Source organism: Pseudopodoces humilis, chromosome 3 (genome assembly GCF_049639895.1).
Source record: "Pseudopodoces humilis isolate 2021_Gansu_Grassland_sample_001 chromosome 3, ASM4963989v1, whole genome shotgun sequence".
Taxonomy (NCBI): domain Eukaryota; kingdom Metazoa; phylum Chordata; class Aves; order Passeriformes; family Paridae; genus Pseudopodoces; species Pseudopodoces humilis.
The window spans coordinates 42,161,251-42,296,882 of NC_142202.1; the positions used below are offsets into that span (position 1 = coordinate 42,161,251).

Here is a 135,632-nt window from a genome sequence, read left to right on the forward strand (position 1 = left end):
CAGCAGCGGGAGTGGATGTACTCTAAAGATTTCCTGCAGACCTATAGGGGAATCCAAGTCACAATTTTCAAGTCTATGTTGGAAGCCATTATCCTAAAGGTAATTATGAAAGCATGGTAGCTTTTTCATGGACCCTTGAATTCTTTCTTTGCCTGTCCTGTGTGGAAGGTGACAGTGAAAATGATGTGCCTAATAGTATCATCAGGTCTGAGACATCAGAGAAAAAATGGACAAACAGGTAAATGGTGGAAATGTAAAGGTATGAACACCAAACCTGACCAGCTACCTTCTACAGCTGCTTTTGAGCTGGGGCTTGCAACTTCCAGAATTCTAATACACTGAATTTACATATTCATTCTCAATCCTACTCTACGGTTTATGTAAAATCCTAGAGTCATTGGCACTTGACAAAGGAAATGGCAAGAAAGAAACCATCTCAGAAGCACATTCTCTTTCAAACACAACTTTTCTTCTCTCCACAAACCTGACTTGACCTGAGAGCATATCACTATAGTAGGTGACATTTGAAAAAGAGATTAAAAAGGTGATTTGCTCTTCTCTATTCTGTGGTGTGACTTACATCATTCAGGGTCCTTTTTAACCTACTGAGTGAGTCTGAAATGTTAATGCCCAAGAGAGCTATGGCTTTGAGAGCAGTTGTTTACCTGTCCTACTGGTCCCAGAACAGCCCTTGTTGCCTAGGAATTGTAGAGTTTCAGTGCAGAAACCATCATCCCCATGGCACCAGAGACTGCTGCTGGAAGTAGCACCTACTTTAACAACATCCAATGCTCTGATGAGTTTAGGTTGCAGAGCACAGATTCTTCTCCTTATGAAAAGTATTTCTCCATACAACTTCGCTGCTGCTGATGGAAGTGAATAGTCAAAACATCACTGTAACCCTTACTACTCCAAGGGTCAGAATGGAAACTGGTCTAAGAGTTGAAAAATGTCACTGAGCTTGAGCAGACTGACCTTGGAAGGCCTTACTCTTGATGAGGGACAAATCCCACCAAGATGATTTCACTAATTTTAATAGAAATATTAATAAAGAACTATTTGGTCTGAGCTTGAAAGAACTGGGCCTTTACTATGTTTTGTAATCAAGGCATTATTATAACGGCTATGATCCCTAAGATTTATCATCCTTTTATGTTCAAACAAGTCTTTAATCTGTTAGAGCTGTAGCAATGTATGGATAACCTAGAGACCCTAAACTGGCAGTCCTAGCTTTGATCTTCATTTTAATACTTCAGTATCACTGGTATCCCCTTAAACTATTTACCCTTTGTAAGAACTTATTAGCATCATTTATATTCCCCCAGTGGGAAAAAAAGCCAATGAAGTTTATTTATAGTTTTGCATTAAAAAAAACAACATAAGGAATGTTGTGGTACAACCCTGCAGTAAGAAGAGATTTGGTTAATTTTTTGCCTCTTTTGCTTTCCTATGCTTTCTCATTCTGCTTGTTGTTACATTTTTGTTGACTTCCCATTCCTTTTCTTGTACTTTTTAATATTTTATATTGCCCTCACACATTAACCCATTTCCAGATAGTTTTCCTTCTTTCTTTTCTCATTTTTTTTTCCTCAATAGCTGTCCACCAAGGTCACTTCACTTTATTCAGTTTTCTTCTTTTACCACTGCTGTTTCTCCATGGGAAATTTTTTGATTCCAGTATTTCAACATTGCTTCTGCTAATGGGCATCACTCCAAGTGCACATCCTCTCATCTGAAGGGCAACAGGGAAGATAAAGGATCTTATCTCCACAGGTTCTTATTCCATTGCAGAAGGAGAACAGAGAAATAGTTCACAAGAGCAGAGAAGATAAAATACGCTTGGGCTAAAGCCAGCAGCTCGTGTAGTAGTGTGAGCTGAAGAGTTTCACTGCCTCATTAAAAATGCAGGGTGCTCAATTATCAGCACAGGATGCCCTCACCAACCACAGTGGAGAGCACAGCTGCACCTGCTGGTCATTTCTGAATTTGAGGCTGGATTCTAACCTGTGGCTGTACACCCCACACGCCTCAGCATTCCTCCTATGCATAACAAAAGCCACAACACAATGTAATCTCTCCTGTCCACTTATTCTTCATCATGTTCTTTACCCAGACTCACCTTCCCAACATTACCAGCCCCGGTCGAAGCTGGCACTGCATGTTCTGTTTGAGAGGTGATGTGATAAAGAGGCATAGGAAGGTAGGCTTCCACTGTGGCTTAGATGAGAAGCTGATCTATATGGTCCATGGGTCAGGGAGCTTTGGAAATGGCAGATGTGCTCCTTGGTTTTGTAGATGTGCATTAAATACATTATGTAGGTGTAAGAGTTTTCAAATTGATTTTGTTCTGTGTTGTTTTGGTTAGGGTTTTTTGGTTTGTTTTTTTTTTTTCAAGCATGCATTTAAGTAGCTATTATATTATTTAGGGTTTTCAAATATTTGCACATTGATCTACTCATGAAAGGAAGGATGGCAAAGCTTGGCAGCAGCCCAGAAGAGTGCCACAGAAGCATGGCTGCTGATAAAAAGCTTATCTGTTGGCTAGCAGAAGACTGTCTCTGTAATATAAATGCAACTACATATTGAATTTTCTGTTAGAGGAGTAAATCTGCCATGAAAAATATAATTCACAGCTGAGGATAATTCCATACAATGGAATTTTATTCAGAATGTCTGCTGAGTATATGCTTGTTATGATGGTTAAACGGCACAAAATGGTGCTTGATCCTAAACATTGCTCAACAAATACTCACACTTATAAATCTATTTCAGCCATCTAAAAATTAAATTCAATACAGAGAAAAATAGTGCTTTGAACATATATGTCAACAAAAAGTGGTAGGTTAGCACAGACAAATTTCAGTAAGAGGTCAGTTTCAATACTTCTTAACAAACTTGTATCTAAAGGAAAGCACAAATAAAGCACAAAAAGCACTAACCCATAATCAGGACTCTTGAAAAATAAGATCTCATGTTTCTGTGATGCTGTAAAAATACATCGGCCTGCAAGACTTTGGAATTACTCCAGGGACATCTTGGCTTTCCTGCTGTGCCAGGAATCCTCTCTTTCTTGCTGTTTTTGTGCAGTGGAGTGAGATACTTTTCCTTCGATGCTACAGTTCAACTTGCAGGCAGCATCCTCAGGGGTGCTTGCTCTTATGAGAGATGAGAGGACGAGAGCGCTGGACCCTGAGCAGCTGCATGTGAGGGACAGCAGGGAATGGGGCCCTGCTTTGGACACATTTCAGAGCACCAAAGGGTTAACACCCTCACAGTATGATTGTTATAGAGCACTGGTGTCATGTTTGCTGCCTTCTTAAAAAGGAACTGTGTAAACTTCTCTTGGAGATGATTTTGTTTCAATGATATTACAGCAGAGACTGGGTTAGGGCTCCTCATTTGTTCCCTGGGCCAGCTTGAGGAGAGAGTGTCACAGGAAGCTGTTCTGAACACGGGCTTGCAGTCTACCTCAACCCTCTGCACCTGCTCTGACATGGTTCCCTGCTCCCTCAGCTGTCCATTGGTCCATTGGAATAGTCATTCCATTCATGCCTGTAAAGAAAAGTTATATGGCTTTTAAGAAAGTAGTCGAAGATGACATAAAATCCAAACCTGTCCTCTTTTGGTAGAAAGGCTGGAAGGAGGAAGGAAAAATAATGGCATCCTAAGCATCGTGGAGTGGGACAGAACAGACAAGAGGGACAAACACCCCCACAAAACCAACCAAGGAGGAAGTAATCTCAACACTGAAGCACCAGAGTCCCCTAAGAGCAAAGGAAGGGCTGAAGGAAAACATATTTGGAAAAGAATCCAGACTGGCATACTAGGCACTTGTATATACAACTGTAAAGTGGAGGTAAATTGCCACCATGTGGCAATCTCTTCCCATGTAAAGAAAATACTTACTTAAAGTGGGTACTGAAGTTTTGTCCCTGAAAGGGTGGGCAGTGTTCTGTGAACCAGGCTAGGGAACTGATCCAAGCATGACTCGCTGAGAAGGCCTCTTATCAAGAAGGGAGGCCCAAGTAGCTTTTCTACTTTACTTTATGTAAGAGAAGACAAAAAGTGCAGTCCTTGTTTAGCAAAGAGACAACTAGCAAGGAAATGTCCCTGAGCAATGAAGGATCCATAAATACCCTGAGAGAGGGGCATTGCTCTTCTGTTCTGCAAATAGCTCAAGTGAGCCCTGAATGTGTATTTGAAAGACCAAGAGACTTGTCAAACCTGCCTTTGCTGTAGGTATTTGGACAAAATTTACATGGAGTTCTAGTGGGTTTGACCAAAGCCTCCTCTCCTCTACTGCAATGCCATGCAGGAGCATCGAAAATGAGGGGCTTTGGAAGCTGCATAGAGAAGTGAGTGGTAGGAGCCAAGAAAAATGTAGGCGATTATAACTGTGAGTGGGGCCAGATTGACAGGTTGCAGAAAGAGAGGCTGCCTCGAGCTTCCTCTTCTCTTTTCAGCTTTGTTTCTGATAAGTAAACAAGAACTCCCACATTGCTATGCACCAGAGAATCAAGACAGGAGAGGCCTCTTATGTGTGTGGAGACTCAAGTCCTGCCAATTGGTGATGAGATGAGCAGTGTAATCCGGCATAAATCTGTGTCACTGCTGTACAGGAAGGTTCTTTCTGACACCACCCCGAGCTGCTCATTCTCATCACCTCTCCTGCACTTACAGCAGCTTTCAGACAGCCACAAGCATTAATCCAGACCAGGACAATGAGCTTTCAGCATCAGCATCTTAATTCAGAGGTGCCCATGCCTACACAAGGACAGGAGTGGGGAAGAATGGCCCCTTGCGGCACCACTGAGAATTTGTACAAGATCCAAAAAGCAATGTCTGTGGTCTGAGACATCAGCATCAGTCAAGTGGGGAGGCAAGTCCACAAGATGCCAAGCTTTTTTCATCAACACATCTCACCTACAGGAGATTTATTTGTGCTTCTCTTCAGCAGTCCATTGAGCTCCCTGTAGGAGCGAGGAAACAGACGTCAGCCAAATCAATCGCACTCACACCAGCAATGTATTCTTTTGCTTCATTTAGTATTACATTTTCTTGAAAAACACCTTCATTCTACTTTTGTCCTCCCTTTCCCTTTGCTACATTTTCCTTTCATCTATGACAGCATCTTTTAACATTCTTATGTAAGTACAGAGATTCTGCTTCCCTCTTCCCTATGTTGCTTTCCCTTTCTACTCTTCACTCCTCCTTGATGCAGAGAAACTCCCTTGACCCTTTACCTTCCCCTCCTGACTGCTTTGCAGCCTTTCTGCCTTTCTCCCACTACTCATCTCACAAACAGAAGCCTCCTCTTTCCAAAGCTCTGCTCACCAAATCCAGCCCTAGGTGTACCTTTGTCAGCTCCATGGACAAGAGGGAGGTGATCTGAAGAACACAAATCCTACAAAGAAGTGTGGTTTATCCCATCACTCCTCTGTACTGGCTATGGCAAGAAGCCCTAATTCAAGAGAAGGAAGATGTGCCTTTCTGTCCCTTGGGCACAAAAGGTCGTCCTTTTCCTGCCTTACTGCAGAAGGGCCTGCCTGCTGATGGAGTGTGATGCTGACCATGAGGTTTTTTTGTCATGTCACTGTGATACAAGAGGCAGAGGATCCTCCCTGGGGAGAACCTCTTACATAAGAGATTTTATTTGTCAGTGTGCATTGCCAAATGCTAGCCCAAAACAGAAGCACAGCAGAGAGGTTTGCATAAAGATAAAAAGAAAAAAAGCAGCATCATTCAACTCCTGTGCAGTTCCAGCAATTTGGGTCATGGGAGGATATAGGAAGCTGTCACCATTTAGCCGGCTGAGAAACACTAATGTAGAAGAAATGCAAGGCCCTCTCTGGTCCAGAATCAAAATGCGTAAAGACAGCTATGAATCTCACAGACACACCAGGCAGTCTGATCCATCATATTCTAATTCTTATTTACATCAAACTTTGCACCACTGCAAGAACTGATTTCAAGTGCTTGAGCTTCTTTTTCATCGTAGCTGTACATAACATGAAGCAGGCACAGAATCAAGTATAACACTAGCTAGTTCCTCTATATGCTTCTGCTATCATCCTGTAGAAATGGCTAGTCCACTTTCAGGCCTCCTGTTCATTCCTCAAGCTTCATAATTTCCCAGTACACATCACATGGAAAACCAGAATTCCATAAATCACACTCCTTCAAAAAAACCCCAAACCATTACCAATCTGATTTCAATTTTCTTCTTATACTTGCTTTGATACCCACTAAGATAAATGAAATGGCAATATTTGTGAAATATCCAATCTACTGCATGTGTATTTAAAATCAAATCTGACAGCACATTACCCCAGCTGTAGAGAGATTAGTCAGAATCTCCCTCCTCAACTTTCCCCTCCTAAATCTCTTGCTGGGCTCTTGCTTCCCATGAGTTGATTCCACTTTTAATTTTATGTTTCCATCAATAGCAGAGGAGTAAAACAGCTGAAGGGAACAGATAAGGGACTTAGTCCACTACCGCTACCATCCAACTCCAAATTGGATTGACTGGCTGAGTGCCCCCAAATCCTCCATGGATATGCAATTTAATAGAAAGAAAAAGACTCCACACACAAAGAAAAATATGCAGAAAATAATAAGACCACTTTATGAAACATAATAGTTTCAGCAATGTGCATATGATTATGCCCTTAATTCAAATGAAATGCAACAGACATCCTTTTATGTTACCTGTGGAAAAAAAAACCCCAGCTGATGATTTAATTTGTCCTTTTACTAAATGATTTAATTTTAGCAAGCTGTTATCCAAGGAAGAACATTAAAAAGGGCCATATCACATCAGCCTAACAATGAACCTGCACCAACTTATCTTTGACAGCAGCCAATAAAGAGAACAGGGGGAAGTGCAAAATAGAAGTGCAAAAAAACAGATGGGGAAAATATGCTAAGGAGAATTTGAGGAAGATGAAAAATAGGTTAAAGCAGGTGGAGAAACTAATATAATTCCCTTAGTTAGAGCCAGGCTTTACTCCCATGGATAAGCACACATGGTTTTCTAGAGAGGCAGCTCCAAGCAGGATCAGTGCTCACAGGGAGCAGTGCTTTGGGCTGTGCATAAGTGCTCCCTTACCTGATGGCAGCAGTGGAGATCAGCTGTCCTGCCTGCACAGGCAGAGCCGCAGGGATTTGGCCAAACATTCATTTTTAATTTGTTTTTCCTTTTAACTTGAGATAGTGCCCCTAAGATTCAACCAATATTAACTTCAAACTGAAATTATGTATCTTCAAAATATCTGTTGGTGTCTTCTGTAATTGCTCACTTAATGGGAAAATTAGGATTATAATAGTCCTACCAAACTCCTTTGTCCCAAGCCAGGCAGATCTCTGCCCTAGTGGTATATTGTGCTATCCCCATCTCTCCCTCTCACAAGCTTTCTTTAAATTATTCCATTCGGCTTCATGACTTGTCTTCCCTTGACCTCCTAATAGGATGGTGAACCCTTGACCTCTTTCCAGGAGCTCTGCTTGAACCTAACCTTTCCAGACTGCCAAATTTCCATTTGATCCTCATTTCCCTCCTGCTGTGCCACCAGTCTCATCAGTCTCTTTCTAAAACTTGAGATTTCAATTTTCTTTCATTATTTTCCTGCCAGGAAAACTCAGCTTAGCCTATTCAATGCTCAACCACCACAGTAGTTGCTGAGTAACAAAGAATCAGTGAAACATTACAGCGTTTGCAGTGGCTCATTTAGCAGCACCACAAATGTTTTGTACAAGGGAGAGTGCCATGATTTCTATTTGTTCCTGATATTTGGAATATCTCCAGCTTAAACGCTGCTGTGTTGGGTTTTGGTTTTTTTTCTGATTTGATAAAACGGAGCCTCCATTCATGATCTGTGCACAGCACAGGTCCACAAGCAAGAAATGGAGGGTGGGATTCATTCCACCTGAAGAACGTGGCTCATCCCTCCACGGGACAGGTGCCTTCGATGGCAGAGACCTGCTGCCCGCTGCCCTGCCATGCCTGAGCCGCTCCAGGCGGCTGGCAAGGTTACAGCTGACACCCACCCTTCAGTGAGCCTAGCTGGCTTCAGGTGGGAAATGCAGCCTCCAGGGACTTTGCCTCCTGAAGTGACAGCAGCACCCACAGTGAGGGGCTGAAGAGGTACTGCAGACATCAGCAGTGGAGGATATGGGGTGGGGGGGGCATCACTCTTTTGGCAAAAGGCCAGGTTGCACAACAGGTCCCCAAGCCCACTCACTGCCCTACCTGCTTCTGGGCATCAGGTTACTTCTGACCTTGCTGGGAGCCCTGTCTGTCCATACAATGGCTGTGGGTAGCGATGTTAGCTCTGACATTCAGCTGTAATTGACCCTCATCCCTCAAGGACACAGAGCAGAACAAAGGACAGCTACACTATAAATACACTGAAATAGGCCACACACCCTTGTCTGGAGAGCCCTGCATCTCCCCTGCCACTGTCTTGCCCAGGGGTTCAGTGAAACTGCAGATTCCCCATGGTGTCTGTCCCAAGCACATGGCCAGGAGCAGCCTTCCCCCTGCACATGGAGATGGTCCAGCACCGACCCTGCTGTGGGCACTGCTCCTCTCTATTGCCTCTTGCATGCTGAAGAACATTCCCTTGGTCTTCCTCATCTTCTCAGTAACTCACTAATACCAGAGGGATCACTCTGTGGATTGTTGTGCAGGGCAGTGTGTTTGACCATTTCTTCAGTGGAAGCCATAATTACCAATATTCTAACCTGAGGTGCAAGTGCCTGTGACAAACATCCCCTGCTCAGGCAAAAGTACTGACATTCTAAGACTGGACCTTCTAAGCTTAAAACTGGGTGATACACAGGTTACCCTGTATTACTACCTGTGGGTAGTGACATCATCAGGGAAATCATTATTTGAGACAACAGAGGTCTCAAACTAGGAGTAGAATCTTTTTTTATACATGTAAATTTATTGTGTGCGTGTATATACATAAGACATACCCGTTGATCAGCTCTGAGTAATTACACCCTGCTTTTCTATTTCCATCACAACCCAGAGAGTGTGTATGGGAATTAGGGCTGAATGAGGTCTGCAGGAATTCTGAAAGAGGCTTCTGAGGTGACTCCAGTGAGCTGAGAAAGGCACTCACCTTCTGCCTGCCTCTTCCTCCTTAATATTTAAAATTTCAAATATTTTTATTAAGCCATTTGTCAATCCACTAATAATAATTACAAGGACAATCACAAGATCACTGTAAGCCTTAAACTGTGGGCTGGTGATTTTCTAAGACACTCTGTTAGTTCAAAGGTATTATAAAATAAGAAATTCTAACTTTTTTTCTGCATTATTTTTTTTAATTTTACATCTCTGTGTAAAAAGCAAAGACAGTATGCCTTGAATATGCAATATAAAAAAAGCAGCTGCCTTCACCTTCCAGCCATACAAATACAGCACAACAAACTATATACATATATACCCCACCCACAGTCTGCACAGCTGTTAACAAATGTGTATTTTACATTTAGCCAGTAACTGCTGTTCAAGGTTTCTCTCCAGATGCTCAGGGATGAGCTAAACATCACTATGATTACAGAGTGGTGCATTCCCCATATCAAAAGCTAGCAAAACTAGTTCCTTTGATAGCAAAAGAAACAGCCAGTGGTGATTAAAACAAGCAAATGTCCTGGGGAAGTGTTTGAAGTGAACTGCAGGCTCTGATCAAAGCACAGGTAATGTAAGCACACAAGGCTAGCAGGAATAAATCCTGTCTTTTATTAGACCAGCACACACTACTGGAGAAAATGGACAACTTTTCATACAAAAGCCTTTCTTCAGCTCTGTCATTTGGGATAATGAAAGCTGTTGTGTCTCCCTACCTATGTCACCTCTCTTCTGTTCACAGACCACTGCTGAGCCAGTACTCCTGCTGCTACAGCAGAGGAAAGTCTTGCTGGCAGACATGATTGATGCTACACGGTCCCACACTTTAGGGGAATCATCTCGGAGTTTAATTATTCCAGTACAGAAATGCAAAGAAAATTTATCTGAATTATTGAAAAAGAGCTCTGTCAGAGGAAGAAGAAAGAAGCAATTGAAAGACATATTTGTCAAAACCCAACAATTCCATTGCAACAATAGCAAAAAACTGTTTTTCAAGATGATTCAGGTTACCACAGAGCAAAGCTGTCTAAAGTCTCTTTTACAATCGCTATGTGGCTTTGTTCAACTTCATTCCAGTGTCTTCAGACTCTTGTTTCTTAATCCATAGCTATGCAACCCTCTGCCCAACCTGACTGTCTGTTTGCCAAACTGAGACAAAAAGAGCTCTTCTGCCACTTTCTCTCAAGAGCTGTGAGATTGACAAGCACGTCTGAGAGCAAGTAGAAAGCTGAGAAGAGCCCTCTCCAGTTCACATTTGCAAGGGTTTCACTGCTTCTCAGCTCTTCCTCATCTCTCAGCAGCAGCTTTCTCCATGCTGAGGCCTTGCAATCTCTGCAGGGAAGGAGGCTGAACTGCTGATAAGAGCCTGAGCCACATGTGGCATGGGAAAGAGACATCAGCGAGACAAGAAGGAAGAAGGGAAAGATTAACTGGAGTGAGAATTTCTGCAAAGGCAGTGTTTCACATCGAGGTAGGCAACAACTTGAGAAAGGGCAAGGCTCAAGTTCATATTTTTGCTACAGAAGGACATGAACCAGATTTTGGGATTGAAACTAATTTATCTTAAACACATAGTTGGTTGCCCTGGAGAACTGTGGGATGTGACTGAACGGGGAGGCAGGTACTAGTCCTGGGAGGGGTGTGGCTCTTTAGTAAGTAGCTTGTTGAAAGTACCTTCCCTTCAGTGGTGTGTGAGGTTCATCCAGGTGAAAAAGCAAGACGAGGCCAAGAAGGACAAAATGTTAACCCAAGCCTCTATTTTTTGTGCCACTAAGCTGAATTCTTCAGTGAAAAATTTTGATCGAAGGTAATGCTGATACATGCTCCAGTTGTAGCTCTGCCAGATTGCTTCCAAGCCGTCTGTGATCAGAGAAACATTTTCCCCAGCCAGCTCTGCTGCCAAACAGGCAGGCAAAGCAGGAGGGAGACAGGGTGGCTGACTAATTTCCAAATGTCAAAGTTTGCCTTTAACTATCTGCCTCCCCCCCCGCCACCAATTTTAGAGCGGTAGAACTACCTGTTTGTGATGGCTGTGCCTTGGGCAAAAGAAGTGTTATTGCTCTTGGGACACTGGCTACCAGTGCTGATCACTGCTCCTGAAGTCTCATCACACAGGAATCCCTGAGGAATGCATCTTCATCTGTTTCTTCAGGGGATGTTTTTTCTCACTCTGTGTAATATTTTGTGAGTAGCTACTGTGAAGTCCTGAGTAAATGTCACTCGCACTTTCCTTGTCAATGAAGAGTGGAGTTCTTGCTACATATCCTGGTTTTGTAGCATTTATTCCTGCTTATTCCTCTTACAGACAGACACAGTAGCCTGTGTACAAGACTCTCTCCAGAGAGCATGTAAATAGTTTGACAATAACACATCGCCAAATGTATTTCCTCTCAGCCCAGAGGCAGAAGAGACAGTATTTTCCCCAAATAAACACAGTACCCATCTATCCAATCCTTCCATATTCCTGCAGACAAACACCTGGGGAAAGAGATGAAATTGTAACCTTTCCCTGAAAGCCACTGAAAGTCCTTGTCTGTCTAGGACATGGCACAGTGGAGGTCATCACTGGAAATGTTGCACAGCTGTGGCACATTAGACCTAGGCCATGGTCTGTAAATCCCCAAAAGGTCTTAATGAAAGATTTGACTCTGCAGCAGTCAAAAAATCAAATGCTGAGGTATATGCTGAAGAAAACAAGAAACCTCTCTAACAACTGAGAATCAGAATGATGGCAATGTCCATCAGCTACTGCCCATCATCAACTCACACTGCAAACCGTGAGAGGCATGAGATGCAGCTGTGCTCTGCAGAGGCTGTAACTTCTCTGGAAACTCTCAGAGTGATGTGAAATGGGATAACCCCATCTGTAAGCCACACCACAATATAAGAAAAATATCTAGCTATTAGAGAGCATCCAGAGGAGGACAACGAAGATGGTGAAGGGCCTTGAGGGGAAGCCATATGACATATAGACATAGAAAAGTTATATGCAAAGGTGCAAAGAAACATGTGTATGGAAAAATAAGAGCTCTTCACTACATATATTAATAGAAGCTTGAGAAAAAACAGAGGAAGCAAAGCCCCCTTTCCTTCACATGCATTTCAGCATAGACGTTCTTGTTTTTGTCTTTTCCCACTTTGTTTGTCTTCTCCTTTGCCCTGTGTTGACAATTTTACTAACTATTTTAAGGGTGTTATTTATCTCAGCACTGTTTCCAGGAAACATTTATTTCCTTTTGCCACATTTTTCTTTTATTTATTTCTTTATTGTCTCACTGGTTACACACCTCACCATACCACTGGGGCAGTGTCCCCCAAATACACACTTCAAATTTGCCTATTCCCCCTCATTATTTTTGCTCCAGCAAAAGCCCCAATGACTTTGAAACTGAGCTCCTCCTTCCCTGCTGAGAACCTAACCTCAAAAGAGGCTTTTATTCTCTCTTTACTTTTTTCTTATTCCACTGCTTCTTTTTCAATGTCATTATCTCTCTTTTCCACAACAAAAACAACCCCCTCAAAGCTGCCCCTATGTTTATTGTCTTCCAACATCTCCCATGACTCTCCTAATTGAATTTCCCATAAGGAACCCCGCAATAATCACAAGACCCATAGAAACCCCTGCCAAAGTGATGAAAAATGCATTGGCTCTACCTGTTCTGAGAGTGGGAGCACAACTGAACCTCTCGCGTCAATTGTGAACTCTGCTGCTCACGTGGTCTCCTGCAAAGACAGTAAACTAAGCACAGACTCCTGTAGAGAAAATAAAAGCTGGAAGGGCTCCCCTGGTGCTTCACATTACACTGAAGCTTCAAAACGGTAGGAAAAAATACATTCAACCTTTGCAAGACAAGGAAGCACAGCAAAATGTTGCAGAATGACTCATTTAAAAGAGTTTGAGAAATGTGAAGGAAATAGACAATGCTGGGTTAAGATTCAAGTGTGATACAGAGCAGAGTGGTATAAAACTTAAGAAACTTCAAGGAAAAAGGAGACTATGAGGAATTGGAGCTGGTGAATTCAAAGTTAACCCAGCTGTTGCATATGTGGAAAATCAGGTCCAAGTTTGCTTAGAAAGGCTTAAATCTGCCAGCACCTTGTTGCTCCAGGTTCTCTAACAGTGTTTGTCCCTGGACTATAAGGAATTTGACAACCTAAACTCTCTGTAGCTTTAGCAGTTCTTTGGCCCATTTTTCTGTCTTCCTAAACTAGGTCTAGCACAATTTAAGTTCCAGAGGACATACATAAGGGAATAATCTTGCACACAGGACTGTAGTCTTTCTGAAAATTGTAGAAGCTTAAAGTAGTTAGCAATTTCCCAACCACTGACATCAATAAATTATATGAGGAAAGAAGGTTGGAAGTGAACTGAATCCTTGGATGAAGCACAAGAAGAAAGAGGACAGGCACTTCTGTTGGCTTATCAGAGCAAGGGCAGGAGAAAAGAATCATTTTCTCATGGCTCTTTGGGCATGTTCTGAGGTACAACCATGGTTTGCTCTGGGGCAAGAGTACTAAACTAAAGATTTGAGCTCTTCTTGCTGCTTGTTCATGAGGCACCATGAATAAACAGCATCTGGTCAGATCACGGATGTGTCCCTCCTTCACTGAATAGCTGACCTGGTACTTAAAAACCTGTGACACCACCACTGACATTTACGTATGTAATTAATTTCACACTAACAAATTTTGCAGGTGAAGCTTTTGCTCAAAACCAGTGGATTCTGTTACAACTGTCTTAACATGGAGCCTGTTTTCTCTAATGGTTCATCAAAACAGTTCTAAATTGATTTTTGCATTGTTTTCATATAATCATTTGCTTCTACACCAGAGAACATATGATGCCAGCTAAACACAAATTCACGACTTCAGAGACTACAGTGAGGTTGAACTAAGTGATGCATTTAGCATTGCTAGGTAGTGTTCCATTCCTACTGTTTTTGATAAATTAACCAGTGATGATCATGGAGTTTTAATAAACTGACAAGGTTTAATTTCTTCATACAGCTGTGAGCTTCATACCTGAAAAGCATAAAAAAAGACTTATTAATGCCACTATTTTTAATCACCTTTTATCTTGCTCTTGTTTATATCTCACTTATTTAATTTTTTATTTATCTTCTCTCTTTTTTGCCTAAATATCAGTAGAAATGAAGCAATGTGTGATGGCTGAAAAAAATTACCGTACAAGGAATATTTAAAAGAGTGTAGTTGTACAATGCTCCCAGTGCAAACTGGGAGGAGAGGAAAAGCTGGGGGAAATAATTCTTGTTCAGGCTAGACTGTCTCTATCATTCAAGAGGACAAAATAAAGACAGTAGGGCATTGCCAGGCGGCACTTTCACCACCATCTGAAAAGTGCACAAGGGGAGTTGTGATGGGCTAGCTCAAGCTATTTTCCTTCCCATCTGCTCAAGTTGATTTAGAGAAGTGCATTATGCAACCTAACTGCTATGTCCAGGTTTGAATGGGTGTGGCAGTGCACTTAACACTTCCAGGAGATGTTTGAGGAAAATGAGTGATTACATAAAACCAGGCCTTTCAGTCTGTGATGGTAAAGGTATTGTTATATGGCTACTTGAAGAAACAAACAAAAACCTAGCAGGAATCCCCCACAAAACAAACCAGAAAGACAAAACCAACTCAAAACAAACTCCTGAGAAGATGAAGATTAAAACTGAGAAAGGCTGAACCACACTCAAACGTATCAGCAAAATGGAGCAATATTTGAAAACCAGTGAGGACAAGACTAAAAACACCTTACCTGCACAACTTGGCAGTGAAACACTGGTGTTATTGTACATCAGTAATCCAGGACATGGTCACCTGCAGCTCTTCAGATCATCTCATATCACTGCCAGTATCAAAAGTAGCATTTGTAAACCATACATTAAGTTCTTGCCCTCAGCTGATAAAAAAACCCCACATTTAGTGTCTGTTTGTGAAATATGATGTAACTTCACTGTTAATACTGCTTAATGAAAGCCTTCTTCAAGTTCCCTGCATTTTCTCTTTTAAAACTGACTGTGTCCTTTACACATGCTAGTATTACAAATTAAACCATCTTCCTTCATCCTTGTTTATGTGACTATTATGCACCTCCCAGGTCTATTTGGTAAATCAGTGTTGCTCTGAAGACAGAGGTCCCCTAAGGAAAAGCTTGACAGCAAGGTTGTTTGTCAGTTCTTCTCTGAAACATCCAACATTCAAACACCACAGGCCTCCAGTTGTTTCAGACACAGGCTCTAGCCCAATTCTCTCTACAGCTGAAGCCAGTGGACAGATTGACACTGAATTCCATGACATTTGGATCAAGCCTCGTGGGGCTTTTTCTAGGGATGCCAGAGGTCTCCAGAACATATTAGGAAGCATCTTCCTATGAAAATTTTGGAAAATATCTTAAATTGCACACTTCTTGCAGCTTTAGCTAGCTATGGCTTTGTTGATATTTCATAAAATTAATAAGAATTAAAAGCAATTAATTTTCAGAATCAAGTCTGGAGAAGAGACAGAAAGATATTTCAGTTCTGAAATTATTAAAAAGTCATGGTATTTATGAGTTATTGTTTATCTTCTGATCTATGATAGTTCACCAAAGTGATATCAAATCATCATTTTACTTCTTTCTCTCTCTACCTCAAAGCAATATCAGAGAAAAGCATGACTTGACAAGAATAAATTTGGTAAATATGTCTTCATCAAAAGAGTGAGTGTCACAGGATGCAAGTAACCTATTTTCAAATCACTGACAAAATTATGTTCATTCTATTCTAAAAGTTTTTATAATAATTGAAAAATAAAAGAGATGGTTTTTGATATATTTTTCTTCCAGTTGAAAATTGACAATAATTGCGAGATATCTAAAAGTTATTCCAGGTCACTGGTGTTCCAAAAAGTTCTGAAAACTCATAATTAATTAAAGAACAATTGCACTCTAGAAGTGATATAAAAACAGTAAGTTGAACTCAAAGCACGCATACCTTGCACTCCAAATCTTATTTCTTATAGTATAGGGGTTTCTGGCCTTGTATAAATTACATTTTTTTTATCCTGTCACAATTTTTAAAAGAAGCTAAGAGGAATAAGGAAACTAAGAAGGAAGAAGTCACTTCTGCTTGTCCAACCTGTAAACTCAAGATCTTCAAAAGATCTCCACTTCTATCTCCTTAGCATTCTTTAGAGATGCAAGTGGAAATAAAATTATTGATGTGCCTTAAAACTGACTTTTATTTTCACGGCAAGTGTTGGACTTGATAGCAATTCTATTTTTGATGGTCCCTATTCAGGCAGTCTCTGTAGCCTTCCATCTTCCCTGGACAACTCAACAGAGAAAAGCGAAGAAATCTTTAGATTACATTTGCCAAATGGAATGACTCTTATTTTCTCAGACTTGCCAAAAATACTTCATAAATCCTTGTTTTTCCCTTCAACTCATTTGTATACCTGTTTGTTCCTCTCAGTGACTGATTAGGGATCAGCTTGATCTGATCTCATTTCCAGCACTGATGTTTGGACTTAGCAGCTTCCCCTCTTTGCGGATATTTGCTGTCTCATTTCCCCCAGTAGGAGCTTTAGTCTTTTGTTTTACTTTAAGTTTTCATTTCCTTTTGCAACCTCAACATTTACTGTAGATTTCTTTTTGGGTTAGGCTCTCTTGATTCCATGCTCCAGATGGCACCAAGTTGTAAAATGACAAAGAATTGACTGGATTATTATATGGTTTGATCCTGTCACATGTGAGTTGTTTCCAGTGTTGCAGTAGGTGCCTAAGGTGTGTGCTGGAATTGCTGCACTCCAGCACAATTCCCATCTGGCAATGACAGCTGTTGGCATTACAGTTATTCCTCAATATCTCTGCCAATGAAGAATAACTCTGAAAAGCTAGAGGGACTTCAAGGAAGGAAGATGAACTGAACCTTTGGTTCCCCTGGTGAGCTGGATGTATTTCCCACAGTGCACACGTCAGCCTGGGACAATCATGTCTGTCTGCAATAAATTGAAAAGTGTGATTGTGTTGAGAGGCATATGAGCTCAGCACATGTTGATAAGGATCACCCTCCCTCCTGGCAGGCACACACAGTTCTTGGGCAGGAGACAGAGAAACAAACACACAGTTTGTGCTGCCTGAGAGGGGCTTTTCTAATAGCGAAGAAGGGGCGAAAAGAGGGGTGGATTGTTTTCACACTATTTGAAATGTAAACTTCTTTGACACAATTTCTTTGCCAGGTTCACTCTGGTGTCATGTCCTTACACCAAGAAGTTATTTTCAAGCATTATGTTTGCTGCATAGAATATATTTAATTTTTAAATATTGTCAGTATTTCAAAGATATTCCTTTGTCTGTACCGTTACAAAAGTAGGTTGCCCACATGAAATAAGTAACAACTTGTTGCTGTTTGGGTGCTACATACTGAAATGCTGCAAGAAGCAATGATCATAGTTCAGCTAGTAGAACATCTGCCCAAGTCAGTAATTGCTGAGTGTCCCTGCACTGAATTTAGGGGTCACTGGGGCTGCTGAATGTGCTCTTCTTGTATGAAATATGAAACAAAAATTCTAGTCACTTGTTGGCCATGAAACAACTGATGACAGCTTTCATCAGAGATTCATAATAGCTTTGCTCCTCTAACTGTGCCGGGTAATTACATTCTCTCTACCTAAATGAACTTTCAATTGCATAGAGTACCTGTCTCCTCTAAACTTAGAAATAATGTTACGCACTGTTAAATTATTTCCCCTGTCCCACCTCAGAGGTGGCTCAATTTCAGCACAAGACAAGGAGATCCAGGTCCACACGAGGATGCTCCCCTCAGGCACTGGCCCGGCCTCAATTCAGCTGGCTGCCATAGCCTCATCCATTCTGTGCAACCCCAGCTGCTGCAAGGAGGAGGCCCTGCTGGAATTTGCTCATCACTCTCCCTTCTGAGAGCCTGCAGAAGAGGGCAGCCTTTTTGCACCAGCAGGCAGAGCTCCAGGCAGGTGGAGGGCAATATGGGACAATCACATATGGGAACTGAAGGGTGTGAACTGGGTTTTTTTATGGACTCTGTTTTGAACTTAATTATTCAGCAACTCAGTTCAGGCACAAATCTGTCAACTTGCATTGCAGGAGAGGAAAGGCCATTTTACAAGAACACAGGTACATCTGAATATAAAATTATGCCCCGCCCCCCCAGCCAGCATTATAGCCATTTACAGCTGAAGAGGAATGTTTATCTCCTGAGCAGTGTAACCTACATCTATCTAGTGAAAACATGTTATCTAACAGATTTCCATATTCACCCTGAAAAAAAAATCATATATACATTTGCTAAGAGAGCACATAGAAGAAAGAAGAGAGAAATATGATCTCTTTTCTAACATCAGCTGACATAATTGTACATAGAAACTTCCATGTTTCTTCCAAATGACTATTTCGCAGAGAGATAATTTTTTTTTTTTAATTACCAAAGACCATTCCTCACTCAAAAAGGCTTTGAGGCAGATACAAATTGCTAGAGAATCTGCAATATACTGCATGCTGCAAGCACAAGTCCTTCCCACTTTCATGCACCCGCAGCCATTCCTGCTCAGCAGCTTGCTTCCCGCTGTGCCGTTTCGCCTGAAGATTTAGAATTCCCATCATTTTTACCTCAGATGACCTCAGCCCAGCTTAGACAGCATCCTCCAGATCTGACCCCAATGCAGATCTCACTAAAGGAAAGGGTCTGCTCAGTGTCACTGGGATAATAAGACAAATACCCTTAAAGCCTGTAGCTCTGATCCCCTGGCAATCTGCTTTCAGTAATCAGATTCTGGAAAGCTGTTACTGTAAGGTTGGACTGCTGAGAGTAAGAACCGAGTTGTTGTGAGGCTAACAAACTGAACTAACCACAGAGACTGGTAATATATGTCCCCTCAAACCATTTTTTGGGAGAGGCAAATACTTATCAGAACTATACTGAACTCATGGGAAAGAGAAGAAAAATATCCCAAAGCACTTTGAAGTCCTTCTTTGCTTTTTTTTTTTTTGACACAGCAAAAGGAGATGTAGGGAAGATGTTCAGAGCCACTGAGAGCTTTGGGCATGAGGCTAGTTTATTACACAGTTACCTCACAAACTCTGCTGGATTCTTTCATGGCTATGAATTTTCATATAATACTATAATTATAAATTCCAACAGCCTACCATTGTTTCTCATTTCATGTTGGAGAATTTACTTTTACCAGCTGATAAGAAATACTAAAATGGCTTGCTTTCTTAATTATAACAGAAGCCTTGAAAACAAGGATATATTATAAGATTATCAGTTTGGTGTGGTCTAAATTACAATTCTTCTAGAGTTCACATAATGGGGAAGAATCTATGAGGCTGGAGAGGTAGGGGGAAAAAAACCCTGATACCACTACATCTAATTTAATATATTTAATTTAATAACTACATCTAATTTAATATAGTGAGAGGACAGAATAAGGAGATTTTAAAACCAGTGTTGCAGTGCACCGCGTGATGTACTGTATAGATTTATAGTTTGATTTAAGGCTAAACAGAGATATGAACAAACCATATTTTGGCATCACCAGGAAAACAAAGAGTTGGATACCTCAGCTGGAGGTCCCATCAATTTGATTTTCAGATCCAGTCCTTATTTCTCCTTAGCATGATCCTTCCTATAATCGTGAACCAGAATTTTTGATATGAAAGTACAGACTTTGAGTCTTTTTTTCCCCTTCACAACAAAAGCAGCAGCACTTGGAACTGACTGCAGTGTTAAAAAATACAATGAGAGAGAGGAATTAGACCACTCATCATTGCAGAAATGTAATTTGCCAAAAGCACATGTTCTTCAGATTTCCATACTACTTCTCACTGCTTTAACTGGTGCGCATAAATTAGCTCAAAAATCCATACCATCCTCATTGTGAGAAGGAGAGAGGAAAGAGAGCTCTGCTTTGAGTTGCTGCCACTTAAAAAATCAAACCAAACCAAACCAAACCAACAACCCAACAACTAGAAACCAAACTTCACAAGAAAAACAAAACCCTATATGTGCATTATTGCTGGCTGGGAGTTGCCATTGGTGATGGAACAGTTACTAACACAGACTATGAGATCTCTACAGATCATTCCCTGTAACTTCAGATTCCTGCTGAATCTATTGCCCTTGCTTTACCCAGTCCTAACTACCTTTCTGTCACACCTACCCCCCATGCCCTAGACACATTCTATCTCCTGTTGTCAAAATTGTATTTTTTTTTTTGTTTCTCCATGAAAAAGGAAGAATTAGCAGTCTGACTTCACTGCAGGAGGCTAAAGGGTAGCATCAGATAAGGCAGAGAAGCTGAGGAAGGCAGCAGCAAGAGTGCTGAAGAATAAAATAAGTTTTCTTATAGAATATTAGAAATTAATTGTGTAGGCATAAGTTTAACTGTAACTTGCTTACAGCTTAGCGTGAGTGGGTCCTGCTCAAAAATTACCATAGGTGAACTCTAAATTAATTCTGTTCATGAATGGCTAGGCAGGGGATAAGCAAAGACTGGTTATCTTCAAATAAGGACTGAGACCCTGGAGGGACCCAAGGCTGGCCCAAACTGTGTGATAAGAGCTGCCCAGGTGGGCATGGAGAAAGACTTCAACGAGGTGTTGGTGGACCCCACCAATTGCCAATGGATCCAGAGAAGCAGGGCAGATGAAGATCTGGTGCACAGACTGTGAAGTTATAAAGGGCCAGGGATTTCTTGGTCTGGGATCCCTCTCCAGAGACACAGAGATCAAGCATCCATGTGTGGCAGCTGAAGCAAGGAAAGGCAAGGATAGCTAGGGGACATTGCTTTGGAGCAGGGTCTGTGCTAGGACAAGGATCTGGTGAAAAGCCAACAAGAAGGGCAAGAGCAGCAGGCTGAGAGAGCATGTGGTGTGTATCAGAGTTTATAGCCACAAGAATACATTTCCTCAAGAACTTAAAACTGGAGCCTGGGTCCCCAAACCTCCATATTTGTGTTTTTAGCACTTTGTTCTGAACCCTGAAAAAGCTGAAGTGTCCTTCTTGGGTAGCTGTGATGTAGCAGACCTATAAAAAAGCTAAGAGCCCTCTATTGCTCCTGTTTACTCAGGTAGCTTAAGTAAGAGGATCTCTGCTCTAGATCTGAGAATATGACTTTGCTAGGAGCCTAGCTGGAAGCCCCTGTGACATGTGTTAGAATATACTTGGGATTTCACCTTTTAGGCAGAGATATAAAAATATACTTGGGGAAAAAAGTGTTAAAATTAGGACCTGACCATTTTTATTTAAAAGTGATGAAAAATGATGCCTAAGAACGGAATAATCTTTAGCTGAAAATCTAATTTCTGTTTGAATATACCACTATATGACATCATATATACCAGGTTCCAATTATACCCATCAAATTCTAAATTCTCTTCTTCTTCTCTTCAGCTAAGTGGCTGAGATTTGCTTCATTCCCAAAGTACCACAGAACAGTCTAGTCTCTGTTTCTCTGTATCAGTGATAAAAGCCATAGGCCTCATGAGAAACAGAGTGTGTTCAGGCACTTTAACTACAGGGGCAAATGGAAGAGCAAAGCATGTGTGACTAATTATTAATTTGTCCTACTTATGCCCAGTTTGTGATATCTGGATTTTGACTGGCTCTTGACAAGTAATTCTGACTGCAAATTAACCCAATGAGAGACATCTTCCTGACCTAAAAAGGATACTGACAGACGAGCCCTGGTGCCTCTTGTTTGGCAAGTTTTAAGATATCCCTGATGCACAGCTGACAAATGTGACACGTGCCACATTGCTGCAAACTCTGGAGTATTACTTTAAATTTCTAATGAAGGTAGCTTTAAGCAAAGGTGCTGCTCTGTGCAGGGTAGCTTGAAGCAGAGGCACACGTCCTTTTATCAGTCCTGTTGGGTGGAAAATCTTTCCTAGGAATCACAAACCAGGTATTTAAAATTAGTTGATGTTTTTTACCACGACCTACCTTCACCTCCCTGTGTCCTCGTTCCAATGTGGATAACAATACTACCTTCTAACACAGGGCTGTCATAATGAGAATTCCATTAACATCTATGGATAACTCAGTTATTACAGGGGAAAGCATCAGAGAAAAAGCTGTAGGGAACAGTCTTAATGTATCAATTCAAGGTACACTATAATGCATATACCTCACCACATTTGGAGAGAGGATTGTTAGTAAATGATGCACAAATGATACACAGGCATTGTGTATCCTCCTAATGAATTAGGAAAGGCAAAACATCACATATGAACATGTAAATGAAATCCACGTCGTAATGCATTTCCGTAAGGAGATGTTATAGAACACCACTCTTCTGGAACTTCCTAATTCTTTATGACATAGCAACATGTATTTTTAATGTGGGGTTTTTTGAGGTAACATCTTTAGCAAAGATCAGTTTTGACAAGTAACATGTTTCTGGAGTTCAATTCTGGGAATCATCAAAGACCAAGAGGTCTATACAGCCAACAAAAGCTTGCTTCATAACCAAAAGATGTTAACTGCAAAAGACTCCAGCTTCCATTATCACCCTGTTACAACTAGGTCGGAATAAATAAAGCAGTAGATTCAGATTTTAAAGGATAATTTTGAATTTAGTATGAATGAAGGCTAGATAAGGTTGCCAGCTGAGAGAAGGGTCACTGAAAACCCAAAAAGCTTTCTTTTTTCTTTTTTCAGATTACAAAGCTGAGCAGTAAAACAGCATAAAGATCTCTGCAATGAAAAATATGGCAACAATGTGCCTAAAGGACACAGATGTGAAGAAAATGCACCGAGAATTTAATGAGATCAGGTAAACTGGAAAAAAAATTAATATAAAGTGGTCTAGATAAAATAATACAAGCTTATTCAAATAGCTGTCATCTGGGAGAAAAAAGAGTGGTGTTGAATGGAGAACAAATAAATGTATTTGCTAATAAGCAGAGAAGATAGTACAGTGTGTACTTCTTTAGCAAACTAAAAGAAAATTTTTGCAGTCAGAAACCCTTGGTTGACACTTTTAATCTACAATAAGGATGGTTTAAAATGTTTTTAGTTTCATTAAAACTATGAGCACAATTTTATTTTTCACAGTGAACTTGGGCAGAAGTAGCATCATGCCTAACAGGGGGAAAAAATATCTTCTTCATTCCAGAGCAAAAAGCATTAAGAAGCACATCAGGTTGTCTGAAAAAACAATCCCTAAAGTGGCATATAAACATGAACTGAAGCAAAAGCTTCCTCAACTGTAAGCAGTTTGAAAACAATTGTCAGAGTCTGATGACATTTAAACCATGAAAAAGCCATGTGAGTCTGGGAACAAAGCTGAAAGTATGTAGAGGCTTAACTCAAAATCACCATATCTGGGTATTTCTTGAAGAGAAAACCCCACAAACAAAGCAGGGTCATGGGAACAGGAATGCACCTCTAAACAATCTGGCTTTGCAATGGCAGCATATTCCCAGGACTCCAATTTTATACCCTGCTTTGGTTTGGATTTTGAATAATCCAAAACTGCCCTAATTTTTTTTTTTTTTTTCCCCAAGAGATTCCAGAGATGCAAACATGTCAAGGAGAAAGGGGGAAACACAAAAGTCACAAAATCAGAGTTGGCACATTGAGGTTGCATTGCCGTGGCACCAGAGCTGTGGTCGCACTGGCAGTTTTGGGGATTCCCGTGCCCCATCCCCTGTCCTGCAGCATGTCTCCCTCTCCACAGCCTTCTCAGGAGACCACCTGGCTATTTCTGTCAAGCAGAGCAACAACCCTCTCTGTGAATAACGCTGGAAGACAAGACAGCGAGCTAACTCTCAGACTGAGAAATTCGACTCACAAAGCAGATAGACCTAGGTTCGTGTAGTTGCAACGCTTGGAGATAAAATACTTTTGGTACAAAACTTGGCTGTGGGGATGTGAAAGTGTGGTGGATTAAGCCCAGCCGGAAATTGAGCACCACAGCTGCTCACTCAGCCACCCCCCTCCTCCCGCCCTCCCCCTCAGTGGAATGGGAAAGAGAATCAAACGTAAAACATTTAGGCTGAGATAAGAACAGCTTAATAATTGAAAACAAAGTACAAATAAAAAGGGTGAATATCCCTTTGGCCAGTTTGGAGTCACCTGTCACGGCTATGCTCCCTCCTAGTCTCTTTTGTGTACCTTTTCCCCGGTAGAGCATGAGACAGACACACAGACACAGAAAAGAGCCCTTAGGATGAACGCGACTTAGCAAAAATCAAAGCATCGGTGTATTATCAACATTATTGTCATCCTGAATCAGGAACACGGCACTGTACAGGCTACTGAGAAGATATCTATGCCAGCCCAAACCAGATCAGAAACAAACATCTTGATGGAGAGGGAGAGCAGCGTCTCGCGGTCAGGCGACTGATGTAACACCATCTCCACAGCAGAAGTGCTCACCCTCCGCCTGTAGCAGTTAATCTGCTTTCATGCCTGCTTTCACTGCGCTTCATCCCTCCCCCAGCCCCAGGGCCGAGCCCGGAGGTTCAGCCCCGCAGCCGCGGGGCCCTTCTGCCTGCCACTGCCGGGGACTGAGCACTGCCGCGGGGCTGTTCCTGCGGGCCACAGCCTGAGGCCGCTGGGATCGCCTCACCTCAGACAAAGCGGCCGAAGCGCGGCCGCCGAGCGTGGCCCTGACCCGGGACACCTGCGGTGCGGCCCCTCGGCCGCCCCCGCCCCGCTGCCTCCCTCCCCTCCCCACCCCTCCCCTCCCCTCCCCTCCCCTCCCCTCCCCTCCCCTCCCCTCCCTTCCCCTCCTCTCCCCTCCCCTCCTCTCCCTCCGCCGGCCCCGCACGGCTCCCCCGCCCCTACCCGGCCTGGAGGCGGGGCGGGCTCCGGGCGGCGCCTCCCGCGGCGGGGCCGAGGCGGCTCCTTCCGTCGCTGGCCGCGGCTGCAGCATGAGCGGGCCGGGGCTGCTGGGGCCCGGTGGCGGCGCGGGGCTGCCGCCGCTGCCCAAGAGCCTCAGCGGGCTGCTGAACTCCTCGTCCTCGGGCGGCGGCGGCGGCCAGGGCGGGCGCTGGCGGGACTTGGAGCGGCTCTACGCGCAGAAGTCCCGCATCCAAGACGAGCTGAGCGGCGGCGGCCGGGGCTCGCCGCGCCCGCCCAAGCCTCCCAACCTGGACGCGGCGCTGGCCCTGCTCCGCAAGGAGATGGTGAGTGGGGCGGGCCGGGGCTCGGCGGGGGCGGGGGACGTGGCGGGGGGCGGGGGGGGCCCCGCCCCCTCCCCGGGGCCGGACCGGCGCCCCGGCCCCGGCCCCGGGTGGGCGCCGGCAGCCCCCGTAACCCGGCCCGGGGCAGCCCCCCTAACCCGGCCCGGCCGCCGGTTCCGGCGGCGGGGGGGGGCCGGGGCCGGTGGGGCTGCTCCCGGTGCGGATGAGGAGCCGCTTACCGCGCCCTGCGGCACCCACCGGGACCCGGCACCCACGCGGAAAGGCTGGCGTTTAAAATAGCCCCAGTGCCGGCACGGATTCGTGTAGCCCAAGTGGCAGTGATTCGGCATAGTTTTCTCTAGGACTGTGTTTTGATCCTGTAGCGCGGCGTTCCTATAGCGAAATTCTTCCGGGCGACCTGGCACACCTTTTGATTAAACACTAATTGGGTGTTGGTGTTTTGCTGGTGCAAGCTGCAGCTGTAATGACTAATAATAGCCTAAGCCGTGCGCGCTGAGGATTCGGTAGAATCAGTACAAGAAAGACAAGGAGCTTCTGGAGAGGGTCCAGTGAAGGGCCACAAAGATAATTAGGGGTCTGGAGCATCTTTCTTATGAGGAGAGACTGCAGGAGACTACCTGCTTAGTTTAGAGAATAGAAGATTGAGGGGGAATCTCATTAATATATATAAATATCTGAAAGGTGAATCTCAAGAGGGTGGTGCCAGACTCTTTCTGGTGGTGCCCAGCAACAGCATGAAGAGCAGTGGCCCTAACTGAAACACAAGGACTGAAACACTTCTTTACATGGAGAGTAACAGAGCACTGGAACAGGCTGCCCAGGGAGCTTGTGGAGTCTAAAGACATTCAAAACCCACCTAGATGCAGGTTTGTGTGTCACCTGCTCGAGGTGACCCTGCTTTGGCAGGAGGGTTGGACTAGATGATCTCCAGAGGTGTCTTCCAACTCTTAATAACTCTGTGAAGCATATAAAATATGATATTGCTGAAAATCTGCCCAGTTCAAGTCTATTTTTCTCAGGCTAAAAAGGTGCTTGAGGACAAGAAGGTCTTTTGAAAGGTTCTTCTTTGGATTTAGGAGGATAGTGTAGCGTGTTGAAATCTTAGTCTCCCACCAGTGTTTCAACAGTTAAAATTGTGTATTAGAATTGCCAGCTTGCATTAAAGCTCAAGAAGGATGGGTGCCATTGACTGCTGCGGCTTTCTTCTGCAATGCTGTAAAGGGAAACAAGGACATATGGTCTTAGTCGTCTTAAGCCTTTCCAAAAAAGCAAAGATAACTCATTAGGTAAGTCTAACCTATTTTTTTTCCTAATGGGAAGTCAAATGAGGTGCTTCTCAAAGTCATTTGATAATTACACTTCCCCTTTAAACTTTCCTTTAATACTCTGTTATCCTTGATGATAATTTGATAAAATACTTCTGAAGAAAAAGGTACTTCTAAACACATCAAAGACTTCCAAGCCACAGGCTCCTTGGTTCCAGATGTACTTTTTTGTGACCTGTACAAATTAGAGACTCTTGTGTACCAATAGGCTGTCTTTCATCAAGAAGATAAAAGCACTTTATTACTGATATTGAACACTCATTCTTCCAGCAGTCAAAGATATTTTTATTGAGTAGTGGGTTTGCTATAAATTTTTCATAGTGAGTGAGAGGAAGAAATGCACAGAGTATCTTTCCCTGCATGATCAAGTAACTTACTGTGTATGTAAGTTTTTTAAGCTGAGAAAGTGATGAACTTGGGTGCTTTGGAGAGGGAGGGAGGAAAGGAGAGGTCATTTCAGAACTGTGTTCGTGAGGAACAGTTATCACAGGGAATTGTGCGCTATAGGATGTCTTACCAAGAGTCAAACGCAGCTTGGCTGGCATTAAAAACTGCGATAATGCAATCAGGGTTGGACATTTCTTCAGATTTTTCTTACCTCGGGGATCGTACTTGAAAGTTTTGAAGGGGCTGCATTTTTCTCAGTGGATTTCTTGTTTGATTGTTTGATATTAGTGGCAGTCACAGAAAAAGAAGATATTAAATGTAATTATTTGGTTTAAAGACCTGTTATGTCAATTCTGCTTAGCAGGTTTTCCCTTGAAGTTTGTGCTTGGCAGTCAGTAGAATTGAACTTCATAGAAAACGCTGAAGTCCTTTATGGAGCTGAAACAGGAGAGCTGCTGGTGAAAATGCTCCCACTTTCCTTGGGAGACAAAGGTTGCCTGTCTCCAAGTTGACTTTTTTGGCTCAATTCACTCCTGATTGCATTTTGAACAGTTCTGGACTGCAGTCTTGCAGCTCAAACATTTAGCTGTCATGCAGGTCTACCAGGTGGATCTCTTGTTTGTATGTCATAGTGTTAGGTCCAGTTTCACAAGCATCCTTTCTTACCTGTGAGCAGTTTGTTTAGGTTATAAAGGAAAACGGGCGAGAACAGTGGCATAGATCTGAGGTGGTGGAAAGACTTATATCTGTAATACCATGGCATCTAGCACTGTGTTCCATGTCCTGTCCTAAAGTCTTCACATTTAGCCTGTGCAGGACTTCATGTTTTGGCTTCACGATGTCACCAAGTAATTTGTGTTGTTCTTGAAAGATGCCATATCCTGTTTTTCTCAGTGGCATTGTGATGTATGATTTTTTATTTTCTCCTCATTTTGAGAAAGAGCTGCTGGTAGGATAGTTCAGCAATGTCAAAGTAAGATCTTCATGCTAGCTTCTTGTGGTTTTCTTGTGTGCCGAGTGTATTGCCCTGAGAATTTAGGAGCATAAGGAGAGGTAAGAGTTCTCATTCTGAGTAAAATACAGCCTGGTATTCAGTAAATTCTGAGTAAATACAGCCTGCAGTAAAGGCTACTTTATTTATTTATTTATTTATTTAATCTTGATATGAGTTGTGGTAAAAACTTTTTTATTTGATAAAACTGAGGCTTACTAGGAACAGTCTTTCAGTTTAACACTTCCTTGAAAAATAAGGCTGAAATGGCTGCTTCTCTAAACTCTCTAATTGGATAGTGGTTTAAATTTGCTGCAAGACAAAACCTAGTTTTAATTTGATCTGACTTGGATAGGTGACAATGTCAAGTGAACTCTCCGTTTTGTTGCCAGAGAGGGAGACTGAATTGAGTTAAATGAGTAGCTTTATTTCACTTTGCAGTGCAACATACTGGTTTATGTACTGACATAAAGATGCAGCCGTTTTTTAAATAGTTCTTTAAAACCAAAATTTGCTCTGGAACTAATATTTGAGAAGCTTAAGGACCAAAATATTAGGTGCTTAATTATAATCAAGCCTATGCTTGAGCGGCACATGAAAATACTCTGAAGATTTTCAAGATATGGCATTTGTCCTTGTGTCATTTCTGCTTTTGTTTCTCTGCCTGAAAGTAGTGTGCTGTATTGTGCTAGACATACCTGCCTTTGTCAGATGCCTATGTACATCAACATAGAAAGGAAAATTAGAGATCCTTAGCTGGGAAAGTAGGAAAACAGTCAGAATCTCAGTCAAAACTTTTACGCCAGGCTGTTTCAAACAAAAATGGAGCACCTGTGATGGTGTGAGAGAATGATGTGTGAAAGACACATGGTGTCTCTGGAAAAGTATCTCCCTTGCATAATGAGGAATACAGACTTTATGAATTCATCTGCCATGGTTCCGATAGCAGTGAACTGCTTATTGAAAGTTAAGCACACCATTGTAATACAACATTTTGAAGAGCACTTTGCATTTGTTCTGTACTATTGCATTGTTCCTTGTTCTTTTGTCCAGTTTATCCCTTGGGGCATCTGTCACCTTAGAAAATGAATTTTACTTCCACATTTCATAACTGTTCAAGGTGGAAAGAAGCTTGAGCCTCTGTTCTGTTTAGCAACAGAAGATGTATAGCATTATACTGCCATAGAAAGACAATTGTAATAAAGATTGTTTCAATTGTTCCCCCTTCAGGTTGGCCTTCGGCAGCTGGATATGTCGTTGCTGTGTCAGCTCTACTCCCTGTATGAATCCATTCAAGAATACAAAGGTGCCTGCCAAGCTGACTCTAACGCAGACTGCTCGTACGCCCTGGAAAACGGATTTTTTGATGAAGAGGAGGAATACTTCTAGAAGCAGGAAGATTCCCCTCGAGGCCGACTGAACTGAAGGTTCTTTTGTCCTTCTCTCCCTGTAACACACCTTGACAAGAACGACTGGAATTTGTATGGATCCCTCTTCCTAAGGAGGAACACCCAGCTACCCCGAGTTGTGTTAAATTCTCTTATTTTAACAGGCTGTCAGTACAAGTTACTCATGCAAATACCACTTGAGCAAAGTGCTGTACTTTAACTTTTGAAGAGTCCTCAGACATGCTTGACAAGAGTTTTCAATTTAATTTGGAAGGTGGGTGTTTTCATCTTAGAAACATTGGTAGCTTATAACTGGAATTTTAATTGTAGAAGACAGCAGCGACTTCCTGAGTTGTAATAACTTTGTAAGGGGGGAGGGAAGCCTCCGCTTTGGTGTAAATAGCTGTAGGTGATTTTTTTTTGAGGGGGGGGGTCAGTGGCATTGATAAATGCATTTTGAACAGGCACCTGGATGCACGCACATCCTCAGCATTACTAAGCTAGTTCTGCTCTTACCGGCTGCATCCAGTTTTGTACTGGATGAATTGTTTACACAGTTAATTATTTTTTTTCTCCTTAAGCTAATTTATTCCTAGCTTACAAGCTGTACATGTGATAGTGAATGTTATCAGCAGGGTTTTTTTTTTTCTGTTGATCTAATTCACTTTCTTGGTACTGCCACTTGGCATTAACTTTTATACTCTTCTCTGGATTTCTTGCCTCGACGTAGCTCTTTGACCTGCTAAACGCTGCTCTGAAATGGTTTGCTTAGCTTTTACTGCACTGCATAGTAAAAGCACATTTTCAAACATAGTCTGTCTGCCACTATGTGGCTTGGAATAACATGAACTCTTGTGCAAGTGTTCTTGATCATATGAAGAATAAGGAAACCTCTCATATGACACAATGGGACAAATTGCAATATTTTATACTGGGTGAATTTTGTTGCTGTAAGGTAGATGACAGCTCTTTTTAAAAATGCAAAATAAGTATTTTGAGCACATACTTTGCATATGTTAAAACTTTTTATACTAACTTGTTCTTTGAAATATAACTTATTTTTGTTTTCAGAACTTACTAAAGCACTTGGTTAAGTTTTTATTAATCCATAGTGTGAAATGCTTAATCAGCTGAGAGTTGCCAACTATCTGAGTTTTCACCCTTCTCTATTTTAAGTAAAATCAACTCCCAATGCGATTTTCATTTCTTAAATTTGATTCTGAAGATTGCTGTAAAGCACAGTGCCTGAATCTTGACACAAGGTAATAATTAAGGGCTTAAACCTCAAAGGGTTTTTGCATGGTTCACGTCTGGCATGCATGCAGTTTGCAGGAAGAATTGGAGATCACATTCTGGGGTAGCTCCCTCTGTTAGTTTTTAACAAAGGCTAGGATGTTTCAGTGATAAAAGCCAAGAGACTTCCAGGGTGCATTCCCTCTAAAACTGGCTTATTTTAGTGGAATTCAAAGGCCACAAGAGTAAAGACTGTGCTGTAATTGTGTACGTGTCTAAGTTCTTAATCTAGTCTGTGGTAGTGGTTGGGTATTTTTTAATGTTAATTCTGGTCTAATTGCTTCACTCACCCAAAACTAAACTGAAGGATAAAGAAAACACAGATAATTCAGATAATCTTTACTTAAAAGTTGTGTGCCTATGTGTGTATACATGTACAACTATATATACACACACATATTTACATGCAACTTTATGCTTTGACTTAAGAATGTATAAGCTTTTAGTATAATTTGCTGTGCTTTTAGTGTTTACATGAGGCTTTTTCTAGTCTGTTGAAGTACTGCTATTTTCTTGCTCTTTCCCCAAAAATAAAAAGCATGATGTTTAGCATAACTTTATGTTGTGTGTATTTTAATTTACCTTTTCAGTGAATACAAACCCTATCCCCCTTCCCAACCCTCCCATAAGAAAACTCGGACTAGTCATCACCCTGGACTGAAGAAAGCAATTTTTAAATTACATTGGGAAAGGTTCCACCTACCTCTATTTGGAATGGAATTTCCTGCTTCTCTGTCTTAATTTGATTTTACTTGGTTTTGAATTCAGGAGAAAATCCTGTTTCTACTACTAAAACTAATGATTCTGTTTTACAAATCCTTAGATGGTGCCATTGCTTAATAGTCTTGGTGGTGAGAACGGACTTAGCAAAATTCACGGTACTTTCTCTTACATAAATTAAAAAGCAAAATTATTTATGTTTCTAATTAGGCTTATGATTTGGGCAATGTGAAACTGGGCTGGTATCCCCTGTACCAAAGGAAGAATAAAAGCATCACTCCACAAAATTTGGACTGAAAGCCAGGATGGATTATAAGGACTTGCTAAGTTGTCAGCACCTTGTCCCTTTTAATAACATCATCTTGTATGGGAGAGAAGTTATAGTCTGTATTCCTAAGGAAAACTCAAATACCGTAAGGGCTTGCTAGCCAGATGAAGGTTTTAAAAAGAAGAAATTTGTTAAGTCAATAAGTAGTTGTTCCAGAGGCTGATTTCTATACCTGGTGTTGCAGTTGTGAGCTGTATCTCTTTACTACATTATGACAGTACAAAGTAGGGAAATTGCTCTGAAAGAGAGGTGCTGGGTAGGAAAGTGTAGCTTTAATACTCAGTAGTTGCTACAGGCAGCTCCAAGTCTGAGCTCGGTCTGTGCGTGACGGAACGGAGTCATGTTGCTACAAAGGCTTCCTACCCATGGTCCAAACCACATCCCAACACAGCTTTCCCATTTTGGCTCCATAACCCCAGTTCATCTTGACTGCTAAGTTTTTAAGGGTACCTTTTAAGGATATAATGAAAGAAACTCTTGGAAACTTCTCTACCCAGTGAGCGCTGCGGAACTTTTCCAGTCCCACATAGCACACACAATAATGAGGAGGCCCAGGAAAAGACAGGTTTACAAGGAAATGAGAACCATCAGGCTCCTGTTGCCCAGAGGTGGAAGACTCAGTACAGCAGTTCAGAAGGCAATCTACCCTGAGTGTCTTCACTGGCCTTTCTCCAAAGGGCCTATAAATGCGGTCAAGCAGTTGGAAATAATTGTTAGTTCTCCACTAGCTGTACTTCAGTTTTATTTTTACTTCAACAGCATATCACACTCATTCCATTGCTATGACAACTGCAGAGTCATATTTATGCAGAGTGATAATTACATTACAGTTTAGTTCCCTGGAAATTTCCTTAGTCTACAAAAAGAGAAGAGTCTGGAAGGAGTGCCCCACTTTGGTGAAAGTGGGTGCCAAAAAGTAATGGGTGGCTGATAGCATGACTAATATAACAGATGAGCATTTAGGTTCAGCTTCAGCTCCTGGTGAAGTCACTGACAGTGCTATTAACTTTAGTGCAGCTTGACTTCAAAGCAGGGATCTTTTCCTAAAATCAGAATTGCTGTTTGTTATTTCCAAGACTGTGGAACAGCTGCATACTAACATACAGGAGGTATTCAAATACATACTATGAATGTATTGCTAAAAAGTACTGCTTTAATGCACTGAATTGCAGTAGGTAATCATTAGAATAACTTGTAAAAAGCATGAATGTTGCTTCAAAGAAAGAGTTTTCCAATAAAGGCAGGCCAAAATTGCACTCAGTTTATGCATAGCTTATATACCTGCTAAAGCTGAGACTTAGAAGAGTATTTGGTGTAGTCATGAAATTTGAAGAATGGGAGAAGAATTATGCAAAAATTATTATAGTATTATAGTATTTGTGATTCATTTAGTTCCTAGTCATAGGTAACCAAATCATTTTATGTGGCTTCTAAAATAAGTTGATTTTTTTAAATGTTTACAATTTCTTGTATATAAGACAGTTTGCAAAATTTTAAATGCAATGAAAAGAGTAGCAAAGCCTCCACAGTGTTTATAATTGATCCACTTAGTACTTATTACAACCCTAAGGTTTTGTGTCACATTTAGCCTTCATCCTAAGGAAACAAAGCGTATGCAGTAAATCTGTCCGGGCATTTTCTGTCAGCCTGCTTGCTATAAACTAGATCTGGCAGGACAGAAGTTGGAAAGTTGCTCTGTTCTTAGAAACTTTGTAAGGATTTGGAACTGGAGGAGGGGCGAGACTTAACTGCTCCTTCCTTGGGCAGGATCACAGGTGTCACTCCCCCTTTGGCTTCTGTTTGGCCACCTGGCTGCCAGAAGGCAAAAGCTGGGTGGTCACTGCAGCTGCTGGCAGCTGTGCAGTAGCCAGGGCACTGCAGTGCTGGGTGCCAGTGAGGCAGGTGGGAAGGAGGTGAGTCTCAGCACATCTTCTTGAGAGTGAGGATGAAAACTGCAGATACATCAAGGGGCCCTGGGAAAACCCCAAGTGCTGCCTTCAGGACTCAATGGGATGCTGGAAGAGAACAGTGGGGAGGAACGTTACAGTTTCTGGAGGTGAGAGCTTAGCACAGTTTGGAAGGAGATGCTGAGATCCTGGGACACAACTTCTTTAAAATCCCACGTTTGATTAGTTCTGCTAACTGGCATCTTGGTGGATTTTTCATGTCCTTTTTTGACCTGTTTTAGAGACTGGAGTTATGCTACTTGTCATGTATTTTTAATGTGATAATCATTTGTTGCAGGTACATGCTTTTGCTTAACTGGAAAGAACATGTTTTCTCTGACTTAATTTAGCTGCCTAGCTAAAGTCATCCATTTTCCTGGAGGACTTAAGATTGCTCTGAGGGCAAAGGAAACTAATTCCCTCACTCTGCTGTTCAGCTGGCTGCTGGGGAGGAATGTGAAATGGAAGGATTAATCAGGTATATGCCAAAGGGAACCCTAACAACAGGTCTTTTTGCCAAAGTACAGCTCTGTGACCTTCAGCCACACTGAAAGAATTTAATCTGTTTTTGTGATGCCTGCCTGTACAGGATACATTGCCACAGCAGTTTGAGGTTCATATTCCTTTTCATATACTACATGCATTTTCTCAGAAAACAACTCCACAGAAATACATTTTTGCATCCATTACATTTGGTTTATTTGAAGTTACTACATTTAACTCTGGACAACACTGCAAGACCTAAAGAAATAACTTGTTTTCTTAGCAAATTAGTTAAGATTCCTCTTATTTGCAAAGTAATCTTCTATTGAATCTAACATTTTCTGTGAGTTTCCAAGCTCCATATGCAGTAAAGCCTCTTAACTGCTTATTCTATGATCCTGGCCACTCCACCTCTGCAGGCAGCTTTACAAGCACGCAGGGTCTCCTGTGAGGGCTGGGTTCTGCCATGGCTGAAAGAGCCTGGGGGATCTGCATGTAGGGACACACTCACCTGAGCTGAGGTGGTCTGGAAGAGCCGAGGCGGCCCCACAGAATGCAGATGTGCTCTAGAGATTAAAGCCTAAGTGAAGCTGGGTGTGTGCTGGACTGGCACCTGCAGCTTGTGGGGCAACTGCATCTTGTAAGGAATGAAGAGGATTAGCAAGGGGCTCTCACTGAGATGACTCACTCAGCAGTGAGTTTGGCTATTTGGTTTTAAATGACAGAGGAACTTTGGAGGGGATGAAAATTCACTGCAGAAGTCTCCTTCCCTTAGTTTTTTGTCCCCTTCTCTTTCATCTGTTCTATATACAAAACTTAATTAAATGAACGTGGAAACAAGCAGCCCTAAGTAATGAAGCCCACATCTGATTTCAGAGGAATGTGCTTTTAAGCAGTAGAATTTACATTTTTCAGATAAGGTTGGTATGCGAGTTAAAAAGACAAAGCCATCTGCTACTGAAATATACAAACTTGTAACTATTCTGTCTCTTTGAATTTTTGCCAGATTTTAAATGCACTTGTGCTAAGACTTTATTAAGATGTCTTCAAGCAAATGTAATCTTTCAGAATCCCTCAGTTCAGCATGAGAGGAGAAATCCCATGCAAATAATGGATTGTTAGAATTAAGTGGCCGAAGCAGACTGTTTGGAATTGTTAGTGCATAGAGAATTCAGTTCTATGTCAAAGTACTGCCTTAAATTCATGTTAGCAGTTCAAACCTCCTTGCAGTACTAACTGCTCACTTTCAGAAATCACAAGCATTTCTTCCACAGGTCAGAAACGTCCCTGTGATTATCTGGCTAGACACATGAGTAAGAATTTGTGAGCTCCTTTTGGCTCAGGATACCAGGCACTGTCATAAACAATAAAGTTGCCTGTCTGAGCCCTACCAGCTCTTGCTTAAACTCTTCTGACTTGTCAAACAGCAGAACCTTTTAAATCATTCACAAGCAGGCAGTGTAATAAGGATGTTACTTCAGTTATGAAAGCACCTGGGTGACAGGGACAGTATATTTTGTTGGGTTTTTTCCTCTCAACCCTTTACAGTATCTTTGGTTATCCTGATTTTAACAAAGCACTAATTTTTTGTACTGAAAGGCCTTATGGATATTGGAAAATTCAAACATTGCATGCAGAGGTGAGCTAATAAGTGAAGTTCTGAACAGGTAAAGTACAGCTTAAACAGGACCAAATTTTAACCTTTGTTCCATTACTCCTGAACAAGATCAAAGGCTGTTTGTATTGTGGAATAAAATTACTTCTTATATGCTATGTTGCACTAGAGGTAAACAATTGAAATATTAAAATAGTTTGGTATAGGGGAAGGACATTTTATCAGAATAAAACAGTATATCAAATCAGAGAGAAAATTAATTTCTCGTAGCATTAGAATATCAAAGCTCTGTTGCCATGTGATTTTTGTCCTGTATGAACACAGCATGTCTATATTCTTTCCAAGGGTTTTGCTATTCCTTTTTCTTCTGTTAGTATTGTACAAATCAGACACAATCTTGACTTGTATCTTTAAAATAACCTTGCTCTTTGGAGAAGCATTTCCTTAAATACATATAACCTGTAGAGAGAATGGAATATATAGCACTTATTCAATGTATAGTTTGTGTGCATTTTTAGAAGAGGAAAGACATTTAAGAACAGAGTTCTGGCATATTTTTGGAGACCATCATTGCACAGTTGCTTGCATACAGGATTAACCCTTAAGGATAAATGAGAGAAGTAGAAATTTGCAGTAATCTCTGTGGGGAAGAAGGAATTCTGTTTTTTGCATATCTTTTATCCTGTCTCATGTAGTTTCTTATAGGATTTGCTTGAGGTCTGAGTTCTCATATGTAAATGGGTTTGTCTTGTCTCCAGTGCTTTGTGTGGTTACACAATAGGACTTTTTTTCACTTATCACTGGCCAGTCATTCAAAAAGTCCTTTCTGTTTCTGTTGCAAATGCAGGACTGTTTGAGGCTTTCAATGTTCCTTCTTCTCATAGAGAATAATACTCTTTTCTGTGCTTTTGAATGCAGGTGTGTAAGGGCAGAATACATCAATCAGTGTTAGAGAAGCCAAGCATATCTCGTTATTATCACAGACATTTATTAGTATAAGCATCTGCTAAAAAGTGTGCCCACTAATGAAAATTTACACTACAATTTCTTTTGCAAATTAGGAGGGAGTTTGTACTGATGCATTTATTCTAAAGGAAAAGAGATCTCAATGCACCATGCCCATTCTCTCATTCTCTGAATTACTTTAATTTGTAGGCACTGATTCTGTTTTTGTTTCAGCTTAATGGTGTTACCCAGTGCCCATGTCCTTACAGAAAGTCTGTAGTAGATCCTAAGAGGTGCAGGCTGCCTTGTTCATTTAAAATTAAATCTTTAATGCTTTTTGGTCTTGCAGCCATGGAATTTAGTGGATTTTCATGTTAGTGGTTTAGCAAGGGGGTAGTGGAACAGGAAGCATGCAACCTGGATAATAAAACTGAAGGACAGAATCTTTCTAAAAGACAAAGCCACCATCTTCACAATAGATTCCTCACGTAAAAGCTTGTATTTTCACAAAATCATATTGCTTGAATAAATGGTCATAGTTGGAAAATAACTGGGCATCAAACTGCCACTACACGCATTAGGAGCTGATAGGTCTCCTAATGTAGGAAAGGCAGCTTAGGTTTGGTCTCAGAGAGCCAGAATCTCTGCCTGCCAGGGAGAACATCTGTCAGGAGTGCCTCTCCATCCCAGCGGCTGGCGGAAGGACCAGACGACCTCTGAGATCACTTCTAGCCCTGTCTGATTCTGTGAAAACAAAACTGTTCCCAAGGGGTGGCAGAGGCAGCTGCCTGCTCAGGACAAAGAGCTGAGCCTTCAGGAGCAGCTGCTGCAAGGAGTTTAGAGGAGATAGCACTTTCCAGTATAATGGCATGAAATGACAGATGGCACCTTCCACTCTGCCATCATAGTGAGGAAGGATCTGTGCACGAGGGCTTCCTGTTTTGCCATCCTCATTAGGTCGTGTTGGAGAGGATTAAAAACACCCCTCTGGATTTTCAGTCAGCGTGCTTGTGCAGCTGAATTAGATTAGAATCACCATGCTGGCATTTTGTTACATAAAAGTAGCTGAGTAACAATGAAGGGAGACGTGATCTCTACAAGCTTCTGATACTGTTTTATCAGGGATGTGACTTTTTTTTTAAACTGATACAATCTGTTCTGTTGCACAATACTCAAACTATTGCGGGAGGAAGGTGCCTTTCTTGCTGGTGGCCTTTTCTTTCAGGGTAGGACCTTTAAACAAACAGAAGCTGCACCATTTCATACATAGATACAGCACAAAATGCACAGGTTATAGGAACACAGATTGACCTTCCCTCTCCTTCCATCTACACACACACACACACACACACACACACAGACACACACACGTCATCTACATAAATTACACAATTCAGTTGAGCAGAAAATTATTTTAGGAAAAAAATCTACTTAAAGAAGTGCAAAATACATTTGAAAAGATGAGAGTTTTAGTACAAACTAAGTCTTGGCATGTGGTTGTGTAAAGAAATATCTGCCATTGTGTTCGTACACAGCAAAGTTAATTTGCTTCTCTAAAGAAAAGGGTTCAAATAACATCCACCATTCCTGAAAAAATTCTTCATGAATCATCAGGATTTTATTTTCATTTTGCTCTCTCCCAGGACAAGATGAGTAAGAGATGGATTGTGCTTTCCTTGCTGTGCAACCCATCTGCCATTTTCACACTACTAAGTAGGATAAATGTCCTTAGGTGGAAACAGATTCCTGCTTTGGACAAATTTATAAGGTGTATGCTCAATGTGACACATTCACTTTTGGTCCCTATCTTGCAAAATCCAAAATATTTTTTCTGGTGCTGGTATGTGGCATTATTATGCAGTGGATGTTCTCAATGGGAAATGTTTTCTTCCTAGTTATTACTACACTTCTGTTGGCTTTTGATTTTCAGTGTGATCAAAAGAATGCTGCAGCCCTACTGAGAGAGAGACTAGCTCTGCTGTAGCCAAGACATGATATATATGTGGCTTTGATGGTTAGAACCAAGGCTTTATTCTGGAAGTGAAGTGAGAGACCAAAGAAAGGATCAAAGTTAAGGAGTGATGCATGAATGACAGCATCAGATGGGCTGCAGCTTGCCTGGCAGGGAATCACTATAAAGGTAACACCCACAGATGCTTACAGAGTGAATAAGCAGTTCTGAGGAAGGAGTGCAAGGTGAGTAGAAGTGCTTCTATGTTGCTGAGATTTTATTTTCTTGTTTAAATCTGAGTGATGTTTTTGAATTTGTTTACTGAAAAGATACCAATGGTTTGTAGTATTTCTTTAAGAAATATTTTTCTGCAAAATGTACCAGTGCTTTCTAACTGAAAGTCTCAAACTGTCAAATAAAGTATTTTTTCTTATTTTTCTTTTAGATATTTTTTCTTTTAGATAGCTGAAAGTAAGATCAGCTAATGTGCCACTTCCCTTTGCTCCAAGGTTTTAAATTAACTTGAGATTTATTTTGGCACACAACAGCTGCAATAACTTCAAAATCATAATAAGGGATTAGTGATTTGCTGTATATACGCCTAAAAGTCTTCAGATGTGTACATTCCAGAACTGCATGCCAGTGAGGGTCAGAATTAAAGCTCCCCTTAGTGTAACAAAGACTTTAAACATGTCACCTTTAATATTCACATTTTCTGGCTCCTGGCATGTCTGTTTCCTATCTGACATTCACAGTGTTGACTGACTCCTAACAACCTGCAGCCGAAAGGACTTAATGCTTTTCATCTTTCTAAGCAGACATGAACAAATTAATCCTCCCCCAAATCCTGTGATGGTGGAGATACAATCACTTTATGGAGCCACATATATTACTTGCTCAAGGTCACGGCCCTGGTCGGTCTTAAAGACAGGATTAGGATTCAGGTCTTAATTCAGGTCCCCAGTCCTGTGCTCAGAGCGCCATGGCATGAACTTCTGTGCAGCAAAACAGTTCTTTTGTCTAAAAATTGTCCTTAGAATTACAGTTAGAGATTGTAAGAAATCAAGGGGATCATTTGGATTTATTTCAGCATCAGCCAACACATGTGACAACTCTGAAGTTCACACTCTTATGCTTCTATGTAAAGGAATTTAAATCGCATTTTTGCCCAGGGGAAAAAAAACACCAAAAACCAAACAATATATATTATTCTAATGAACAGCAATTAAAATGTCATTAGCAGTATTCCACAGTTGCTTTGCAGACCTGTCATTTGTCTACACAGAGCTCAAAAAAACTTTACAAATTTAGGACAGCAGATCATGTTTAGGAAAAAGACTTTATGAAGCTCCTTATGTTCCCATCTTCTTTCTTGTCACCTCAGTAAGACAGTAAGCATTACTGGAAAAACTAAGAAGGTCAGAACAGCTAAAAGGCAGGAGAGAAAATGGGAATCTTGTTATATACAGCTTCCTGCAAATTTTAACTGCAGAAACCCGAGTTTCAAATTAATTCATAAACAAAGATCCTATTGATTTTTAGCAGCAGAGGAATGCATTCATTCTCTCTCTTGCCATATGAATTTTTGAAGAGTCAACAAGACTCAGAATAATCCCAGCTTGTGGGACTATGTAGGTTTTTAGATGTTGTCCTGAAATAATTTGCATTTTATAGCTTTTGTGGTTGTATCTTGACTTGACCTTGATACCAAGTCACCAAAACAACTATTTTGTGACCGGTTTTTCATCACTAATTTCATTCTCACATTTCTCTAAACTGAAGATGGGTGTTCATTTTTAAAAGCTTGGATTTGTGATTTTAAAAAACAAAAATTAATCAAAGACCACCTAAGTGTCTGTGTGTTCCTTCCAGTTTTGAAATCAACAGGTTTCCTTATCAACAGAGGTTTCCTTATCAACTCCAGATGGCACTGCAGTGCTTAGCACTATCCTGCCAGGGAGGGCTCAAGGAATGCAAAAGCAGGCAAGCCCCTGAGAAACAAGGGCCTGCTTGTTTTATGAGAAATCAGCTAATAGTTTTCCAGTACAGATGTTCTACTTTATTTTCAGTTTGGTGGAGACTGGGGTAACAAATGGCAGCTTATATGCCTCTGAGATAGGGCTTGTGTGCAAGAAAGGGCTCCCTTGTCTGTATGTGCAGGAGGTCACAAGGGTAGTAGCCCTTGCACCAGTAAAGCCTCATGTAGCACACATGAAGGGACAAGCTCTGCTGTTGCACAGCTCTTCCTACTCAGTGACTAATTCTATTGCTGTGCAATTGGTAATTTTGCCTTATAAAAGTGTATTTTCAAGGCTATAGAGCAAACCATTGAAGTAATGCGGTTACTGGTATTTTTTCTAGGGAAAACTCATAGACTTTACTGCTTGGAAGACATCTTCTGCTATGTCTTGTGTTGTCAGACTATTGCAAAAATGTCTGCAGTAAATTCTCTTCTTTCATGTTCATAATTTGTAAACTTGGGAGTAGAATGTTTTTATATTTCCATAATGATACACTCATAAATTTCTATAATTTGTATTTTCTTCCATATTTTTCTTGAGATGCTATCTCCTTAGTTTTTATTGCCATCTTAATTTTGTAGAAGTCTGCCAGATTCCTACCTTCTCTCTTAACCCTCCTTAACTTTTACTGTAATTCTCCAGTTTTGCAAACACTAATTTCTAAATACTTGCTACATGGCCTCTGGACCCACAGAAGTGTCCAGCACCCACTGCACAATCACTGAGCCACTGCTCAATCCAAGTCTCAATAACACCCCTGGTTCTTCTGTACATTTCATGCAATGCTCTGAATTTGCTCCACAGGCCAAATACCCCTTCTGATTCCAAGCAAAACTTAAGGAGTTTCTATAGGCTCACTTCCAGGCTGCTGTATTTTTAACTCAAATAAATCCTCTCCTATAAGCTAATGAAACAAATAATGATACACAGAAAGGGCTATTTGCCATCCATCTTCCAGCACAGGAAACTGTTTCATTACAAAAAGTTAATGGGAAAAATATGAGTTCAAAAGACAAAAAGAAGTAAAAGCAAGAGAGATGTGATAAACAGGCAGAACCTTAAAATAATCTTGGTTCTCTCTAAAGCTTCTCTCTTAAGCTCCCCCTAGATTTATGAAATATTAGGGTATTTGTCATTTTACTTTTGGTAAATGAGTAGCTTTAACACCAAACAATGCTGAATGCCCTACATTACTAATGATGCCTCTGAAGACTGAGAACCTGTACCACACCTGCTTTTGTTCCACAGCTCTGTAGCTTTTAATAGTCTTCTCTTCAAAGTTGTGTAAGGGCAGTGGTGGCTCCTGGCAGCATTAGAGTGCAAAACTGATACGTTGTCAGTGTAGGTGACACAATAGGTACACTGCTGCTTTCAAAATGTATTCCTGTCCATTCTAGGTGTTCTGAGAAAAAACTCAAAAAATACCTGAAATCAGTTTTTAAAAATTCAAAATAAAGTTTAATTTAAGAAGACTATCCTCAAATAAAATTTATATACATTGTATTTACAATTTTGCTGCTGACATCATGTTCACATATAATAACCTGTATCAGTTACACTTAAATAGGCTCCACTCAGCTTCTAGACTGAAACCAGTGCCAGACCAAATACCTGAAAAAAACCAAAAATCCTCTTTTGATGGGGGTATAGATAACCATGACACATATGATGAATATAAAAAAATAAAATCTATAACCTAAGAAGAATAAACCAAAGCACTGTTGTTACACTGTCAGAAAATCAAAATTTGCATTAGAAATCATGCACATTTTTCTGAAGAGACAATCCAGAGTTGTGGTGGATTGACACAGTCTGGATATCAGATGCTCACCAAAGCTTCTCTGTCACTCTCCAGCTAGGCACTGGAGAGAAAATAAAAGGAAAGGTTCATGGGTCGAGATAAGGATGGGGAGAGTTTAGTCACCAGTTACTGTCATGGACAAAACAGACTCAGCTTGGGGAAATTAATTCATTACCAATCAAATCAGGAGTCTCACATACTTAAAAATGTTGCAATTTGTTTTTTTTTTTTTTTGCTTTCTCTGACATGCTCAAGAAGTTACAAAGTGTAACACAAACTACAGAAGTGCTGTTAGCCTTTGATTTAATAAAAGGGAATCGGCAACCATTTGCTTTTCTGATCAACTAGCACAGCATGGGTAGTTCCATCAGACAAACAGGTTTGATGTCTTCTGTGGTCATAATCTAGACTTACTCTAAATGTGTTTGGAATTAACTTGAAGATGTTGCAAAATGTTTTTTCATTCATTCTGGAAAACACAGACATGAGACAGCATCTGAGGAAAACAAAGAATGGAAGTAATCCCTATGGACAGTACAGCCTTCCAGAACTCAAGCAGGAGAGTTAAATATTGGATGGAATGAATGGAAACTGGCCTGCACAAAAGTGGTTTTGTGTCCTTATTACTGTCTTGTGGAAACTTATCCTGTCAGTTCCTTTGTGGGCTAGTTAGCTCTCCTTTTGCCTGCTGAGGATGAAGGTGTAGAACTTCTATCAATGTTTCTTCATTAATTTAGGCCTAAACATGTTGCTTGTTTATTTTTAAAGTACTACTCTGTTGCTGAATGGCTTCATGTCTCAATTTTTGCTTCCACTAAATGTACAGCCAGATGAGGACTGGGTGTGGGGATGTGACTTAAATGCAGAAGTGGTATCCCCATCAACCCTGCATGTTGGGGATTAGTCCTTTCACTCTTTCTTCCGCTTTCAGAACAAAACAGCATTTATGAGATCATGTAAAATTTCAAGGCAGTTTAAACCTATCATTCCTAGAGATTTCTCTAGAACTAGATGTTTTATTATTTTGGATCGTTACACAAACATTCCAGCAACATACAGCTTGGTTTTCCCATTGTAGTTTCACTCTGGAATACTGGCCTTTTCTCTAATAAACTATTTGCAAATGTTCACTTTTCTCTTTGAAAATCTGGTTTTGCGGAAATATAAATTTTGGCTTTTACATTTTTCCACTGACTCCCTTCCTCTTAAGGGAACAATTCATCCTCCTCTCTCTGCCAAAATGCACTGATTGGTAGCAGGGCTGGGTTTTTTTAGTGTACCTTTGTTCTTACAGCCACAGCTATGCAGCCAGATTTATAGAACTGTTAGGATAGTGAGACATTCATATTTTTAATGGGAAAATAAACAACCTAAGGCTGAAGTTTTATGGCTCAGCACAGTAAACAGCCAAACTTCTAACATTTTTTTGTTATCTATCACCTTCTTTATCCCAGTGAAAACAGTGTTATTGGAGCCTGCTGGCAGAGATCATTCTTAGAAAATTATTATCATCGTCTTGTTGGTATTTCTTCACTGGGCTGACATTTCAAACATCCCATCCCATTTTCTGGAACAAGCAGACCACGCCATTTTCCAAAATTAATCCAAAGAAGATGGCAAACCAAGGGAGTATTCGGTTCAAGTTCAAAGTAACTGCAAAACAAAACAGAACAAACTTATCATGTACGATTTAAGAATATCATGGAAATCCTGTGAATATTCATATTAATTTGTGTGTATAAGAAATAACACAAATTTGTTAAGTCTGCATTCTAAAGATATTAATAAAATGAATATGAAATTTTCATTTTTCATAAACTCAAAAGAATTCTATTTTATGTTTCAATGATCCATGAATTATCTCAAATTGCACCAGATGGATCTGGTGGATATAATACTGTATATACAAAGAGATGATGGTGAGATAAGAGGCACTTTTTTCTTTATTTTTAATTTTTTTTTTGTTTCAATCACTTTCTATTAAAGTTTTAAAAACACAGTTTTAAACTAGAGCTATTTCAGTCACATATCTGATATGGATTAAAAAGATAACAGTGATAATGACTGTAACATTAGCAGTCTCTCACACATATTCCATACACATAATGCAGTAATAAAAAATGCAAAAATGTACCTCTAATTGCCTGAGAGTTTGATATCAAGACAAACACTTTTATAAATGCAAGGCACAAAGGTGTGTAGTCGTGCTCCCAAATAACAGCTGGAATTAGCAGCAGCTTTCCATAGGTGGACAACAGCAGTGCTTTGAGAAGTAAAATGAAGTCTGACTTTCTTTTCAGCATCTCAGGTGTCATCCACCACAAGGTAATAAAAATGCCAATGAAAAATGAAGTTTGTTCTAAAAGGAAATAAGAGCATGTGAAAGAGAGAACAAAATGCCAAAAATCAAGTCCAGTTATGAATGAATTTCAGTAAAATGACATGTCCCAAAGGCAACTGACTCACTTTTTAAAAGCCATAGGCAAATACAAACGTTCTCTATCTCCTGTGTTCATTTTAATAGTCAAATATTCCTTAAAGCAATCCAATACCATGACATTCAGAATAATTCTACCACAGGATTCTATCTGTAGGATTATCATATTTGTAATTTCTGACTCCATATAGCACAGCACAAGAAACTAAGCACAAGAAGCTAAGCACAAGAACCTCTTCACTCTTACTTTTTAGTAAAAAAAAGTCTGTTAGGCTGTAAAACAAAATCAATCCTTGTCTTCTTTGCAAAAGGTCACCAGCAATGAACCCTTTTCATCCAGCATGAGAAAGAACACCAAGGTGAAAATACCATAGAGCTACCAGACTTTTTTTGACACCACTCCTGTGATATGCTGGCAATAATGCTTTTTCTTTTCTGAGGCCTATTTTCACATCTTCTGAAAGTCTTCTTACCTTTACTGTTTCCCACACTCCCACAATAACTGTAATAGATGAGTCACTAGTGAAAAATCAGTTCAATATTTTTACTGACATATTATAAAAACCTACTTTGAAATATTTCAACTGGCATAGAACAAAACCACTCCCCTGCTTTCAAGTGTAGTCTTAGAGCACAGAAGTATTTACTCTTTATTGTTGATGACACTGGTCTGTATTTTAGTGTATTTTTGTTTAAAAAAACAACCCCAAACATATACAGCTTTTCCCAATTGTTTACCGTAGTAAGGTTGTATCACCTTACTGAGTAATGAACCTTGAAGTCAACATGAAAATAAGGTTGATCTCTATGCTGATCTTCACACTATGTCAATAGGTATCAGGCAAAGATTTCTAAATATTGCCACTTTTCGGTCTCTTCATATCAAATGCTGATCCTATCAGTCTGAACTGTAATCAGGATCAAAACAGGCATTTGCATTAAATGCAGGCAAACTGGAGAGTATGTGTGTAATTGTGTAACTTTACTGGGTTGGACATCACATCCATTCTGTATCAATTTTTGCAGTATGGGCTTGAAGTTCTTCAATGTTTAAAGAGTATATAATACATATCACCAATCTTACCTAAAGAAGCTATGCCAAACATTCTATAAAAATCCCATTCTTTGGCATATCTGATTAAGTCATCAGGATCTGTATTTTGGCTTGAATCCTGTAGTTGCAACCACCTGATATAAGCTTCACAGAGCAAACAAAATATGCAGAGCTTCCCATGAATCTGGTAAACGAAAGAATAATAAAAGGAGTAGAATTAAATCAGCATAAATTAAAGCATTAGTATGAAATCAGTATTTAAAATAGATTTCAACAGCTCTACACAAACTCCATAGGCATATTATTTTTCTTTAGAATATAAGTAAAATTACTTCTGTTGAGCCACTAGTTTAACACATCATCTGTTAACGTGATAGTCAAATTACAACATGTACAAAACTGCATGAACAGTTCTGCACAGAAGAAGCTATATAACTGTGGTTTCTAAGGCCTGATCCATACTATCTTAAAATTGGGAAGGCTGTTCAGCTAGGAAGGAAAAATTATAATTGTGCCATAGCTAGTAGAATTATACTATCTAAAATTTCAGTTTAAAGGCATCTTAAAGACTCCATTCAGCAAACTGGTTTAAGTACCCTTGTTTCTCTTTTTCCCTGGGATAATCTCCATTAGAAGAATCTTGTAGTGTAGTTATACCAAAATATTTCTTAATTCATATACGGGTAAGGCACCAAAATAAAGGTAGCAATAAACCAAACAAAACTATTTAAAATATCTTCTGAAGTGACTGCAAAAACTATGTTGTGAGGCCCACAGTTAGCAAGTTTCCACATAATACAGTCTATAAGCCAGTGCATATATGAGGTGATTTCTGGCTTTATACAGATTTAAACAAGCCATAACAATTTCTGTGCATGGATTCTACTTTTTCCATTGGGGGCAAATTATGCCAACTGCACATACATGCACAGGCTTTGCCAGTTTAAAATTCAACACAATTTATTTGAATAAATGAACTTTTCACAGATAGTCCTTCCAGAAGCCTCGCAAAAAACATCGTTACCAGTCTCCAGAAGCACCAAATTAATTAAAAATATTTAGATAGATTTATGCTTGAAAGATGAGGTAGGTGTATTTATCTATACTGCTTAAACTGGACTGGCTAAGAGGTACCAACATGAACACAGCACATACTTATGCTTAGAGATTTTGTCTAGATTAGCTTCCCTCTCCTGGGAAATCAGTCCTTACAGTAAAAATATGCAATACTAAAAAGCTACACCTCTACACTCCAGCCTGACCAGCCCAACTATGTAATTCTGCATCAACCACAATTCAAGTGAAAATCACCATCTTTTGCTCTGGCTTTGAGGGCATGGTTAATTACACAGGGAGAAACTTGTGAGAAATTAGTAAAGTAGGTTCAACTGGCATAGTATTGTTAATTTGGTATGTTATACTCCTGTTGCTCATTCGAAAAATAATTGTTTCCAACAGTAATTTAATTTGGAAATTAATTTACAATTAGATTGTTCTCTTACAGTGGAATTTAGCACATCATCCTTTTAGCATCAATTAATGTGATAGGCAGGTTAGAGTAGATGCTGGTACTGCAGCATCACATCTGTGAAAACAGAAGCTGTCTTAGTAACAATGGGAGTTTGAGATTCCATGTGTTCTATTCACTGTATAACTGGTTCAGCTTGCTGAAATCTATGGAAGGACAGGAGACGAACAGTCTTTAAAGTTTTACAACTATTACAATCAACTTACCAAGCCTAAATGTATTTTTAACACAAAAGGTCACAAGGTAGGGACATAGCAACTTACATTTATCTTTGTATTGAAAAGAATGTGCCTGTATGCTTGTGCTTTGCATAAAACAGCATTAATCAAGATGATAACAGGATCATACTCAATGTATTTATCCACAGGTTTCTGGCAGGATTTCTGAAAATCACAAAACAAGAATTAGGGGGGAAAAAAAGAAAGAAGAGTTTATAATTTTTTTCTCATCTTAGTACAACTGGATAAATACAAACTAGCAATTTTTGTCATTTTCATTTTCAATACAGTTTTAATCTATCCAGAAAAATTGCTTCTCCTCCCTTGACACTACAGTTGACACACAGACTTCCCTTATAAAATAGAAAGATTTATTATTGATTTTACAGGCTTTGGATTAAGATTGATAATTAACTATGCAGGAATGGACTTAGTTATCATTTTGAGCTCCAGACATGCAAAAAACCAAACTACTTTCCCAAGACTCAAGAAATGCACCAGTATCATGCCAAAGGTAAACTGATCATGGCTCATTTACTGGGTATTTTGTGTTATTTTGGATATTTTTAAGAAAGAAAATTAATTTCTTCTATCACTTCCTTATTTTCAGAGATGCTTTATCCTCCTATCCTACCTTTTTCTTTCTTTCCAGGAGACAGTAAATGTTTTTTTGGTGTTGCATTGTTCTTCCATCATTCCACTATTAAATTGTCTGGATGTTTCAACCAGTTTTCCATCACTGAGTAAATACCAATACATTCAGAATACTGAGAATGTAGTTTTCACACAGATCTACAGCCAAAGAGTCAGTTGCCACTAAGCAGTAGTAGGACACTAGACCATCACTTCTCCAACACATCTGCTGGTTCCTGCTGTGTCTGTTAGAGAGATTATTTCACCCAGACCACTGGGGAAATGTTTGTCATCAATCCCTTCCAGCTTTATTGACTCACCTGCCTGGCTAATCACTCCTTGATTTGAGTTAGGGCTAATAAAAGGCTGTTATATTGTGTGCAGGAAGGTTAAATAATCTTACAAAAGGTTCATCTAGCAGACCTGAGGGGGAACTAACTTCTAGCAGAGAGCAGAGGAGCAGCAGCCACCACTTCAGCTCGAACAAATGCACTTGCAGAAGGGTGCTGTCCTGCAGGGCAGCTTTCTCCTGCTGCTAATCCTCCAGGCTGGCTACTTGTTTCCTCCAAGTCAACCTCAGCTAATCTTGGTCCCCCGGTCTTCACCTTAGCTGCCAGGCTGAGAACACAACAGTCACAGGAATTGTCTCTATTTCCATTTTAATGAGTGCATGGTGGTGCACCGCCAGAAGAGAAATGTTGGCACACCACTTTCTGAAATGCTGGAACAGTCAAAAATGCTGCATCAGACAGCCCACACCTACAGACAAACTCCCAGGATTGAACACAAAGGTTTTTCAATTTTATAGAGATCTGTTTTTCTGTCCTACAAAGACCACCTAAGTACCACACTGCTGCTCACTCACCCTGCAATAGGGTGAGGAGGAGACTCAGAAGAAGGTAAAACTCATGGGTGGTGAAAAGAATAGTTTCATAATTGAAATAAAGTAAAATATAATAATATTAATGAAATGGAAGATAGTAAGAGAGAGAAGAAAGAGAAAGAAGTGCTGCACAGCACAATTTCTCACCACCCACTGACCAATGCCCATTCCATCTCTGACCAGTGATCGGCCTCTCCTCAGCAGCTGTCCCCAGTTCATTTACTGGGCATGACACCCTATGAGGTATGGAATATCCCTTAGGCCAGTTTGGGTCAGCTGTCCTGGCTGTGCTTCCTCTCAGCTCCTTGTGCACCTGCTGGCTGGCTGAGCATGGCAAACTGAAAAGTCCTCGACTTGGGATAAGCACTAACAGTAACAACTAAAACATCTGTGTCTTATCAACATTATTCTCATTCTGAATCCAAAACACAGCACTCTACCAGCTACTAGGCATAAAATTAAACCAGGCAAAACCAGAACAGTGTCCAAAGTTAACTCTGCCTTGCTATTTAACAGAATTATTTTTGGAGAATCTGAGAATGCAGAATTTCATGAGCAAATTGACTTAGAAGTCTAACATCAAAGTAAAAAAAAAATTCAGTTTATGCAAATAAATGCATAAACTGAATAGAGCATCTAGGGAATACTGCAACCTCTAATCAGTGTTTCTTGGTCCAGCTTAAGGAAAAACTTAACTCATTTCAGTAAGACAATACTGTGTATTACAGTACACAAGTTAGAGGTAATGAATTAAAAAACTCGCTCAGTTAACCAAGAGTTTGGTAAGTCTAAAAATAAAGAGAATGAGATGGAAAAAGGACATAATTAACACAAGACCACAGTTATAAGATTTAATAGAGGGAAAAAGAAATTGCTACTTTAATTAGAGGCAGTGTCTTGCTTCATTTCTTTCTGCTGGAAAATCATGGGCAGATATTCTTATAGGTGGTAATTTGCATATGCCAAATCTCTGGGTTGATGTAGCATCAGACAAGTGCAATTTTTTTTAATAGGTTTATTCACACAAGCACTGGACAAGTCCATACAAAATAAGATTATTCAACACAATGGGTGTCATAAAGGTTAGATGAAGGGTATTCTACATACACCCAGTTTCATTATGCTCTCAAATCCTCCTGCAACAGAACATTTTTTACCAGGGCAAAAAATCTTTCTGAGTAAAGAATGGTATTTTCAATCAGAGGATCCCAATCAAACAATGATCCAAAAAATTGCTGTTAAGAGGTATTGAAAAATTTTCACTGACAGCTGACATGGATTTTAGATAATGAAAATTTATCAGACCAACCATCCAGGCAAAACCAACAATACAGAAATTTACTGCAGATATATATAGGGACTGCTACAAATGAGTACACAAATAGCAGTATCTTCTGCCCCACAGGTTCTGGCAGGCAAATACCAAACCTTCTCTGCAGCTGTGAAAATTATGCTGAATTTAGTATTTCTGTCTTCTAGACTTAGATGAGAGTCCTATTCTTCATATATGTTATATTCCTAATATACTTTATTTCTATCTGAGTCTCTGCTGCAAGAAGGAAAAGTCCTCTGTGCTTACCCAGCCAGTGACCTAGCCAGTGACCTAGCCAGTGTGAGTTCATCCAGGGATTTCTGAGACCTACAAACCACCTTTGCTGCAAAAGATTTGTGTGTGTACTGCTACAGACTAATTGGATAATGGCTGCTATACCATTAGTATACCACAGAACTAATATGCCCTCTAGAAAGAATTTTTTCCATATCTGGCTTTTTCATTATTTTTTCCAGCTATACAACCAAAACATCTGACACTTAAATGCCTAGGAAGGAAACCTGTGACTAAGGCCTGACTTCAGCAAAATCAGTGCTAGCAAGGATTGATGCAGTTTAAATACACATATGTTTCACTAGATAGTTTCAACTAGTTAAAGGGATGTAACTTTGTGGACACTGATAATCACTTTGAGAGAAGATTGGTATGAGCAGCTCAGCTATGGAGAACTGCTTGCACACTTACTTTTAAGATTTTAATCATGCAGTTTAGCGTGAACTACAATCCTGGTGCTCACATCTCGTTCCCCACTGCTGTTCTGCACAGCTGCAGTCAGTGGCCTGGGGAGCATGAGTGAAGGTGGCACTGTCTGTAACATACCTGAACTTTTTCATCTTCTTTGGACTTCCTCAAAGAAGTGCCTCAGTTACCACAAAAGCAGTAAAAATAGGTAACTGGATTTCTCTATGCTTTTAGCCATTTTTAACTTCTGTCTTAAATATTTAATTGGTATCAGAAACAAGTAACTGGTATTTTTTCTTGAAAAAATAGACACCACTTTGATTAAAAGCTACTTTCAGATTATGTTAAGAAGAAAAAAAGTCAAGCTTCACACCATAAATTCTATTTACACATCTTCTTCCAATCTGGCAAATTTAAGGAACATTACGAGTGTTTGATACTGACATACAAAAGTCCAACAGATACTGTGCTCCCCTAAAAAATGATATGCAAGTGTATATTCTAGCAAATTTAAATGGGTATTACTTTACGAACTGTTTGACTAATCAAATATTTAAGAAGATTTGACTATGCTTGTCTGTTGTTTAAAAAAAAATCTTTCAATTTCGTAACTTAGAAGTTTGCTTAGGTATCTTAAAAAAAACCACAAAAACCAATTACCAAAGACAAATTAAAGAAAAAAATCTTCAAAAGGTAGTACAACCATCTTCATAGCGTAGTATATGAGATTCTTTTTGGTCAAAGCAATCCAAAACATTTAAGGAAAGTAACATACATTTTAAAGTCTCAGTTGTATTGAATATAACCAAAAAGAAGTACTGATATGTTAATTCAAACCGCATGTTTATCAGCCTTTTATAAAACACTACTCAAAAACATAACTCTTACTTTGTTCATCAAAGATAGTCAGCTTGCAAACAGTGCTCACAAATGTGTGCCCAATACAATACAATATAGAAATATTTGAGAAAACACCTTCTGTCTCTGAAGGATTAAGTTTCTGAAGTATATGAACATGACTTTTTGGACTCATCTCTCTAACAATAAAACATTACTTATTTTTAAATAAAAATATTTTGGGATGGGACTTCTAGAAACGAAAAGAATTTCTGAAGAGGAAGCCATAGGATATGACAGAGAGTAGAAATACACACTGAAGAACAAAGCTTCATCCTGATCTAAAACTACCATGAAAACCTCATCAGGAATCAGGAGATTTGCAAATCTCTGTGCATTAGAAATATCAATGAAACAGTCTTATTATAGTATCCTTTTCTCCAGGGTTTGGAGTTTGGCAAAATTAAGCTACAATTTTTTGCTGGACTACATATACAGCAAATTGTAACAACATTTACATAGCTTCCATATGCACACAGATCCATTTGCATAGGTTCATAGGCAAATTAAAGACTCTTGTGAGAGTGCCCTTAATCCCAATTGCACCCTTAAATAATGAAACACATTAGCTGTGATGCTTTCAGGGATTTTCTTTATTAGGGATGCAGCCAAGTGTCATAGTAGACTGAAAAACAAAACAGCCCAGTTTCGGATGTATTCCATTTCAGAAAGCAAATTAAAAATATTGTTTTATAATTTTTTTCCATGTATAATGCATTTCCCAGTAATGAGTTGGTCTGTAAATAGAGTTAGGTAAAATTAGCATATGTTATTTTCCAGGATGATCTTTGTACTCTTGACAGATTCTTTACCATACCACATAAATGCTTTGCATTCAAAGCATTTGGTCTCTCTGCCTTGCTGCAATAAAAGAGCTCTTCAATTATTTTTTAATTGCAGAAAAGCTAAATGAAGTGTGCGCTGCTCAGGCAATTTGGCTTTCTTATTACAAAACACAAGGGGGATCCTGACTGTGCTCTATATATTGCCATGAGTAATTTATTTTCCTTTGTTATGGTGTGGAACATTTTTAACATTTTATTTTTAAACATAACAACATATATGAAACTGAAAACCAAATTTTAAAAATGTTTCCATGATTTTCTTTCTATTTCTGAGTAAGTGAAATTTGCTGATTTCTTTCTGTATTTATCGCACTTCAGAGAGTTTATTTATTACAGGTTAGCCAAACGTGTGTCCCACCCCATGCCCCAGCATTATTACTGTAGTAGCAGCATTATTTGAACAGTATTTTTTCTTTACTGTTCTTAATGGTAGGTTTGTAATATATTGTAATATATTCAGTGCAGATTATTTACAGATCAATTAAATTTTAAGGGTCTCAATAATTACCAAAACCTTCTGTAGAAGGAGCCACATAGGCATACTTCCACCATCACTTCTCGCTCAGAATAGGGAACACATCAGTACTTTCACAGATTAGGACTAAACCCAGACCCATGAGATGCAAAGTGAGTGCCAAGCATCACCTCGTTGGAGGCAATCCTAACATGCCCACACCCTCCCCTGTCGCTCCTCAGTTATCACACAAAGAAAGCAAAAAGCATATTGAAGAGGTCCATCTGCCTTCTGTAATGCTATTTCCACAGCAAAGTATATGCAGGATGAGAAAATGGTTCATCATCCACTACATGTGAATCTCCAGAAAGAAGGAATGTGCAATGCCAGAGGTCTGGGGCTAGGCTTCAGCTGAAAATGGTCTTAATTAAATGAAACAGATTTTAAAAGAAGTTACAGAACTTGAGGAATTCATGGCAGTTAGCCACCTTGCAGAGTTATTAAGAAAAGACATGACCTTTCCAACCCAATTGTACTGTGTGGACTTCTATGTTTTATAGAAGAAAGTTTCTTTATTTCCTTCAATATCCATTGCAAATTTATTCCCAGAGTGGAAAATAACACTTGTGAAGTCTTCAATGCTTGCCCACAATAAAATTATAATACCGAGTTCAAAGAAACTTTTAATTATTTTAAGAGCAGTAACAAATGCTGTGGGAACTAAACTAAAGCAACATTAGGCTCAATTTCCAAAATTGTACTCTAATATTGTGGGCTGGAAACACATGTTCCTTAATGGAAGTTTTTTGTATTTGCCTCTGGAAAAAATTCATTCTTCTCTTCAACAAATTAATAACAGAATACAAAATCATGGTATTTTGCTTAAGCATTCAAATTTAAATCTTCCACCTCAAAATCACACCCAGATCAGGTTAAACACATCCTAAAATAAATGTAGGGCTAGATAGAAGTTGCTGTTGGGAGAACTCAGCTTCTTCAACCTTGAGATAATGTTCCAAAAAGTGCTGAATGACAGGGTTGTCCTGAGAATGGCAAAGATATTTTAGATGCAGATTTATTAATGTATCAAGGAAAACTTTAAAATACTATTGGGGAAAGTCTGTAGGTCAGTATGAAACAGTGATGATCTTGACAATGTTCTGCTTGCTCCAAATTTTCCAGGACCCTCTATTTTACTTACCATATGGAACAAATGTTAGGTTGTTTGTTTTTTTCCTTAAGGTGTCAGTATTTCCAGGTACTACTTGAAAATGAAACACAAATTCTTTTTAACAAAACAAATTATCTAGATGATGCCCATTGGCCTCACTTTGACTATCAACATACAACCTTTCTATGAATTTTTCACTTCTCTCTTAATGCTACAGTGGAGCAGCAGTACTCAATGATCTTACTCCATGAAGACAGATGAAATACGTTCTCAGGCTGAGTAATCACACCTTCTAATCTCACTTCAGACCTTTAATTTTTCTTAAGTTTTTAGAGGCCTACACTCTAAGTTTTATACATATCTGATATAAATGATGTTTCACACTGATAAACGGGATCTTCATATATTTTTAAGTAAGAAGACTTCTAAGCAGTCATGATTTTCAAGTTTGATCATCAAGAAGATTCATAACATTGACACACTCCTATTACTACTCATGAAAGTCTGTGAAGGGTATCAAATGACATTCAGTACTTGACTATTTTTCCTTGTCAGCAGCATGATGATGAACAACTTTCCAGGTCTCTGGCCAGAGCACAGCCTTGCCTGCAAGGAATAGAATACCTGCAGAGAGTTGGTAAAGAGACAAAGCTATCCTTGCAGATTAAAAAGAAAAAGTAAGCCAAGCATTGCTCTATTAGAAACCATGAGGCCTTGGCAGCTGGAGACAACAGTACGGCTTTCCTGCTGTATGCAGATAAACTCAAAGTCACATCAGTTCAACTGAAAGAATCTTTTGATCTTGGCAATCTTTCAACATTCTTATCTCCACTTTATATACCATGAGCTGACATGTCTCCTGCTCTCAGCACTGCCTGTGTAGCAAGAAATTTAGGGAAAGTTTAGAGATGATACGACATGCTCCACATAAGAGCAACTAGAACTGAAACTGAACCATGACAACCTGCAACATAGCCAGAGGAAACAGACTGGTACGAGTCAGTAAAAGATGGTACAGACCTGGGGCTGCCTGGAGAAAGGTAGACAGAATTTCAAATTGCTAGAAATGTGTGATTCTTTGCTCTTTCTTTTACTCTTTTTATATGAGTTTAGCATTTTTGATGAATGCAGTAACTGGGACTTAAGTCTTCGATTCTATATGGCATGCCACAGTTCAACAAGCAAGGATCTTTGGTCCTCAAATGGTTAAATGCCAAGGGGAATGAGTGCCATCTACTGGCTCCCAGGCTGCCTTAAGAGCTGCTTATCATGACCAAATTAATAAGCAAGAGAATGTTGTAGACTTCAGTGAAGTTTCCCCTCAGCCTCCTCTTCTCCAGACTGGATATGCCTCAGCTGCTCCTCATACAGCTTCCCCCCTACATACTTCATCAGCTTTGTAGTCCTTCTTTAGATGCTCTCCAATAGCTCTACATCTTTCTTACACAGTTTTGCCCAAAACTGCCCAAAGGACTTGAAGTGAGGCCACCCCAGCTCAGAGCAGAGCAGGACAATCCCCTCCCTTGCCCAGCTGGCCATGCTGTGCCTGATGCCCCGCAGGACACAGCTGCCCCTCCTGGCTGCCAGGGCACTGCTGGCTCATGTTCAGCTTGCCAGTGACCAGGACCCCTAAGTCCCTTTAAATAATCATGGCTCAGACCTTGACATTTAGGTCCAGTGACATGGGAGCTGTGTCCAACCACGGAGCCACGCTCAGATCTGCCCTTCAGCAAGAGCCAGGCCGAGCACACACAGCAGCAGACGCACTGCAGTGCCCTGTACAGAAGCATGCAGGCCAGTCAGGACAGCTCTACCACACGAGTGCACTCAAAGAACAGCAGGAAATGGCATTGGAAAGCAGAGCACATAGAAGTCCTACAGAATCACAGAATAGGCTGGAAGGGACCACAGGGGGTCATCTGGTCCAACCTGTCTGCTCAGGCAGGGTCATCCTGGAGCACCTGGCACGGGATTGTGTCCAGATGGTTCTTCAGCATCTCCAGTGAGGGAGACTCCATAACCTCTCAGGACAATCTCTCCCAGTGCTCAGTCACCCGCACAATGAAGAAATTCTTCCTCACAACCAAGCAGAACTTCTGCGCATCATTTTCTGTCCATTGTCTCTTGTCTTATTGCTTGGCATCACCGAGAAGAGCCTCATGACATCCTCCCTTTAGCTATTTATGCACATTGATGAGTCCCCCTCTCAGTCGTCTCTTCTAGAGGCTGAACAGGCCCAACTCTCTCAGCCTTTCCTCACAGGGATTCAGGGAAAGCGGCCACAAGGCGCGGGCACGGCCCGAGCCCGGCAGCAGGGGGCGCTCCAAGGGGCTCGGGCTCCCGCGTGCCACCGGGCCCACCACCACGTGCCGCGCGCCACCGCTGCCGCCTGCCGACGTCAGAGCTTCCCACGTGCATTACTGGCCTCCCCCACGCACTGCCCGCCGCCCCGACTCACGCAGATGGAGATACGGAGCACCCCGCGCTGGTAGTCCCGGTACAGCTCCGTCGCCTCCCCGTTGCACTCGATGCAGCGGTAGGCGCCGAGCGCCGCCATGGGACGCGGGAGAACGCTCAGCCCTGTCAGCGCTTCCACACCGCCGCCTCGTTTCCGCGTTCGGCAGCGCAGCTGAACCAGACAGCCCCACGCTGCATCCCGGGAGCTGTGGTTTTCCTGCTGCTGCCGTGCGCCAAACTGCGCCGGTTGAGAACTCCATGTCCCAGGGGGCAGTGCGGCGGCGGCGGCGGCCCCATGGGAGGGGCGGTGGGGGCACCCCGTGTTCCCGGCCGAGGCGGCGCGCATGCGCCCTGTGAAGATGGCACCTGCCGGCGGGCTGGCGCGGGGTCCGTGGGTGCCGCTGGCCCTGCTGGCCCTCCTGGCCCGGGCCGCGCTCGCCCTCACCGAGCGCTACCCGGCGCTGTCCCTGCTCCAGCAGGAGCGGCACCGGCAGCGCCACGGCCCGGCGGGAGAGTGGGCGGAACAGTACTCGGCCGAGTGCGGTGAGTCGGGGGCGTCGCCTCGGTGACCGCCCGCAGCCCGCCCGGGCGGCGGTGCCGAGGCCGCTGGAGCGGCGGCCGGGACGGCGGTGGCGGTGGCGGGCCCGGGGCGGGGTGCCGGCGGCCCCTCGGCTGTGACTCACAGCGAGGCATCTGGCGGGTGAGCTGCAGCGCCGAGCCCGCCGTGCCGTTGTGTGGCGCGGAGCCACAGAGGCTGTGGCTGTGAGCCGAGGGAAACCTCTCACCCCTGGGACGGGCGAACCTTAGGTACCACACGGGAGGATGCCTGCTGCCCCACTCACCTCCCGAGCCCAGTAGCTGGACTCTGCCTGTTTTTTAATTCCTGTACTCAGTAGTATGGGGATATGCCAGCACCCCGTGCTCATATTACTGTGTTTCTCAGTACTAGATAAGGAGCTGCTGGAGAGGGTCCAGGGATCTGGGACATCCTTCATGGAGAGAGAATGCGGGAGCTGGGCCTGTTTAGTCTAAAGAAAAGAAGACTGAGAGGGAATCTCATTAAGATATATAAATATTTCAAAGGCAGATGTCTAGAGGATGGTGCCAGACTTTTTAGTGATGCCAGTAGACAGGAGAAGGAGCAGTGGCTACAAACTAAAATGCAGCAAGTTCCACTTCAGCTTGAGGAAAAACCACTTGGTATGAGGGTGCCAGAGCACTTGTAACAGGCTGCCCAGGGTGCTTGTGGATTTTCCCTATCTGGAGACATTCGAAACCCACCTGGGTGTGTCACCTGCTCGAGGTGACCCTGCAGCAGGGTTGGACTGGATGATTCCATAGGTCTCTTCCAACCATATCACTTCTGTTTTAGTGAGTGGGATGTGGCTTGATTTAATTTCAGCTACAGTTATGTGTTTTACTGGTGAACTGGATGCTTCTCGTTATGAGTGCCAAGTTTGGTTAGCAGATCTTCTGCTATTTTTCAGGTTAATTGATGTATTTTAACACAGGCATAGTTAAAACTATTGAATATCTTTTGTATCTGGGTGTTACGATTGTTGATCTTGAGCATGGTGTGAATGGGCCATACAAAAATGCTAGTCTGAATCACAATGTATGCATAATATAGACAAAGAAAAGGGTTTATCAGTTGCTTGGGATGTGATCCTAAATTATGTATAAGAGAATAACCAGTGATGTGTCATGACTTCTTAGCTATAAGCATGTTTTTGTGATTTTTTTCTGCCTTTTATTTCATAAAGCCTGTGCTCATATCAACAATTCCCATGGTCCTTAACTACTAATATAAAACTAGTATAGTCCACTTGAATAACAGTCTTTGGAGAAATAACTTTTTATGAGTTTCCTGCACCTGTATTTTTTTGCTTTCTCCCCTGCCTCGTGTATGTGCTTTTGTCTTAACATTATAAAGTTCTTTGGTTATTTTTTATTACTTTTTTGTGTGGCTACAGTGGCTGAGAGCCATAGTACGTAAACATGAAATCAGAGCATGAAAGTTATCTCAGGTAACCGTTGCTACAAATTATTCAAACTTAAGCATAAAACAAGAAGACTTTTACCCACTGTTGAGATAAAAATCTGTATACCCTCCAAGTTAATAAATGGCTAAGCACTTGATTACATCTGTTTCTAGACCTGACATGAATGATTGACTCAAGGCACTCCTTCAGAGGTGGATTTGGAAGATTAGCTTTTGATTTAACGGTGGATGTTGTTTTAAAGAAACCAGTGTAACTAGGATTGATACCAAGAATTCTCTTTGAATCATCAGGTATCTCAGGTACCTTGCATGTACTGATAATAAGATAGCCCTTAGTTACACAGCAACGTACTTACCTTCAAATGGCTGTATACCAATTCACTCCTTGCTGTTTAAGTCTTAGGGCTACATGAATTGCCAGTTGAAAAATTCCCTTAAGCTCTCTTGTTTTAGTACAACTTGCACAGAAGCTGAGGTTTTCTTTGGTCTCAGTTTTCCCTGTAGCCTACTACAAGGTCCAAATTACTTTCTCTGTTTGGTGTTTCTAAGTTGTTAATGTGGTTCAGTTTTGATTGTGTCTGACTTGCAGACAAAGTCAGATTCATTTTTCCCTATGAGTAAAGCAATTTGTTGCCCAAAGAACTGCAAGATTCGTGGGGTTCTTTCCCTGCTGTAGCTTGTATCAAGCTTGTGGCTTGGCTGTCTTATTCCCTAACACCTTACAAAAAATTCCTTCACTAAATCCTTGCTGTTGTGAAGAAAATTATTCCAGAGATAGTCCATGCCTGCATCTCTTTGTTTTGATGTCTGAAGTGAGAGTTTCTTGGTGAGTCTGCAGCCAAAACTCTTTAAGTTACTGAATCACAAGCACCAACAGGAACAAGTTACGTGTTAATAACACTGGCATAGCACAGGAGAGTTTGGCCAACGTGAAGAACAAAGGGCAGTGATGAAATCTCGTGCTGGCAGCGCTCTTTTTGGAAACTATGAGTGGTTTGCCACTGTTCTCGCAGGACTGACTTTAAACTTTGACTTTCTGCTTTTTACCACCCTTGCTTCTGTTGTAAAACTTCTCCCACTGGTTATCATTTATGGCTCAATGTATTTACAGGGAATGATTTTAGATGCTGCTTTGACTTCTTTTTACAAGAAGACTGTTTCTTTTTCTCTTTTAGCTTTGTGCTTGTGAGAGATAGGGAATTAACTAACTTCTGTCCTTAAGAAGTCAAAATACAAGAGCACACCCTGCCCCCCAGCCTTTCAAACTTAGCATCAAGCTTTGATTTACAAACATTAAGGGAGATGATAAAATTTGATATTTTTGACATGGATTCAAGGAGATAATACTATATATTTGCATTTTCTTGTTTACTCTTGAAATATTTAAAGATGATAGAAGCTTTAGGATCCAAAGATTCAAAAGTATAACAGTTCTATTGGAATAGCAGTTGAAAGCATCATGTAGGAGAAGTAGTGGATTCTGTAGTCTATCAATTGAAGGGGGTATTATTCATTATTATTGTTACTTCTTTATTTGTTTGATATCTTAAACATTTTCTCTGTTATGCCGACAAGCTGTGTTTGACTTTTTAAAGAAATTAATCAGTCTTACACTTTCTATAATGACAGTCTTACCTTTACAAGCTTACCTTTGTATATGTTCGGTCAATTACAGTTCATTATTCTGGCTGCTTTTTACAGTCTTTATACCTGTTTCCCACACATTTTTCCCTTCCTCTTTATGGTCCATTCAATGTATTTTCCCCTCTGGGATTGGAATGATAATTTCATCTGTTATTTTTTGGCTGAGAGAATGGAATCATAATGCCTAAGGGAGACAGGCGTAACCCAAGCTTTTGTTACTTGCTTCCAGCTTCCTCCTTTTTTACCTCTGCCCCGTTTTTTTAGCACCTCTCTTTATTAATCTATTTTTAACCATAAGCATAAGTAGGGATAAAACTAATTATATCCAAGCTGTTGTGTCAGATATTGCTTCCCTGGCTGTGCAGGTTTAGTACTATGGGCAGAAAATGCTTCATGAAAGTTCTGCCCTGTGGGAAGCCCAGTGGGGAAGCTGTTCAGCCAAACATGAGGAAATGTGAGCTGTGATAATAGAACATATATGTAACTCTATGAGTTCTTAAAGGTATTTTCTCTCCTTTCTCCTAGATTCATCATTTTTGCACTTCCATGAATCAGATTGTGACATAGGAGGATCATCAGCTTGTGAATCTATGCTTTCCCTGAATACAGAAAAAATTCTGGTATGTTATCAGGAATATAACGTATGATATAATGGATTATTGAAGTTGCAGATCACTTCAGCTGCATAACCAGTTAGAATGAAGTTCAGGGAAATAAATGCAAATAGAATCTGTTAATCAGTAGGCATAGCTGCCTAAAAGGCCTAAGTGCAAATAAATTCAAGTTGCTCATAAAAGTATTTGTAATAATCCGTCATGAGTCTTTAGGGCTGTCAACTAATTGAAGCAGATGTTGTCACTGAGAGCGAACCTTCACCTCAGTTAATCAGCCAATTAATTTTTTGGTTTTGGGGATGCAGGGGCTATGCCTGAAAAAGGGGGAGGTGCATGAGTTTCTACCCAGATTATCTTTTTGAGGTTTACCACAAAACGCATGTAAAAGTAGGAGTAATGACTTCCAGTCTCTACGGAAGTAATGTTGTACAACAATGAGAGTTAGAGGCTTCGGACCGTGTTTCACTAAATGTGATACTGAGCTGGCATGTGAAGAATATTCTAACAAAAGAGGAGTAATTTTTGGTAAAGAGACCTCAGGAGGATTATTTTGGAATTTGGGTTTTCTTGCAACACTACTCTTAGCCTTTTGAGAACACAGGTTTGATGTTACATCTTCAGTCCAATAGAGTGTAGGTGTTGAAAATCTTCAGATGATTTCCATGTAAATATACAAAGTAGCCTTGGCAAACTTTTAGAAATTATTGGCTGTGAGGAAGTATGTAAGCAATATTATATTTTGAAACAACTTCTGCAAAGGTGGCACTTGGAATTAAAACTACGGTACTGCGAATCCACTGAGCCAATTATTTAACTTGAATATTCTCCTTAGACTTCATCATATATTGGTCAGAAGAGCTATCTAGTCTAGAGCTATCTAGTCCAACAGTACCAGCAATTCTTTCTATTTGTAGGTAAGAAATTTCCCTGCTAAAAAACAACCAAAATGGTTTTTGAGAGAGCAAGAAGTAAACCTGTTGGAATATGGTGCTATGATGAAAATTCTCCTGCTTCTTGAAGACAGAGTGACTGACGTTTTTTTTTTGTGTGTAGAGTTGCAGGATATTTAACCTGTACCTGAATTCAAAGTTTTTTGGGGAAGTATGAAACCACTTTCTCTGCCAAAAGCCAATGGTTCTGGTAGTCTGTAATGACAAAACAGGTGAGGTAGTGGTACTTCTCTTGCTGCCACAGGTAGCTCAGTAACCCATAGGAAATTATTCTAATGTATTGTGAGATTCTTCTGCTTGTGGCTTATTTTCCAATGCCAGTGTGGAATCTTGCTATAGCTTATCTTTTTCTGCAGAGAAAAATGTATAGATCTGTTTTTGGAAATCCAGTAAGGAAGAGTCCTTCAGTAAAAATGTTGTGCTGTTTTTCGTAATATTAGGAAAATTATAGAAAAATAATGTTTTACAGAGTTAAGTGTTAAACATCATTTTCTGAATATTGCACAAAGGCCATTGCTGATATAAAAATGTTGTGTTTGTAGATGCATATGGACTGCAATTTTTCTTGTTGTCATATCTGTTGAACCCTGCTCATTTTTGTGCTGTTTTTTAATGTTTTTTCTATGTAAGGGAAATAACTGCCACACTCCATTACTGCAGAGGTGCAGATACAGGTGGAGTAACAATTTTCAATGTTAAGGTGTAATGTAGAGCTCATACATCATCTTTAAATGCACTAAAAAAAAAAGGTTTGTAAAATCCATTTGTTAATCGTTCATGCTTTCCAAAATACTGAAGTTCTTAGAGCGGACCAAACATTCTCCTCATCATTAGACACACACAGGGCAAAAACTGTGAAATGGGATTTGACCATTTAACTTTTGCACTTTGTAGATAAATGAAATGTCTGCGTCGTGGACATAAGCAATGTGACTACTTTTTTTTGGATAGGAAAAACAACCTTAAAGGAGGACAGTAGTGGAAATGAGCTGTTTAGTTGAATTGAAAGAAGAGAACTGAATGGAGAGAGATGTTATTTTTCCCTCTTGTTCCCTAAAACAGTTTGAAAGACCTATTAATTTAAGTGAACATTTTGTATTTTTCTAACATAAGCTACTCCAGTAGGCTTACAGCTGTCTATAGAAAGTACTTGTGGAAATAAACAGAGCTGAGTATTTCTACATTTCTGAGGGGCTTTTCTTTGACAGTATTGGTTTCTATAGGTGTGTTATTTAGGGAACAGACATCCTAGGTAATGGCTACAATTTGAACAAAGCGTAGAACTGATAGAATGTCATTGTTGAAAAGACAGGCTCTTTAGTATGGCATTGTGAAGTTAAACTTTTCTATATTGATGGAGTGATATTCTTTTCAGTGTTTATTTTTAGTGTTTTCTGCAGTACTTTTCCCTTTGCAGGAGACATAGGAATATTTATATGGTAAACAGTATAAACTTTCATATGAAGTTAGCTGTCTTATAAAGGCCTAAAAACTTCACCTTAAACAAATATAATACAGAAACATCAATTCCTGGTAAAATGCTGAAAATGTTCTTTCTGAGGTTTGGTTACCCTTATGTTAGAGCAGGTAACAGCAGCATATGACTGAAAAGAAGTCAGATGCTCCCTGTGGAAGACTAGGAATGAACTTGATTTGAGTTACTCTAGTGAAATCACATTAGTTTTAACTTCATGTTTTAAGGCATTCTCTTAAGGATTTAAGACATGGATTTTCTGTTAAACTCTGTGTTGTTGTTTGCTGAACACTTAAAAACGTGATGTTTTACAGAGTCAAGCGAAGTTGCTTGCAGAGCAAAAACGATTTCCATTTGCTACTGATAATGACAACACAAATGAAGAATTGGGTAAGATGTTTTATATAAGGCTTGGGCAGGTGAACGATGTGCTGATTATTAGCACTAAATGTTTTGAAAATTGATGATTGAAGGGATGCATTAACTTGAAATTGATATTACTAAGTCTGGAAATACAGCAAGTTTTCTCTGGTTGTATAAAGCAAATACTTATCTTTATTGCCAAAAACCTTTCCTGCTTTCTTCACTAAAATTCTTCACCATGTCTGCTTAAGCAGATGTTCAAAAAGAATTCTCAATAAGTCCTTTTTAACAGACTCAGTTACTTCCTGTTTCCATTTTTCTGTGAATATTGATGACTAAAACTGTTCAAACACCCAGAAAATTCTACCAATCCAATATGTTTTCTATGAAGCATAGATTTGGGATCTGTTTCCTGTTTTCACACTACTCCCATCAAAACTTACATGCAGCAGGAAGTCTTTCTGAATTATGTCCTAGGCTGCTAGTTGAAGTTTTTTCAAAGCACACACAGCACAAAAAAATGGGAGCATTTCAAATAAATGAACAGGAAATACTGTTCTCAAAGGATTCAAAAATGGAGTGGCACTGGTTCTTCAAATGCAGAGGTATTACAAGGCAGCAAAGAGTTTGTTGAGGATGGGTGTCAAGGAAGGCAGCACACTGTCTTTTATATAAGAGCAAAGTGAGATTTTATTCCCCTCTAATAAACTTAAAACAATTAAGAAGGTTTTTTTTTTTTTTGACATAGTTTCTACCTTCATGGATTTATCCAGGAAAATTTGAGGGCTTAATCTTTTTTCATATCCTAGACCACCTAGCTATGTTCATGGAATCCTACAAGGAATACCAGACTTCTATTCAGACGAAAATAGCTGATACTTTCAGTATCTGTTCTGTATCCTTGGAAGACTATGCCAGAAGGTTTCTCCTCATGTTTGGCATGTAGGCTGGCATGGTTTGAGGAGCCTGGTTTTGTCCTTGTTTGTGCTACTTTTAACTGTTCTGACGAAAAGTAGCTCAGAGTGTATGGGGTCTTCTGAAGGAATGTTGTGACTGAAATACTTTGGCTAATGGGCTATTGTTAACCATTAGATCTTTTCATAATGAACTACTTGTATTTTTCTAATATTAAAGATTAAAAAAATCAAAAAGATACTGTTTAAAAAGAAGCTGATACTGTATCAGCTACTAGCTGTCAACCACTTGCCATAGTTTTACATACAGTTCCTAGTTTGGCATTTTGCTGAGTGTCTCCTTATAAACTATATACAGTCATTATCAGCAAGACAACTGAGTGACAGTATAAATCTTGATTATCTTGCATCCTCCACATTTTTTTCTTAACACTGGAATGGATGAGTTGACGTTTTATGTCCCAGCTCTTCTGTGTTCTGGGATTGGAATCCAAAAGATGATACTAATAACTGTATAGTCTTGAAGAAGAATGAAATAAGAAAAATTCAAGAGCTTTATATCCTGACCTTCACCCGGCCCATTTTTTTCCCTTTTTTGGCAATACTGTGTATTTGTGCCAAGTGAAGCTTTTTATGTATTGAGGAGAAAGCTTTTATTGCACACAAATATTTCCTTTTTAATAATAGAAGTGCTCTGAGTATGAGACAAGCTCTGGATTAAATACATTTTTATTTATCTTTCATTTAACTGTTTTCCTTTCTAATGAACTGTGCTTAGCAACACTGCCAAAACAATGTGGCTCTGCCTGCCTGAAAGATAAGTGTCTGTGTCCTATTAATAATGCCTTTGCTTTAACTGACTGATTTGTCTCTTTTCATGTTTGAATAAATAATTAAGAGGTGCCTCTTCCATTCTCTTTGGATGACTGCTAAATTCATTAAAAGTGAGGAAAGGTGAAATCCTGCTCATAGTTCCACTGCCAGCTGTTTGAACAAACTGCCTGGGGAAAAGTTCTAACTTTCATAGCTGTGGTCTTCAGATACTGTGTTTTGTTTGCAGTGTAGGCAGAGCTTAGTTCAGAGTTAAGAATTGTGAGAGATTAAAACATGCAAAATGAAACAATGTTGAAATACTCAGCTGTTAGAACTGGACTTCAGTCATGCAAGCACAGCTACAGTTTTCCAGTCTTGTGATTTGACTGTATTTTCATATCTTACGGAGATTACAGGAACATATTTCTAATGGTCTGTTTCTTTTTCAAACACTTGGCTTCTACTTCAAAACGGGGGGATGTGTAAGAACTTGAAAGTTTTTCATAATTATAACTTCGGTAAAGACTCGGTTGTTTTTCAGTTTCAATTTTATAAATAATGAAATCAGTTTAGTTGAGGTATTTCTGGGTAATTCAAGTGAAGGAAAACCTTATTGTGAACTAATAAAGATTAGCAATATGTGTACAAACAAGTAGAATTTCCCTAATCAAATTGTCAAAAAAAGTTAGTGATAGCCAGGTGTCACTTTTAATTGAGAAAGCATCCAGGGCTATTGTATTGGGATCATAGTACCTCTCCTGATCGTAAGTATTTTAGAAGCAAACATGGGCCTTTTCCTGAGCAACTTGTAAAAAGGAGAGAAAGAACCCACAAACAAATCAAAAAACCCCAAAACAGCTCTGAAGAGCACAGTATGAATTGAGTAATTAATGCATGCTAGGTAGTGGCTAAGGGAAGTCATGTCATTTTGGTAGCCATTCAGGAATCCTCTGACTGTTTTAATCTTCACTGGAATGTAGGAACTTAAACATTTTACAATTTGGTAGTATTTAATATTTTTAAAAGTCTGGTTTTTTGTTTGTTTGTTTTATTTACATTTTTAATGTTTTGATAGCACTTGCTTACGTGTTGATTGGCAACGGCTTGTATGATGAAGCTATACGACATTTTTCAACAATGCTGCAGGTAAGTTTTCTGCTTGGACCCCAAAAAATAACTTAATGAAAATACCCATTGCCACATATGGCTTTTAATAAAATAACTATTAAATTAAGGATTTTTAAATGAAAGTAATTATTCTACTGTTTGTTCATTTTCTTTTCCATCCAAACATAAGCATACTCTTAGAACTGGGTGATCAGTATCTTGGTTATTTGGTGAGTATTTTTCTCATCTGTAGGCATAAAGTTTTTATGGCATTTTGACCAAAAAAGCACATGTTTTCAGAAACCTGACCTCTGCAGAGCTGAAGTTCCTTAGATTGTCTGCTTATTGTGTAGGCTGAGATATTTTAAAGTAGACTTTTTTGGGTGACAGCATGTTGCCAGTAGCGTGAGAAAAAAGCTCTGATAGAGATAATTTATTGCTGGTGGCAAGTAACACATTGCTTTCACAAAGATAAATGATTTTATATGCTGGCTTTATCAATGGTAAGAGTTTGATTGGTTTAATATATAAAGAAAACATAAGTAATACTTATATTGTGAGTGTTTTTCCTGACCAAAATAAAGAATTTAGAATCTTCTGTGGTTAAGTAGGAGGTAGTAACATTTAAAAGAAAACGAACTCGAACAATTTATAAGCTTCAACTAAAGATGATTTCAAAGTACTGCATTTTTATGGCTAAAACCTGGAACATCCAGAAGCATGGACATACTTTTTCATTTTAACTGTTTAAAGTACACAAATGCAAGCTGAAAGCAATACTGCAAATAATAGCATGTATTTTTTTCTTAAGTGTCATATGGCTTGTTCTTAAATTGAGTGGAAGTGTGGCAATTTAATGGAATTATTCCAGGGAATTTATCTGAGGACAAGAACCTTTGGGGTTTTTGTGTGCTTTTATTTTTATTTGGTTGATATAGGTGTTAGTGATATCTGTCTTTGATTTGTTTTAATGTGAGGATTTTTTTTTACCCTAAAGAGAAATCCTGCTTCCCAAACCACTGGATTTACGTATTGCTTCCTGTCTTTATTCAGAAGGAAACTTAAAACAAGTGAAGATAAGCAAGATATACCAACTGTAGGAAGATACTGGGGGAAGTGTTTGTGTAATAGAGTACTTCTGCAATGCCCACAGCTCAGTTTAAAGAATGCTTTAATATCATGCTTATGGTATGCGTGAAAGGCTGTAAAGTGATCATGATTGTTCATTGTCTATTTTCTACAAGGCAATTTTAAATACATATAAAGTGAGCATTTAACTGAGTAAAACAGCCTTGCTTAGCCATGGTATTAAAAATAGGAAGTTGCCTGCTGTTGATGTTGCCAAGTGTAAACCTGGAATCAGCTCAAGTCTGGCAAGCTGCCAGCATTGATATGCCACGTATTCTGTTGTTTTGTCCATGGCAGAGTTTGTTTCTTGGGAAGCTGTTTATTTCTTGGCAGATGTCCCAATTAAGTAAGACCAGGCCTGTGCAACAAACTTTTGTAGCACTGCTGTGTACCTTGCAGAAGATGGTGTGATTCCTGACTGATTTTCAAGGAAACTGACTACATAGGCATTGTTGTCAACACTGTTGTGTTGACAAAACAGTTTTGCTGTGTCGTACTTGAAATTTGTGTGGAAAACTGTGGTTGGAGTAAACGACATCAAACAAGAAGTAGATTTACTATGTAGGGTGCACAAAGTGCCCAAATAGGAAAGTCACAAAATCAAATCTAACTCTAGGAAAGTTGGTTTGAATTTTGCAGAACTATTTAGAATACTTCTGGTTTTAGTTGCTGTCGGAATATAAATTTCATCAAGATGACACAATATCTTGCTCCCAAATTTTAAATCTCAACTTTAAATTGCATACAGAATAAACTTTGAGTGGCCAAATTGTATGTTTCTTATCAGTTCAGTGACATGAGACAGAAGTTGCATAATTGCCAGTAAAGTTACAACTAATGAAGATTGGATAACAGAGTATTCTAATGAATACTGTGTATTCTAATCTATTCCAATGTACATTGTGTAATAGCTTCCGGTAGGTGGTCGCTGGCACTGTAACTGCACACTTTGGCTTTTTTACCAGACAAATACTCCAGAACAATTCCATTAAATTGAATTGGAAGTTGTGAGCATATGAACGTATGACTGTAATACAGTAAATTTCTTTGCCTGGCAGCTGTGATTGTTCATTGCTTACTACTTTAGATCAGCTAAAATTAAATACATATTGAAGAAACCAAAAAACTCACACCACAAATTAATATTTTATTTGTTTAACAGGAGGAACCAGAGCTGGTTAGTGCAATTTATGGACGAGGGATAGCATACGGAAAAAAAGGACTACATGTGAGTAGATAATTTTTTTAAATTAATACCCAACTGAATTATTTTAGTCTGAAATATAAGAAAGCCTGTAACTGGAATAACTAGACTGGTTAGAATGTATTAAGTACACTCCAAAGTCTTTGTGCTGTCCTACTTCCCTGAGGAGTCCCGTGGTCAGTGCTCAAGCCATGGGTGTGTTTGCTTTGTGGGACCGTGGAAGTAAAGCTACACGACATAAGTGTGCCAAAGGAGAAGATAAGGCACTGTTGTGAGTTGTAGATAGTAAGGCTCTGAGCCACTGCTTCTTGAAAGAGTTGCCTGTTAAGATAACAGGCAGTGTCTTGCCTCTGAGAGACAGGTTTATGATGTCCCACTGAATTCATCTCCACATCTGAGCTGTATTTGGAAATGAAAAAGTATTTTATTGTAGCTTGGGAACATTGTCAGCTCTTCCAGTACAGTAAATTTCACATTGGATGTGAGCGTGCCTGTGTGTTGGAGTTCGCGTGGGAGCTTGAACCAGCTTTGCTGCCAAGCAAGGTACCTCTGGAGCTATAAATCTAATATTTATTCACAGATCTAAATTAATAAATTATTAGAGGTACAACACAAAGATGATGTGTACAAACAAAGTTTAGTTTTATTGTTTGTAACAGGTTTTTTTCCCATCTATTTGCAGAATAATGCATCTTGATGTTTTTAGCAAAGTGTGAAGAGCTTTTAATATAAACAGTTACAGTTTCAGACACTTTGCCAATCTAGTTGTCCTTCATCTTGAGAGCATATTAGTCCAAGTATGCACCATTGTTCACCTTGTTTATTTTTCTCCTTTTCAGGATATAAAAAATGCTGAACTTGCTCTGTTTGAGCTCAGTAGGGTGATTAGTCTAGAACCAGATCATCCTGAAGTGTTTGAACAGCGAGCAGAGGTGAGCATTTTTTTTAATGTCTTTTCAGACTTTCGGAGAAGTTGCAATTATACAGTGTTTCCAATTGTATCTTAACTTATTTAATGTCTAAAGCTTGGTGTTCTGTGAACATTCCACCTTTCTTTTAAAATATGCACATTTCCTCTCAAACAGTGTAATTTGTAGAATATTTAGTTTTAAAATAAGGCTTGGATCACATAGAGTTACTCTAGCCAATGGAATGGCATATATTATGTCTAAGTGTTCAGTTTTTGACATAATATATAACAAGATCATTTGTGTTTAGGGTTTTTTTTTTAATAAAATGAACCAAAATATCACTTGAACCTTAACTGTTTGCACCTTCTGTCACCTTAGTAAATCTGTGAATACTAGTTGTTAAAATACCAATTTTTTTTAAAAATTAAATGTTTTGGGTTTATATTTGTGCATGTAATTTAAAAATAATTCCAACCCACATGTATTTTTTATTTTGAAAATCAAGTTTTGTTTTGATAACTAAATTACAGAAAATGGATGTCAAGAAGCAGCTTTGTAGACAAACCAAAAGCATAAATATTTAAGTTAGCATACTGTATAATGATAGCTGCCATAATATTCACAGTTTTAATGGCTTTAGTGATCTCTTAATACATTTTTGAACCTTGATCTAAAAATGTGAAAGGCATTCAAATAATTGGAAACGGATCATTTTCCATTGGTGGAATTTTTTTTTCAAATAAGGCTTAGGAGAATACTTTAATTAATTTTCATTTGAATATGTTGAAATAGCTTGAAATTGAGTATTTTGCTTTGACCGATTTGATTTTAATTTGGAATACAGGGTTTCTGTGAATGCAGTGATGTTCATGTACACTGATAGTTATGAGAAAAATTCTTTCAGATTTACTCTTTTACAGGGTTTTAAAAGCCATAATTGCTGAAATTTATAGTGGAACTTTCTAGCCTATTCTAGCAAATACAATTACTCTGTTACAGCTGAACATGGAAAAGAATAATACTCACATTTCTAAAACAAATCTATTCAGTCTGTCTTCTCTGAACTGTGTTTTTATTTTATTCTCTTAGATATTGTCCCCACTAGGACGAATCAGTGAAGCATTATCAGATCTCACCAAAGCTATTCAGCTTCAACCATCAGCAAGGCTCTACAGGCACAGAGGTACCCTTTACTTCATATCTGAGGTTAGTGGATTTGGGGGATTCTCTGGCTTTGGTTGTGGGGATGTTGTTCATTATTTTGTTGACTTCTTTGCTAGTTGTTACTTTTGTTCTAGAACTTCTTTCCTATTTAGTTAAAAAAAACCTAAACAAATAAAACCATAAAAGCCCTGATGCTCCTGTAGCTGGCTTTCTGACAGTTCAGAGGTATTCTCTAAGTACTTAATTTGCAAATCTATTTAATTAAGTATTTAATTTGCAAATCTATTTAATGCAGAGAATCAAAGGACAAGTACCTTGCATGCACACCTCAGATTTTTTTGTTTGAGGAGCAGGATGTAGGTAAAGACCTTGACTTGATTTATAACTTGTGGCTGCATTTAATTAGTATTGATAAACAGCAGTCTAAAAAGGAAAATAGTTACGGTCAAGGCAGTAAGTCCTCTATATACTTAAGAAAAAACACTCCTCAATAACACAATAAACAAAAAACCCCTACAAAAATACTTAAATCCCATTTTGCTATGTGATCTGTGTATGTTCTTGAAGCTTTAATGTAGGTCAAGTAGCTTGATCTTCAAAGATAGTGTGAATACTAGGTTGCTGATTTCCTACTTGATTCTTCTGATTTCACTCTTTGCTTCCTGCTATTTTTCCATTTACATTACTATGTTTTATATAGCATTTCCTGTAAAAGTTGGAAGTGTATTGTGCATTCTTTGATGTTCTCATTGGTAGTTGATAATCATTGCTGCTTAGCCTTGAGACTGACTTTATATATTAAATAAAATTCTGTAATTTACTTTTATAAAAATGAAAGTATGTATCTCTTTATTTGTATGGTGTTTCCTGTGTCATCTGAAATCTTCTTTATCATAGGATTATGCAACAGCCCATGAAGATTTTCAGTGCTCACTGGAACTGAACAGAAATCAGCCTATAGCTATGCTTTATAAAGGCTTAACCTTCTTTCATAGAGGACTTTTGAAGGTAAACCTATATTAAACAATAGTTCATGTAGAATAATACCTTTTATTTGAAGTTATTTCCATGAAGTAGTAGATAAATCATTGGTGTTGATATATATGTTTTCTCTCACATAGGGAAGATTTTTAAGGTAAAAGAATGCAAGCAAAAAAAAAAAAAAAGATTCCGTGATATGTAAATACTGCAGGTCTTGTTGAATCTTAGTAGATTGGTGATAACAGACATGTTTAAGGAGTGCTTTGAAAGAAATTTGTATTTAGCACCTCTGCTAGTATTTGAATGGTTATGTTTAAAAATTTCAGAATGAAATGGAAATTTCTTAGGTTTTGGGAGGGGGAGAGGGATGAAGAGGAATATAATTTTAAAACTTCCTCGAATGAGCTAGGGAGTAATCAAAGAAGTGCTGGTAGACCCTTGCATTTATGCATGTTTATTTCAGTTATGTGTTGTTTCAGGAAGGCTGATACATAACTTGAGGGAGTGTAATTGCTCCTTCAATTTCTAAAATCAGCAGGGAAGTAAGTTCTTCCCATCAGTTCTTCCCATCTTTTTTAATTTTTCATCATTTTTTGACTCAAAACTTCTCTCTGTTTTAGATATAGTAATATTGCCCCTGTTTCTTGTTTGTAAAGTATTTAGAGGTACTGCTGCCATTTTTCAGAGAGGATTATAATTAGACAAGTTCTCTGAAGTCCTCAGTTTGAAAAATGAAGATGTAATGGTGTGATTCCTGAATTCCAACAGTGAAAACTGTCTTTTTTTTTTAACCTCTGATAGCAGCTTGGGGTTCGTTAAGGGTTGTATGCAGAGTCTGGAGACAACCCAGGACTCCTGAGTTTCAGCCCACTATCTTTCATAGGCAATCACTATTTTTTAATCTCTTTTTTTTCTGCAGTCCACTTCCTCACTTTTTTAGTACCCAAGAAGATATTTTTTTCTGCAGTCTTACAGTATGCTGGGAGAATGTCAGACTGTCATTGAACTTTTGTTGTCTGTATCTTCTTGCAGTAAGAAGAGATGCTTGCAAATAATAGTTTGGATTTCTGATTTTTGATATAGGCAACAGAGACCCAAAAAAGTGATGATGAAAATACAGCTGACAAAAATAAATGCTGTCTCAGTTTGCAGAATAGAAGCAAAGTTTTCTTCTTTCTGATACACAGGTCAACACATTTCTGCACTACCACCTCCTTCCCCCCAGTTTCTTTTCTCAAAGGAAGCATCTTCCCTCTCTATTATTCATGTTCAGAGAGATCATCACTGAGTGGTTTTTCATCCCCAGGTACACCTTAGCTTCCAGTCAGATTCAGGCTGCCTTTTAAAGGAAAGCTACATATGCCATCTGTTAGGTTTTGTAAGGCTTGTTGAAAATTGAAGATTTGGGTTGAGGGTAGCTGTGTTCATTTTTGAGTAAAAAGAGATTTATTTGAATCACTGCTTTTGGGAATAATAATCTTGGTTTTAAAATTTACCTGTAGTATATGAGCCTATCCGTAGTTGTAGATGATTGTCCTACATTTTTGTTCAGTGAGTATTTTTGCACACATTGTAGTGCTCAGAATATATTTGATAGTTTTTCTAAATAAGAATTTCTAAATCAACTAAAGATACCGGTCATTCTTTTCTTACAGCATCTAATTTATTGCACTGAAGACTTCAAGATACTTTTCAGGCATTCCTTAGTAATATAAAGTAGTTGATTATTCCATCCTTAATTCTAAATCTCAATATTGAATATTCCAGTTTATGTAGCCACTCTAGTTTGAAAAGCTGAATTCTTAATCAGTTTCTTTGAAAAGGCATATTTCTTTAACCACATGCTTATTTTGTTAGCTTTTGTTTTTATTACATTGTATTCCTCACAACAGTAATAGCAATAATAGCAGCAGTACATACTAGTGTGTGAAGATGATCACTTACTCTGTAATCCCTCAAGAGAAGGATTCCAACTGAGGAAATAACAAAGAATGCAGTAAGACAATTAAAGGCAGAGTGTGGATTTGAAGCAGTCTTTTGGCCTCCAGAATTTAAGGGGTGTATTATGAATGAGGAAGAAAGACTGTAAGGAGAGACTGCTGTGCCTTAAGGACCAGGCTGACCTTTGAAAGCAAGCTCTGAAGGGATTTCATCTCTGAACTCTATGAAAATACTAAAAGAATTGCTCATTCTCACTGCATATTAAGACAAAGGAATTCCAGCTAAATCTGTCAGTACTGATCAATACAGATGTTTCAGTATTTCATTTGTTATGTCATAATTTTTACTCTATAGATTTTGTAATAAAGTCATGCCTTGTTTTTTCCTTCCAAAGCTTTTGATTTATAACTGTACATTCCATAGGTAGTAACTGCTGAGGATGCTGAAATTCAATGAATGTAGTAAGTTACAAATTTTTCTGTTGGTCCATTTCTGTAGGAAGCCATCGAATCCTTCAAAGAAGCTCTGAAGCAGAAAGCAGACTTCATAGATGCCTATAAAAGTCTGGGACAAGCCTACAGGTACCCATATTCAGTCATTTAAAGTAGTTTTTTCATCTGGTTGTGTTCTTTAAAATGCACTCTACATTTTACACATTTGTTACAAAATTGTGCAGAACCAAATGTGATATGTGGTAGCTCCAGTGGCTGGTATAGCTGTGTCAGGATATGTCCAATATAAATAATTTCTGTGTTTGTTTTGTATTTTAATTTAGTCTCTGGTATTTCTTTAAGTCCCCTTAACTCAAAGGTTAGTTAAATGACAGTTTTCAGTAAGATGTGTTTCAGGTGTGCGAAATGATTTTTAAATGATGGAAAGATTTAAAACAACATAAGTTACAGCTGATTAAATCCTGCTTCAGATGTAGTGGCTTTGGTGTTCATGCAATTACTTGAAACTAAAGAGCTGTGGTTAATCAGTATTCTGCTAAAAATTATTTTTGGCAAATGTTTTTAAAACTAGTAAATCTTGGTTTTTTTCTAGAGTTTCTCTTGTTTGAATTAATTTTGTCTAATATAATAATCTTAAAGAAATCAGTGTACTGAATTAAAAAACTATGATAAATTAAACTGTATACTATTTCTATTTTAATTTTTTCAGAACAGTTTCTCTGTGACTGTTTTTACTGCCTGCTTACATGTACAGCTGTCTTGCACATGGAGTAATTCTAGTCAATAAATTTTTAGTTAGTTCCAGTTTTCAAACACCATATGCTTTCTTCTTACTCAGAATTTAAGTAGTTGGTCAAGTTTTAAAAACGTGTTTGTACTTAAAAGTTAGAAAGACCTCTCAAAGATATTTTCTTCCAAGAATGCTTTGTGTAGAAGTTTTATTTACATTAGTTTCTGAAGAAATACCTTAGACATGTGTTTTTACAGCTTTTATGACTGCTGAGGATTGTGTAGATTTGTGGTCTTGTGGGGTTGTATTTCAGAGTACATATTTCTGGGAGTAAGAAACTCTGTGCAGCTGTTGTGTTATTACCACAGAAGAATAGTTGCAAAATTACTGCTTTTGTTACAGAAATTTTCCATTAGTGCTGTGTTTCTCTTCAAAGATATCCCCTTTGGGCACCTTAAAGTCACCTTTAACAGGTAATTTTTTGTCACTGTTGCCTTCCATATTTTTCACTTTCCACATTCTGAAATCACCTAGAGAGCTTGGCAACTTTGATGCTGCTACAGAGAGCTTCCAGAAGGCTTTACTGCTGAATCAAAATCATGTTCAGACATTGCAGCTCAAAGGAATGATGCTTTATCATCATGGTAGCTTAGATGAAGCACTGAAGAATTTTAAGGTAAGCAGGCTCTAGGTAAACACAAAATTTAAATGTTTTAACAAGGTCTTGTTAAAAGACAAGTGCAATAAAATGGACAAATTTCAAAGTTTTTTCATTCTGAGTGTGTGTGCACTTGAGCTAGAAGTATTTCTTTCTGCAATCTGGTTTAAAAGATAAAACCGAACAGTTTGTAATTGAAAAAGTAATCACTAAGGTGATTTCTTTAACTGTTTTATGCGTTTGTAAAACCAGGCTCCGGTTGAAATGTTTTATTTTCTATTTTAAACTGGTAATTGTGTTCTTACTGATACTTTGACTTGAAATGTAAAGCGTTTTCATATTGGATGAAAGAAGAAATGTACTAGTCTGTAATTATCAGCTGAAAATAAGTTACAATGCTTATCTAATTTTTCTAGAGTATTTTCTTCTGACAGACTCAGCATATGTTGTGATTCACTGTGCTTACAGAAATTTTCATGTTGCCAAAATCTTGCCTATCTCTACTGGCTTGACTATCTCTACACTTAAATAATTGCCTTATTTTGTAGACAGAACAAAAAAGGCAGATGTTATTTGCATGCCCATACTCTTAAAACAGGGAATGAAATAAGTTTCGTTTCCAAATGAGTCTGTGCTTATCACAAGGAGAACACTTTTATGTGCATTATTACATATTCACCTTCTATAACCCATTTTGTGGATATTGGTGTGATTGAAAAGATACTTCAACTTCTGAGGTGGTGATGCTCTTCTAAATAAATGTAATTGCTGTAAGAATTGGAGCATTCATTTATGAATCATAAATAGGATTTGCTGTGTGTTTAATATAAATAGCTGACTAACATAGAAGTGTACTAATGCAAGAAGTAGTGAAGGGATGAATGGCGGAAATGACAGAAAAGATATGTATCTGTATAACTAACCCAAAATTATTTGTTATATTGTGTATTTTGGAGTATATTTTGGAGTGTATTTTGCCTAATTTCTCCCAGCTAATGTTGAGCTAATATTGTTAGAGCAAAGTGTGCAAAGCATATTTGCATTGGCAGAGTTTGGGTTTTCTGGTTTTTTTCCCCTTTGATAAAGCTGAAAATATTTTTTCTTACATTTGCTAGCAGTTTTAAATGCTCAGCAGCATTTGAAAGAAAATTATGGTGGAAGTAGATCGTAGTAATCAAGAAATGTTTTCACATGTCTTCTGACCAGACAGGTTGGATTATTTGAGGATGCTCTTTCTGTCTCTTAATTTATGGGTGCTTTGTTCCTTTAATCTCTAGAGATGTCTACAGCTAGAACCATACAATGAAGTGTGCCAGTACATGAAGGGTCTCAGCCATGTTGCAATGGGACAGTTTTATGAAGGCATAAAAGCTCAGACTAAAGTTATGTTAAATGATCCTCTGCCAGGACAGAAGGCCAGTCCAGAATATCTGAAAGTGAAATATCTCCGAGGTAAGTTGGAATTGTTTTGTTTTTTTTAAATTTTGTAAATGCTTCAAAGACCCTAAAAGTGCAAGCTTGCTTGTAGTTATGGTCATTTTAGAGAAACCAGTGTACATTTTCGTGAGCACTGTTGAGTATGTATGTTAAGAAAATGTACTAGTGCAAATACTGATTCTTATTGTTAATACAGTTAAAGCTAGGTCCAAAAATGGAATATACATTTCTATATAAATGAAGACTGTGGTGATACTTAGTTGAAAAAGATTTATTTCTATCTTGGAAATTGGGTAATAGTAAAATTATATTATCTAAAAATAAATGACTTATTAGAGTCATGTTGTTTAACTGACAAGCATATAACCTGGTTACTGTTTTTGTGTAATGGCATAAGTAAACTGATTATTCAAACATTATTTAATTTTATTTCTTTCCTCCAGAGTACTCTAGATATTTGCATGCACATTTGGATACCCCTCTTACAGAGTATAATACTGATATAGATCTTCCTGGAAATTTCAAGGATCACTGGGCAAAAAATCTTCCTTTTCTTATAGAAAATTATGAAGAACAGCCAGGGTTACAGCCACATATAAAGTGAGAATTTTTTATTTTTTAAAGCCTATTTTAAATGTAGAGGTCTGCCACTGAATTCAGTAAGACTGAATTCATTTGAGATATTGGGTGTAATTGCAGCATACTGTCTATTTCAGTGGGCTGGGAGGAGGAATGAGTGTTCTTTATCCTGAGTTTAAGTGTTTCTCACACAAATGGTATTAATCTGTAAAATACAGACTTGTTTGCCAAATGCTTTCAGGACTTTTATAGTCAAGCTATGTCTGATGCATGTTTTTCTCCTCTGTAAGAGATGTGTTATTTCAGAATTTTGAAAGCTATAAGCCTGATGTGCAAGAACTCATATGTGTAGCTGATCATCTGGGTTCCATGATGCAGTATGAGACACCAGGATTTCTTCCAAATAAAAGGATACATAGAGGTATACTGAAAATGCTCTGTAAATTTGAGGGGGTGGGGGGGGAAGTCATTGTGGTGATAATTGAATGCTATATCTTCTCTGTCTGCAAATTAGTTTTATGCTCTGTTTCTTTCAATTGAGATAAAACGTTTAAAATAATCATTATGTCATTTTCTTGACCTAGCTGGGCACTGGAAATCAGAATCTCCAGAATCTCTGGAAATCAGACTTTTTGATCTTGTCCATTCTTTTTCTGTAAATACATTGCTTTCCTGCTTCAGTTTTCCTTTCTGTGCAAAACGGAGTATTTGGCTCTAATTGGTTTTCTGTTTCTGTTGTTGGTACCTCTGTCCTCCTGCGTCACCTCAGCAATGGGATTGGCCACTCTAGAAGTAATGCAAGCTGTGCTGCGGACTTGGGCAAACTCCAAAGTTCGGATGAATGGGAAAACCAGACTGATGCAGTGGAGAGATATGTTTGATATTGCTGTGAAGTGGCGAAGGTAATGCTCACAGAGGACAGAGAGCAAGCCTGGGGTTGGTTGTCATAATGATGAGTGCTCCAGCTAACCAAAGGGCTGCAGTCATTGACAAGAAAATGAACACTTGCTGCCATTCTCTAACTAAAAAGGTTTTGATAAAAGAAAAGGATGGTGTAGGTACAAGGAGTGCCCTTCTTAAAATACTCAATTTTTCTTCTTCTATAAAGGAGGGAAAAAATTGGAATAGCATTTTCCAGTTGAAACAAAGCTGTGAGAGACCATAGTATCCATTGCAGCTAAGGCAAATAAAAACTTACAGTTTCTACTCCAGAAATATCAAATGTTTGAGTTGTATGGTTTTTATCAGAAAAAAAAAACTGTGCTTCAGGAAAAGTTCTTTTCCATAATCTCTGAATTCTAGTTTTTGCCTAAAATTGTTCTGTCTGTGAATAAAGCTGTATTAGAAATATGACATGGATTGAAATGTGTGTCAATGTTGATGTCCTTTGTCTTTGTAGGATAGCTGACCCTGACCAGCCTGTGCTTTGGTTGGACCAAATGCCTGCCCGGAGCCTTAGCAGAGGTTTCAATAATCACATTAACTTAATCAGGTATGAGAGTTTTACCAAACAGCATTCCCACACATACTAAGGGATTGTACCAGGAATTACCAGCTCTTTATGAAACAGAATTTTACAGCAGTGAATGCATGTGTGTTTATTATTTTACTTTAATATTTATTTTATGTCTTCTAATGGAATTTGATTTGATTTGTGTACAATTTTCCCTTATGACATTTCCTCTTTTCCCCAAATTTCAGTTGTACAACTGAGTTATAGCAGTATCTAACAAGGATCCAGAATATGCATATTTTCACATGCTGTTTTTGTTTCCCAAATAACCTTAAATGTATAAAATTTATTAAGTTCATCATACTTGTAATTTTTGCGAATGCTGCCTCTTGAATGCAGTGGCATCGATATTGAAACAATGCTGCTCTATTAGCTTTAGTACCAATTTACAGTGAAGAGGAAAAACATAGTTCTCACAGCTCTTTTCAAGGCAGGCCAGAGTAAAGCAAAAATGACAAAACAAGTAACCTGTGAAAGGTAATAGTTGCACTTACAAATAAAGGTAAAATTTAAAAGATTCAACTACTGTTGTACGTTCCATCTTCTCCCATGCTGCAAAACTCTGTATTTGTAGTCATGACAGTGCTACCTCCTTTGAAGTGGTACAAGTGTGACAGACTCGATGTGGCAACATCACTGTCAATCACAGGAGCAGAGTGTGTTTGTGTAAGTAAATGCGTAGCCAGGTTTCATCTTATTCCACCCCCTCCTGGGAAATACTGAATCTTTGATCTGTCATTCTGCTTTTATATATGTCTATCTCTTTATTCTTTGAGAATCTGTACTGAAGAAGGAGAATAAGGGAAACAAAGCCTTCTCAAGAATTATTTCAGGCAGAGAAGAATAGTGATGTTCTGATGTTCATATGCAGAGGCTAATGAGGATTTGTCCTCACCCTTCCACTTTGTGGAATAGACCCTAGCAGCCTCTCCATTACTTTATGGAGTGGTTAATGCAGCATTAAACTCCAGTGCAGATCATTTATTTTGCAAGTTGTGCTGCTTTTTGAACAGTCTTGTGCTCAGGCTTATCTCTTCACTCAAGCCAAGTGTTACATTTGGGCTCTAAGCTGTTTCCATCTCTGCTGTTGCTGCATTTCTCTCTTGTTGTATGTACAATGCAGCAGAAACCACAGCCATCTTTACTTGGAGAGAGAGATGCATTCCATACTTCACCTGTTTCTTCATGGTTTAATTTCTAAATGGGAGAGTAAAAGCCTAACTTTTAGGTGATCTGTGTTGGCAGAAAGGCATTCATGTAACAACACTTAATTAACATCCTGAAACTAATACTGAACGTTTAATCTGCGGAAATACGTCGTTGTTCAGGATCTCTGTGTCAGGAACTCTTGTTTTGCAGCGGCAGAGTACTTCACTTGTTTTCCTTTCATCAGAGAGTGCTGGCAAAACTGACAATGTACTGTTACAGCTGTTTTGGTTGTTTTATAGAAGTCTGAAATAAGCTTCATGAACGGTCAGAATTGTAGGCCCACAATGAACCTAATTCTAACCTTTTTGGTTTGGCTCAGCCTTGGCTTTTGGGGATCACATCAGCATTTCGGTTGTGCTTATTTGATAGCTAAGTAGTGGTTCTCTGAATAACACTGGTTTGTTGCCTTTTTTGAAGAAACAATAAATTTAAAGCAGCCTAAATACCACTGCCTTAGGAGTTGCTCATGCTTTAGTACTGGATGGTGATTGCATTCTTTTTGACTCTGGAAACCTGTTCTGGTTTGGTCTTTCTCCAGCCTTAAGTAATAGCCACTTTCTCTAACGAGCTTTCTGTTGTGATGTGTTTCTGCTTTTGGCTCCATCCTGATTATTTCACATGATGTGAGGGATAGAATAAATGAACATACTAAGTGGTAGTGGCTGTTTCTGTAAAATTTATTTTAGTTTTGAAGCATGTTCTAGTTCACTATGATTTCTAAATGACAATTTATTCTTAAAGAATTATGCAGATTTGTATATTTCCCTTTTTACATTACTCAGCTTGTAAAATGTCTGCTGATTGAAGAGACTAAAAGGGCACTGAGCTTTCCTTTTCTTGATAACTGAGATAGCTTTATGGTCTTCTGACTATCCTGCAGGAAGATACACTTAGTTTTATAGTTAGGTTATGGTTTGAAAGTTATACTCACACTAAGGCTGAATTCTTTCTAAAATAGCATGACTACCTGACAGCCAAGTATAACAGTAGATTTAGGCTGACAAATAGCAGTTTGCGTGGTTATTATGTATGTTAGGATAAAAGATGTTAGGCAAGAAGTGTAGCAACAGCAGTTGGGTGTTCTAGCATTTGTAGAAGATCTAGTCATGCTGAGCTCAAGCTGTCTCTAGGTTTTATTTCATCTGAATTGTACACCAGGAATTTCTGTGGACAGAAATACTTGGATTACTTGTCTGTTAGCACAACCTTTTTCTTTACTCGAATCCTTTCCATTGGAAGTCCAGTATTGTTCAGTGTTTCCTGTTAAATGAGTCTTGTAACAGAGGCATTAGCATTCAGTGTCTACTGAATTATTTTTTTTTCTTTTCCAGAATGGCAAAATGTTTGGAGTGTGTCAGAAAATAAAAACCTTCTTTGGATTTTTTTTTTTTGTGTCAATTTGGAGACCTTTTTTAAAAGATATATAAGAAACATCTTGCACTTCACAATTTTTGATAGGCTTTCAGATCTTAATGTTCTCAAGATGCAAATGTGTCAGCTGTCTCTTTGTTGGCCTGTAGACAAGGGTGAATTTGGCTTATCTCCTTTCTGGCTTAAAAGATCAAAGCTAGTAAGTTTGATTTAAAGTAGAGAAAATGTTTTGGAAAGCTTTCGTCATTTTCATAGACAAAGCAAGGATTTGTGATCAACTAAACATTAATGATATGCTTAATGTTCTTATAAATAAAAAGACACTCTTGAACACTGCAACTTTTGAATTCTTGGTGATAGTGTTTACTAAACAAGAAGAAAGAGTGGGAATAAACACAAATCACTTCTGACCACCCACCAAAAGTCTTTCTTGGTACGACACCTTCTAGATGGCCTTATAGAGTGATAGGTCTGCTTTGGATGTGTTTTCCAAGATGACACTAAAAGAGAAGCCTTTATTACATTCCTTATACTGACACGCTACTGCCTGTTGTACAGATATTTTTTTAATACAGATGGAAAACGATGGGACGTACAACAAGGGCAAATTATGTATATTAGATTTGTCTTCATCCTTCTGCTTTCCCTGCCTCCCTTTCCTATGTGCAGATATGTATATGTGTTCTAATTCTGTTCAGTTTTTGAGGACTGATTCCGCTGGTTTTCTGAGACTAGGCCTCCTAAGGTGAGATACTGTCAAGTGAGACATTAGACAGGGACTTGAGCTGCCAAAAATTCCCTTGAAGTGGAAAGAAAAAGCTAGGTGTACACAGCTTCCTGTGATTGACAGTGGTTTTGCTTCCTCAGAGAGCGATAACGCTTGCTTTATAAAATCTTGTTTTGTAGACTGGGAGAAGAGGAAGGACTCCTACAAATGCAGTAATGGTATGTAATTTTTCCTCTCAGAGTGGTTATAATCCTAACAGGTTTCTACCACATTTTAATGTTGATTTTTTTTTACTTAGTAGTCCAAGGGAAAAAACACCACCTTTTTAATGTTTTTGGTTTTCAGTTACTACTTGTAACTGTTGGGATTAAAAGGGAAATTACTTCAATATAGAGGGACACAGGTGATTAAGGAAAAATATATGTGGACAGTCAGAGCAGATCAACATGTATATTGGCAAATATGTAAACTAGAGAATGTTTGTTCTCTAAATGTGCAAATTGAGAATTCTTTTCTCAGTTGTCTTGTATCTATGAGTCTAGGGAAGATTATATCTTCTACAAATTGATAATTGTCTTATACGTAAGATTTGCTGGCATCAGGCACACTAAAAATGGGGAAATACGCATGGAATGTACTTTATCAGAGAACAATTCTAATGATATATGAATTTGAGTAAGTTCACAATGTAATCTGTATTTAAAATGGGGGATTGGCAATTCACCACATAGATAAACCCTACGTGGGTCTTTACTTTACAGAGCAACTGTGAATAAAATTGTATCAAATATTAGTGAGTAATATTTGTGTCCTGGAATGTTGGGTTGAAAAACAAGACTTCAAAAAACCCTTTCTTTTCTTTGTAGGGGACAGGTCATTAACATGCGGTACCTGGAATACTTCGAGAAAATTCTTCATTTTATCAAAGACAGGATCCTTGTTTACCATGGGTAAATTACAACTTTTTTCCCCCCCTGCTTTGTTCACCTGGTAATAGTGATCTGAAATTTATATAATACTAATTTCACAAAGTCTGAAATATTTTTTTCTTTGTTTAGTATTTCTGGTTTCCTTAATATATACAATTGTTTTAATTCCTGTTGGAAATGGAAAATTGTATTCATTGCCACGTAAAGAAACTTAAACCAATAGGAAAAAAAACCCTTGTGAATTACAGTGTACCTAGAAACAAATAACTGTTTTGAATTTGTGGCCATGGTTCTGTCATGATTGGATCTCTATTTTTTTAAGCATATGATTTATTAAAGATGTTAGGTTTCCTCCTGGTAGAATCAAGTACCGAGACTCTGACTATTGAGATTAGTTTATTAAGAAGTGTGGAAAAAAAGAGAAAAGAAGATATGGAAAGTAATTTTCATTGAGACAGGTGTTTGACAATTAGTTTTAAATGAGCATGGAATCTTTACCGTTACATAGATGGCTTGGTAGGTGCTGTCTTGGAACTGAAGAGAGTTGTAGACTCTTGAATGAAATAATATGACTAAAGGTAATATGAAAATTGATGTTGGCATCTGTACAGTATACTGTGGCTCTGTATTCTGATAACATAAACTAAAAAACTCCTTTAGCTTAAACTTTTTTAAGTTAAAGCTTTTTAACTTTAAAAAGTTTTAGAACTGTCTTAGCTTTTTAATTTTCCTTTGGCCTGGTAACTTTTATTAAATACTGAGTTTTGTTTTTCAATCTCATTATGCTATTTAAATATCAGAAGATGAAAGTGCAGAAAATCCTTGAAAATGATAAAATTTTAGAAATTTATGATAATTGCTGAAAATAACTAAGTTCTGTAGTATTTGGCAATCTATCGTCTGTTGCTAGGAAGTTTGTTTAGAGTAAACCCAGTAGCATTTGACCTTAAACCGCACCAATTTGTGGTGTGATTCATAAAATAATTCTGTTCTTAAAATCTGCTATAGTGTAATGAATAATTGTAAGAACAGTAATTCAGCAGGTTTCTTCATGATGCAACTGTGCCTGCATCTGAAGTATTTACTTGCCTTTAAGGCTACACAGATGCATATATTTTGTGAAGAATATTTCTGGTTTTAATGCTCTTCTGCTTCCATCTTTCCTTACCTAGAACCCCCTGCTCACACACACTCATGCAAAGACTGTTTGATGCTTTAGAGTGGCCAATAGCAAGAGGAAGATAGAGTAGTTGATTAGAGTAAGATAAATCTGAATTCTGAAATTGAAGTTTGAAGCTGAAAAAAATAAGCTGAGCTGATATATGAGAAAAGTGTTTTTTGAAATATAGGAGGAGAGCATGTGGACAAGTATAAAGGAACTAATTTTCAGAAAAGAAATATTTAACTTTCAATAACTTACTTCACTATGGCTGATTATGTTAAAGGTATGTGAATTTCCAGAAATGCTACGTGTGTTCAACTGCTGTATTTAATATTTAATTTTTTTCCAGTGCTAATAATCCAAAAGGACTGCTAGAGGTTCGGGAAGCTTTGGAAAAGGTGCATAAAGTAGAAGATCTTCTTCCCATAATGAAGGTAATTTACAGAAAAACTTTAATATATGGTAAAAATCATAAAATGTGTTCTGGGAGATACTCAATTCCTGAAAATAAAACCATTGTATATAAGCTTAAATGAGTAACTGGAAACACTAGCTCAGGTTATTCCAAATCTGCATATATAGGGTTGGACCTTCCCTTTGATATGTGCAAATGGTTTGAAATCCTTGGCCCAATTGTGAACTGGTAACAAAATTATGGGAAACCAAAATGTTAAATCTAGTTCTTGGAAGCCAGCCTTTTCAACCAAGAGGGTTTGTGGTCAGATCTGCTATAGTGGGCTCACTCTGTGCCTGTTCAATAGGAAGGAGAAAAATTGATAGATGTGCCTGAGAGACTAGGAATACGGAAGCTCTTTTTACTTTTGGTCCGTTGGTGCAGCTCAGTATGTGCTGGGGCTGGCACGGGGAAGTGGGGTAATTGTTGCCCTTTGTGACTGAGCTAAAATAAAGTCCTGGATTAAATTTTTGGGCTTAGGAAGACTTGGCAAAACAGGAGTGGGAAACTTGCAGGTTTTCTTCCTGCTGCTGGTGATCTTTATAGAAAGGCTTTGGATATATGACCTGCAAAATGATTTATACTCTTATTGCAACTTGAGTAGTAAGGCTTGAGCTGAATTTAAGAAAGTCGTTCCCCTTTTCCCCCATTTCTCCAAATTTATCTAGGGTGAGCAGTGTGTAAGTATTTGGGGGCTGGGGAAACAAATTTACAGTGTGTCTTTTTAAAGGATTGTAGAGAAGTTTGATTGGAGCAGAATAAAATTTGGGAAGAAAGAGTTATGCTGAATAGAGACAAATTCTTTACCTTCTTATCTTGTGTGACCACCCTGGAATTTTGTGTCTAAGCAAAGCAGCTGGGTTGCCATAGAGCAGAGATCTCTGAGGCTGCCTTGCTGCTACTCCTGACAGACTGTCTGGGTTTGGATGTGTTCTTGGTACTAGTGATCACTCATGCACTACAATTAGTTTTGCAGGAGCTACATGGCTGAAGCACTACATTTTTCTATGGGTTTTTATAATGTGTTGTTAATATGTGTTCTTTGAAGACACCCTAATTTCAGAGGTCCCTATGATATTACTATCTTATTCTGGGGTTTGAAAGATGAAGCCAAGTGGATATGAACTGAATCTAAACAAAAGCTTTTGCTAAAGAGGTGGTAGATATTGGGGTGGATGGACAACTAAGTGTTCCTTACTCGCACACAAATGTGGAAGTAGGACCCCATAGAGCATCTAATGCGGTTACTTTGGAATTGTTGGCCAGAAAAATGCTACTAGTGAAGTTAAAAATACATGTTACTCCAAGAGAATAATGAAAATATGTAAACATAGTGGACTGTACATTATTATTTCAAAGTAAATGTCTCAACTGGCAGCAAATATTCTTCCCAGTTTCCATACTTGTACATTTTGGTCTGGTTTGAGTCTCCTGCATCCCATTCCAAACTAAATGTGGAATGCTGTCTCATTAAAAGTTTTTTGTTCCTTTAACAAAAATGCAGATTCTCTTGAAATAAAACACCCTGGATCACAAGTTTTGGCTTAATGCAAATAACTGCCTGAGTAAACACTAGTGCATATTAGCCATTATTAGTGCCTAAATAAAATAAATATCTTTCTCACAGTGATGTAATTTGGTTATTTGGGTAGCTAACGAATGCTGTATGTGGAAAGCTGGGCTTTTGGCTTTACTTAAATGCAGTTCTGCCTGGTTTATACAACTCTCTGGCTACAGTGTTACTCTTAGATAATATAGCTTTGTAAAATTTTTAAACTTGGAGATATTTTCCTTCTGATAAGGATAAACATTAATTGAAACTGGATCACAGTTAAGAAACTGTTGCTTTGAGTTGTATTCTGGAATTCACACTTGGACTAATGCAGCCACTTCTTAGTGTAAACATAAAATGGGGTCTCAAATTCCTGCTTTTCCATTTACATTGTTGCACCAAAAGGTTACCATCAGCATGCAATTTGGGGAAGAACCTTTACAAGTTGAACTGCTTTGTACCATTGCTTTTCATAATCAGCACATTTTATTCACTGTTTAGTTATAAAGTTGAATGCCACTATACCTCACTCAGTATTTATGGTTTCCATTCAGAAGGAAATAAAGGATGAATGAAATAAAGTCACTGACAGTTAATTTGTTCTGTTCCCTAAGTTTGTCCACGTTCATTTCTACTACATGTATTTTATCTGCTTCAAAGCAATAGCTAGGCAGTCTCTGTCTCTGCTACCTCTAATATTACTTTTTTTTTTCTTTTGAAAGCAGTTTAACAGTAAAACCAGAGATGGGTTCACTGTGAACACAAAAGTCCCCAGCCTGAAGGATCAAGGGAAAGAATATGATGGATTCACAATTACAATAACGGGAGATAAGTATGTTTGCTGTTTTCAGGGGTTAGGGTACATTAAGCAGTGATAAACTATTAGGAATTAATTGTCTGAAATGCCATTTCTGCTCACATAAAGTGGGTTTTGTTTATTGCTAGTGGCATTTTTGTAAATAACTAAAGTTTATTCATTTGAGGACTTGATTTGTGTTTTTGACAAAAAGGGAATATGGATAACACCGATGGTACTGAGTTGATTCTCTAACATACAGCACAAAAGTTAAAAGAGACATTGTTTTTCAGCTTTGACTAAAAAATGCCTAAAGGGGAAAAAATATCAAATACCTCAGTCATTATACATATCAAAATTCATTTCTTCTTGTGAGACCTTGTCTTTTGTGTTGACTGGGAAGTCCTGAATGGACTTGAAATTTCTGTGATCTAAGAATAGATTACAGTGTCTTCTGTATGAGATTTTTGCCTTTTTTATGTTTGAGATGTTTGCAGACCTTTTATCTGCATGTGAAAATTTAAATAGTACCTAAATGTATGAGAATACAATCAAGAGGCTTTGGGTCACTCTCTGGGTGAGATAGTAAATGTCTCACTTCGTGGATTCTGCTTCTTTGTCTTTCTGAAAAATGAGCAAGTCTGAAGCTCAGAAGTACTGTCATACTATAAAATAAAAAAAAATTAAAACTAAAGTTAAAATTCAATGTATTGGGATTTTGCTCAGAATTTGTGTGTTTTCAATGAGTGGCACGGAATCCATACGTCTCTGCTAAAATGTTAATGTATCTCGTTTTTTTATTTTACATTCTAAATCACAGGCTTATATATGGTGAAAGGACATTAAATATATGGCTTCACTATTTTGAGGAAAATATTTTGGTGTCAGTAAATAGCCTAACTTAGTTCTGGACAAACTTTGTTCAGTATCATTCAGTCTGGAATTCAGTTTGGAACTGCTTTATAACAAAACAAGACATGCTATACAAAAAAATCCTAAGTCTGTGAAGATATTTTAAAATTTAATATTTCTTATTTTTCACCCATTTGAGTGAAATGGGTAATATAAGTGAAACACTAATGCTTGTCAGGTATTCTTCAGTGGAAATACTTCATCTGTGATTAGGTGGCAGTCTTTATATATTCTTTCAAACTTAGACTGTGATGTAGCATTTTTAATTCAGTGATTTGGGTTTTTTTTTAATTAAATGAGAAGTAACGCAAATAATCTCCTGCTTAAGAAAGATGATAGGAAAAAGGTGATGTGTAACTGTATTAGATTTGTAATTTACCCTAGATATGCATCATGTTCTGTCCAAAAAATGTCTTACCTCCTTTTCTTTTTCATCTGCTTAACAGAGTGGGAAACATACTATTTTCAGTAGAAACTCAGACAACAGAAGAGAGAACACAGCTGTATCATGCAGAAATAGATGCACTATATAAGGATCTAACAGCTAAAGGAAAAATTCTAATTCTGTCTGCAGAGCTGGGGGTAAGGCTGTTCAGGGAATTATTAATTTCTTGAAAAAGCCTTTTATGTTTTTATACACACTGTTTATTAGTCCCTGTTCTAATACTTTTTGACAGAGTTCGTAGGTAATAAAGTTACATAAACCAAATTATGACAAATACCATAAGAAGTTGCTATAATTCTGTCTGTTAGTTTAAAATTTGCTGTGCTTTGCCTGTAGTACTAGAGAGTGTCCCGGCAAGGTCTCAATATCACAGTCTGTTCTGTTTTTTTCTTATTTTTTTCATGGGTCTGTGTTCACCTTTGTCTTCATTCCTATAAGTCCTTTTTAGGATTTGGCTCATGGTGGTTACATATAAGATGAGTAACACAAATTTGTGAGAAGCACTAGAATTGTGTTGTGTTGATTTGATGTTCTTGGACAATCTGACTGCATTCAAGCTTGTGCTTTTTCTTTTTCATCCTTTAATAAGTGTGTAGATGAACTGTGTTTCACCTAAATGTTAAAGACACAACAAAGTAGCTTGTTTAAACATCTGTTAATCAGACTTCAACTTCACAGTTTGACGTTTTCACATTTGAAATGGTTCTTAAAAAATAATTGTGGTAATGTAAGACTTTGCAATGTGTACCTTTACACATTAAGGTATTATCTGGCAATTAAATTATCTCTAATTCACGCTTTTTTTTTTCCTCTTAGGAAGTAGATGCTGTTTGCAACTTGATCCTGTCACTAGTTTATTACTTCTATAATTTAATGCCACTTTCAAGAGGATCTAGGTTAGTGTTGGTATTCATCATGTCTGTTACCTTGAATGCCTAATGTACGATGTCCATGTCTTGCAGTATCTTAATGCATTATTTTTTAATATTAATATTATTTCTAATAGAGCTGTGTGCAATGCACAGCCTCTCCTTTTGTGCTGCTGTGACAACGGGAACTGACTTGGTACTGTTTTAAAAGTTAGTTTGTAATTGCTGATGGGAACTATTCAAAGCTGCATGTATTTTTAAAATGATGAGTACTCTGTATTTATAGACATCAGTTCACACACTGAGAAGCGTAATTTTTAAATTGCAATGCTTGTTTTTCTATTTCATATTGTATCACACCACTAATTTCACTTAGGAAGGTTTTCTGAAATGTGTGTTTAAGATGAAATATACTTTGGGATAACTTATTTTAATGAAAAACACTAAAATATTATTTTACTAAATTGTTGCAACTGTTAGGGTCACAAAGTGAAACTGTAGGATTAAGTTCCATATGTCACAGAACTCTTCAACAGGAATTCTAGTTTAACGCAAACCTACTTGCATCTAAGACTATTCCGAATCTCTGTTCAACAAAGCACTTAAGCACTTAACATCTTTGAATCTTAGTCCCAGATACAGTTCAGTATGAAAAAAAACCCTGAGATTTTGGGATTTTTTTAATCAGATTTTGTGTTTACCTTATAGAATGTAAAAATTAGGATAAATTGTCTGAGATTCACAGTTAAAAAAAAAAAATTAAGTTAAAACTTAAATAACTGAACAGCTTTATAGTGCCTCTAGCTTTCTTGCAGTAGGGTTCATAAACACTTCTGGGCTACAGCTGATCTTCTTGGGAACAGGAGTCTGCTTTGTTTTCAGCCCTGTGGAGTCTTAAGAACTCCAAAGTCTGAAAATATAGTTCTGATTAATGTAGAAACAGTAGTAAAACTCCATAGGTTTATAACTTCATTCTCATGATGTTGGATAGTTACAGCGATTTCACTTTTTAAGTGTTTTCTGCTTGATTGGTTTTTTGGGTTTTTTTTTCCCCTTCTAAAGTAACTAGCACAGTAATTTTTGGTAGCCTTCTATGAAACAATACTATGTTCCATTTCTTTTGTAGTCTAAAATAGCATTATGGAAAGACTTCAACTCCATTTGTTGCTTTTAATTTTATTCTTTTAGTGTGATAGCTTATTCAGTGATCATGGGAGCACTAATGGCAAGTGGAAAAGAAGTATCAGGAAAAATCCCTAAAGGAAAGGCAAGTATCAAAATATCAAAGTACATTAACTCAGTCTTGATGGAGGAACTTATACTTGTAAAAGTGGGGAAAGAGCTGTAAGAATGAACAGAAGTTGCATGTTTATTTGCTGGAGGTGGGTCAGCTGCATGCTATGATATCTTGCAACCTGAGAGAACGTTGAAAATTCCATTGCTATTCTGACAGCAGGTGAATTTGGAGATGGTGTATACAATAATTTGGATTAGTCAAATTGTAGCAGTTTGGTCCCACAGGAGTTAAAAATCTGTTACTGAAGCATTTCCAGTGTGCTGAGCTGCTCTTTTCAGCTTGCTTTGAAAAGGGTTCTGAGAATACTGGGGCAGAATTAGTGACTCTTCTGGTGCACAGCAGATTTTCTGTCCGTACTCTCAGTGTACTGTAGAGCTTTTAGGGCTTGGTTAGTAGAAATGGATTTGCAACTTCTCTTGATTTCTCCTTCCCCTCTGTATTCTGCTGAAGTTAAACTAAGTCCTACTTTTTAAGTGACTACATTTGAATATTATACCACCTTGTTTAATAAAGGATTTCCTTTTCTTTGACATTTGTTTGTTAGCTGTATTACCTGTTTAGCATGAAAGGAGTGAGAACACCTCTATTTCTTTAATGTATTGTAAAAATAATCAGTAAAATTCCCATGAGAATCCAAGTTGTTGAAGAAAATACCCTACATGGATAACTGAAGAAAGGGTGATTTTCTCTTTTGTTCTAGAAAGCCCAGAAAACAATGTACTCCTTTGAGTACAATGAACTCTAGTAGCTTTTCAGAGCATACAGCATTTGCTTAGCAGTAAGAAAGCTTCTTTTCAGTACACCATTAAGCTGGAGTCTTCCCCATTCTGTGGGAGTTCAACCTAAGGTAAAATACTTCTGTGGGGTTTCTTAAGTATTTTCTTAGGACTTGATAGAGTAGTACTTTGCAGACTGGTTTTATGCAGGCAAGCAGAGTTTCAGGATTACTACTAAGCAGGATTTCTGACTCACAGGACATCTTTACATTTGAGGTTTTTTCCTGAAACAGAGTCCCTGTATACAAATAAGCCTGTTTTTTAGAAAAGCTTTCATGACATGGAAGAGATTAAGTGAAACTGGAGTTTATTTTTTTGCCAGAGTTGTTAGAAGGGCTAAGCTGACTTATGACAACATGTATTTTCAGGCTGCTCTGAAGTCAAGGGTGCGCAGTAGCCAAGAGTCCTGTTGTTGCTTGGCGAGTCATTCAGTAGCCATGGCCAGTGTAACTTCAGTATTGGTTGTGTTGGGGTGTGCAAACATTACAGAGAATTTTAGTGCCTGGTTTGAATGCTGACTTCAAATGGATGGTGAGGGACAAAGTAGTCAGGGCACAGACTGGTTTGTAGGCTTATTCCTGTCTTACCAAGAGCATAGGTAGAAAAGCTTCAAAGCCCTCCCTGAAGTTTGAGAATTTAAAAATTCTGTAATTTCTTAAAATCTCTTGTTTTCTTGCATTTTCAGCTGGTTGATTTTGAAGCCATGACAGCACCAGGGTCTGAAGCTTTTAGCAAAATAGCAAGGAGCTGGATGAATCTAAAAAGGTAAATCCTTTTGTTCAGATGGGGAAATAAAATATGAAAGACTGTATGTAAAATGCAAACCTATACTAAGAAATGTTACTTAGAAATTACAAGTTTAATAAAGGATTCAGTTTATTTTTTAACGATGTTTAAGAATTGAGACAAGATTTGCATTTACACACACAGTAATGTATTTCTAGTCTAACAGAGTAGTTAATAGTCTAGACATTCAGTTATGTGAGTATTATCCTCTGAGGAAATTATTTGGGTTAATATCTTCTTCATTTTATCCAGTGGGCCAAATTTGTCTTTTTATATTATTGTTTATCATTAGTAGATCTGGCAATGAGTGAACAAAGCAACGGGAAATTTTGATCCTTTTTAAAAAATTCCTATGGGTCTCTTCAAACTTGACATCCAGTGTCATTTGCTTATATCCATTAGTTCTATTTTGATTCGGAGAATAATTCAAAGTAGGAAGATATTTTGAGCATGGAGAATTACATTACTTAGTATAGGTGCATGACTTTTGTGCAATGCTTCAAATTTTTGATTTTTATATGAATTTGTAATTTAATACTGCATACATTGACAAGGAATTAATATTATGAATTGGGTGCATTTGATTGGTCCCCTAGTTGTTATTCCCCATACAAAATCTAAAAATCAGGCCAGATACAACACCAGTTCTAGTATGCTTCAAGTCAGGGTCAAGACACTTAAAGGGTTCTGAGGGAATTGGCCAAGGTCCTTACAGGGCAATCTATAATCTTGGAAATATGGTGCACATCAGGGGACATTCTTGGCTACTGCAGGAAAGGAAGTCTTGGGTTCCTCTTCAGGAAGGCCAAAAGGAAACACAGAGAAACTCTAGGCTGGTTAGCCTCATTTTGATCCCTAGGAAAGTCATGAAGTGAGTCCTCGAGGAAAGCATTTCAGTTGATAGGAAGGAAAAAGTCACAGAAAACAATCAACATGAGCTTACCAAACATTCTGTCACCCAATGATGGTTTTCTGTGGTAAAAACTGGCTTTTGGGGATGATGAGAGCAATCATCATTGTTCAGTTTTACTTCAGCAAGGGTCCCACATTACTCCCATATCAAGATAGCACATTATGTTCTGGACAAAAGAATAGCTAGATGGATTAAGATGATGTTTGGATAATAAGATTTAGCAGATACTCAGCACTTTGGACCACACTTAAAATACTGCATTCAGCAGCAGTAAAGACTGTAATAAACCAGAACAGATTTGGTACAGAGCCATGAATACGGCCAATGGTCTGGAGTACATGCCTTAACAGGAGAGAATTGGGCTTGTTCATCCTGGAGAAGATAAGGCTTTGATCTAAGAGCAGCTCTGCAGGACCTGTGAGTCCTTGGTGGGAAGACAAAAAGTAATGTGCATGAATTGACACAACATTTAGACTTGGCATAATCTTTTCATTAGCAGACTGCCCAAAGAGGCTGTGCAGTCTCCACCCCTAGAGATTTTCAAGATTTGGCAGGACGTAGCCCTGACACCCTGATTTGACTTCTTGGTTGAAGAACAGGATCTTAGATCCCGTATCTCCTGAGGTCTGGTCCAGCTTCCTAGGGACTGTGGAACTCTGCAGCTGCTTTTAAGTGCCAAACATCTCATACCGATTAGTGTTGTTTAACTTGATTATCAGGGGTTCTGAGCCTGGTGAATTTCACTAGACTATAAATCTTTGTCAAACTTAGGCTAGAAATCTGCTTGTGAATTCATATTCATTAAGGAGTGATATTTCTAAACTACAGCTGTAGAAGCTGTGGTTTTTATTGAAAGTAGTCTGCACAAATATTGAGACATGCTTGTCTTGGAAATACAAAAATATTTTGTGGTTCTCATATTTTTTTCCTGTAATTCTCTCAGTTATATACTCTTCTTTATTGATCTTCTGTCATGCTGGTTTTGGTTTTGTGGTTTTGTTGTTTGTTTTTTGGGTTTTTTTTTTGAAGACATCTTTACCAAAGAGAAACTTCCTTCTTGGGATTAAAGTCAGCTTAAGACATTTCAGTGCTACCCACGTGTTTCTGACTCCCTCAGCTGTACTGTTGAAACTTTTGGGAATCGATGTCAAACCAGATCAAGGAAGTCCTTCGTGTTAAAAATAACCTTGCCAAAACAATTTATTTTTAATCAATACCATTTTGTAGTATAATAGAACCTATAGAATTGATGGGTCAAATTAGAAATGTATAATAGGTGAGGAAATGAGCCAGAGTGGAGAAAATGCTAAAGCTGACTTCGCTGAAAAAAAAATAAAAAATCTGAAGAACTGCAGCCCAAAGGACTTGATGTAATAATATGAAGGTAATTAGGCTAATTTGTCTGTGGTAGACAAATAATAGTGGATATGGTAAATAAGGCTGGAAGACTTAACACAATATATTTTTTCTTTAATTTCTGCTGCTTTTGAAATCTCCTCTATGTAGACACTGTTTTCATTCTGTATGGTGATGGAGTAGTCATGAAAAGCAAGAGCTGTTTGTGAGCAACAGATTCTGAGAATCATTGAATCATTGTGGTTGGAAAAAGCTTTAAGATCATGGAATCCAACTGAATCCAACTGCTAACCCGGCACACTGTGTTCACCACTAAACCATGGGCCCAAGTGCTGCATCCATACATTTTTGTTGACTTCCAGGGATGGTGATTGCACCATTTCCCTGGGCAGCTTATTCCAATCTCTTCACCCTTCCCATGAAGAAATATTTTCTAATATCCAATCTAAACCTTTGCTGGCACAACTTGAGCTGATTTCCTCTGGTCTTGTCCCATGTTAAGCTAAGAGAAGAGACCAAGCCCCACCTGGCTGCACCCTCCTTTCAGGTGGTTGTAGAGAGCAATAAGGTCACCCCTGAGCCTCCTTTTCCACAGGCTAAACAACCCCAGCTCCCTCAGCTGCTTCTCCTAAGACTTGTGCTCCAAACCCTCCACCAGCTCTTGTCCTTCTCTGGACTCACTCCAGCACCTCAGTGTCCTTTTTACAGTGAGGTGTCTAAAACTGGACACAGGACTTGAGGTGTGGCCTCACCAGTGCCCAGTACAGGGGGTCAGTCACTTCCCTGGTCCTGCTGGCCACACCATCGCTGACAGAGGCCAGGATGCCGCTGGCCTTCTTGGCCACACTGCTGGCTGATGTTCAGCTGCTGTCAACCAGCACCCACAGGTCCTTCTCTTCCCAGAAGCTTTCAGCCACTCTGCCCCAAGCCTGTTGCATGGGGTTGATTCTTGACACAGGTCCCAAATTTGTTGGAGAAGGGGATGAAGTGAAGTCTAAATTAATGTGTTAACTTGCAGGTAAATTATAAAACTCATAAAAAATAACATTTTTTTTTCTTCTCTTTCAGTATTTCACCTTCTTACAAGAGCCTACCATCAGTATCAGAGACTTTTCCAACCCTGAGAACAATGATTGAAGTACTAAATACAGATTCATCTCATTGTCTAAAAAAAACTATAGTTGTTGTATAATTTATACAAATAAAAGGCCAAGAGGTACCACTTCGTAAATTATTTTGAACGGAAAATTATGGTCAAAATGGTTTGATTTTGTTTTGTTTCTTTTATAATAGAACAAATTTGACTGTTTATCACCAGTAAAAGAAATCTTTCTGTGACCAATGATATTAAAAGGGAAAAAAGCAGAACAACTGCTTTTTCATATTAAGACACACTCTAACAGAAAGAGTTATTCAGGTGCCAAACTGAAGAGCAAGTAAGAAACTTGATCACTGTTACAAGCTGAACATACTGCAGATGAAAATTTATTAAAAAAACCCAGAAAAGTAATCTTCATTAGAAATAATACTATACTACTTCTTACTGGGTTTTTTTTTCAAAGCCTCTGACTTCTGCACAGAAAACTTAGAGCTCTACCATGTGTGAGTAACTGGAGAATACACAGACATTTCATGTTGTGTAGTCCAGTGAAGGAACAGATGTCAGCTTAAAAGAATGGGGTTCAGGGAAACATCATTTGGAAACAAAACTGAACCAATTACTTATTTGGAGTTAAGCTCTGGGTGAGTCAGTGTCAGAAACACAACAATCTCCCTTTCCAAATACCCACTGATGGTGGTGGTTGGCAAAAGTTAAGAGATTGACAGGATTGAAATATATTGGGAGCACTAGCTAGTTTTCCTTGAGTTGTTTTTGTTGGACAGACTTGGCAGCATTCTGGAAAGGCAGATTTCTTTAATCAAACCATAATAAAGGCAAATTTGACCACTTGTCTGTTTAGTACTTATGAACATGAACTCTAAACTTTCTTGATCAGAATTTCTGTAAAGGGCAAAAGTAGGTATTTCTTTTCAAGCAAGGATAAATGAGGCTTCTGAGTTTTCATAGAAAGAATTGGGATGCTGTCCTTTTGTGGCACAGGTATTCCCAAAATTCTGTTTGTGAGTACCTTCTTCTATCTCACTAGAAATAAGCACTATTTGCTTCTTCTGTTTTACAAGTCTAAAAGTTTAAGAAACCTCTACTACATTTCACTGAGGAGGAAAGGAGTTGTTATTTTCCTGGAAAAACAGCAGCCTGAGAAATATGACTAACTTTATACCTTGATTGTGTTCTAATGGGATCTTCTAAGCCTGTAAGTTTTGTTATGCCTTCTATTATTCATTGAGAAAGGGGAATTATATTGGCACTTGACCAGACAATCTTGAGAACTATAAAAAGGAGGGTGGTTTGATTTGGAGATTAGACCAGAGGGTGGAGAAGTGGTGACGGGGAAGAAAAAAACTGCCTGGGCAAACAAACCATGTACAATTGTCTGGATTTCCTCGTCCTCATTTCTTACTCCTGTGACTGACTTCATCCGCAGCCCCTGGTGGCAGACAAAAGAGATTAATGGGGTAATGTGTATTACACCTCTTATGAGTGTGTGTGTGTGTGTGTGCCTGCAAACGTGTTTCCAAGGCTTCTTTCTCTGGGCGTGATGCAGATGACTAAGAAAGAAAGCGACCTCAAGTCAAGTGCTCTCAAACAAGTTTAACAAACAAAACAGGATTATATAACTGGGCTGGTATGTGATGACTTGGGGAACTGTAATTACGTCCTAAGAACCAAGTATGTGGAGAAATCTAATTATCATTTTCCATCCTCTTCTGTATCATCTTAGCTGGTCTAGCAATACCATTTGAACTCTTAAATGGGAACATTAATATATTGCAGCCCCAGTCATTTATCTATTAAGAATGATACTAAAGAAAGCAAAGTGAGGGGAAAAAAATAGGCTAAGCAATGAAAAACCATTAATCTGAACCTCAATTTTTTTGCTACTTTGTAATATATTTTGAAGATAATAAATATTCCCCTGCAACTACCTAGCCAAAAGTCAAAATAGATTTAGTCTCACATGAATCTTCGGACATATTTGCCTATCTTAGGTAAGCTTGGGGTTTTTGTGGGTTTGGGTTTGGTTTTTTTTAGCAGGGGATTTTTTTTTTTTGTGGAAAGGAACTATGCTTCCCCCATCCCACCCCGGGAGACTGGTCATCTTTTGGGAGTTTGTGTGTGGGACCTTGGTGAATCCTTTGCCAAAGTAAAGACTTGTTAGAGGAAACAAGAATTTGTACAGCAAGGGAAGAGACCAGAAAACCTAATTATTTCAGCCTTTGGGAATCTAATTTACCAATGTAACTAATGCCCACTGCATAGACTTGTTACACTTAGCTGCAACTTTACTATAAAAATTAATACAGACGCCTCGGACCATCTTGCACCCTAACTGATGGAGTTGGGCAGAAGCGCCTGTGCCAGGTATCCTGGCTCTTCTGACAGCAGCTGCTGGACCTTCTGTCGTGGTAAGAAACACGTACGACTTATTGAGGCGTGAGGAAAGGCAGGTTCTTGGGCACGGCGCTCCTCTGCCAGCTGAGGCAAGTCCTTTCCTGATGCTCCCGGCCCCGGCAGCGTGGGAATACGACAGCTTACCTCCTCGGGAAAGAAGGGGAAGGGCTGTAGGAGACGAGCGCTACGGGCAGGAGCACTTGAGGGCCGCGAGGCCAGCTCAGCCCCACGCTACTGAGACCGAAGCAAGCCCGGGAGGCGGCGTCCCCGCTTCCCTCGCTGTCTCCGGCCCGAGGCGGCGGGAGCAGGGCCGGCTCCCCGCGGCGGGAGCGGCGGGCGGGCGCCGCCGGGGGGGGGGGCGGGCGGGGCCTGCCGGGGCTGGGCTTGCGGGGGGCGGGCAGCGCGGCCGCCCGGCTTTATAGGGAGCGAGGGAGGCGGTGTCTGCGGGAGGGGAGCGGAGGAGGCGGATCTCTTCCCGTTCCCATCCCCGATCCCGCCGTGCGAGTGCGGGGCTGGCGGCGGCGGCGGCGGCGGCGGGGGGGCCATGGCCTCCCTGGCGGCGGCGATCGCCGCCTCCCGCACGGCGGTGATGAACGGGAACCGGCCGCTGGACGAGCGGGAGCGCAAGCGGTTCAGCTACTTCTCCTCGCTGAGCCCCATGGCGCGCAAGATCATGGCGGAGAAGGAGCGGATCCGCGAGCGCTACGGGCCCGAGTGGGAGCGGCTGCCGCCCCGCCAGCAGGACGAGATCATCGACAAGTGCCTGGTGGAGCCGCACGTCCAGGCCCGCTACGCCGCGCACCGCGGCACCTCCCGCCCGCCCGCGCCGCCCGCCTCCTACCCCAGCCTGCGCCTCAACACCGGGCAGAAGGTGGTGCGCTTCGGAGACGAGGTACCGGCGCGGCGGGACAAGGGGAAGGGGAAGGGGTGCCGGAGGGGTCCGAGCGGGAGCGGCGCTCCCCATCCCCGGCACCGCCGCACGGGCGGGGCGCGGCGGCCGCCACCTCCCCCGGGCTGCGGTGCCGGCGGGGCTGGGCTGGCGCTGGGCTGGCCGGGATCGCGGGCACCGCAGCCGGGCCGGTCGCCCCGGTGATGAGCTCGGTGCCTTTCCCCGCTCCCTGTGTGTGCGGGGAGGGCGGGATGTTCACCGCGCCACGGGCGCGGGGTCACGCCGTAGAAGCTGGGAAGGCGCCGGCAGCGATAGCGCTGAAGTGGATTTTGCAGGAAGGAGACTTGGAGAAGACGACGGTCTCCGTTCCCCCGACGGCGGGGCATGACCGTGGCTGGCGCTGGACATGGTCCCTTGCTGAAAACGGGCTGTAGGGAATGTTTACACTGAATTAAATTTCTTCCTTTTCGTTTCTAGTTTTAGACACGGTTAAAAATACGACACGGAAAACATTCCAGCTCTTGGCATGTTTGACACCTTAAAAAAATGCAGCCTGTTCCATGTCATATGCCAGGAAAAACAAGGGTGTGGAAAGATAGATGGCAAAAAGTATGGATTTTGAACCTGCTGAGAGTCACCTATCCAGTGGTGAAGCGTGGCAGCCGTTCTGGAAATGCACAGTAAAAGAGTACCTGGTCTGGAACAGTGGGTCATGTTACAGTGTGTGAGCCCTTGAAGAGGAAGGTCTAAGAACACTTGAAGAGACCTGACAGTGCTCTTCAGACACTATGCCTCTTATTCAGTGTATTGATTCCCTTTGTTCTCTATTCTTTTACATTTCTATTCTATTCTTTTACTCTTGTATGATTACAGAGTTGGTTTCTTTCACTCTGTCCATATAATAACTTTAAGTGGCCTAGTGTTAATTATGCGGCTTCTACCAGGAAAAAAAAAAATTCTGTTTCCGCATTTGAAATCATCAATCCAATTTAAAGAGAGCAGTGCTACTTTTAGCCTCCTCTCCAATATCTCTTGCAATGGGATTTCTAAGAAGCATCTGGGGCATGCTGATACTGGGCACCATAGTTCCCAACCAGCTTTGTGCCAGGAGAGACTGCCTGTGTTTCCCCTGTCAGGAAAGTGTGATGCTGTGCTGCACACACATCGTATCTAAAGCTAGAGAGCATAGGATGTAGCTCAGTTTTGCCTAGTTCGTGATACCTAAAATTCTAGATAGGTACTTGATAGTAATGGCCAAAAAGAGGTATAGGAGGATGCAAGACAACAAATTTGGTTGTGCAAGCAGCCTTTGAAAAGAAACTTAAATCTTAAGTTAGCTGTGAAAGAATTCAGAGTATGGAAAATAAATACATTCAGTTTTCCTAGCCTTGGAGAACTCTGCTGTGCTTTCTGCTTTGGATTATGTGGATCTGGAAGGAAAGCAAGCATGTTGTAGGCTGTTGTGCTGCACTGTATGGAAATAATAATTTCCTAAAGCATCTAGAGAGTCCATCTGAAACTGGGCAAATTGTTTTCTTTTCCCTCTTCTCCCCAAATACAGTTACACTATGTACAACCTTAGGGTTTCTGTAGCCATTAACCAAAGAAGGCATGGTTCGTCCAAATACTTGATACAAAGTGTTTAATTTTGGAAGCACTGCCTCAACTGACTTCCTCTTTGACTTCTAAGCAGAAGTTAATATAAATTGTTTCTCTGAAGAAAATAGATTCCACTCATTTTGGCATTCGCCATTTCCATTTTAGTTCTTCCAACTGTACTGCTGAGCCTTGGAGTCTTTCCTGGCTCTTCATCTGATAGCTTCCTCTCCCCTGGCTCCCTTGCTGGCATTTGACCTGATTGTTGGACATTTGCCCTGGCTGACAAATTGTTCCTCCTTGTCTTGCTCTAGCAGAGCCTCTGCCGCCGGTCTCTTGCCAGTTCAACTTCCCGGGCTTGTGAACACTTGGCCTGCAGAGCTCTGCTACCTCTGTGTCCCGGTCAGACAGCTCAGGGTGCCGCTGCCCCTTTGTGAGACTCAGCTGCTGCACCCAGCCCTCGCTCAGGACAATTGGGTTGGTCCTGGCTGCTCTCCCTGGCATTGCTGTGCGGTATCCTCTGGCAAGGAAAGGAAACGGAGAGTAGCCCGCATGCCTCAGAATCACTTGTGGATGTTGCAGCGCTTTCAGTGAGTGTTTTGGTCTGATGATGTTCTTGCAGATATACCCGCTCCAAAAGTTTCATGTTTCCAGCCGCGGCTCATCTTCCCTGTTAACTGATGTTGAAATCTGTAGTGATCTACCTGTGCTTGCTTAAGCATGGAAATTTGATCTCTTTCACCTCATGTTCTTTGGAGGACTTGGTAGAGAGCAAACCAAGGACAAATACTGAGGATACTGATTTACTGGTCCAGGCCTCTCACTGTTTCAGTCCCATTTTCATGCACATGACCATTATGATGAGGTGGTCCAGAGATTATACGTAGTGGTCTTGTATCTCTGGACAGTTGTTTCCCTCTTTCTCACCCCCACTATTTCCTGTATATCCCTTCTAACGCCAAATTTATCTCCTGAATTCGTAGCCCAGGACTGTAAGTCCTCAAACTATAAACATCTCTTACGTTTTCAGAACACCGTTGAGTATGTTTGCTGTGTGGGAAGGATGTTACAGAAAATAGACACTCAGTAACAGGACCGTGGCATCCTGTAGCTGTGATCAGTCATTTTATAATACTAGAGCACTGCAGCACCATGTGTGGCTCTTAGCAAATGCCCAGAGTTACTGCTCCTTCTCTTCCATCTTATCCTCATTGCAGCATCACCAGCCATGGAGTTGGCAGCAGAAGCCCTGCAGGCACTGTGAGCACAGTTTCAAAAGAGAATTAGGCTAGCAGGGTCATTTCACACCCCTGTGAAGTAAGTTTTGTCCTGTTGGCTGAAGATTGACTTGCTGTCATCGCACATGAGCCCAGCACATGAATTTGTTTGCTGCTTCACCATCATTTTCTGTGTCTAGACAGCCCAGGCCTCCTGACCGAGGGCTTTTGGATGCTACAACAGAGCTTCCTCTTTCCAATAAGCCCCCAATTGCTGGGATTTCTCCATTTATCATTTCTTCATTCTAATGCCCATAGCGGTAGAAATGAAGGTTAACTGAGCAGAGAGAAATCTGGAAATACAAGCTGAGATTGAGCATGAATGTAGTATAGATTATTTTTTTATTGTTTTTGAAATATGCCATAAACCATGGGGGGAATAGGTGGAAAACCAGCAGTATGTGAGAGGCTACCACCCTTTGCCAGCTGTAGTGACCAACCTTTCATAACGCAGCTGATTTGGTGTCAGTTGATGCCACTGGGTTCTCTCTGGCTCAGAACTATCAGAAAGATAATTTAAATATTCAATTTGCAGCAAGTTATCGCTGTTCTCTTAATGCCATCCCTCTTGATCCATAACCATGTGACATATACACAGAGTCAAGGTATGATTTTTCCTTTATTTTTTAGGTCTTTTTTTTTTCTTTGAATGGATATTCAGTATTTGAGCAGTAAAAGAGTTGGATGTGAAATAACTAAACTCTTCATTGGAAAAAATGCCTTATGCTTTAGGAAGTAGTAAACATTTTTTGTGGAGGAAGGACAGGTAAGAGAGTTTGGTTAGCTTCATTCATTGTGTTTGAAGAGGGAAGCTTGACTTACCTGCCTTCAGGCAGAGATTCTATTTGTTTTGCTTAGCCTTAAGAACTTTGGCACCAAGCAAAGGCTCAACCCTTTTACCTCCCTACTTAAAATTGCTTTAAAGCAACAAATAATCAATATAGCAAAAACTTTGAAGTTGGGCCTGTTAGAGATTTGTGCTTTTTAAACACCTGAAAATGAAAGGCAGCTTTTGAGTGCAGTAAAGCCTCAATAACCAGCAAGTTCTGTTCTAATAACACTTCTGAGAAGCATTTATTGGTGGGTTTGTGTCTTGCCCAGCTACTGTCAGCTGTGCTGAACAATGCTTGTGTCAGATAGACAGGCATGCTTCTTCCAGTGTCTTCCATTTTTAAATTCAGATGTGGTTTTGCAGCAAGCTGCCTACATATAGCAAATGTAATTTGTGATTCTGTTTTATATATTTTGCAGCTGGTTGTTGAAGTCAAGTGTATGACCAGATTTTTGCCTCTCTTTCTCACTTGTCTTTTTCAGCTTTGAAATATGTTGCATGAGGCCCCATTTCTTACAAATAGTTTTGTTTTCTTTTTTTTTTTTTAACCCTGGTGAACAAAAGTTTATTTATTTGCCTCCTTTCTGGAAGAAGGCATTGTTGTGTGCTGAAAACAAAAGCTGATCAGATATGGATTTTTTCCTAATCTATGTTGATGAGAAATAGCCTTGAAGCCTTTTTCTCTAGAATTTCATAATTCAGTCATAATTCACTTTTTTAATTATTGAAATAGTTGATTCTTTTGCTCCCAGTTTCTTCAAGCATGTAAGAACTTGTTTATTCTACAGAAAACCAAAGTTACTTCTCATATTTTGTTGGTGATAAACGTGAATTAGGGAGTTTAAATAGAGCAGCAGAGTTCAACAGTTTCCTGTCTTTTCACTTGATCCTCTGCATGTTCTCTGTGTGAAGACACATGAGGTGGAGGCCACAAACTTCCTTCCCTTCCCTGACAATGGGCAAAACTTGTCAACTGTCTCCTTCATCCTAGCCCCAAGTACTTGAAGTAACCAAAGACATCCATTGCTTGAAAGTTTGTATCCTCCAACCCTGTCTTATGCTATTTTATTCTTTGCTGTATCCCATGGAAGATCTTTTGAATGTGGACAGAGCTCCTCAGAGATACAATGAACCATACTTTTAAGAAAAAAAAATAAAATAAAATATCCTTTTCTTTTAGGGAACTTCTGCCTAACAAGTGTCCGCTACTTCCACCTTATCTAATCTATGAAACTGTTAGACTCTGTCTCTGACCAGAATTTTTGACAACTGTTACCAAAATCAATTCATTCCAGGAGCCTTTTGCTTGCCTGTGCTGGAGGTCAAGGTTACAAATTGCAGTGCCAACAAGGGCAGTGATGGTTGAGAAGACATCAGCTTCTATGAAGTGTGAGGCTGACTTGCCCTGTCCTGCAGGGAATGATGTATCCTGCTGCATGACAGCCTCATACCTTCACTCTGCCTACCCCACGCTGCTTTTTTATCCCTCTGTGGTCGGCCTTTTGTTGTCAGGGCTTGCTCACAGCAGCAGTATCATCGCTGAGTTGAAGGTGTGTAAGGGAGCATTGGGTAAAGGGGTGTCCCTCCTGGTGCTGTCTTCTCTTGCCTCAAATACGGCAAAAATAAAGAACTGGATGTCTTGGAGGATGAACTTGGCTCACTCCCAAGTTAAAAACTGTCCCCAGCTGGTTTGCTTGTCCTGTAAATGGAAAGAAGACAGAGCTTCCTTTAAACTCTTTAGAAAAAAACCTGCTGGCAGCTATGGCTACACATCTGGAGCTTTAAGGTGCTGTGGCTGCACGTAGCAGTGTTACAGTGTTCTCTGGACTTCACCTTTGTCTTTTGCTGCTGGTGGAAGTCAAGCCTTGATTTATCCAGACCTCACGCAAACAGAAGTGTTCTAGTCCTGCCTTGTGTGTGAGACTCATTCCAATGGTCAGGTTCTCCCATCTCTCTTCCCTTCTGTGCCGTGATTCCTCTCTCATGCATGCTTCAGAAACGAAGTTCCAACTCCATTTCAGAGGCAAAGGATCTTGTCCTAGAAGGAGTTTGAAATAATTAGACCCACCTGCTGTGAGGCATCACACATCGAGTGGTGTGGCATTCCCATGCAGACAGCAGCACACCACAGTGCAAATGATGATAGATTACTAAGAAGCAGGCTTTTGCTCTCTTTTTTCCTTTAAATGTTAAAACATCTGAGACTCTGTTTCCTGGATTGAGAGAACCTGTATTACATGTGTGTTCTTGGCAAAATCTCTACCAGATTTCCTTTTGGCCACAATATGTGATCAAGCAGAGCCCAGGCCTTTCCTCTTAGACGAGCTCTATCAGCCCAGTTCTTTTTAAGAGCATGGGATCACCCTCATGTATACCACAAATATCTTGCTGCTAGAAACCCTGCATTTCACAGATGAGTAATAGTTAGAGTATGACATGTTTTTATGTTGAGGAGATGGTTTTAGACACTTCTAACCATAATCTCATAGCTCTTGGCCATAAAAAATCTGCCTATGGTTAAATAAGAGAGGGCAGATCAGGAGAATGTTATCAGATGTCTGAGAAATATATTCCTAGAAAGGCAGAGACCAGAAATAAGAAGAAAACAGCCACAGTGAAATGTGGAGTTCTCGTGTTGTGTTAAAACATGGTTGAGTTCTATTATTCTCTGAACAGCAGGAGTATGAAAATCGTGCATGGTTAATCCTGGCCTTTCCCTTTCCATACAGTGTTCCCACTCCTTCTTTCCCTGGTGTCCACAAGCAGTGACCCGCTCAGGAGGGAGGGTGCAGCACACTATCTCTGCCTATGGGACCATCCAATGTACCAATGAGTCCCAGCCATGACTAGAAATAGAAATGCAATCATGTTGCTGTAATTCTTCAAAAAATTTGAACAACAATCATTTTTCAAATTATTTTCCACCCTTTCTTTTTTCAGTGTAGGCCGCATGTATTTCTGGAGGGCATGCCATGTATGAGGAGATTGTTTAAATGTCTCAGTTTGGGATTATTTTCAGAATTGCAGCTTCTTAGAAGAACGGATTTCGGGTTTTGTGCTGTGGATGCCGTGTGGCTCCTTCAACACCAGTGAATGTTTATTTCAGAGCAGCCGGCACTGACGTGGCGCGATGATGTGTCCTGTTGGGGCTGGATCCAGCTGTGGCTTGGCCCAGTGGCCATGCCAGCTGCTTCACTGCCCCACGACTGCCTGGTTGTGCACGTTCTCTTCGGTCTCCCAAAGGGAGGAAATGGGGCTTGATTTCCCTGAGGCCCCTTCTCCTTTTGTTGTTTCTGTCCCTGTGTGTTGCTAGTGGCTACCAAAGAAATATCTAGTAGAAAACTGGAAATATAATACATTTTAAAGCTGTTTGTGGAAAAACCATTTCAGGAGATTTAGACCAGGTTAAACTTTCATATATTTTGTAGATTAAATTGGTATAGTATTGATAACCTTCCCCTCAGAGGACCTGCTTTCAGTCAGTCTTAAAATTAAATCTTTAAGCAGTGCTTTTACTTTTTAGTCAGTTCCGTAGCAGTGGTTGTTATAGTTCCATCAGTGTAACATAATGTCATCTGTGTGATGCTTCTGAGAAGATGAAGCTGCTTTTCTGAGCTTTAGTCATTCTTGAATTTTATTTCAGGACATAACTTGGCAAGATGAACACTCAGCTCCGTTCTCCTGGGAAACGAAGGTAAATAAACAGCATTTTTATTTTTGATGTTGGTTTGTCATCTTATACTGTTCCTTCTGCATTTATTGTCTTCATTTTGATACTTCATAGATTAATGTCACCTTTATTCCATGCAAGCCGTATAAAGTGACCATCCTGGAAATGAAACAGGACTGGTATGCTTTGATTTACATGAGGAGAAACACAAAATGTGCTTCATGAACTGATGTTCTGGCTTTGAGTGCAGATATAAAACCAATTCATTATAAATTGTTTGATTATTTGTTGCAAACTTTTTAACCAACTTCCCATGTTTAGAAAGACCAGTGTCTCAGATACTCTATAAACATAGATGCATTTCACTTTTGAAGTCAGGAGTAAAGCAGCTATTAAATGGTGTGAGAAAGGTGCAGATACCTCATAACTTCATTGTATTCTTTCTGAAACCCTGTCTTAGGACAAATGCAGTGAAACTTGTTAACCTAGGGCCATGCTAGAAGCATTATGTTATTTCCTCTCCAAAAGGCACCTTAAAAAAATAACGTATTTTTCTGTGGTGGATTGGTTTGGGATTTCTTTTACACCTCACTTTATCTTTAGTATTTTGTTAAAGCATTATTTATGATGGGATTCTCATATGGCTAACACAGAGCCAGAGTTCTCCATCTTTCTGTACCTGCTGTGTGAGGAAACACAGTTGTGCCTTACGTGTGGTAGGAAATCAAGTTTAGTTCTTCTTTTTGGAGAAATTCGGGGAGCAAAACCATAGCTCATTGTCCTTCTCAACTGGATATGGCAGGCATGTCAATTTAATCACACATTTCAGACTGTGTTTTCTGCCCTTATCTGCCAGAGAAAGCTGCTACTGCCCTGTTCCCTATTTCTTTCTCTTTTTTTTTTTTTTCTTTTGCCCTTGAACTATGTAGATGATCATGTACGACCTTATGAATATAATCTTAGCCTAATGCAGAGTAATTATTTGGAAATGCCAGTGAATACTAAATTAATCCAGTTGACCTGAGACTTAGCCCTCCCTGCTCAAGGTCACTGCCTGTAGCTGCGACCCATCTGTGCTTTGCAGAAGCTGATTAACCTATAACTTGATGTGACTCCTGGGTCCTGGCAGCCTGCAGTGCTGCAGTTTAAGAGAAACCAATGCCATAAAACTTCATTTGCCTTAAAACTCCCTTAAAAGCTGTGATGGTTCAGGAGCCAGTGGAGGATTTTCTGCAGTGGAAGCCTGGTCACTCAGGCAAGCCCTCCTGTCTTTCAGGACCCTTAGGAGAAGCAGACACTGGCTTTTAGTATAATATTGGAGAAGTTTTTAACGTGGATATACTTGGGTGAATCTGCCAGGAAAGGAAAAAATGCCAGAAAAGTGTTGACCTCATTGACAGTAGGGTGAAATAAATAATATGTTGGAGACAGCAATGTTGTGTCTCTCTCACTTACCGGTCCAAACACAAAACCTCAGGTTTGGGAATGTGGCAGCCATAATCGTATTTTTGAGCTCTGACTTGATAAGATTTTGTAAGTTCTGAATACTTGAACTTCCTAGAGATGTGCTGCTTCATATAATGCACTGACTAGTGATCTGTGATAAGATACATCTGCAACCTGAGTGGATTTTCTCTTTAATTGGTAGTTCTCTTTTCTTTTTAATGCTTGTATGTGTACCGAAGTGTTTTTGAACCCAGTCTGTGGTTTATTGCTTGCTGATGAAGGGTGTTTCTACTGTCCTCCTGGTGTCCCAAAATGAGGGACCAGGTGGATAAATGTACTAGTTTCATCCTTTACTGTAATGAATTGAGGAACACGGAATGATATGGGAGCATTCATGTGGTCACTGAAGAGAAGTGAGGAGGGGAGAAGGTTGTTTTAGAAGTAATTGTCATGGCTAATTAAGCTGTGTTTCCCTCTTCCCCCGTCTTCCTTCTTTGCTGACCAGGAATAAAAGCTGTGCCACAGCTGTAGGCTGAAAAGTTGCATGACCTTTTTCATTAGCAAAAGTCTAGAGAATCCATTTTGCCTGGATTTATGGGGTATGGGTTGGTCGGTCCCTGTGGATTCTTCCTTTTGGTTTTTCCCTGGTGCCTCATATTGTATCAGTCTTTCAACCAAATCCTTCCACTGCTGAGTCTTCCTTTTCAAAAGTGGAGCTCTTGCTTTGTGCTTACACTTTGATCTTCCCTAACCAGTACTTTTATGAGGAAATACGGGAAGGCAATTTTTAATGAGCTCCCAGCTGAGGAAAAGGTAGCCTTACTCAAGTGGTCCCACGTGAGGAAACCTGAATGAGCTGTTGAAGGAGGATGGTGTGTTGTAATGCATTGTTCAGTGTCCTGTGAGCCAGATCCTGTTCCCACTGTTATTTAAGGCTGTCGGGCTCTTTCCATTCCATGAGCTCTACCCAGAAAAAAAACTCTTCTCCCTGATCTCCCTTTAATGCAGAGCTTTTTTGTTTGGTTTGGGGTTTTAGCATGTTATTGCCTGAATGTGCATGAATATGCTCTGGCTTACCTGAGGAAGGGAACGTGGCTTTTGCAGAGCAGAAGTAGAGATGTAAATCAATGTAAATCAGTAAAACCAATGGGGGTTTTTTTTGTTTTGGTTTTTTTTTAAACACTGAGACACAGAAAAATAAAGCAGCAAAATGAGTATTTTCTGTAACTAACATGAAGGAAACTGAGAAGGTAGTGAGAAGTGTAGAGAAGAGGGGAGGGCATGTATTCTCCCAGGCTGGAGGCTCCCAGCTGTAACAGTGATGCCAGTGGGGATTCTAGTTGACGAGATATGGACAAATTTTTATCACTGTAGCTAGCGCCATGGATTCCCTACTTCCATGGCTGTCAGACTTACCCAGAGAACAGTGTATTGAATTACTGTCATTTTGTGCAGAACATTGTTGAAGGGCTTGATAAAGTTCGCTTGTGTCACAAGTGAACTTTCTGTGTTCTCATTTTAAACACAAATGTGTGATATGACTGCAGTCATTCCTATCACAACAAACACTTCCATTAATATCTCCACTATTTTTAGATGAGTATTTCTTGCCTCACCTTTTTATTTTTAAATCCTCAGGCAAGGCAAACAAAGTAGAACTGCCGTGTAAATTGCTGAGATAGCTGTTAGACTGTATCTAAAATAATATTTTTAGTAGATAACAATAGCACTTCTCAGAAGGAAAACTTGGGAAGCCACGAGTTCTCTTGGCACTGCAAATGGGCTGACATTTTAAAAGTAAAGATTGAATTGGAGGGAGTGATTTGGTTCATGGGTGGAGCCCTCATGGACATAACATGTCTTGAAACGTGGGTTACATTTTCAACCGGAACTCTAGCCAGGTTTATGAATTCAGGGCATTCTATTTATGGTTTCAGGTTTACGTGAGATGAAAGATGACATTCTGGCTGAGTTTAGCCTTTGAGGTTTCTTGGTTTATTTGAAGTAAAAATTCAGTGAAACTCAGCACAGACCTCAAGATATAAATGGAAAACAAGAATCATGCCTGAAATTTGAAATAAAATTTCTCTGCAACTCTTCCTGAACTCAGAACTTTATGGGTTTTGTGGTTTTAGATTTTTGGGGGGAGTGGGTTAATTAATTTAGTAATGGGAAGACAATATTTCACTTTGCCACCTAAGTTTACACATGGAACGCACTGTGCAGCATGGCAGTAAATTGAAATTTACTTCCAATTCATGCTATTAACGAAAATGGGTTTTATTCCAAATGTTTGAAATTGACACATGCATATCTAAATATTTATTTTTCTTGATACAGGTAGAATAGTTGCTGACTCTCTTCTATTTTCAACACGCCCTCAGGTATTTGTTGAAAAGAGAAGCCTCTGAGGTGTGTTTAAAATAAACAAACCAAAAAAAAAAAAAAAAAAAGCAAAATGAGGAAGCAACAAGCTTCAATCCTTTCAATAATCTAGTTGCTGCCTCCCTGTCTGAATTCCCTAATTATATTGCTACAGAAATGATCTAATCCTAGCAATATTTTAGGAAGAAAATAGCTATGTTCCACTTGTAATAAACATGCTTTCCCAACTGTTTCCTTTATCTAAAATTGAGGCAGTCTTCAGTATCCTTCTTTGTACAAGCCCTAGTTGGTGTTTTGTTTTAAATAGGAAAACAGTGGCAGAAGAGAATTTTTTTCCTTCCTACCTTAGCAGCATGATATTATAATTGTTTGTTACAAGCTATAATTTGGTGTGATTATTTTTACCAAGCTGGCGTAAATGGCAGCGCTTCCTTGGAAGGAGAGTGATCTCTGAGCTTTTGAGATTAGCCTTCCCTTTTTGATTTAGGCTACATATGTTTAAAACACAGTGCTGTAAAACTTCTGTTGACTATTAGTTCTTGAGCAAAAAAAACCAAACCCAACGTGTGGTAATAGAAACTGTGTTCAAGGTTTATTTTGTTCTGTATGGCCAAGTGTAAGGATTCAGTTACCTGCATCAATTTTTGTTGGTTTTGATCACAAAACCAGGCACTGTCAGTACAAGCTTGCTCAAGCTAGCCAGTAACAGTGGCAGACTGGATTGAGTTCATATCAGCAGAGTACAGAATGGAATTTCCTCCAAAGGTCCATTCTATATAACTTTGGCACTGTCTTTCTCTATGGACTAAAATTATTTAGATTGGTTTTGAGTGCTCTGCTCTATTTTTTGCCCTTGCAATTTGCCTCTGCTGACCTAAGGGTTTCTTTCTGACTTTGGAAAGATCCTGAAAACACCCATGGTGTGCACAGGAAACAAATCAAATACTGCAGCTACTTCGGGCCCTATATTTATTTTGGTTTTGTCCATTCAGCAAAGCAAAGTTATCTTCTAAATCCTTTAAAGTTGGCTTTCTCTACCCCTGCATTTATCAGGCTGTGCTTAAAACAAGTTGCTTTTGACAGTGTTTCTGTAGTCTTTGTCTCAACAATTTGGTTTTTTCATCCTGCCAAGCAAAACAATTTGTTTTGGCTGTATTTGCGTGACTGCTTAGTAAAATACTACACATTCCTGATGAGTGAATAAGATGCTTTAAAAGTTCCTGGGTTCTTTGTGGTCATCTTGTTTTTAATATGTACTTATGAACTGAGACCTGATTTCATACAGTATTATTAAATCATGATAGTCTCAGTGTCTGGTGCCTCTCTTTCAGCATACATTGTTTCCCACGAGTGTTTACAGCCACTGTTACAATTTAGTGGATTATTGCTGCCTTGAGACTGAAGTTCGGTCTAAATTTTTTAATCCGGTGAGCAAAATTCCTAAATACCTTCATATGGTCTTTTTAAGGAAAAATGGATATGCAACCTCCTAAAACCTGCAATTTATAATATTATTTATATTTATGATACAGAAAAATGATCAAGACAGGGCATCCTTTATTTAAACCCTTGCAGTGGTTTGGGACCAGAGGGATAAGACTGAAAAGAACACAGACTTCTAGGTTTGCTTTACCTCAAAATACTTTGTGCATGCTTTCAAATGCACTCTCTTCTCCCTCTCAATGTGTTGAGCAAGACTTGCTAATGCAATATCTTCAAAATACTGCTGCTGTTAATAGCTTTTATTTGAATTCCAATAATTTCTAGAAATTACAGTTGGGACTGTACTAGTCTGTCTGTAAACTCTTGAGACTTTCTGGGCTGAACAATTCCCAGAAATACCATTTGGACAGATGGTAGGAAAAATATTTTTATTTTATTCCTCAGATGGGGAATTATATGTACAGAAACTGCAGCTCATGTAAAGTAATACAAAATCAATGAAAGCAGTGGAGAACTGAAACCCTCTCTAGAATCCCAAACTGTGCCTGAAAGACAATTCCCTTTTGACCATGAAATCACACCCCACTGTTCAGTGTTTGCCTCCCCGGGGTGGCAGCTGGTGGAGTGCCACAAGTGCAGTTCTGCTTCTGAGTGCCGCTCACAGCAGCCCTGCCCCAGCCTGGGGAAGGCAAACCTTTACAGGTGAGCTGCTCCCCTAAGTTTGGCTGGAGCCAGGAGAGATGTGCATCAAGATATTCTCATGGCTGGCAAACCTAAAGGAAAAGGACATTTTTTGGGGGGAGGGGGAAGTTGCTGTCTTTTAAATATCATTTCCTTCCTTCTGCTGACGCAACCAATTGCCAATTTGCAATCTGATGTAAGAAACTGAGGGCAGAACTCTAATTAAAATCACATTTGTAGTGTCTAGTGACTCATTAGAGTGTACAGTACTACTCATTACTTAGATGTCAGTATAGGGTGTTTCACACATGGGCCTTTTCCATCTCTGAAATTATCTTCCTACTTAGGCTGCTGCTCTGTTGTTTGGTTTGTTTTTTCCTTGCGGGGGAGGGTGTTTTATTGCCAGTTTTTTGACTGGAAAGATATTGCCTATTAATCACTTTCTTTCGTCAGCTGCATTTCTGAGGGGTTTAGATGTGTTAAATAACCTCGGAAGTCAAATAGAAGCATTATATATTTCAGGGAAAACAGAATATCTTGTGACTGGTCCGCAGAAGTTCTTGGCTTCTGGAATTAAATGCTAGAAGCAGAATTATCCGTGTGACCTCTCGGAGCTGTATTTACATCATGCTGAGACACGGTGCTTTCAGAACCTGTCGGGGTAGTCTTGTCTTCTTTGCCTTCCTTGTGGGAGAGTGAAAACTCCTGGAGAAGTATTTTCACTTGGATTATTCTGTGTCAGGCTATGAGCTGTTTGATCCCCAAAGCATACCGTGAGACAGATATGCAGTCTCAAATGTCAGGTGGTCCTGTCTTCTGAAATGGGCGCGCCCCGTGGTCTCTGCACAAAAGGGCAAAGAGGACATCCTCTCCTGAACCTGTATCCATGAGCAGGTTGGAAAGGTACAACTGCCTGAAGTGCTGCTGCAGCACCACGCTCTTCTCTACGCTAGGAGCGATGTGCCACTTCCAAACTGCACCTCTGAGCTGATATTTTGACCCATAAAAAAGAACAGAAAATATCACCACAGTCAGTGGCTTTAGCTCCACAGCCTAAGAACATCTCGGAAGGCCTAGCTTTGCTTGTCTGGCTGGCTGCTGTTGAAATGCAGAGCCATCTTGTTGGTTTACTTTTTCTAATTTTTGTTTTAACAGACCCATACTTCCCTTCCATTGGTGTTTTTCCTGGATTTTATTTCCAACGCTGTTCTGGTGGACCTGGGGGCTGTGATGGCCACTCCGCACTCTGGGCACTGATCTCCCCTCTCCCTTGGGCTGGGGGGTGAAGGAATCATTCTGCTGGAAGTGACTGCTGCTGTGATGGCCTTTAGCTACTGTCATCCCCAGTGTGAGCCCCGGGACAGGCTATTCAGAAGACAGCAGACTGCTGCAGGACAAAAAGCAGCATTGATTTAATTCCTACATGACTTAAATCTTCCAAGATGTTTTTGGGTTTTTTTTAACCTGTCTTTGATTTTTAGAATCTGGCTTTTGTTTTTTTCCTCTTGGCTACTGGGGAATTGCAGGTCTATTTTGTGTTGTGTTGTGGGTTTTTTTAAGCTGGGATTTTTATCAGTTCTAAAGTCTTAAAGCATCTTAACTTCAGGGTGGTAAATCACTATTCAGTAGTGCTGCCAAATGAGCTTAGAGAAATAAATCCCTATATTTTAATACAGGGAATGGCAGTCACTGTAAATAATCCTCAACACCATTGCATCTCTGGTTTGTTTACGCAAAATTTATCTACGGATAAATGTCCTGCTCCTAATTTTATGTCATGACTTGTTTAATAAAAATAAATCAGAGCACTAAGGATTTTCTTAATATTTTTTTTGCAGGCAGGGTGGGGTGTTGACTTGTTTGGTAAGACTTGCGTGTATCCTTGCACTCACCTTATTCTAGCTGAGCTATAATTACTTGCAGCTTGTTTATGTTCTGCGTCTTTTGATAGCACAGTATATTCTCCATGAGAACACAGAGCTTGGTGCTTTCCTGCCTACAGCCTTGGAAAAATGATGCATCTAATTCTTTAGAAAGGTCAGATCTAAGTCCATGAATCAAATTATGTGTAGTCAGCTGCTGACTGTTTAAAAAAATTGTTTTATAAATAATCAGTTGCTGGGTTAACAGTTGTTCTTTGATGAAAAGTTTCTGAATATTAACTACCAGGCGTGTGAGTCCTGCTAGATCTGGAGTCCCTTTGAACTTAACATGCACAATAATGTAGGACTCAAGATCAAACACTTCAGTGAAAATGATATGCAACTAGGATTTGTTTTAGACACTAGCCCATAGATGCTATTGCTGTTTTATTCAGGAAAGGCTAGGCAATTAAGTAAAATGGTGGAAAAACACACATTTGTAATGAACTTCCAAAGTATCTTTTAACCATTTGTAGCAAAAGCTACAAGTCCTCTGAGTTTTTTCCAAGCCCAGAAGACCCATGATGACAACAGCACAGCTTTAATAGTAAAGGCAATTTTTTCTTCCTTGCATTATTTGTTCCTTTTTACAAACACGAGTCTGTATTAGGTTGTTCTTTCCTGGCACATATGCTTACATGTTTCTCAGAGGGTAATAAGCTTAACTTTTATTAGCCTGAAGAGTGTCTAGCTAGTTGAGAATAATTTTACTGAAGTGGTGGTAAGTAAAACAATCATTTTGAAGTACTGTTCATTTTTCTGTGACTTGTAGGATTTTTTTTCATGCATTAACTATGGTCACTTGCTTCCTTGGCCCAGTGTTACCTGTCAGAAATGGGTACAACTATCTCTGCACTGCAGGTGAAAACAAACCAGGGCTCTAGAATAGGTGTAGAACTATTCCAGGAATAGGAATAGGAGCTAATAGGAAGAACTGGTCCTGCTGGAGTTATTTCTCTTCCTTCAGAGGGGCATTAGAATTATAAAATGACTTACCTACACATACCCATTACATCTAATCCTTTATCTTGGAAGTAGATGGACCTGTAGCCAACTATTTCAAAGACTATAATGGAAGATTGCCTTTTGAGCTACACTCTGAAGTTTTTTTGCTTAAAATTTTCATGTAAAACATCTCTTTCAAAAGGCATCAGCAGCTGTTGTAATGTTTTAGTGCCGCTATTCTAATGTTTCAGGGCTGTGCATGCTGTGCCTTAGATGGCACTGAGTAACTCCAATACAATTGCTTTCTCTGTCTCCTCTGCAACAGGTATGGGACTTTTATGTTTGCTTGCAGTTCAGACTTTTAAAAATCATTATTTTTATGGGACTACAAAGATAGACATTTATGGAGAAATTAAATGAGCTTTGCTGTGGTATCTGTTGTCTGAGAGCTGTCTTGCAGTGGGCTGATGTGTTACCTGTATGCACCAGGGTCAGAAAGTCAAAACTGTATCTGTGTGAAGGGCTTTGAAATACTGCTTTTCTGTCCCTGTACAGAGTCAGATGGAGTTCAGCATTGCATCTCTCTCCATACAAGAGCAAGGTGGTGCCCAGCTGCAGAACGAACAGAGGCAACCTGTCAAAGCAGCACCTGGTGCCCAAGCCCCTAAGTCTTCTCAGGCCAGTAAGACCCCTGGCTCTGATGGGTTGATACCATCAAGAAAGGAAGAGGAGTCGTCCTTCTGGAAGATAAACGCAGAGCGCTCGAAGTTTGAAGGAGACAAGTCTGAGTTCCAGTCCCTGACCCCCAGCCAGATCAAGTCCATGGAGAAAGGAGAGAAGCCCCTTCCCTCTTTTTACAGACAAGAGTCTGCTCCAAAGGAGACGACCAAAGCTGAGAAGCCCAGCATAACTAAACCAGAGAAGTCTGTCGCCCCCAGCCTACCTTCTGTATCTCTGGAATGGGAGAAACCTCGACCCACTCAACTCCCTACTACTTCTCTAGATGACTTCTTTCTTCCTGATCCACCACAGGATCTGGCATCTTCTAGGACAAACAAGGAAGATACTGATGGTACTATACTTACAGACCCACAAATGCCTGGACAGGTGAGTACTGCTATACCCACTGTAGAGTGCATTAAAATCTGGCAGGGCCACTCTGGAAGATTAGGGACTCCAAAAAGCACCAAGCCATAGCTCAGCTTGATGGCTTTTTGTCTTTCAAATGTGAAGTAGTCTATTTAACCTGTTATTTAACAGTCTGTTTAACGTGTTAACCTCAATTAAGTGCTTTTTAACACATGGGATAAAGGCACAATTTAAATCTAACACAAAAAATGTTGACAAGGCACCAAGTAGCTAATTGACAGCAAGCTACCTAGCAAGTTGCTGTATCAAATAAAAGAGGTTGTGGGGTTTGGGGTTTATTTGTTTGGGGTTTTTTGGGTTTTTTTTAAAGCAAAACTTTCCAAAAATGGAAAGAATAAGCTTTTTAACTTGAAAAGTAGGTGAACTAAGGTCTAGCATACTTTCTTGGTACACACAGCATAGTGGTGACTGGTGAACTAGTTCTCAGCTGTTCCAAGCAGTAGCCTGACAGCCACTTCCCAGTGCTTTGTCCCAGGCAGCTGTGCTGCTTTCAAATGTGTTTTCTCTTAAAGTCCAAAATAGAAATAGAACGAGCTTCCAGAATTAGCCTTCTCAATGTTTTTTTAAATGAAAATACCCAAACAACCCAACAACAAAAAATAACCTTAAGCAGCTCAATAGCCAATTGAAGCTATTTTAAAAAGCAGATGTTGATCTGTGAGAAAAGAAAGGGAACAGCAGGATGTGATACAGTGAGGGAAAAAAAAGAAAGAGATCAAAAGCTTGAAAACTGTGAAGTAGAGGAGTGGTACTTCAAGCAGAGCTGTGCAGTTCTGTTTGAAATCTGTGGTGTCACTCTGGCAATAGCCTGACACGTTACTGTACACCTTCAGCATATCACAGAGCTTTATCTCTACTATGTTTTCCCAGCTGTGATTGTTTGAATTCTAAACAAGATGATGTAAAGTCAGAAAGATGCAGGCTGAGGTAACTGGTGTCAAGAGAAGTAAGTGGCAGCACTTAGGAGAGAACAATACTTAAGCCACTCCGGTATTTGAAGCCCTATGTTTAGTTATCACTTTCTGAAGCTGAGGGAAAATGCTTCGTGAGCTGTCTAGCTACAATTTGTGAACATGGTAGCCCTTTAATTTGAGTTAAAGGCTTTATCTTGTTTTCTTACAAATTAACAGTTTCAACTCCTTTGTGAATGTTTTCAAGATAACTGAAATAGTTTGAGAAACCTGTTGTTTCTCTCTGTGGAGAAACAACCCTCCCATGTCAAAATGGGAACAGAGGAACAGAGAAAAACTTTGTGTATGATAAGAATTTTCTTCCTTCTTTTCTGGATTATCTTCCCTGTCCTGGGAAGCCGTGCTCTAGGAGGAGAATCCAGAGACTCGGCTTTGCTTCTTGAATACTCTTCCTAAACACTAAAATCGCCCTAAATGACGTGGCTAACACATGAGCATGTTGTGGATAGCCTAGTAAATAACTTGTCATCAAAGTTTAATCTGTGTAGTTTTCTGGAAACAACTGGCTCTAATTGCAACAGACAATCTGTTGAATTAATGGTGCTTGCCTTCTGTGTTTGCTTCATTCTCTGCAATTCCCACTGTAGTCCAAAAAATCGATCTTCATGAATTTTTTCCATGAGGAAAAAGCCCCACCATTTTGCCTGCAGACCACAAGAATAATTTTATTATCTGGAATTACCTTTTTGGACATTGTGAGTATTTTTCCATGTCACGTCTAGCATTTTATGGTGTAGGTTCTTAGGTATCCTAGAGCATGGTAAAGACCTTGAAATATTATCAGGAAAAAATTTAAACTTTATCTTTTAGATAGGCAGTCAAATATTGAGTTTGTAATACCATAACAACTATATCTTATTTCCTTTTTTTTCTTTTCACCTTGCAGACTAGTACAAGCAATGTTATCTTGAAGACTGGCTTTGATTTTCTAGACAACTGGTAAAAGATACTTCAAAACAGATCAAACCAATTTTGGGGAAGGAGTGGAATACCTTTTTCCTTGTATGTTAATTTACTAGCATTTGTGTCTTTTTCTAGAAGTAACTTTCAAAACTCTTAAATGTTGCCTTTGTATAAACTTTTGTAATACCGTATGCGTTTTTGTTTTTTTTTAAACAGTGATAGAAGTGTGGTTTCCTTTGGATATTTTTTTAATATCTGTTAAAATTTTTAGTAGCTACTGTATTGAGAGGATGGAGGAAGTTACTGTACACATGTTAAAGAAACAGAAATGAGAGTCTCTGTATCCTGGAAATGGAACCTACAGGAACAGATTGCTGTTTTCAGGGGAAACCTGGCTAGCATGGCTTGTAAGAAATAGTGTTGCACGTGCAGTGGTTCCAACCATGCTTCAGATAGCTGGCAAAAAACAGTATGAAAAGCAAGCATCCAGAATTGCATTGATTTGTAGATTTTGTTTAGTTTGAAAGTATCTCTTGTACCACTTACTGAAGACACTTCTGAAGAAGGCAAAGGCATTGCCAAAATGATGGATCCAGAAATGCACTGTGTTTGTACCCTACAAATCTGCTAAAATAACTTAAGAATGTTAGAAAAATGACATGGGGAAATGATGTTTCTGGTCTTTGGATTGAAGGCTTGGGGGTGGGTAGAAGGGAGTGGGACAACACCTAACGAATTGGAGAAATTCTTCAGGGAACACAATTTCACTGCCTCCTTACTAGAGCATAACTCTTCATAATGCTAGTGCTGGAACTACAGCACTGAGAATTTCTGGGGTGTAGATCACCTTTGTGTCAGTAAACCACTATGTTTATGGGAGGTCCTAGCAGTGTGAGGCTTTTTGGTTTTTTAAGCAGCTTGTCGTCTCAAGGACTCATCAACTTTGGTGCTTTTTCCTCCTTGTGGGTTCATCCTCTTTAGTGTTCAACATCTGGGTTACATTTATTCCTAAGGTGCAGAGAGGCATCTCAAGGTGGCCCTTGGCAGTGTTGCCTCCAGTTCTGCTTTTGAATGATCTTTGGTGTTTAAAATGTAGAGAACAAGAGTAGCTGTCATTTGGATCTGTTGTCTCTGAAATGCAGCATGATTTACACACTGATTCTCACTGTGTTTACCTCACCTTGAAGCCTTAATTCCCCTACGCACAGCCAGTGACTGGTCTGCTCCAATGCCAAAGGTTCGACTTCTCCCTTTACCTCAGCAATAGTCCCATAGCATTTGTTTGGGGTACAAGGCAAAACACAGGGCTCTAATGGGTCCCAGACAAGGCTGTAAGAAGGTCACCATCTCCTAAGCAATAGTTGTGCTAGGCTTCTCATGGATTAGCACTTGACATTTGGTTCAGTGCCAGGGGCAGTTAAATGTGCAGAATTGGATGCAGCAGAATTTTTTCTGCTTGTTACAGGAAGAGTTTGCAATGTCCTGGAAGAATCCTTGCCTCTAATGGGTGTGCTGCTTGCTCTGAACGAGCAGAGTATGCTGATAGAGCATTAAAATTTACTTGTTGGGCAAGAAAAATGCTGTTAGCATATCCCCCCACTCTTGCTCCCACACCCCACCAAAAAGAAAAAAAAAAGAAAAAAAAAAAAGAACTACCGAGGCCAAAACCTCCACTTTTTCTAGTGTTTTCTCAAGAGGTTCCTTAGCTAAACGGAAAAATTGCCACAAAGTAGAAGTCATTGCATAGCATACCCTTATGTATAGGCTTCTGAAAGCTTCTTTACATTCTTCTTGAGATGTACAAACTCCTGTAGTTCATGGATATTGTCTCTGTGTTCAGAAGTTCAGAAAATATTTGTTGTTACCATCCTGGACTTTACCGCTGTTTTTTTCCTTTGTAGCATTTGCTACAAGCATCCAGAATTAATACAGCTTAGAACACAAATTCTTTAGGTGTGTGATTAATACTGACTTGCACCTTCCTTTTAAGGCTAAGAAATGTTAATCTTGGGGTTTACAGTTACCAGTGAATCTGATTTTCTGTACATTCAGCTGCTGAAAAGTAGTAAATCCAAAATGAAGATGCACATTCTAATCTTACTCTGATTTGTGGAGATCTGAAAACAAAGTCTCCTACTGTCAAGAAGCGTTACTTTAAATCTCTGGTAATACCTTAAAGCTTCTTAGGGAAGAACCTGGGCTGCCTGTCTCTTCCATCGGCTAACTCAACCCTAATACACATTGGGACCAGCTGGTAGAACATGCTGCAGAACTTTTTACTTATCCTGGTAGGTTTTTCCTGTGCTTTGACAAGAGTTGATGCTCCTTCTTTCTTGAATATGTTTTTATTAAACATTCTTACAAAAACAAAATTGTATTTGGTCACATTTTATATTAACAATGTTTTAATAAAGTCACTTTAAATAGAACTGTCAAGGTTTTTGTGCTGCTTTGTATGTTGTCCTTAATACTCTGTTTTCCTCTGTGCCATTGGAGTTGTTTGGGCCATCTTGAATCTGAGTGAGAGACAGCCAAGAATGATTTGATCCAGAATTTAGAAACCGAATTTTTTAGATCAGAAAAAAAAAAATAAAATCAACACGCTTCAGCTGATTTTTCAAGCCTTTAAGTGAATCTGTTTGGGGAGGTATCCTTGCTTTATCATTGCATCTGACAGCTGGGGACAGAATGAGATCTGGGAAAGACTAAAATCTATTTGTACTTCACTGTAATAGACTTAAGCCTAACACACACACTCTCTCTCACCAGCATCTCCAGGTAATCCAAAGCAATATCCAGATCATTATTGCAGAAGCAATTTGAAAACTGCATGATGTGGTTTAGCCCCAGCTGTCAATTAAACACCACACAGCTGTTCCTTCACTTCACCCAAGCAGGATGGGGAGAGAATGGGTTATGGGTGGGCTTTAAAAAAAAAACATCTCACAAAAGGGAGGATGCCAGCAGAGGCCACTGGCTAGTCTCACTTCCTGCCTTTTGTCATATGCAGCAAGTTCCCTAAGTGTAAGAGAATCAAATGTGCAGCTACAGGGATAGTTTTTCCTTCTGCATGCTCACATCTTCTTCCAGACATGTATTTGGAAAAACAATTTGGTTTATGCTCAAGCTGAATTTCCAACAGCTAAAAAGGCATTTGAAGAAGAATTTGGTTTGGAAAGATTCCACAGCCAAGTAAGGGTGGCATTCCAACTATATTTAGGAACTGGCCTACACATAATTTGCTTCAATCTTATCTAACCTCCCTCTCAAATTTTAAAAGTTCTCTCTACTAAAGGCAAATCCACAGCATCTGGGCACTGTCTCAGCATGAGGAGCCAGCAGGTCTGATGTAGGAGCGAAGACTTGTAAGGGCAGGGTAGAACAGATGCTGTGGCTGAAGAATAGTGATTGATTGATTGATTGATTGACTGATTGATTGATTTAGTGGTGACTTTAGAGGTATTTGCTGAGGTTGGGACAGCCTTTGAGGTCATGGTTGTAGGTGCTGGTGCAGCACCCAGCAGGCAGAGTCCTGCTGATCACTCAGCATCCCCCAAAGAGTTTGCAAGTCATGTCCCTGGGATACAAACCCAGCTTTGTAGGTGTTATTTACAGACAGACCCCTGGGCTTTGCTGTCCAAGTTTGCCCATCACCCACTTGAATCAGTATGTTACTGTATATTACTCCAAGATCAAAACCATAATGCAGTGCCCAGTGACAGGACCTGAGGGAATGGCCTGAAGTTGTGTCAGAGGAGGTTTAGGTTGGATATTAGAAAAAGGTTCTTCACCCAGAGGGTGGCTGGGCACATGGCTATGAAACTTGGGCCTTATGCAAGATCAAGATACAGGACTAAATGCCCTTGGCAAGGTAGGATTTGACTGGGATGCCAGCAAATCAGAAAAGATACAGCTGCCCTGAAAATAGTAGTTTTCCTATAATGCTTCTCTCCAGAATGAACAAGGGAATGAAAAAGAAAATAAAATGCATGGGGGAAGGAAAAAACCTTCTGTAATTTTTGTATGGTTTGACTGACCAAACAGAGGTTTACACAAGGGCCCTCTGGCTTCTCTTCTCACCAAAAATGTTGAGTGCCAGTGACCCTGAAGTTCAATGGGTCATTTGTCTCCCGAGTTTGTTCTCTGAAGTCAAATTAACCAGAGCTGAAAGCAGTCTTTGAAAATCTCCCATTTGCAGTAGGTGCAAATTATCTCAGGAGAAATGTTTTTGGTTGCTGTGAAATGCTGGCTGCTGTGAAGAGATGTGGTGGCATCCTGATGGAGATGGGAGAAGAAGAAAAGGTGGTGGAAGAAAAAACAAAGCAGCTGGGAGGATAAAATTCACCACACGGGTCCTCTCCACCCTGACATTTCCAAGCTGTGTGAGCTGGAGCACTGGCTTCACTTAGCTCAGTGGCAAAAATTATTTTGACTTGTAGGAAGCCAGGGCTTTATTACAGCTGTTTGTTATTAAAGTTCTAACTGAACATCCTGCTCTCCTTGACACATTTTTCAGACCTTACATCTGCCAGGAAAGAAACTTGTGGTGTATGCCTATAAGCTTATGTTTAAGAAGCCCTGCTCTGGCTTAAGTCTTGTACTGATCCCTTTGGGTTCCACCCGTTTGGCTGCAGCTCAGTTGCTCCAAGGCAAGAATACTGCAAATGTTTGTGGCCAGTAATTAAAGCTTTTTTTCATAACTTCTCCATCCTGGAGAAACTGAGCTGCTGCCGGTGATTCAGAGCACGTAGGAGGGCACCTTTGAGCTCCCACCAGGCTGGCAGCAGTGCAGGCAGTGACTGCTGCAGGGACTGAGGTGCTGGGAGCTGCTGCCCGGGGCTGTGCCACTGCCTCTAAGCCCCCAGCACAAGTCTCAGCCTGCAGTCTGAGACACACTGAGCTGGCTCCAGAAACTGAGTCTGGCCAAAGGCGCTGCAAAAGTGCCAACTGATCAGAGTTTCTTGGCCCACCATCCTGCCAGCACAGGAGTACTGCTTCTTGCTTGTCCTCTGTTTCCTCTCTGGCTCCCATCTCACTGAGAGAATGGTTTAGCAGTCACTAAGAGCCATGCAGTGCTTTATTGGTGAGAAAGTGGAAAGTTGCAAGACATTTTAGTAACATAGCGAGGCATCAGGGACCTGCTTTCACTGGGGAGCACCTGGCATGTTAAATTTCATGCAGATCTTAACTGCTTTTCCTCCAGAAACCACTAAAAGGAGTTGAGAAAGGGGAAAAAAAAAATCCCAGATAAGATAATTCTGATTGCCCAGTCTTGGGGCAAGTTGTACCATATCTCTACCACTAGCCTTGACCCAAGCTTTGAGTCAACCAGCTAACTTCGGCATCAAATCATCCTGACTCTGGAAATCCCACAACAGTCCCAGGGAAGCTTCTCACCGCTAAGGTTTCACAAGTAACATCTCAGGAGCCCTGGTGACTAGGAACAAGCTTAGCAAAAATCAATGTACCCTCCTGGATGATGTTTTCCCCAGCTGGTTCAAAACCAGTCCTGTCTGGGAACAAGCAAATCTTGCTTTTGACTTTGAACCAACTTCTCCCCTCCAGCCACATGCAGCCCCTGGTCACTGATGTGTCCAACACCTCTCTGCCAGGAATGGCATTCACTCCCCCCATTCCCAGCGTGGTATGAACGTGCCAAAGCATGGAGCCTGGTCCTTCAGGCCTGCAGCCAGTGATGGAGACCTCTCCCTGCCCTGTCACTGCTCTAGGTCACTCGTGGCAGACAGCTGTCCCTTTTGGGCTGGCAGGGCTCTGCAGGGCAAAAGGGGTGGTTTGGTGGTGGTGGATGGAGCAAGAACCAGGAGTTGGCAAGGCGGGCACCAGCTGACAAACTTGTCAGCCTCCAGTCCAGCCTGCTGCAGCACTGGGCTTGCCCTTTTAAAGGAAGCTTTTCCCCCAGGCTCGCTCCCCAGCAGCAGGGATTGTTGTTGCAGCAGCAGCAGCTGAGCAAAGGGCCCTGTGCCAGGATGGGACACTTTCCCTTCCAGGCATTTGGCCACCTGCAGCCCTGCATCATAAGCCAGGCACCAGAGCCCACCTGCAGCCCTGCATCGGTCCTCATGACCCTCAGCACAGAAAAACTTTTCATCTTGAGCTGTTATTCACTCTCCAGTTTTCTGCCCTCCTGCCAAAGCCCCCACCCCTGCAGCAAGCACCTCGGTGGAGAGGCCACAGGAGAGCTTCACCAGCTACAGCAAAGTCTCCTAAAACACTCAGTTTGAAAATCCCTGGGCAAGCTTCTCATGCGTGCCTGGAAAATCAGGCACAGAAGTATTTGCAAAGCACAGCCATTAAGAGACCGCTGGATTTTTGTGGCCATTCTTTAAATATGTTGTTTTTGTCTCTATCAACTTTTTTTTTTTTCCCCCTAAAGGGTGCAGAGCCCTGAGATGTACAGAGCCAGCCCTTGGTCCCTCTGCTGGCATCAGCCCAACCACCAGGTCACCAGCTTCAGTCCTGCCCTTTCCTCACACTGGAACCCAGCTCTTTTCTCGCTCCAGCACCACTCCCTGAAGCCAAGTGACTTTCACCAGTGTAGAGCCAGAAGAGCAGATGGGAAAACTTGGTTGTAATGGTAATGTCCTGGTAAGGGAAGTTACATGATAATAAAAAACAGAATCAGGGGTGGCTTCTCAATCGGGTGTCACAGGTTTTACCCAGCAGTCAGTGACCCCAGTTGCAGAGAATTTCAACTGGCATGAAAAAAAATCCAACTCCTGACTCCTTTTAACTGCACAGATTCAGTTAAAATCCATAGAAGTAACATCACTGAGTTCTTCTTAGTTAATTTGCAATGAGTCCCCCAGGGTATTACTTTTTGCTAGAAATACCATTAGCATTTACAATTAAGTTCACTGTGAGGCACTTCTGGTTTTAATTATATAGCTTTTATAATGCTTCTTCTGGCACAGCTTTTAGCATGTTAAAAATGAACCTAGGATGTATAAAGATAAAAAAGCTATTAATTCCAGGGCTAGAAATGCCAGATCAGTATAGCTACAAACAGATTACTCTCTGTAACCCAGCCCAAACAGCTGGCTTTCAGTGATCGGGTAGGAATGCACCAAATATGACAAAAATGTCTTTATCTGGGGAAGCTAATTTTAGACACTTTTATTTTGGCCAGGCAGTAGAAATACTTAGAGAAGAAGTCATTAAGTTTCCAATGAAAAAGCTGTTTCAGTAGGATACATTGCACGCAGTGTTTCTGCAGCAGCCTCCCTGTGTGCCTGTCACAGGGAGACTCTGGAGCAGCTGCTCAGCCCAGCCTCACCTACACCCAGCCCAAACACACGGGCTCCAGGGAAGCTGCATTTGCCAGTGGCTCCCACAGGGCTGTGAGAGGTGATTGCCAGCTCCTGTGGAGTCTCAGCTTCCACACCAGCACACACCCCACATCCTCACTCACCCCAGAGAGACAAAGGTCGGGCACTGCAGCTGGTGGGGGAGCAAAACAGGTTCCTGCCCCATGAAAGGGGGAAATCCAACATTTCAGAGCTTCCCACTGCCTCAAGGTAGGGCTGAAGTTCTTCACAGTTTAAATTTAAAAAAAGGACTGACAGCTCCAGCATCCTCCTGGCACACAGGTGACGTGTCTCAGTCTCTTCTCTGCTCCTGCAGATGTTCAGGGCTGAGAGGCTCTGAACCCACCTTGGTGAGGCAGTGACCCTCCTGAGATGAGAGGACCAAATGCCAGCTCTCAGACTGGCTCAAACAGAGCAGGCAAGCCATACAAGCACATGTACCACACATAGCTTTGTAAAGAGAGTGGTTATAACCCAGTAACAGAGAGAGGGGAAGCACATGGCACATAAACAAGTTGTTACTGGAGAGGTGCACTGAAAGATTTTTAATTGATCAAGAGCTCGGCTGTTTAAAAATTCATAGGTTTCAAGTTACTCTTGCCATATTTAAAATGAGTTTAACTTAAGCTTTTGAGTTTAACAGCCTCAGCACTTGCAAACAGCTACCTACAAAACGTGGTCAGTTCACAACCTCTGGCAAACAGCTGATCCATTTTTGTGCAACACGTGTTCTCTTTCTGTGCCCAGTCATTGCAGGAGACAGCAAACCAGTGGTGGTTGTAGGGAAGGGGCACTCACAGGCCTGAATGACATCGAGTGTCAACAGGATACAAGCAAGGATATACATATATTTTTAAACTCAGGAAACTGGGGCTTAGAAATGCTCACTCTTCATAACAGCGACTGAAACACTAAAAAAACTGCCAGGGGTTCTGCTCTCAGCAGAACTCCAAGGATCAGAGTCAGCTCCATCTGTCATGTTGTTTCCAGAGCAGACTGTGGCACAGCCCAACTCTTTGCTGTCCCTTTTAGCACTCCCCCTGAAGCGCCTCCTCCTGCTCTGGTGCTGAAGGGATGACCCGGAATGGAAGCCACGGACAGCCAAGCTGCAGTGACGGAGGCATTGCTGCAGGACACCTCCACTGAAGCCTTTGCCTGCAAACTTGGCGTGACCTCAGATCCCTCACTTCACCTAGAAATGCCCTTACAGGCTGTCCTGCAGAGATGCTGGTCACGTGTGTGTGTAAAGCACATCCAAGCCCAAGGACGGTAGCACTGACATTTGTTGTCAGCTCTTGAGGACCAGTGAGATGAAGGCCATGGGGGCCTGTGAATTAGGCTTTTTACACATGAAATAGAAAATGAAAATAGAAATAGAATATGAAAATCTCCTGGCTGGAGCAATTGCTAATAACCACGGTAAGGATGAGGTGCTCATGGCCCTCCTGGCCTGTCTCAGCCCCAGTGAGACCAGCGGTGGATGGCAGTGTTCCCCCTCCCGACTCACTCACAGCCCACAGTTCTCTGTGAAGAGCCAGAGATGACGCCCTTCTGCCTCAGCTGACTGTATGAGGTGTAGCCCAATGAATGAACCTGCCAAGTTTTTATTACACTTTTTTAATTTATTACATCATTTTTCCCAGTGTTGAAGTTATTCCAAAGAACTTTTCTGCACTGAAATCCTTTGGATATTCTCTTGACGATGTAAAGTACACCAAGACTCCCATTCAGAGACTTCCAGTGAAAGCAGTGGGCTCTGATCCTGGCATCACCTCTGGCTGAATGCCAGCACACAGCTCAAAGCATCATTTTAAACTCCTGAAAAGCTGCAAAAAGCATCAGCTGAAGTCACTTGGAAGCAGTCTCATGGCGGGAAAGGACAAGAAACAGACCTTTGTAAGTCAATTGAGATGGTGGCAAATATGCCTTTCTGCCTGCTAGCTGAGACACAGGCTGCTGGTGGAGTAAATGTCCCTACACTGTGATAGGCTCTGTGCTGGGACCTGAACAGGAATGCTGCTGTGGGATGAAATTGTGGCTGGCCAGTCTACCACCAGCAGCCACAAATAATTTCCCACACTGGGGTGTCCCGCAGAGGTGGCACCCACTAGTATGCAATAAAGGCAAGTCTTTGCTGAAGCAGTAGAGTTTATGGAGAAACTTCAGCTCAAGATACAAACAGAAAAGGCTGCCAAACGTACCTGAGACAGAGCTTTCTGTAGCCCATGGATGTTTCAGGACACTCACACCAAGTGGGACATCCCAGCTGTGTGTGGTTGGTGGTGCTTCCCCAGGGGGCTCCCAGTTCTCAGCAGGGGCACTCGCCCTCACATCTGTGTGCTGTGCTTCTGGCAGGCAGTTGCTGCCCCTGAAATGGAAATGTTTTCCTGCTTGGAAAACAGGGGCTTATTGTGCCTCCAGGGGAAGGCAGACCCGGCATTTCATCCGTGCCGGTGCTGGCAGAAGGACTGGCAGCACCTCCACTACGGTGCACATTTGGGGCCAGCTTTGGAGCTGCTGCTGGATGCTGCACTTTCTGCTCACGGATCCATAGCTTTTAGTTTATTTTTAACCTGCTTTGCAAACACAGCTAAACATCCTGCCCTTTGCCTCGAGGCAGTAATGAGGTTTCTCCACTAAGGATGTCCCACCAAAGGGACAGTTTGTAGCTGTGAACTGAGACATGAAGAAGAGGCAAAAATGCCTGGGATATTCTTGTTTTGCTTTCTCATGCAACTCGACTAAGCAGAAATCTGTGTGTGCAATGTATATGCAGGGTGAAAGCTAGAAGCATGGAAATAAGGAGGATATACCTGCAGGGTGCAGAACATCCTTCAGGTCTGTGGTTGGACACCAGGGACAGCTGGTTCTTTGTTTCAAGGAGACCAAGCACATCATAGAGTCTTCAACAACCTACACAGCAAATGGACCAACTGGAAAAAAAAGGCATTTTACAGTGAGTTCTGCATTCTGTTGCCTGCTTGGCCCTGCCACTTGGACGGTATTTAGAGTTTTGAGTCAGGCTCCCATTTAGAGGCAAAACAAGTGGTGCAAGATTGATTGATAGGCCTTTGTCATGACAAGGTTTGTTGCACCGGCCACAGGGAGCTCTTCCTTACAGCACCACAGCCTGGTTCCCACATGGATACACATGCACATTCCCATGTCTTTCCCTTCAGAGGTCCATGAAACACAAGGGGTATTTTTTGCCTTCCACATTAATGAGTAACTGGAGAAACAGAATTTTTCCCTTGGGACAGAGGTGAGTCCATGATTACAGGTGATTTTCTGTGCAGGGCACAGGGGCTTTGGTACCCATTCCCAGTTAATTGTGAAATTGGATAATCCATGCACGGTGAATCAAAAGGGGTTCTGTCAGTACCTTCAGGGGACCAGCTCCCTCACTGGCAGTTGTGGCTGAAACCTCATATACAAGCTGCGCAACATGTACCTAAAACACGTGTATCTCTATATAAAAATCATAATTTATATTACATATTTTATATAAAGTATGTAAGCCTACCTTATCATACATATTAATATGCCTCTGGAGCAGTAGATTTCCATATTTCACTTCCATATCTCCCCATTTTAGTGATGCCCAAGAACAAAGAGACTATGGAGACAAAAGGAATACTGCTCAGTCAAACAATGCAGCATTAGAAGAACTGATGTTAGGTCTTCATAGGTCTAAACTACAAATTTCCACTCTTGGTGTAGTTTGGTGTTAATGCTTTTCAAGAACTGCCTGTTAATGATCAGGAAACTACTAAATTAACGACTCTGGAGAGTTAATTGACTGAACACTTTCAATCATTTATTAGGGAAGGAAATCCTTGCCTGTAAACAAAGCCAGTGTAGGGTTATTTCATGTCAGGAGCAGTAACAACACATCAAGACATGTACAGACCATGAGTTAGGGACACTGAAATTATCAACAGGGTTTAGACTTCAAAAATAATAAATTTGGATGTGTAGTTATTTGTATTTAAGACTTGCTCTAATGCCATTTTATAGATCTCAGTAATCATAAAAACTGAAACTTCCAGTACAAGTCCTGACAATCCTGACTTTCTCAGAGGCTTCAGGAGGAAATGAAATTCTATGGCACCGACAGTGCAACTGCAAAGGCTGCCAGCAAGGAAGGCGCCTTTCTAATCCAGACTGAAATGCTGAGCAGCAGTGCAATGATTTCCACCCAACATGAGGCAAGGAGCATCTTTTCAGTTAGCCCAAACCATGGGTCGTGTCTTTCTGCCATAAGCAGGGCAAAGGAACCACGTCTGGTGTCTCTTGGGCCACCTTAGGTCCCAGGTGTGGTGTGGTAATGGAGAAATTTGCTGTGGTCCGTGGTGGGACACAAGGACAGGGCTGCGTTTGCCTTGTGCAGGCGTGTCATCCCCGTGCTTTGGGTGTTGCGGGAACATCCCTGCTCCAGCTGCTGCCTGCCTAGCCCCTCACACCATCCTCATCAGGGTATCTGGGGTGCTGCGTGGCTGCATCTTCAAATGGGCTTTGGCATTGTGGAGAGACTTTTATACTCAAAAACAGGCATTTGTTTTTAGGAAATGCAGAAGTTAGGCAGCTGTCCTCGAGGATAGACCTTGAAGAGCATGAGGGCAATCTAAATGCAAAGTCTGTACACAGTTGAGAAAGTTTCTTTCCAGTGCCATCCATAGGTGTTTGATTAAATGGTTTTACTGGAGGTCTCAACAAGCTAATATAATGAAGAAAAGTGTCCTGTCCCCAAAAGCTGCACACAGGCAGCCTTCTTCACTGAGAAGGATTTGCCCCATACATCATTCCTGGACATCAGTGAGCTCTATGAGACACTCAGCACCCCAATACCTGGGTCTCTTCTGCTCAGAACTTTCAGGGGGGTGATGGAGCCTTTGCTTCTGGTTCCCAAGATTTAAACACATGATAATTGTGGCTCTTTATGTCTTACACTCTTTCATCGTCCTGGAAGAAGGGAGCAGCACACTTGCTCCCTAGTGGGCGAGGCAAGCTGTAATCCCACCCAGTTAAGCCAGACTTGCTGAGAAATGTTTGCAGACTGCAGTGTGAGCTGCTGAGGGAGCATCGCTCTCCAGCTCCTTGCAGATTCAGTATCCCACACTCTGCCCAGAGCTCATTTTCTTTTCCTCACACTGAGTTATGTATCTTTTCCCCAAGAGTTGTGCAAACTTCACAGTGACTCTTTTTCAGCCTTCCAGCCAGCCATGCACCTGTTTTTGATCAAAATTTTTCTACTGTAGCTCTTGTTGGCTCAGAAAAGTGCTTGGACAAGCTTGAAATTTCCTGCCTCAGGAAGAATAACATCTCTCTAAAAGAGTGCTGTGGGTACTGCTGGAGAGGTATTAACCATGAGCTGCAGAGAAAGCTGGACTTTTTACAAGGATCAGAAGCTGAAACAGGCAGGACTAAAGATGTCTCAGAGCTCCTGGCTCCAACAACATAACCCACAGCTTGGCCTACTGCCACTGTGGCGTGGCACATTTATTAAGACACTTCTCAATCTCTGTTTCTTGTGCTCAAAAGGTTTCCTACCCCAGTTCAAGAACATACATCATATATGATGTTCCTGTAAGGAATAAAGTCAGACAGTCTCCAGGGCAGAAAGCTAAGCTGACACTGCAGCTCATTGTGACTCATCTGGTCCCCTTTCCCCAGGGACACGAAGAAACCCTCCCCAAAATGGGAGAAATATTTATGCAAATTTCAATGCTGGAGAAGAAATCTATGAGGATGTCAGTGTCTACACAACAGCCCCCTTGAGTTTTGTCTCCATTCTCCTTGACCTGTGTCCTGATAGAACTTTCAGTAAGCTATTTATCAGGTAAAAAGATAAACCAGTCATCAACATATCAACATATGGTGACAGTGACTGAGAGCTACCCTATTAATTGCTGACCCCATTTCTATTTCGGTCCCTTGGCATGCCCTCTAGGAAATGAATGGGATCAGTCATGATAAATCCATTTTCTCTGGCACCAGATAATCTGCTTTCAAGCTGGAGCAGATGCTGAGATGCCCATACTGGCAGCCTGCTGCTGGATGACCAAGGGGGCTGTATTGCAATGTGATTGCATCCCTGAAGACTTGTGTTGGCTTCCCTTTGTACAATAATTGGTTCTGCTACATGGTATTGTGTCCTAAAACGCCCTGCTAATATATCAGAGAATGAGTCAGGTTGGAAGGGACCAGAGGGGGTCTTCTGGTCCAGCCTCCCTGCTCAAGCAGGGTCATGGTAGAGCACCTGGCAGAGGATTGCATCCAGACAGTTCTTAGACATCTCCAGTGAGGGAGACTCCAGAAATTCTTTGAGAAATAAGGTCCCACAGATTATTTACTGAATGAACGGCAGTCTTGAATTTGGGTGTTAAACCAATGCAGAAAGGCTGAGTGTCCAACAACCAGAGGAGACTGGAGAGAGGTAAACACCATTTGAATTACTCAGGGGTTTTGAGCCCAAATCTCCTGCTTAGCTCTAGTCAGTGGGATATGAGACACCACAGTGTGGTGGTTGGGATCTTCTCAGCTCCCTGTGTTGGAGCTACTCTGCTTTGCAGTGAAACAGGGCAGTTCTTTGAGAGGTCAGGGATGGAGGGAGAATGCAAGCGTTGGAAAGTGTGATTTGCTGGAGCTGCTAGTCGGACAAGGAGATTGCTTGCCATAAAACAACCATCTAGAGGCACAGAAACTGCATCCCAGCAGTGTGTGCCCTGAGTGCTGGGCTGAAGAGCTGGACTCAGATTTTATCTCTGGCCCCAGCCAGTCTGCACAGATACAGCTGGAGCTGGGGGCTGGAAGAGCCAGGTGTGTGCCCTCTGTCAGTCTTCTGCAGGCAGGTGTGGGCTCCCACCCACCCCGAGAAGAGAAGCCAGCTCAGCTCGGGCCCTGGCTGCCAGAGCCCCTTCCCAAAGCCTCACACTTGCCATCCTCCTCGCTCAGCCCTGGTACAGCCCTGCAAAGCTGTGGGCATCTGAGCAGAGGAAGCCATGGGTCTGGAGCTGGAGTGCCCTCCCAGAGCAGCACGACTGCTTTCCCTCGGGACATTTTGTTTTCACTTTATTTGTGTCCCTGGGACCCAGCTGCTTAGCAACTGGATAAAATTGTCACAAAATGCTGGCATTGCCCCCCCCCGACCCAGCAGGGCAGTGGCTGGGCTGTGTCCTTGGGGGGGCTGTCTGCCAGGCGAGGTGGCCACACAGCACTCCTGAGGGGACCCCCAATGCCTGTCCTTGTTTTCCTGGGCCACCTCTCCCAAGGTGTGAGGAAATTTGGCCCTCATGCATGGCAAACACTGCACTGAAGGTAAGGGGTGTAAGCAGCTCCATCTGTCCCTGGGGACAAATAAAACATGGACATTCTTTGGATCTGTGATAAATTCTTTTTCCTCTCTGGTGGACCAGGAAAAAAAAGCACACTTCAAGTAGTCCAGTGAAGTACCTGAGAAGGAAAATATTCACCATTTCTGCTGTGTACTTGGGGGAGATGAATATACCATCTTACTTTGGTTCAGGGCTTTTTAACTAAAAAAAAAAGGAAAAAATGGCAATTAAGAGTTATAGTGATATATTCCTTGGGCCAGAAGAAGAACAGGCTATCTTTGCCCTGTTTGAGTCCTCTGCCTCTGTGGATAATACTCAAAGAGGTATCCAGGCTGCCCAGGAGGCCAAATCCTGCTCAGTGGAGCTCACTTCCTTTGAAGAGTCATGCAAAGGACAAAGGATGAAAATAAGAGATTTTAGGAGAGCAGTTTATAGCACACTTGCCCTTATAAGTGCCTGACGTGCAAAAGATAGTTGCTGGCAATTGCTGACATCTTGTGTGTTTACCTCAATCAGCAAGTATTTATAATTAATTTTTAAAACGCTGAAGTTCCAGCCTTGCTGGGAACATTGCAAACTGCCCTCAGCACTCTGATGTGCTTCCAAAACATATGCTGCCACGAGTCAAATAGCACAAAGGCTCACATATTTCAGGGGGGAGGTGAGGGCCTAGTGGAGAGATAATGCAGCTCAAATAAAAATTATTTAGATAACTCATCTCTACCCACAAATATTTAGTTTTCATGACTGGAAGTAACCACAACTGTTATAAATGGGGTGAGCTCCCACATCTCTTCTAGCATTTCTCCTACCTGATGCCACAGCACCACAATTTGGAGGATTTGCCAGCAGTGGGATGGCCTGATTGCCAGACTTTTTTTCTTTCCCCCTCGCTCCTCCAGCAATGCCTTGTGCACCACCTGTGCTGACACATGAGTTTGCAAAAGACCTACTGGGGCTTAAAATAGGTATGTAACAAAAACCAAAAAAAACACAAACAAACCCAAAACACCCACAAAAAAGCCCCAAAAACCAAAAAACCCAAAAACCTAAACAAAAACAACAAAGCAAAACCAAAACCCACAACAAACCCCAGACCAAAATGAAGATGCAGCATTGCTGAGCCAGTCCTTGGGAGCTTTTGGAAGAAGCGTGGGATGTTTCTGACCACTCTTGTGCCCACAATGTTTACTGACTGTTCCTGTCTCTTTTTGTATGGAGAAAAGGCAGGACACAATTTCACGGTATTTAAGATTTTTTTTTTTATTTTTTTAAGGCAGTTTTTCATAGTAGTTTTCACTATCTATCTTCCTTCTGGCCTTAGCAGCAGGCTGGGAAGAAAACCTACTGCAAGGCAGGAAAATGCCATTGCCAAACCTACTATCATGGTGGTCAGGGTGGTGGAGTTTGGGGCAAACCCCGAAGGAATACCCTCCCAAAAGGTTATGCCTTGAGTTGATGTTGTTCCTTTAAATTCAGAAATGTGCCATGTCTCGGAGCACTGCCCAACATCTTGGGGTACTGAGGTGGCTGAGAGGACACAGGGGAGCAGAGGAGAGACAATCGGCTCCAGAGCAGCAGCCAGCCCCTGCTGACATCTAACCTAAGGCTTTAGCAGAAGGTTTAGGGTGAGATTTTTTATTTTGTGAGGCAGTGGGAAAGCAGGCTCAGATTGCAACCCTGTAGCTAAGTGATTCTTCCTTTTTTCCACTCATATAATTATGAAAAATTACTCTCATGTTGCATTAATGTTGCTATTTAGCAGACAAGGCAGGGCTTCCCAGCATGAGCCACTCTTGCTAACAAGGTCTGTGTGCACCACATTAGGGAGTGTACCACTCACAGCTTTCAGAGCACCATAAGGAGTTTGCCATAGCTCCTGTAATGGTGCAGAGCCAAATGCATCTGCATCTCATGTCAGAGAAGGCAGCAGGATCTAGCTTCAAGGTCCTTGATTAAAAGAAAAGAAGACCAGCAAGCCCAAACTCCTGCTTCTGGGCAAAGCTGCCCTCCTGCTCTAACACCAGGCAGGCACAGTGCTGAGAAGGACGTTGATGTTCAGGTGGGGCTGTGAAATCCAACGTGAAATCCCACTCAGTCACTCACAGTGTAATAG

The 135,632-nt window shown here is 40.2% G+C and overlaps 4 protein-coding genes across 4 annotated transcripts; 3 read left to right on the forward strand and 1 right to left on the reverse strand.

Moving 5' to 3' along the window:
* The first annotated feature begins 25,038 nt into the window (after positions 1 to 25,038).
* FAM89A (family with sequence similarity 89 member A) lies at positions 25,039 to 31,255 on the forward strand. The gene is made up of 2 exons (XM_005518562.3): positions 25,039 to 25,298; positions 29,250 to 31,255. Exons 1-2 carry the CDS (start codon positions 25,044 to 25,046, stop codon positions 29,406 to 29,408), a joined length of 414 nt encoding a protein of 137 aa, XP_005518619.1. The 5' UTR covers positions 25,039 to 25,043; the 3' UTR covers positions 29,409 to 31,255.
* Positions 31,256 to 39,784: 8,529 nt separating this feature from the next.
* Positions 39,785 to 57,258, reverse strand: ARV1 (ARV1 fatty acid homeostasis modulator). The gene is made up of 5 exons (XM_005518561.3): positions 57,103 to 57,258; positions 47,793 to 47,912; positions 46,032 to 46,185; positions 44,645 to 44,869; positions 39,785 to 44,163 (listed from the first exon to the last, which is right to left on the reverse strand). Exons 1-5 carry the CDS (start codon positions 57,199 to 57,201, stop codon positions 44,057 to 44,059), a joined length of 705 nt encoding a protein of 234 aa, XP_005518618.1. The 5' UTR covers positions 57,202 to 57,258; the 3' UTR covers positions 39,785 to 44,056.
* Positions 57,259 to 57,445: 187 nt separating this feature from the next.
* On the forward strand, positions 57,446 to 96,482 carry TTC13 (tetratricopeptide repeat domain 13). Its single transcript, XM_005518560.3, has 23 exons — positions 57,446 to 57,644; positions 61,273 to 61,367; positions 64,100 to 64,175; positions 66,951 to 67,021; positions 69,273 to 69,338; positions 70,154 to 70,246; positions 71,315 to 71,431; positions 72,287 to 72,397; positions 74,810 to 74,892; positions 76,028 to 76,169; positions 77,429 to 77,603; positions 78,032 to 78,188; positions 78,458 to 78,588; positions 78,937 to 79,069; positions 79,567 to 79,659; positions 83,854 to 83,937; positions 85,428 to 85,512; positions 87,807 to 87,916; positions 89,239 to 89,374; positions 90,054 to 90,133; positions 91,295 to 91,373; positions 92,865 to 92,944; positions 96,303 to 96,482. The coding sequence occupies exons 1-23, from the start codon at positions 57,446 to 57,448 to the stop codon at positions 96,424 to 96,426; spliced, it is 2,520 nt and encodes an 839-aa protein (XP_005518617.2). The 3' UTR covers positions 96,427 to 96,482.
* Positions 96,483 to 99,274: 2,792 nt separating this feature from the next.
* Positions 99,275 to 121,286, forward strand: C3H1orf198 (chromosome 3 C1orf198 homolog). Its single transcript, XM_014248327.2, has 4 exons — positions 99,275 to 99,640; positions 106,986 to 107,036; positions 116,390 to 116,941; positions 118,841 to 121,286. Exons 1-4 carry the CDS (start codon positions 99,293 to 99,295, stop codon positions 118,895 to 118,897), a joined length of 1,008 nt encoding a protein of 335 aa, XP_014103802.2. The 5' UTR covers positions 99,275 to 99,292; the 3' UTR covers positions 118,898 to 121,286.
* The last annotated feature ends 14,346 nt before the right edge of the window (positions 121,287 to 135,632 follow it).

Coding starts and splice junctions, on each gene's coding strand:
- FAM89A (XM_005518562.3), top strand. CDS start 25,044: ATGAGCGGGCCGGGGCTGCTGGGGCCCGGTGGCGGCGCGGGGCTGCCG. Junction 25,299..29,249: donor CCCTGCTCCGCAAGGAGATG/GTGAGTGGGGCG, acceptor TTCCCCCTTCAG/GTTGGCCTTCGGCAGCTGGA.
- ARV1 (XM_005518561.3), bottom strand. CDS start 57,201: ATGGCGGCGCTCGGCGCCTACCGCTGCATCGAGTGCAACGGGGAGGCG. Junction 47,913..57,102: donor TGCTCCGTATCTCCATCTGC/GTGAGTCGGGGC, acceptor TGTGATTTTCAG/AAATCCTGCCAGAAACCTGT. Junction 44,164..44,644: donor AAACTCTCAGGCAATTAGAG/GTACATTTTTGC, acceptor TTTGTTTTGCAG/TTACTTTGAACTTGAACCGA.
- TTC13 (XM_005518560.3), top strand. CDS start 57,446: ATGCGCCCTGTGAAGATGGCACCTGCCGGCGGGCTGGCGCGGGGTCCG. Junction 57,645..61,272: donor ACAGTACTCGGCCGAGTGCG/GTGAGTCGGGGG, acceptor CCTTTCTCCTAG/ATTCATCATTTTTGCACTTC. Junction 90,134..91,294: donor CCACTTTCAAGAGGATCTAG/GTTAGTGTTGGT, acceptor TTATTCTTTTAG/TGTGATAGCTTATTCAGTGA.
- C3H1orf198 (XM_014248327.2), top strand. CDS start 99,293: ATGGCCTCCCTGGCGGCGGCGATCGCCGCCTCCCGCACGGCGGTGATG. Junction 99,641..106,985: donor TGGTGCGCTTCGGAGACGAG/GTACCGGCGCGG, acceptor ATTTTATTTCAG/GACATAACTTGGCAAGATGA. Junction 107,037..116,389: donor CGTTCTCCTGGGAAACGAAG/GTAAATAAACAG, acceptor GTCCCTGTACAG/AGTCAGATGGAGTTCAGCAT.